Here is a 143,442-nt window from a genome sequence, read left to right as displayed (position 1 = left end):
TTCTGTCCCAATTTTGATTTCTGAGGACCCCCAAAAGACGGAGGGGACACACCTTAATTTGCAAACCGTTTGCACAAGGAAGATTGTGAAGCCGTGCGAAGCGTGAGAGGCGTCCCCTCAATTTGGAAAAAAAAATATTCTAGGCTGCTGATTCAGGCATTTCCAAGAGAAGTGAACAACTGTAATGCAACATCACGCTTGAAAGAGACTTCACTCGAATGCCCATTTTATTACACAACACCGATGGAATGTTGCTGTGTATCTGGACATCTGTTGTGGTTACACAATTACTCCACTTCTGCCCTCAAAACGGAGTCAGTGGGGAGAAAGGCACCAGAAAGGAGTCCTCCCTTCCACCCGGTTAGCGCTGCCCTACACATCCCAGGTTAGTTTCGCCAAACCTGGCTGGCTTAGCACTTTTCTACCTAAGCCCACCGTCTGCTGTGGCTCTGTTTATATTGTTATGACAATGTTTGGTTGTTGTTTTGAGTGGAGGGCCTGTTAGTATTGGAGAAAAAAACCAGAATTTTATTTATTGGGTATTTTTAATAAGAAACTCAAAAAAGAAGTACGATATTTGATTATTTACATTCTTACAGCAGCAAGAATAATGTACACTCAACAATAGAAATGCGATAGAATGCCAGAAGAAGGGATGGTAATTTAAAAGGTGGATTGCGTGGAGATGAACATGCTGTCAAAGAAGCTAGAAGACTCAGAATATTATAAGATATGGGAGAATTTTTACAATTGGCTAGAGGAAAGAAAGGATAAAAGAAAAGAAACTATATAGAAAGATATTTCAAGAAATTGATAAATAAAATTGAAAGAAAAATATGCCAATATGTAAAAATGCAAAGCATTACGTTAACAAAGAATAAGATAAAAAATGGATAAATCTCCAATTGAAATTCTGAACGAGCAGGGAATGTAAACACCCCAAATTTATGTTGTATTTATGTCATGTTTTTCATTTTGTCATTGTTATGTTTGTGTATGTATATAAAAAAATAAAATAATTAAAAAAGGAAAAGCACTAGAAAGGCAAATGTATCTTTGTGAAGAAGTTTGAAAGAAAACTTAAGACACAAGTTGCAACGCAAAACAGCATAAATCACGGCTGCAGCAAATGCTATTGTGTATTTCGTGCATTGAGATTTGCATGTAAAATTACCCAGGCTGATATTATTCCCACAAAGAGCATATTGTCAGAACTGTTTCCAGGTCAACCGTAGAAAGAACTTGAAGTCTTTATTAAACATACCAGCTGTACTTGCTGTGGTTTGTCTGATTTGCCGAGTGTAGAACATGCAAAATATAATTTTGTCCATATGAGAAGCAATCCGTGTGCAGATCTAAACTGCACAGATTGGCCTTGGGCTTTCTTGATGGTGATGGCAAACGCCAGTCGAATTGGGAATCGCACTCTCTTAAATTAAAATGGCATATCCGTTGGAATCGTAGGAATGCGAGAGGAATGAGGACACCTTCACCTTTGAAAGCTCCTATCAAGACCTTTGCGTGTTGCATGTGGAATGGCAATTTCAAAGCGGAAGGAACATGTATACAAATGAAAGAATTCACCATACAGCTTCACTGCTGCTGTTTTTACCTGTCACAGGTGTGACATCTATATAATAGTAGGTGTATAAAAATGTGCGTATTCAAATACAACATTGTGTCAACATTTCAAAACCGTGAAGGTCCTGTTTTAAGCACCTGCAGATTTTTACCTGTCACAGGTGGGACATCTATATAATATAGGTATATAAAAAAACCGTGCATATTCAAATGCAATATTGTGTCAAAATTTCAAAGCAATCGGCGAAGAACTTTAGATTTAAGGTTTTGAACAAACTGACTTTTACATTTTCTTTTATATAGATAGGGGATTTCAGCAAGGCCAGTATTTGATGCTGATGGGTAAAGTTGAGTTTAAACCTTGCTTAAGGCAAGGGCCAACAGAGGGACAGCCAATTTATGGACTCGCTCGGCCTTAGATCTCCAAGCTTTGGCCAGTCATTAACTCCTGCTGAATGTTGTGAGAGGTTGTCTTGGCTGTCCCCACAGAAATAAAACAAAAGCTTTGGTGCAAAGGGACGAATGAATGAACAATGAATAAGAAACAGGCATGGCCAGGATTGTACCCAAAGTCCAGCCACACCCGTTTCCTGATTCATTTAAGAGGAAACTTATGTGGGGGGGAAATTAACAAGGGGGGAGGGATATGAAGAAACAACCCCAACCTATAGTTCTATAACTATAGTTCATAAAATCATCTACCAAAATGTCCTTCCTGTTAGCGACTACTTCACCTTCAACCGCAACAACACACGAGCACGTAAGAAATTCACACTCAGTGTCAACTGCTCCAAACGAGACTGCAAAAAATACAACTTCAGCAAGAGAGTGATCAATGCCTGGAAGGCACTACCAGACTCTGTGGTTTCTACTCCTCACCCCAAAACCTTTAGCCTTAGATTATCTACAATTGACCTCTCCCCATTCCTAAGAGGTTTGTAAGGGGCGGGCATAAGCGCACCACTGTGCCTACCGTCCCTATCGTATTGTTCTAACCTCCATCAACCCATTAGGAATGTTGGAAAGAATTCAGGATCTTCTCACAGCCAAATTGTGTTGATAGGATAGGTATGTATGTTTGGGTGATTGGATTGTTGTGGGCTTATAATAGGAAGGTATTGTTTTTTATTATTTCAATGTGTTTAGTAGTAATATTGAGCAATGGAAACTGCAGTTTAATGTTTCCAAATGTCAAATAATGCACTTGGGGAAAAGGAATCCTCAATCTGAGTATTGCATTGGCAGTTCTGTGTTAGCAAAAACTTCAGAAGAGAAGGATTTAGGGGTAGTGATTTCTGACAGTCTCCAAATGGGTGAACAGTGCAGTCAGGCGGTAGGGAAAGCAAGTAGGATGCTTGACTGCATAGCTAGAGGTATAACAAGCAGGAAGAGGGAGATTATGATCCCGCTATATAGAATGCTGGTGAGACCACATTTGAATACTGTGTTCAGTTCTGGAGACCTCACCTACAAAAAGATATTGACAAAATTGAACGGGTCCAAAGACGGGCTGCAAGAATGGTGGAAGGTCTTAAGCATAAAACGTATCAGGAAAGACTGAATGAACTCAATCTGTAGAGTCTGGAGGACAGAAGGAAAAGGGGGGACATGATCGAAACATTTAAATATGTTAAAGGGTTAAATAAGGTCCAGGAGGGAAGTGTTTTTAATAGGAAAGTGAACACAAGAACAAGGGGACACAATCTGAAGTTAGTTGGGGGAAAGATCAAAAGCAACGTGAGAAAATATTATTTTACTGAAAGAGTAGATACTTGGAACAAACTTCCAGCAGACGTGGTTGGTAAATCCACAGTCACTGAATGTAAACATGCCTGGGATAAACATAGATCCATGCTAAGATAAAATGCAGGGCATAGTAGAAGGGCAGACTAGATGGACCATGAGGTCTTTTTCTGCCGTCTGACTTCTATGTTTCTATTATTGCATTAGATTGTGTATTTATATTGTTGTAAGCCGCCCAGAGCCCCACGGGATTGGACAGCATAAAAGTCAAATAAATAGATAAATAATAAATAGTGACTGGTGGATGGGGCTTCTGTTGCCACTCATCCCAGCCTAAGAGCCCGCTGGAAGGCCAGGAGGGTTGGGAAGAATCCCAGGCCAGGAAGGCTGTTTGGGGAGCAAAGGACAATTTTGGAGACAGGACACTTCCAGCTTCCCCACCCTGTTCGCCAGAGAAAACAGGAGCTGGAGGCGAGAGAGGAACATCAGCAGAGTCTTTGGCCAAGGGAGAGCCAGCACTCTTATCTGATTGGCAGCTGTCCGTCCATTCTTTGGAAAATCAGGTGTGACTCACTTAATGGAAATTCAGGTCCTGTTGTGGTCGCACGTTGAGGATTGCCTCCATTCTGGCTATTAAGAGGCACGATCCATGTCTCCAGCTCCACTTCATGACTCTGCCCTATACTGCAATACAACAGGAAGGGAGGGGTTTGGGGTGGGCTTTGCTTTTTTCCGGTAGGATTGGAACTCTCCTCCTCTGCTCCCAGACAGCCTGCTGGAGAAGGCAACCAGAGGTCAGCAATAGCATTTAGACTTATATACCGCTTCCTGGTGCTTTTCCAGCCCTCTTTAAGCAGTTTACAGAAAATCAACCTCTTGCTGCCAGCAATCTGGGTCCTCATTTGACCCACCTTGGAAGGACGGAAGGCTGAGTCAACCTTGAGCTGGTCAGGATTGAACTCCTGGCAGTGGGCAGAGTTAGCCTTCAATACTGCTTTCTAATCAGGGAGAGAGGAAGTAAGGGAGAAAAGAAAAGGAAGGAAAGAGAAGGAATGAGGGAGGCAGGGAAGAAGGAAGGAAGACAGGGAAGAAGGAGGGAAGGAAGGAAGGAAGGAGGCAGGGAAGAAGGAAGGAGGGCGGGAGACAGAGAAGGAAGGAAGGAAAGAGAAGGAGGGAGGGAGGCAGGGAAGAAGGAAGGAGGGAGAGAGGGAAGTAGGGAAAGAAGAAAGGGAGGGAAGGGAAGAAGGGAGGAGGGAGGGAGGAAAGGAAGGAAAGAGAAGGAAGGGATAGCAATAGCATTTAGACGTATACCACTTTACTGAGATCCAATGTGTTCAGCAGATGTGTTTATTTATTTATCCAATAAATAAACTCCAACCACTGCGCCACTTGTAGCTCTTGGGTGTCCAACTTGTCATCCTCTCCCAGCTAAGACCCAGCATGCTGCCTGGAAAGACGGAGTGACCCTAACCCAGCGGAAAGGCCAGGAGAACATTCAAGACTCCCAGGGAGCTGGGTCGCTTGTGGAGGCCCAGACCCACCAGCTGGTTTCGGAGGAGCATCGGAGAAGAACCCATTAGCAGCATTGCTCCACCAGCCCCTGCTGACCTCCTTGTGGTCATCATCTGACTACTGCAATGCTCTCTACATGGGGCTACCTCTGAAGAGTGTAAACTTCAAATTGTCCAGAATGCAGCCGCGTGAGTGGTCATGGGCCTTCCAAGGTATACACATATATCTCCATCACTCCCTGGACTGCACTGGCTGCTGATCGGTTTCCGGACACAATTCAAAGTGTTGGTTATGACCTACAACGCCCTACGTGGCCTTCTGCCGCATGAATCCCAGCAGCCGATTAGGTCCCACACTGTCGGCCTTTTCCAGGTCCCGTCAATTAGACAATGTCCCCCTCCACTTGTGGTTTTCCCCATTGACTTTGTTTCTGGAAGGCCCCCCCACCACCACCACCAATGGATGTGATTTTGATCACGTGATTGAGGGGACCTCGTGAGGTCATTAAGCGCAAAGACTGGTCAGAAATCACTTTTTTCATGCCATCGTAACTTCGAATGGTCACTAAACGAATCGTCGTAAGTCGAGAACTACCTATGTTTTCATTTTATTACACGCAGAGTCAGGAGAAATCACGAAGGAGAGAGGAGGCAGGGCTGATGGGTGTTTGGGGAACATCCCCGAGTCCTGCAAACTGCACGTTGTTTTTCTGTAGTAGAAAACCCAAATTGCAGCCGTTTGTGGATTTCCTGTGGAGGCTAAAAGGGAAGTCTGAAATTTCTGAACTTTGCTTTGGACTGGCAGAGGCGTCGTCAGCCAATCTCTAGATCCAGAGCCAAATTGAAGCAAATTGATTTCCAAACCAGATTTAATCCTACGGTGGGTCTACAGATCCCTAAAATGAGAGAGACTTAAACTTATCTTCCTATCTGGCCCCCAGAACAGCCTGACCAGACGGATTGAAAGAGTAACTGAAAAGGAAAATTGCAAATCAGAAGTTAAATTAATAAGATAGGGGTGTTGTTATAAATATTATTATTATTATTATTATTATTATTATTATTATTATTAATTAGATTTGTATGCCACCCCTCTCCGAAGACTTGGAGTGGCATACAAATATATATACAGAAATATAAAAGAGAGTAGTTAATAAATATGTAATTATATAACTAGGTTTGTCGTTGAGATGTATGTAGAGTATATGCGTTGACGTGTTTGAAAATGAAGTGGAAAATAAAATATAATACAAAACTTTGGGGGAGAAAAGAATAAAAGGAGGAAATGGCTTTAGCCTAAAAAGGTTAAACCAGGAGGGTCCAACACTGGGCACAATTCTAACAGCCGTGGTGGACTCTCAACTCCCAGAATTCTTAAAAAGTTGCTAAGGAGGAATCACCCTCATTTCAAACCCTCAAAAACCTCCAAATGCAGAATCCCCCTCTTTTTAACACGGTATAAAAAGGGGCCAAGTTAAAGCCCCCATTCAGCTGCCCACACAACTCAGCTAAAACAGCAAAGAAGAGGCTGCAAATTTCATCCCCAAGCAGTGAAGAAGTTATGGCTGCATTTACAAAGCCCATTTTGCCGCACGGCCGGCGCTCAACAGGAACCTTGGCCCTTGGGTGCAGAGGCCGAGTAAGAGATATATATCTCCTCTGTTGTGGAGCAGAGTTTCCTAAAACCCTCTCCGGAGCCAGCCAAATCTTCACCAACCCCACCCGATTAGTGCGCGTGACTCATCTCGGAAACATGCTCCTAGTGGGAGGGTCGGGTTGGGTTTTGAAAGAAAACCTGATGTTGAGCAACTCGCTGCCGCTCCAAAGCCTCTCTACCTTCTCATTGAAACCAGCCAGGCTCAGCAGGCTGCACAAAACAAAGGGTTGTTTGTTGTGGCAACCAGATTTAAAAAACCCTCTTCTCGGAGTGCAGTTACGTGTGGACGTGGCGAGGCCGAAACCACCAAACGGAAACCACGTTCTTAGAGAAAGCGCTGCACTTAGGCTGGGGCCGTAAGAAAGAAACCATGCCTTTAAAAAAAAGTATGAATAAATATCAGTGCGGAAACACCCACAACAACAAGCCTGGAATGTGAGACGGGAGGGTGGAACTTTGCAAAAAAACCATGGTGGGGCTTTGGCAGAAGATTTTTCTGGGCCGTGACATTGAGCCTGCCCTGCCCACTTCATCCTGGTGTCGCCAGGGGTGGGAGCACTACACAACCGTGGCCACGCAACCACAGGCTCCAATGTTCAATTAGTTTGGCATACAAAACAGCGCCAAGTGATAACGTGTGTACAAGCTGGGCAACAAGCCCAAGCAAAATTCAAATCCACGCGACACAGACAGACAGACACACACACACACACAACACACAAAAAGAAAATTAGAAATCAGCAACTAGGGAATTTTGACTGTACAGTGTTCCCTCGATTTTCACGGGTTCGAACTTCGCGGAAAGTCTATACCAGTTTTTCAAAAATATTAATTAAAAAATACTTTGCGTTTTTCCCCCCTATACCACGGTTTTCCCCGCCCGATGACGTCATATGTCATCGCAAAACTTTTGTCTGCATTTTAATAATTTTTTTAAAAAATAAACTTTAATAAAGAAACATGGTGAGTAATAATCTAAATGGTTGCTAAGGGAATGGGAAATGGTAATTTAGAGGTTTAAAGTGTTAAGGGAAGGCTGGTGATACTGTTCATAGCCAAAAATAGTGTATTTACTTCCGCATCTCTACTTCGCGGAAATTCGACTTTCGCGGACGGTCTCGGAACGCATCCCCCGCGAAAATCGAGGGAACTCTGTATTTTGTATTTTAACTGTATTTTGAAAAGATCAAGACCCTCACTCAAAGGAAGCCCAGGACTCACTCTGACCCTCTGGAAAGAGAAATAAATACATTTATTCATTTGTGTTTTTACAGATTTCTTCAATTGAGGTCCACAGGTCTTAAAGTTGCTAACGATGGGCCCCCGTGTTTTAAGCCCTTAGGACATCTAAGTGCATTTGTGCTTTGGATGGCGCCATGTGCCCGAGGACTAAGGGCTGGTGAGAGTTGGGAGACCCTTATCAAATGAGAGACCTCTGAAAAAAATTTAAACTTCAAAGCAGTTTTGTGTTTGTGCAGAAGAGAGCGGGGGAAATTCAAACTATGACTGGTTCTCTACCACCTCCGACCCAGCTGCCCAAAAGAGAGCAGGACTCTTTCAATGCAACTGCCCGTTTTAACGAAAAGCCACCGCAAAGGCTTGGCTTTCACCCAGTAGTGTTACTGGGAACGGAGATACAAGCGGTTGTGATTGTGCAGACTTGCAGGGAGAAACTCCTCCGATGCTCCCCGGAGACGTGGAAAGATTTTGTGGCAGCCCTGCCCGGTCAGGTGGGACTGTCCGCTGCCTTCTTCGTTCACCGGGGGAGAATCTCTTTTGCCGAGAGAGAGCGACTGTCCTTCCTGCTCTCGGTCAAGTCAATGGTTTGACTTGGTTGGCGTGCTTCTTCTTCCAGAATTTCCGGTTTGGGCCTCGGTTCTCCGGCCTGGAGCCCTTGCCCTGCACAGCCCCACGCTTCTTCCTCGGGGGCTCAGCCTGCAGGGAAGGGTCCCTGGGGGTCGGTCCTCGGTGGCCGGGTGTGCCAGGGAAAACTTTGCCTTTCCGGCTCATCTGAGAGGCAGAAAGGGAGGAAAAGAGGAAACGGCTTGAAAATGAGTCAACGCTCAGGCGCTTCAGTTTCTGCCAGGACTGGATAAAAATGTCAGCCCCCCCCCCCCCAAGACCCCCCCTCTCTCCCCTTTTTGCTGCTCTGCTCCCATCAACGCTGGAGTAAGTTAATTATGTATACAGTGACAACACACCCGTTATTATAACGGACCACCCTGCACTTCAGAAAAAGCAGCCGTCTCGGGTTAGATAATCATTTTCTTTGTATCTGGACTTTCTTTTGCAAAGGCAAAATAATATTTTTTATATATAAAGAGCCTCTTTCAGACGTGTCTCTTTTCCAGGCTTCTGCTTCTATTTTGTCCAAGAAAATACAGCCGCTCTAAGCGTATGTGGTGGTGAAGGAGCCACACAGGGCAGTGGGGGGCTTCGGTATCGCTAGGCTTCCCCCTCTTCTGAGCCTGTGGAACAGCTTGCCTCCAGGAGTTGTGAGTGCTCCAACACTGGAAGTTTTTAAGAAGAGATTGGATAACTGTTTGTCTGGAACCCTCCAGGGTCTGTAATTCTATTCTATTCTATGTAATTCTATTCTCTGTAATGGCATAGACCACATTACCTCCAGAACCGCCTGCTACTGCACAAATCCCAGCGGGCCCCAGGGGAAGAGCCTTCTCTGTGGCAGCCCCGGCCCTCTGGAACCAACTCCCCCCGGAGATTAGAACTGCCCCCACCCTCCCTGTCTTTCGTAAATTACTCAAGACTCATTTATACCGCCAGGCATGGGGGAGTTGAGATAGCTCTTCCCCCTAGGCCATTACAAGTTATGCATGGTATGTTTGTGTGTATGTTTGGTTTTATAATAGGGGTTTTTAGTTGTTTTTTATTATTGGATTGTACATGTTGTGTTTATTATTGTTGTTAGCCGCCCCAAGCCTACGGAGAGGGGCAGCATACAAATCCAATAAATTATTATTATTATTATTAATTCTGTTACTAATAGTATAAGTGTATAATAGTATACTAATAGTATAGGGGCAGACTAGGTGGACCATGAGGTCTTTTCTGCCGTCAATCTTCTATGTAATTCTATTCTATTCTATTCTAACCTGGGGGACAGGGGTCTCCAACCTTGGGGCTTCGGTGGTGCAGTGGTTAGAGTGCAGTACAGCAAGCCCTTTCTGCTGATCACCGGCTGCCAGCTGTTTGGCAGATCGAATCGCAATAGGCTCAAGGTCAACTCAGCCTTCCATCCTTCCCAGGTGGGTCAAATGAGGACTCAGATTGTTGGGGGCAAGAGGCTCTCTGTAAACCGCTTAGAGAGGGCTGCAAAAGTTCTATGAAGTGGTATATAAGTCTAAATGGTATTGGCAACTCTAAGACTTGTGGACCTCAGCTCCCAGAATGCCTATGCCAGCCAATGGGAATTCTGGGAGTTGAAGTCTACAAGTCTTAAAAGTTTCCAAGGCTGCTCTACGATTCCTCCCTCGTTTCTATTCGTGGGAAAAAACTATTCAAATGTCTTCTGGGATCTCATTCATTCATTCATTCCCTCATTTATTTCTCCATACTGGCTAAGGGCAATATAAACAATAAAAACAGCAGTATAAAACTATAAAAACAGTTATAAAACCCTTACTTCACAAACACACATCCATTCAACAATATAAAAAGAACAATTAAAAACAATAACGCAGCTAAAAACATTCATCCGTACGGCCGGGATGAGGGAGCCATTCACCAGCTCCAGGCTTGCTGGAAAAGCCCTGGAAAAACCAGGAAAGTGGGGATCGTGCAGATCTCGGGGGGAAGTTGGTTCCACAGAGCTGGAGCCACCACCGAGAAGGCCCTCCCACGTGGCCCTGCCAGCCAACCCTATCTGGAGCCCACTTTTGAAACCCGACATCGCCAGAAAGGTTTTGTAGTAATAAGGGGGGGGGGGGGTGTCCTGCTCTCCCCTGGGGTGGCCAAACCCTAAATACGTTCTTCCCAAGGCCCCCTCCTCACCTTGGTGGTCCTGGCGCCCTCGTCCGACAGCGGTGGGAAAGTGCAGGGGACGCGGCCCTGGGCGAAGTGATGCGGCAGGGGGATGTTGGGGTCGAGCGGCACCCAGGGCACAGAGGGGGCAGCTGGGGCCTGGGGCAGGTCGGCGTGCGTGGTGTGCAGGTTGTACGTGGCCCGAGTGGCAATTCCTTCCGTGCTCTTGTAGATGGAGACCGAGGGGTTTCCCGCCTGGTGAGTCAAGAGGAAGGAGCCCTCCTGCAAGCTGACAACGCAACAGCCGTTACAAACCAGCCCCCAAATCTGCAGAGCCTTTTCTGCAGCGGCCCCTGTTCTCCTCCCGTAAAGCTCCAAAGACCTGGCTGTGTTCCTAGGGTATTGCATGCACCAAGGCCCCCCACCTAGAGGTCCAGGGAGCTTGTTTGATACCCACTTTGAATTTGATGCTTTAATTTTTTTAGTTTTAACATTTTAATGCTTTTTACTATTTTTATTGTTTTAATTTAACAATTAACATTAATTGTAATGTATATTTTGAATTGCAAGCAGCCCAAACTCGGACGGCTATGCAAATCAAAACTGGAAATAAAAACCAATCAATCAATCAGGCTGCTCCCTCTGGCTCCCTTTGCGCCTTGTCATCGACATGCGGGTTTGAATGTGTGCCTTGAATAGATTCAGATCCCCACCCTTCCTCCTCCTCCTCCTCCCAAATTCCAACTGTTTGCTACGAGGTTCCCAGCAGATTCGGGAGCTCTGGGCCTCACACAACGCACACAACGTTCAGAAAGAGAAGGGACGGAGAAAGTGGGTCTTCTCCGGGTCCCGTCAACAAAACAATGTCGTTTGGGGGGGCCCAGGGGAAGAGCCTTCTCTGTGGTAGCCCGGGCCCCCTGGAACCAACTCCCCCCGGAGATTAGAATTGCCCCCACCCTCCTCGCCTTTCGTAAGCTCCTTAAAACCCACCTCCGCTGTCAGGAATGGGGGAACTGAGATATTCTTTCCCCCTGGGCCTTTACAATTTTATGCATGGTATGTTTGTTTGTATGGATGTTTGGTTTTTACAATAAGGGTTTTTAGCTGTTTTAGTATTGGATTTACATGCTGTTTTTTATTGCTGTTGTTAGCCGCCCCGAGTCTACAGGGAGATAGATAGATAGATAGATAGATAGATAGATAGATAGATAGATAGATAGATAGATAGACAGATGATAGATAGATAGATGATAGATAGATGATAGATAGATAGATAGATAGATAGACAGATGATAGATAGATGATAGATAGATAGATAGATAGATAGATAGATAGATAGATAGATAGATAGATAGATAGATAGATAGATAGGCAGGCAGGCAGGCAGGCAGGCAGGCAGGCAGGCAGGCAGGCAGGCAGGCAGGCAGGCAGGCAGGCAGGCAGGCAGGCAAATAAAAAAATAAACAAATAAAGGCAAGTACGCACCCAGCCACTTTCTTCAAGATGTTCTGGAGAATGTGCAATGAATTATTCGGACTGTGGAAAGAAGAAAAACATTCACAAAACAATCAGGGGGGAAATCAATGCAAACATCACTCAAGAGATAAAGAGGGGTGCATAAATCTGAGAGATGTACGGATTGTGAAGGCACAGCTCACTTTCTGGGAGAGATCATTGCTCGATCAGCTGTTTAAGTTAATTTTGAACCCATTCCGAGCAGCTGCACCGTGTGTGGCTAAGCCACGAAGCCTGGCCTTTGACAGGAAGTGCAACATCCTCTACTGTCAGTCACTTCTGGGGGCACGAAGTTCCTAAACCTCATGACTCAAAAGAGTCGGACAAATCCCTGGACTTCGTCAGCTGTCATTCCGCAAAGCCATCAGGAAACGAAAGCTTTGCGGAGGCTCCTGTGGCTGAGTAGGATCGGAGCATCTCTACTGTACAATAAAAGACAACACCCCCCCTCTAATTAATTAATTAATTAATTAAAGGATCCGGGGTGTCGCAGCAGGTAGAGTGCTGTACTGCAGGCCACTGAAGCTGACTATAGGTCTGTAGGTCAGCGGTTCAAATCTCATCACTGTCTCAAGGTTGACTCAGCCTTCCCTCCTTCTGGGGTGCGTAAAATGAGGACCCAGATTGTGGGGGCAATAGGCTGGTGGCTCTGTTAAAAAGTGCTATTGCTAACATGTTGTAAGCTGCCCTGAGTCTAAGGAGAAGGGCGGCATAAAAATTGAATGAATGAATGAATGAATAAATAAATAAAATCAACTCAGGATAGCAGGAAAACAGCTCGTCCTTGACTTATGCCCAGTGTAAGGAGTTGGGCGCCTTATAAATTTAATGAATTAAATTAAATTAAACTTACCACCAGTCACTTAGCGACTGTTCCAGTTTACAACAGAACCAAATAAAGATACTACTTACAACCCAGGTATGAAGTTCTGACAGTTGACCTCGCCCCTCCCCACTTGGTTCAGGATCAATGTGTTCCCTTAACAACTATTGCAAAAAAGTTGTAAAACTGGTCGTGGACATGTGATAAGTTCAGGACTACCACCTGAAATCCAAATTTAAGTAGCTCACTTAGGGATGACATTTATACCTGCCATATTTTTTTCGGAGTATAAGATGCACCTTTTTAACCCCCCAAGTGTCAGACTTACCTGAGGGGACAGAAAACAAAAATTAGCAGAGTTGAGTGTTCGTAGACCAAAAGAGAGGAGGGTCTCATACAACTCAAGGGAAACACTGGTTTTTCTACTGCATTTGCTGGAAGAAAATACAGCGTTCCCTCGATTTTCACGGGTTCGAACTTCGCAAATAGCCTATACCACGGTTTTTCAAAAAAATATTAATTAAAAAATACTTCGCGGGTTTTTTTTCTATACCACGGTTTTCCCCGCCCGATGATGTCATACAACATCGGCAAACTAATAATTTTTGCAACTAAATAACAAAATAATTAGAATTATTGTTAATAAATATTTATGTTTATAAATATCAGGATCACTAAGTGTCTTATTCAATGGTGAGTACCAGTAATAATGGTGAGTAAATGGTTGTTAAGGGAATGGGAAATGGTAATTTAGGGGGTTAAAGTGTTAAGGGAAGGCTTGTGATAGCCAACAATGGTGTATTTACTTCCGCATCTCTACTTTGCAGAAATTCGACTTTCGTGGGCGGTCTCGGAACGCATCCCCCACGGAAATCGAGGGAACCCTGTATTTAAATGTGGGAAGAGGGTCTCTGGTTAGGGGCTCCCTGTAAATCCATGTTTTTGTTATGGAGAGTTTCTTTGTTTACTTGTAGCTCTGAGTGGCCGCCCGTCTTACGTACTTAAATGTGCCAAACCGTCTTCTCAAGGTCTTCCCCGTCAGCCGCTCAAGCAGGAAGAGTTGTGAGGTCAGGGCATCGATGTGGCCTGCAGCGGGGAGAGATTTCCCAAGGGGGAATGGAGAAACGTCAACAGCAGGAGACACCGTAGCTTAGGACAAAAGGAAATGGCGACACCATCAGAATACGTGGAACAAAGGCTTCATAGAATAGAATAGAATAGAATAGAATAGAATTTTATTGGCCAAGTGTGATTGGACACACAAGGGATTTGTCTTGGTGCAGATGCTCTCAGCGTACATAAAAGAAAAAGAGACATTTGTCAAGAATCATGACTTAATGATTGTCATAGGGGTCAAATAAGCAATGAAGAAGCAAAATTAATAAAAATCTTAGGATATAAGCAACAAGTTACAGTCATACAGGCTTAATGCAGAGGCTGAGCTCCGAATTAGGGTGAGAGGACACTATCATACAACTCAAGGTAAACACTGGTGTGTTGTTTTTTTTAAAAGCCCATGATTTCTACTGCATTTGCTGGAAGAAAATATTTAAATGTGGAAAGAGGAACTCTGGTTAGGGGCTCTCTGTAAATCCATGTTTACCGTATCGCCCTAACCTCTACACTTCTTGTATATATTGTGGTTTATTTATTTATTTATTAAATTTGTATGCCGCCCCTCTCCGCAGACTCGGGGCGGCTCACAACAGTAACAAAAAACAATATATAATACAAATTCAATAATCAGAAAGCTAAAAACCCATAATTTAAAAACCATGCACACAACATACCATACATAAACAGTATAGGCCTAGGGAAGATATTTCAATTCCCCCGTGCCTGACGGCAGAGGTGGGTTTTAAGGAGTTTGCGGAAGGCAAGGAGGGTGGGGGCAGTTCTAATCTCAGGAGGGGAGCTGGTTCCAGAGGGCTGGGGCCGCCACAGAGAAGGTTCTTCCCCTGGGACCCGCCAAACGACATTGTTTAGTCGACGGGACCCGGAGAAGGCCAACTCTGTGGGACCTAATTTATCCAATCAAACCTGGTTAGTGTTAAAGTTGAGTGTTAGAAACACTGAAAAAAATGACTTTTTGATCAAGCAAAGAGAAGCCAGGTCCTCTTAACAGCCCTGTTACTCGTTTAACAACTTGCCACCGATTACATTGAATGACTGGGGCAACCAATGTCATGAAATGGAGCCAATTTCACTTGACTGTATGCCTCACTTGGCATCAGGGATGTGGGGGTCACTTGTGGCTGTAAGCCAAGGATTTACCTGTCGGTTGTATAAATCATCCCCTGGCAGGAAGGCCGTCGTATTTTGTTTGGCAAAGATGTCAACAACAACAACAAAAACCAACTTTGAAAAATCCACTCACCCACCGTGAACGACGTATTGGAGTGTAACAAGCCTTCCGTCCACAGCCGACAGACTTCGCCTTCGGTCAAGATTTCCACGCCGTAGAAGGCCTGGTACTCTAACTTCGGCATCACGTAAACAGGAAAGTGCTGGAAAACAAACAAAGGCTTTTCCACTTCGAAGTATTTCGAGTCTGCCGACCGAGGGGGGAAACGAAACTCAACCTCACCCAAGTGGCTTTAGCACTCGCCTTCTCCGAGAGCGACACGGATGAAAGCAACGGCCGTTTGGAGAATTATCCTTTATTGATTGATAGGAAACTCAAGGTTATGTACCGTGTACTAACACTCCCAGCCGAGAACCTACCCTCCGGAATTTGGCCTTCTTCTGATGGGGCCTCAGCTCGACTTTCTGGATGGAGCTGCGCACCAACAGCAGCATGTCCCCCAAGCTGTACAACTTGTAGACCAGGTTGCCGTGCTGGGGAGGCTGGTAGTCGTCTGCCTCTTCAACTGCATCCCACAGTATCCCTTTCAGGAGAGACAGGGGAAGGGGAGGGGGCACGGTGGTCACGCTGGCTTTGGTGCACAGAAGATGCTTCACCCACTGGAGAAATATTTTCCCCCTAGTGTGAAAGTCACATGGGTACCAGAAATGTTTGCAGCAGTGGGGCAACGTTAAGACGGGCGGACTACAACTTCCAGAATTTCTCACGCAGCTTAGTTGGGGAATTGTAAGTCCACCCACCTTAAAGTTTAATTTATTTATTTATTAGGAGTATTTATATGCCACCCAATTCCAAATGGACTCTGGGGGACTTACAGTAATAAAAATAATATAAATATAGTATAACTACGATCACAAACAAAAGTAAAAACACTATAAAAATACATTAATACCTCTACAGAACATACATACTCTCAACATACATACTCACCATTCATGGCTGTATCAGGGTTACAGGTCGTTTGGTGGGCCCCAAGGGAAGAGCCTTCTCTGTGGCGGCCTCAGCCCTCTGGAATCAACTCTCCCCGGAGATTAGAATGGCCCCCACTCTCCTTGTCTTTCGCAAATTACTCAAGACCCACCGATATCGCCAGGCATGGGGAAACTGAGACACCTCCCCCAGGCTTTTATATTTTATGTTTGGTATGTGTGTGTTGTATGGTTTTAAATGATGGGGTTTTATGTTTTTTTCTTTTTAATATTAGATTTGTTCCATTGTAATATTGTTTTTTATTATTGTTGTGAGCCGCCCTGAGTCTTCGGAGAGGGGCGGCATACAAATCTAATAAATTATTATTATTATTATTACAACTTAATGGCCCCAAGCCTACCGAAAAAGACGGCTTCCCGGAAGGCCGGCAGGGTGGGGCAGTATGAGTCTCCGGTGGCAGTTGGTTCCAAAGCCAACTGGCATTGTTTGGTAGACGGGAGCTGGAGAAGGCCAACGCTGTGGGTTCTTATTGTTCACAGGGACGTACGAGGTAGCAGGAGGTCCCATGTGTAGTCTGGCCCTAAGCCATGTGGGGCTTTAAAGGTAATAACCAACACCTTGAATTGCACCCAGAGACCCACCAGTAGCTCACAGAGGGTTGGAGTAATGTTGTGGTTAGCTCTGGCCCAGCTCCTGCCCCAAGGACTGTGGATGTGGGGGAGACATCCACATGCTGCAGGCCTGTTTTGCCCCCCCCCCCCCCCCGGTGGAATCTGCTGATGAAGGCTCCTCTGACCAAGAAGACATGAGTGACAGGGAGGAGGAGAGTGGGGCAGACAGCTCAGAAGGAGATCAATTCTCTAGCTCCTCCTTGGATTCAGAACAAGAGTTAATGATACAGCCACACATGCGGAGAGCGATGCATAGGCAGCAACAACTGAGAGATTATTATCAAAGAAAATGAGGCCACCTGTGGTTGGGTAGGGCTGTGGTCATTAGTGAGGCTGCTATAAATAGCAGCCTGTGGGTTTGGCCATTGTGGAGGATTATCTGATTGTTGTGTTTCGTGACTGCTTTGCTGACTTCGACCTTGGTGTGTTGCTTTTTCCCCGCTTTGAAACTAAACCAGAGCAAAGTGTGTTTCACTTTGTGAAAGAAGAAGGACTGTGAATTGCCTCACAGCTGCAAGCTAAGTATCACAGAACTGATAAGGGACTTGTACAAATTACCAGTTTGTTTGGAGACGAGTGCTCTTGGCTATACCAAAAGAGGGCTTGGTTTAAGTAAATTTTCATTATAAAGAACATTGTTTTGGATTTTCAAACATCTGTGTGTCTGAAATTTGTACCTGTGAATTTTTGGGAGGATTCTACCAGAGAGCTCGACAGAACATCTTAAAGCAGGTGAACCTTTGAGGGACACAGGTTTACAGCTACCACCTAGCCATCCCATCACCTACCTTTCTGAGGTCCCTGGTAACAGGTTGCCCAGATGAACCTGGAGGAAGGGCTTGTGTTGGTTACAGTATGTTGTCCTGGCTCCACAACTGAAGAGGCCAAAGGGAGAGAATGGGCACCTGGCTGGCCCTGGGTAGGATTCACACTCCTTTCACTGGTTACCGGCAGCTGCCCCGGACAATTTGGGGGAGGGGGCTTCAGGAGCCTCGTCTGCATTTTCAAAATCTGCCCCAGGGGGTCGATCTTCTGGGATAACCGTGGGCGAAGCCTCCCGGGAGAAGCCTTTGCGTGCGTCTCCGAAGCCTCGGCTGGTTTTTCCAAGAGGGCCGGTCCAGGGGCGGGGGAAGGAGGAGCCGGTGGGTCAGGGCTGGGGCTGGACGTGACCACGCCAGGGTCAGACCCCTGCTCAGTATCACATTCTATGTCGATGACCAGACAGTCTCCATCTGTGTCGCTGCTGCAGGACAGAGCAGGGGATCCGACCTCTTCGGCAGCCACTTCACCGATGTTACAATTTTTACCGGAAAAAGCCCCCAGGATGCTGCTAAGGCCCAGATTTTTCCCTTGGCAAGGCAATGCCAGGCTTCCGCCACCCGGGTCCATCGCCTCCATCGGCTCGGAAGCTTCACTCGACGGGTTTCCCTCACTATCCAAATCCGGGAGGGTCTTCTTCCCCGAGGGCGACGTCCTCCCGCTGCTGGAGACGGCTTCCTGGTTTTCCTTGGCTTTACTCCCCCTCCCTCCCTGCCCCTTCTCCGTTTTCAGGGGCTCCGAGAAGGCCTCAGACCATCCGGGCGGCTTCGGGGCAGAGATCTCCGCTGGAGGAGAAGAAGAGCGCGGAGGCTTTGTGGCCAAGGAGGCAAAACTCTCCAGCTCGGTGAAGTCCATATTGAAGTCCAGATCTCCAGAAAGAGATTCCTGCACGGGTCGGCCATGGGCAGTTTTAAGCTCTGCTCCCCACTGGAAGAGAAAGAGACAAAATGGGGGTTCAGTTTGATGCAGTTCTACAGAGGAATCATCTGCACCTCCATCACTGTCTGGTTCGGTTCTGCAACCCAACAGGACCGACACAGACTTCAGAGGAGAATCAGAACTGCAGAAGAAACAATGGCTGCCCACCTGCCTTCCATGGAGGACCTGTAGACTGCACAATGAGTCAAAAAGAGGGCTGTGAAAGTATTGACTGACCCCTCGCATCCTGGACATCAACTGTTTCAACTCCTACCCTCAAAACGTTGCTACAGAGCACTGCACACCAAGACCACTAGACACAAGAACAGTTTTTTCCCCTGAACGCCCTCACTCTGCTAAACAAATAATACCCTCAACATTGTCAAACTATTTACTAAGTCTGCACTACTATTACTGTGACTGTAACTTGTTGCTTGTATCCTTATTTTTATTAATATGGATTGTTTCCAGATTCCTTATTTGTACCCTATGACAATCATTAAATGTTGTACCTCCTGATTCTTGACAAATGTCTCTTTTCTTTTATGTCCACTGAGATCCTCTGCACCAAAGACAAATTCCTTGTGTGTCCAATCACACTTGGCCAATAAAGAATTCTATTCTATTCTATTCAATCTGGAGACACACGTTGTATCATTTGCACAACAACACAAGTCTTGAAGGCTTAACTGTCAATATTCTTCTTTTTCTTAAATGCAAGCCGGAGGGAGACCGTCTGGTCATTGACACAGAATGTGATACTGAGCAGGGGTCTGACTCTGGCATGGTCATGTCCAGCCCCAGCCCTGACATCCTATGACATTTAGGCAACCTTCCTTTTAGTACTTCAAACAAAACAAGACCGCAACTCACCAGCACATCTGATGGCTTGTCCAGGATCACAGCCCGGGCGACAATACTGGACTGCTTGGTTGTGTGAAAATCTGCCAGGAATTCATGAAAAATCTGGTTTTTTTCCCTCACTGTCATCTCCTTCTTCAGCAGAGGTGGATCGATGAAGGCCACTTTGACTGGTTTCAGGCCTTTGGGAAAAATAATAATAATAATAATAATAATAATAATAATAATAATAATAATAATAATAATTTATTGCATTTGTATGCCACCCCTCTCCGCAGACTCGAGGCGGCTAACAACAATAATAAACACAACATGTACAATCCAATAAAAAGTGGATTTTCATTTGTTTTCTTCATTAGCAAAGGATAATCATCTTTATATATATATATATATATATATATATATAAAAAAATAAATTTTTATTACAATACAAAGATTAAAAAGAGCAGGCATATAGTGTTGTACATAATCATCTTTAATCTAAATATGGGAGTACAAGAAGTAAAATTTCCCAGATAATAAAAACCGGATTCGCCTCCCCAAAACTATTTTTTTTAAATGATTATTAGTTGGAGAGGGATCAAGAGGCAATTATGGAGGTTGCTTTAATCGCCACGTGGAGTCTTTCGGTGTAAAATAAGTTATAGGTCATGGAACAGAATAAACAAACTGCACTCTCCAGACACAGTGAATGTTCAACATCAAAAAGAAACTGTGAAGCCACCGACTGTTTGTTCTTCCTAGTCCATTTCCTCTGCTTTGCTACCACAAGATCAACAGTCGTGTTGTATAAAAAGGGACCACGTTTGTTTGATTTTGTTTCCAGGCAAATGCAACACTTCAAGCAGGGCTTCTCAATCATTTTCTCTTCAGTTATAAACATTTACACCAACACTCCGCAGTCTGCATTGGTTGCCGATCGGTTTCTGGTCACAATTCAAAGTGTTGGTTATGACCTATAAAGCCCTTCATGGCACCGGACCAGATTATCTCCGGGACCGCTTCTGCTGCACGAATCCCAGCGACAGGTCAGGTCCCAGAGTGGGCCTTCTCCCGGTCCCGTCAACTAAACAATGTTGTTTGGCAGGACCCAGGGGGAGAGCCTTCTCTGTGGCGGCCCCGACCCTTTGGAACCAACTCCCCCCAGATGTCAGAGTTGCCCCCACCCTCCTTGCCTTTCGTAAGCTCCTTAAAACCCACCTCTGTCGTCAGGCATGGGGGAATTGATACTTTCCCTTCTCCCTAGGCTTATAAAATTTATGCATGGTATGTCTGTATGTATGACTGGTTTCTTAAATTGGGTTTTTTTTTAATTAACTTAAATATTAGATTTGTTTACATTGTATTATTATTGTTGTTAGCCATCCCGAGTCTACGGAGAGGGGCGGCATACAAATCTGATTAATAAATAATAAATAAACAAATAAATTTCACAGGCCCCCAGCTCTACCAAGAAAATTGTTTGCAATATTTTGTAAGCTTTTGCTGAAAAAACTCAAACAGCTTATCAGTGTGATTGGGGTGTAAATGTGTTTTAAGTGCGCCTTAATTTATTTGGCTTCATTTTGTCCGTTGCCGACATTTTAAGACCCAGTCAACATACTGGTCTTTCCTCGTCTCCCACCGTAGTTACGGTGACGCCCAGCGCTACATACGCTTCATCATATTTCCTCCTCTTAGCTTTCAGGAGTCTTATGTTTGTCTCTTTATCTCCGTCTCTCTCCTCCTTTCTTTTCATCCCTGTTCAATATGTTTCCATGGTGTCTCTTAAGGGTTTGTCACCTGCACTTCGTGTCTCCTGCTCTGTGCTGTGTGCTATTGTTCGGTGCAAAACACCCCCTACTCCCTGGGGCAGAAAAAGCACATTCCCCAGGGGTCATGCCCCCCCGTTAGCATCATTCCACACCCTCCCCCTGGGGGACTCGCCCCACTATTTGAGAAGCACTGACTTAAAGCAAAGCTACTTTGCATAATTCTGATAAGGCATAATTCTGAAGTTATCAGGGAAATGGACAGGAGAATGAAGATATGCACAAGCTATTTGGCCCATTGGAAAGTTCTAGTGATAGAGCTGACCCTCACTTTGAAATTAACTGGCCTAAGGCAACCTTAGAACCACATTAAGTCCAATTCTACCCTAAAAGTTCAGGGTTTGGGGGGAAAACGAAGCTCACCAGCAAGAGAAACTGTTTTCACCGACACAGGAAGTTCCCACTGCTGATTATAATCCAGACCGTGATTGTTCAACAGAGCATATAAGGATTCACCTGTCAAAACCACCTGAGGACAGTATTTGGCAGCCAGTTTTTCAGCATTTGGGTCAGTGCTAATGTCCTTTAAAAGAAAAAACAATAATGGAGAGGATGAGATAATAAACTGTAAATTAGATTGAACAAAATGACATTATTAAGTTTGAAGAATTAACTAATACCCCAGAAGTATTTTTAGCACACAATGAAATTAGGCAAACATGACTATTTACGTATCTTGCCCTTAAGAATCAACAACCCCTTTGTTCAGGCCTGATTCAGGCATCCTGCCCTTCTACAAAGGCCTCACTTTGACCTATACACGTGTGTTTCTGTGTGCTTAGCGATAAGACATCTTAAATTGTAGAGCTTGCTAATGATATCATTTCTCCATGGAACAATGTCTACCTTTGTTACTCGCTGCCCAAATATCTCTCGGAATTGTCTCTAAATTGTATTTGCAGCAGCTGTTTTAAAGTGCAGAATCTAATATTAATGACAAAAGACATTTTTCTTCTAAACTAAAACAATGGCAAACTCTGATTATTGCTAAAAATAGGACATTTCTGAGTTGGGGCAATTTAAAACAAAATGTAATCCATTCTAAAACGAACTGTTAGTACAAGGTACATGGTTGTTAGGGTTTGCCATTGTAAACTACCTATTGTAGTCTCCTGTACTGTCACTTTAAATATTTTGGACTGGTTCGCCATAAGAGGGCGCCAGTACTCCTTCCTTCAATGATGCTTTATCGCTCATTCGCTGTTGCTTTGCCTTGAGGGGGGAGTGTGTTTGCTTAGTGCTTATTATATTGTATGGCTTAGTGCTTGTTATGGATTGTTTCTGTTTTGTGTATAGGTAAATAGCACTTGTTAAGCATAACTAAGTCTGTGTCTTTTGTTTCTTTGGCTTTACCACACATCCACACTCTGTTAAAATTCTCTGCTCAGAGTATGTCAAAGATCTCATAGTCTAGCTAAACCGAGACATACCAACACGAACCAAGAGCAAATGTTGGCTTGGTCCAAAGTTGTCATTTCTGCCTTGCCTATAATAAAAAGTGAAGTCTGAAGCCTCATTTTAAGTCTTTCTCCTGATCAGGAAGAGAAAGAGACCTCGATTTCATGCTAGCTTACAGCTCTCTTCACTCATGTTGTGGTTAGCTCTGGCCCAGCTCCTGCCCCAAGGACTGTGGATGTGGGGGAGACATCCACATGCTGCAGGCCTGTTTTGCCCCCCTCCCCTGGTGGAATCTGCTGATGAAGGCTCCTCTGACCAAGAAGACATGAGTGACAGGGAGGAGGAGAGTGGGGCAGACAGCTCAGAAGGAGATCAATTATCTAGCTCCTCCTTGGATTCGGAACAAGAGTTAATGATACAGCCACCCATGCGGAGAGCGATGCATAGGCAGCAACAACTGAGAGATTATTATCAAAGAAATGAGGCCACCTGTGGTTGGGTGGGGCTGTGGTCATTAGGGAGGCTGCTATAAAGAGCAGCCTGTGGGTTTGGCCATTGTGGAGGATTATCTGATCCTTGTGTTTCGTGACTGCTTTACTGACTTTGACTTTTTGTGTGCTGATTTTCCCCCGCTTTGAAACTAAACCAGGGCAAAGTGTGTTTCACTTTGTGAAAGAAGAAGGACTGTGAATTGCCTCACAGCTGCAAGCTAAGTATCACAGAACTGATAAGGGACTTGTACCAATGACCAGTTTGTTTGGAGACCAGTGCTCTTGGCTATCCCAAAAGAGGGCTTGGTTTAAGTGAATTTTCATTATAAAGAACATTGTTTTGAATTTTCAAACATCTGTGTGTCTGAAATTTGTACCTGTGAATTTTTGGGAGGATTCCACCAGAGAGCCCAACAGAACAGCACAGAGCCAAAGTGTGTTCACACATGATGTATTTCTTTCTGCTCACTTTTTTTTAAAAAAAGAAAAAAGAACGGCTCCAAAACCCGCTGCAGTGAGAATTCTGAGTAACAAGGGGAGCTGCTACGGTGAAAGGGAAACACAACAACCACTGGGGTCGCCTGCAGGGAAGGGTTCATGCACAAATGTGGCTTGCATTGCTTACATTGTGCAGATGGGCAGCACGGCCCTCGGGAGTCCCACAGAGTTCTTCATGCTCAGCTTTATCCGCAGGTAAGTTAATTGATGTTGGCAGCTTGGGGAAGAATCGCTTAACAAGGTGCACCATTCCCTTGGGAGAAGGGGAAAAAATTATTATTATTTTATTTATTTATTTATTTTTAATGCAACACCTCTGGTTAAATGGCTGACCAAGACGCAACCTCGCAAGCCTTCTTCTTGGAGGGTCAAATAGAGGGACAGCCCCCACCCCAAATCTCCAAGCAGGGATGGAAACCATTCTTCCTTAGGAAAAGCTCTGGCTGGGTGGTGGGGAAAGGAAGGGTTTATGTTCCTTGCAGACATTTGCACCTCTGTCACTGTCTGGTTCGGTTCTGCAACCCAACAAGACTCCAGAGGAGAATCAGAACTGCAGAAAAAACAATGGCTGCCAACCTGCCTTCCATTGAGGACCCGTAGACTGCACGGGTCAGAAAGAGGGCGGGGAAAATATTGACGGACCCTTCACATCCTGGACACAAACTGTTTCAACTCCCACCCTCAAAACGTCGCTACAGAGCACTGCACACAAAGACAACTAGACACAAGAGGAGTTTTCCCCCATTTTCACCATCACTCTGCTAAAAAAAATAATTCCCTCAACACTGTCAAACTACTAAGTCTTCACTACTATTACTAGTAGTTTTTTCTCATCATTCCCACCACCCATTTCCTCCCACTTAGGACTGTATGACTGTAACTTGTTGCTTGTATCCTAAGATTTTTATTAATATTGATTGTTTCTTCATTGCTTATGACAATCATTAAGTGTTGTACCACATGATTCTTGACCAATGTCTCTTTTTCTTTTATGTACACTGAGAGCATCTGCACCAAAGACAAATTCCTTGTGTGTCTGATCACACTTGGCCTATAAAGAATTCTATTTGCATTCTTTTAGACTCCTGGAGGTCACCAGTCAGGGCTGAAGAACCTTCTTGGATGAGAAGCGAAATGTCTTCAAAGAGAAACCAGAGTCCCCTTGCCCTTTCAAGAGCACCTTTCGGATTTTCTGGGAAGCTTACCAAGGCAAGAAGGCTTTTTTCAAACTTCAGGGTCAGCTGTCTACTAAACTGTCCACCGAGGAGGCTGGTCACTTCATGTAGAGAATACGATTCAGGGTAATCCTTCACGCAGCCCATAGAAGCACTCAGAAAATCCTTAAGGAAAGCAAAAAAAAAACCCATGAAATTTGCGCAGGAAGTTTTTTCTTTTCTGTTTTTTTTAAATTAACCAATGTATTGGGGGGGGGAACCCCTACCCCTCTACCATTATTTTAGAAGCAGAGGGCTTCTCTATTCCTGCGAAAGGGAGCAGAGCCATCTTTTAGTATGACTGACAGGCCCAAAGTCATTATTTACTTATTATTTATTTATTAATCAGATTTGTATGCCGCCCCTCTCCGCAGACTCAGGGCGGCTCACAGCAATAATAATACAATGTAAACAAATCTAATATTTAAGTTAATTTAAAACCCCAATTTAGAAACCAATCATACATACTAACATAACATGCATAAATTTTATAAGCCTAGGGGGAGGAAGAGCCTCAATTCCCCCATGCCTAACGACAGAGGTGGGTTTTAAGGAGCTTACGAAAGGCTAGGAGGGTGGGGGCAACTCTGATATCTGGGGGGAGTTGGTTCCAGGGGGGGGCCACCACAGAGAAGGCTCTTCCCCTGGGTCCTGCTAAACGACATTGTTTAGTTGACGGGACCCGGAGAAGGCCCACTCTGTGGGACCTAACTGGTCGCTGAGATTCGTGCAGCATAAGGCGGTCCCGGAGATAATCTGGTCCGGTGCCATGAAGGGCTTTATAGTCATAACCAACACTTTGAATTGTGACCGGAAACTGATCGGCAACCAATGCAGACTGCGGAGTGATGGTGAAGCATGGGCATACCTAGGTAAGCCCATGACTGCTCTCGCAGCTGCATTCTTCACGATCTGAAGTTTCCGAACACTTTTCAAAGGTAGCCCCATGTAGAGAGCATTACAGTAGTCGAGCCTCGAGGTGATGAGGGCATGAGTGACTGTGAGCAGTGAAAATATATATATATATATATTTATGCCACCACCCATTCCTTTACGCAGAGTCCAAGGCAAACTGAGCAAAGGAAGGAAGCAGAAATCCCTGCACCAGACTGGTCCTCCGGGTTGCACTTGTGGGTGTGGGGATGTGATATGAACTTTAACCTGGATGTAAATCTTAAGGGACTTTATAGTGGGAATGACCGGGCTGAATCCAAAAATGGCTTTGTTGATAAATCGAACCCTGCGTGAAAGCACAGGCGTGGAAGTTGATCTATTTGGTTCGCTGACCATTACCTTGGTGTACAGCAAGGCTTCTTCAGAGATGTCGCTGTAATCGTTAGCACAGCTCCGAGCAGCATTCTGGGTGAATTTCAAAAATTCTGCCACTTCTTTGCTCACAAATTCTTTCATTTCCTGAAACATAGGTTAACGGCAGTTGCTTTTAAAATCTTACCGTATGTTTCGGAGTATATGTCGCTCCGAGGTATAAGACGTCTTATACCTCGGAGCGACATATACTCCGAAACATACTTTTGGGGAGGAAAACGGGGGGGGGGGGGGGAGAAATCTGCCTCTGCCTCCCAGCAGTTTGCCTCCTTGAAGCAAACAGCAAAGAGTCCAGAGAAAGAGAAAGAGAGAAAGAGAAAAAGAGAAAAGGAGAAAGAGAAAAAGAGAAAGAGAGAAAAAAGAGAAAGAGAGAAAGAGAAAGAGAGAGAGAGAAAGAGAAAAAGAGAGAAAGAAAAAGAGAGAAAGAGAAAGAGAAAAAGAGAAAGAGAAAAAGAGAGAAAGAGAGAAAGAGAAAAAGAGAAAGAGAAAAAGAAAGAAAGAGAGAGAAAGAGAAAGAGAAAAAGAGAAAGAGACCACCCTTACCAGATACTGCGCGTAATTCCTTCGCTGAGACCAGGGTAAGAGGTTTGGGTCGGCATGGACATATTCGGACAAAAGGAACAAGTATCTCCGCTGCTCTTTCTCAGACAGGCTGGAGACATAAGGGTAGGGGACCCGGGGCTCTTGGAGGGGGGTCGTGGAAGGCTCTGCTTTCACTGCAGCCTCTTGGCCAGGGGGCTGCTTCTTTTCGGGCCCCGCAGGTGACGGAGCAGCTTTGTCCTCCGAGGGTCTGAAAACAAGAGAGCCACCTTCAGCTGTGGGCGAGCTGCCTCGATTTCCCCCTTCAACCATGGGCAAGTTCCACTGTTGCTAAAGATCCCGTAGGACTCAGGGCGGCTTACAACAATTAAAAAATACAATAAGTAGTTTAACGACTATGGCCAGGAAAATAATAATAATAATAATAATAATAATAATAATATTCAATTTGTATGCCGCCCCTCTCTGAAGACTCGGGGCGGCTCACGGCAACACTAAACAATGTACCACAAACCCAATAATTAAAACTATAACTAAAAACCCCTATCATTAAAAAACAAATACTACTCAGTCCTAACCGTACACAAATCTTACTAGCCAAGGGACACATCAATTACAGAAAAGTTGTTTAACAAATGTCTTGTTCATCAACAAAATTTTGGGGCTCACTTGTACAGTAATACAATAAAAAGAAATCGAACAATGATAGTAATTAAAACCCCATGACCCTAACAACTCATTAAAAAACACCAAATCAATCTGACAACATACATAAAGTGCCACTGTAACTTCAACAGTCACTCAATGAGCTTTTCATAAATTGAGGACTACCTGTGCACAGTTCTTTTTCATTCAGGCCAAAACAGGTAAGGCGTCTTCGGAGTGTGATATGAGAGTCACACCACCTTGAAGACAGTGTTTAAAAGTTTACGTAGAACAGGTCTTCAAACTTGGCATCTCTTAAGACTTGCGGACTTCAACTCCATGCTGGCTGGAGAACTCTGGGAGTTGAAGTCCACAAGTCTTAAAGCTGCCAAGTTTGAAGACCTCTGACTTAGAAGGGAAAATACAATATAAAGGGATAATCCCTTTAACTCTGTTTTGTTTGCTTTTGAAATCTCCCCTGGGTGAAATCTATATCCCTGCCTTCAGACAGAAACACTGACTTCAGCATAAACGGCTGGCAGGAAATAGGGCTGACCCCCCCCCCCCACGCACATTTAGGAGCAGGCGCAAATAACATTAAAAAGTCATTTTGTTCCACCAGCCCAAACCATTTCCTATCGTTCCTCAAACTCTTTTCAGCACATCTTGACATGTGATGGGGGGCTCCATGTCTATATGTGTGGGAAATTGATTCTCCCGGGGCTGTTTACGTTTTACGCAAGGTTTGTCTGAGATGTATGATTGTTTTTATATTAAGGGTTTTAAATTGTTTTTATCGTTAGATTTGTACCGTATTTTGTGTTGTGAGCTGCTCCGAGTCTCTGGAGAGAGGCGGCATACAAATGTAATAAGTAAGTAAGTAAGTAAGTAAGTAAAATAAAACAAACAAACAAACAAACAAACAAACAAACGTGTATGTGTTGGTTATGACCTATAAAGCCCTTCATGGCATCGGACCAGAATATCTCAGGGACCGCCTTCTGCTGCACAAATCCCAGTGACCGATTAGGTCCCACAGAGTGGGTCTTCTCCGGGTCCCGTCAACTAAACAATGCCACTTGGCGGGCCCCAGGGGAAGAGCCTTCTCTGTGGCGGCCCCGGCCCTCTGGAACCAGCTCCCCCCAGAGATTAGAATTGCCCCCACCCTCCTTGCCTTTCATAAGCTACTTAAAACCCAGCTCTGCCGCCAGGCATGGGGGAATTGAGATTCCCTTTCCCCCTAGGCCTTTACAATTTTATGCATGGTATGTCTGTATGTATGTTTGGTTTTTTATATTAATGGGTTTTTAATCGTTTTTAGTATTATTGTACGCTGTTTTATGATTGCGGTTAGCCGCCCCGAGTCTTCGGAGAGGGGCAGCATATAAATCCAATAAATCCAAAAATAAAATAAATGTGTGTTTATGTGTATCTTCTAAAGCCACTGTGATTGCTAAGAATTCACTTTGTGGTTCTATGCATCCTGCACACAACCCGAGGAGCCTAGGAACGGTCCCACCAGCTTCAACCCTCCCTGCGCAATGGGTTTGCTCTGTGCTTAACTCTGTCGGACAAGCACGGTTAAGTCATGAGCATATTTAGGATTCATCAAGCGAAGTGTTAGCTGCTGACCTAGCTGAAAAGGAAGAAGTAGAGTTGTGCACCCAGGAAAGGTCTCGGCAGCACCGTCCCCACTGCTCTTAATAACACCGCACAGCCGTCTCTCGGAATGAGGGAACGCGTCCATCCTGGTGGCACAAACTGGCAAATTTAATTAAGCCCTTCTCCCAAGGAAACGCTGACTCAGCTGGCGCGAAGCGTCAAGCCACTCGAGCAGCTTAAATTAGCGCCTTTGATGGAGAAAGGGGGAACGGCCCACCAGGAGAGGTCAGCAGCTTTTGGGAAGGTGGGGAGGAATGTCCAAACCCCTGCAGAATGAAAGCCAAAGTTGCTTTTTGCTGCCTCTTTCCCTCTGCAGCAACAGCTGGGGTCTTATTTAAAGCATTCCTTAATTCAAAGGAGAAAAGATTGGGGGGGGGAGAGAGGAGGAGACGGACAAACATCTGGAGCAGGTGTTTTAGGAATGCAGTTACCTTTTTAATAACATTAGTTCGGAGAGAGTTGGAGCCAGAGAATATTTCTCATAAAGGTCTCGGGAGAAATACACATCCTGACCGTTTTGGGGTGGGACATCCCTAAAGTGCAAGGAAAAAGAAATTATTATTAATAATAATAATAATTATTATTATTGATCTAATTTAAACTCCCAAAGGAAAACAGTCACATCTATATGAATTTTTAAGAGTATTGGTAGGTCAAAAATGAAAAGGGTGGAATTTCCACTGGTAGAAGTCATCAGCTGACAATCACAGACTAATCAATTAATGTCCCAATTCTTTGACTGCCCCACTTCGAAACAGAGATGACAGAAATAAATAGAGTTATTTTTTTAGGTACAATGTAAGTCTTGGAGTAGGCCAGTGTTAAAAAACGAGCGGCGCATTAATCAACCAATATCATTTTTTACTGTTTCAGTGCTTTTTCCTGTTTTAAAGATTTTAATTGTAATAGAGGTTTTAAATTGTGAGCCTCCCAGAGTCATTTGCTGAGATGGGCGGCTATAGAAATCAAATGAATAAACTGGCTGGACAAACACAGACACATTACTGAATTATCTTTAATGCACCCTCCCACTTCCCCCAGCCCCCGAAAGGGGAAGAGCCAAGACAGGGCAGCACAATTAGATCACTTGACTTATAATTTGGCTTGATCTGATGGTATATCCGTTCTAATTGTTTTTAATTGTTGGTATTAAATTGTTTCTAAGGGGTTTTAATATTACATTGTATGTGTTATTTTTCTGGTTGTGAGCCGCCCAGAGTCTCGGGAGTTGGGCGGCATACAAATCCAAACAAACGAACAGGTAGGTAGGTAGGTACGTAGGCAGACAGACAGACAAGATAGACGATGATGGATGGATGAGATAGATTGGTGTAGATAGATAGATGATAGACAGACGATGATGGATGGATGGATATAGGTTATGACCCATTTATGTCGCCAGGCATGGGGGGACTAATCCCCCCCCCTTCTGACTTGTAGCATTTGAGTGGGTTTGATTGTGTAGCATTGATTGTTTTTAGTAATAATGGGTTTTAACTTGTTTTTCCTAATATTAGATTTGTATTTACGTATTGTATTGTTATTGCTGTTGTGAGCCGCCCCGAATCCTCGGAGAGAGGCGGCATACAAATCTAATAAATTATTATTATTATTATTATTATTACTACTACTACTACTATGATAGATTAGATAGCTAGCTAGCTAGATGGTAGATAGATAGATAGATAGATAGATAGATAGATAGATAGATAGATAGATAGATAGATAGATTACACATCCCCTTACAGTACATTACTTATAACTGATTGCGGGGCTTTGCTGCGTCCACACACTAGCGGGGACGGGGAGAATGGGAACTGTAGTCTGACCATAAGGAAAGTCAGGGAAGGGGGGTTTTTTTCGGGGGGGAGTTCATGTCCCCCTCTCCCGAAATTTATTCAACCCTTATTTACTTTGAAAAGCTGTCCCTCCCTCCTTCCCTCCCTCCTGCCACGATGCGTTTCCACCCCGTTGCAGCTCTGCAGAGCTGGGGAGCGAGGGGCCCTCTGTCCATGCCCAGAGGCTCGCTTTCCTGCCCGTGGCCTCGCGCGCTCCGGGGATCTACAAGGCACGTCAGGGGCGCAGTCCTGCTCCCTACCCACCACCCCAAGGGCCCCCAGAGACGACCTCCTCCCCCGGCCCCTTCCAGAGGCCCCCTTACCAGCTCAGCGCCGTCCAAGCGGGCGCCGGCGCCGTCGCCATCTTGAACGCAGCCTTGCGTGACGATCGGGCTTGGCGGCGGCATCAACAAGTACCGGAATGGACCAATCCGCGAGATAGAGCCATCGCCCGGAAAAGCAAACTGTCCAATCAGAAGGTGCAGAGAAAGCACGCGTAGAGGGCGACCTGACGCCGTCGTGTGTGAGGGCGGAATCTCCCACCCTTTTCTGCAAGAGCGGGACGTTTCGAACAGGAAATCAAAGATGTTGTTTTTTCTTGCATGCAGATCAATCAATGCGGTCTTACAGATTTGAGAATAATTGTGAATATTTGGCATTCGCACTTTCGAAACAGCAAGAATGCAGGGTTCCCTGCTTCAGCAGGGGGTTGGACTAGATGACCTCCAGGGTCCCTTCTAACTCTTATTATTCTGTCATTACGTTTGGTGGAGATTGGAATAGTAATAAATAGCATCCTGTGCAAGAAGTCATCTGGAGTTTGGCAACCTTGGCAACTTTGAAAATGGGTGGACTTCAAATCCCAGAATTCCCCAGCCAGAAAAGCAAAACAGGGCAGGGCAAACTTCAGACAAATGGTTATCCATCTTTTTTAAAACTTCCATGCTCCAACACTGGAAGTTTTTAAGATTAGTTAGTTAGTTAGTTAGTTAGTTAGTTAGTTAGTTAGTTAGTTAGTTAGTTAGTTAGTTAGTTAGTCCAATACATAATACACATTGAAGAGAATAGATATGTAGTAATATAACTAAAGAAAAGAATAGAAGAAAAGATATAAAAGTATAGGTGAACAAATTTGAAAGGAAGAAAAGATAAATGAGATAAGAAGAGACAATTGGACAGGGGACGGAAGGCACACTGGGGCACTTATGCACGCCCCTTACTGACCTCTAAGGAACCTGGAGAGGTCAATCGTGGATAGTGGAGGGATAGTGATGAAACAGTGGAGGGTCTCCTGCCTAAGCAGGGGGTTGGACTAGAAGACCTCCAAGGCCCCTTCCAACTCTGTTATTATTAAGGTACTAATTTTCAAAGTTGCCAAGATTGAGAAACACTGATGAGGAATCTGCCCCATGAAGCTCACCCGATTCCTCCTCTACTCCTACCCAAAAGGAATTCCCTAATGATTGTAAATTAATCTTATGTGTAAATAAATATGTAAATGTTATTGAAAGTTCTTCACCAATTACTTTGAAATTTTATCACAATGTTGCATTCCAATACGCATGTGTTTTTATATACCTTATATTATATAGATGCCACACTTGTGACAGGTAAAAAGATGCTTAACACAGGACCACCTTCTCTGATTGCTTTCAATTTTTGACACAACCTTGTATTTAAATAGGCATGTGTGGTTTAGATCTACACACGGATTGCTTCTCACATGGACAATTATATGTCAGCAAACCAGACAAACCAGACTGGGCCAAAGCAATGCGCAGCTGAGTGCAATCAGTTGTAAATAAAACTGTGTGAATTGGTAAAGGCTATGTATGTTTTCCCTCCAGGTTTCCTAAGGACAAGCCTGCAGTTCAGATGGAACTGAGGGTTACGTGGGTGAAAAGTGGACCAGAACAGGATTCTCAATCATGTTCATCTACCTGTGACCAAAGTTTTAGGCATTGAAGATTGATTGTGTTTGCGTAGACTTTTGTCTGAAATAATAGAACAACAGAGATGGAAGGGATCTTGGAGGTCTTCTAGTCAACCCCCTACTCAGGCAGGAAACCCTATATGGCTTCAGACAGATGGTTACGCAACCTCTTCTTGAAAACCTCCAGTGTTGGAGTAGCACAATTTCTGAAGACAACTCGTCCCATGGGTTAATTGTTCCCTCAGGAAATTTCTCCTTAGTTCCAGGTTGCTACTTTCTTTGATTATTTTCAATCCATCTCTTCTTGTCCTGCCTTCTGATGCTTTGGAGAATAAGTGGACCTCTTCTGTTTGGCAGTCCCTCAAATACTGGAATATACTGCTAACATGTCACCCTTATCCCTTGTTTTCATTAAACTAGATATCCCCAATTCCAGCAACCATCCTTTATACACTGCTCAAAAAAAAATAAAGGGAACACTTAAAAAAACAGAAATAGAACTTCAAATAAACCAAACATCTCTGAAATCAAACTGTCCACTTAGGAAGCAATACTGATGGACAATCAATTTGACATGCTTCTTGTGCAAATGGGGTAGTTGTGCAAGTGAAATATTCAATGAGAACCTTTCATCCACTCAGATCTAGGATGTGTTCTTTGAGTGTTCCCTTTATTTTTTTTTTGAGCAGTATATGTTGGTATATAGGGTTTCCTGCCTGAATAGGGGTTTGGACAAGAAGACCTCCAAGGTCCCTTCCAGCTTTGTTATTCTGTTTCTTCTGCCCTTCGTTTCTTGTGAACTCTCCATCACGTTCTGGTGGTGGAACCCAGCTGGAGAAAACTCTCGATCAGAACCTCATTGCCATTGTTTAAAATAACATTCAACCCCAGAACCACTACACCTTCGCTTGAACCCTTAGGAAAATCCAATAAGGCACACAGGGGGGGGGGGGGACCAAAAATGATGAAAGGTTCCATTAGAAGCTGAAGTTTTATTACAGGAGACCAGTACATAAAGCACATCTAAAATCGATGTGTTCAATGCACTTAATAAAGGTAATGTAATATTAAAGGTACAGGTTCTAAGTACAATATAACAACATTCATATTAGAATGAAAATCAGAGTATTTAAAAGACAACATTAAATCTCTTGTTTTTACAATTGTATTTACAAAATGAGTCAAAATACACTTTATTCAGGATCAGGATAAAACCGCTGCGATTAAGCTGTCAGGTATAGGAGTGAATTCTAAAGAAAATTGCAGTGAAAAAAATTAGGTCATAATAGGGCAAAGACCATTAGTATCGTTTTATTACAATATTACTTTTAATATTCATTTCAATGGCTTATACTTTTTTTTATAACTAGAAAATGGACTTATATACTGTATACTGTACACAAAAGACTACACGTTTTTGCATGTCCAGTACAGATTCATGTCAATTTGTAGGTATTTACAAAAGACTGAGCATTTCTCTCAATGAGGTTGGTGATGTATATGTGCTTAATTCTCAGACCGATATATATTTATAATCAGCATTTATTATTTCTCAGACACTATGAGAAACATTACTTGCACAGACTTGCATAATTTATAAAACAATGAAGAGCAAACACTTAGGGATTGGGATACAGGCTGTGAAACACAGGTTACACAAATAATAAGATGAACTCTGATTTAAAAAGTGACTTGGGTCAATAAGGGAGTGAACAGTAATAATGGACTTGTAACTTTAAAGAAGATTGTATGTTTAAAGAAACCGATTAACTGATTATTATGTACAAAGTAAATGTACATAAGCTTATTAAAATGTAGCCAGGGTGCAAGTAAATTTTGATCCCCCTTCCCCCAATAACAACTGTTGTATTAAATTGAAACTAAAAGCAGTGCGTTGAGTTGAGACTTTATTAGTCGCTATCCTCTACTATCAAAAAGAGTGGTAAACAAACAGCTTCTTAAATTCCTCAAAAATGTTCGCTAAAGATTTTATAACCAGTTAATAGTCCATAAAAGAGTCATAATAAATATTTCAAAGTGTATTCCTCGTTTTAGATATTTGATATCCATTATTGCTAAGATAATATTGCTAATTTTTTTTAAAGTGTCAGTTTCACGTGGCGGTCAATTTCAGTGCCAACTTTTGTTCAGAATTGGACTGTTTGTGATGCCATGGAGAATTAGATTGGTACTTTTGTTTGCACAACTTTACATTGACCTGGATTGACAGTAAATGCACACCGTTTAATGGGCAAGCGATGGCCCAGGATAGGAATAGAAGAATTGTTCAGCATCGTTATAATATTTGTTCTTTTTTTCCCTTGACATGTATTGATTTATCAGGCAGCCAGGCTTACAGTGCTCTCCTATGCAGATCTACTCACAACTTACTCGTGGCAAGCTCAGTGGAACTTCTTTTTGAATAAAATGAGGCATTCATTGATTCAGGGAAAAGCTGCCCCCGATCAAACTTAGCAATTTAGCAATAGCAATAAGCCTTATATAGTGCTTCCTAGTGCTTTTACAGCCCTCTCTAAGCAGTTTACACACACAGCCTCTTGCCCCCAACAATCTGGGTCCTCGTTTGACCCACCTCGGAAGGACGGAAGGCTGAGTCAACCTGGAGCCGGTGGTGGGATTTGAACTGCTGAACTAAACTAAGCCTGCAGTGCTGCACTCTAAACACTGTGCCACCCCGACTTAGAGGGGCTTGAAAGCTCTAGGGAGAAAGATCTGGGGGTCTTTGCCCTCCGTCATCCAGAGTCACTTTAGGTGAAGTGGACAGCTGTGTTAATAGGATGCATAGATTGATTTGGGCAAGCGTCCACCAGAGAGGGTCAAAGGGAGCCACGGGGAGAGATTTTTAAAGAAATTGGGAGTTGAAACTGGGAGTTGGAAACTCCAGAAGCCTTTGTGATGCCAAAGTTGGAGAGCCACGTTTTAGATCTGAATAGATATAATTGCAATTCCTACTTTTGTCCACCAGATTCTGGAATCACAAGTTCACCTTATATTTTCAAAATAAGATGCTTAAAGTTGCCTATAGACCACCTGTTGATTCCAGGACTAACTAATTATAGCATTAGATCTTTGCAGATCTCCAGTAAAAAAATAATAATAAATCTGATGTTTTAGTCTTGTTTTAGTGCTGCCCTGAGAACTAGCATGACAAGTTTGAATTAAAACCAGATCGTTTGGAGCAAAAACAAGAACCAAACAATCAGCCCAAATGATGGTGAATCCCTAGCCTTGCATGGACTTAATTAGGAGGCTAAGAAGAGAGGAAGGACTATATTGGATATCAAATATCACACCGAGGAGTTAATTTCCTCCTGATTAAATATACTAGAGACAACTTTATAGAATTATATACTTGAAGAGAAAACCGTGAGCCCAACTAATACTCTGATGCAGGTACTTGGCTGGGCACGTGGGCAGGCGTGTATAAGGTCTATACACACCTACACACACACACACACATACACGCATACATAAATATTCCATGAAATATCCGTACAAGATCAAGTGTGGTATTGCTTAGGAGTAAAACAGGGGGAAGGGGGTTGCTTTTTGTCAAATTAACTTTGCTAGCACCACACATCCGAAGAACACAAAAGAACAACAGACGCTACTTCTAAACATCTATTTCTAAAATAGAGTATATAGTAAAACAGATATTATACAGCATAATGTGGTATTTGATAAACACATAAATATTTGCACCGCGTAGGCCTTCCTTTTTTTAAATATTTGTATCTTTTATCTATAGAGAATGAACGCAAAGTAGTTATAACCATACAGGAGGTGAGCAGAACCACACGGAACAGTTAAATCTGACTCAGAAGCTGAGACACAAAGAAAGACGTAACAAACCGAGCTAGAGAAAATGTATACAGGCCATTACAAGTCCTTAAATTAGTAGTAAAATAAGGAGTTGGTTGATCAAGTTTAAGAAAGCAGTAAACAAGAGATTTTGCATTTACATGCAGATGCCTACAATTGGTATGTCTTTAAATCTATGCACAAAAATCATTGTTTTTATTGCTTGACATTCAGTTATGGCTAGAGTATTTTTTTTTTAAACCTTTATTGTGTACTTTGGAAATAAGAATATTGTTAAAGGTGCCATAAAATGGACAGCACAGAAAACAGTTTGCAAAGAAACCACCTACTACCACTGCAATTCTTCTTACATTTTATTTTCAAAAAGCCTTGTCTGGGGTTTGTTAAATACGTTAAATATATTCCAAGTGGGGAAAATACATTGTCGCTTGAAGCCTCCCGTGGGCTCAAACATCCATACAAAAAACGCATCTCCACGAAAAAAGGATCGGGCAAGACAGGACAATTTACACAGAGAGAAGCAGCCAGCTAACGTCCTATTCGTCAAAAGAGGGACCACTGGAGGTTTTTTGTCTTTTTTTTAATACAAATTTTTTTTTTGTCGCGTCAAAATAGAAAATTTTGGAATTAGGAAAATATATATATACAGTACCTCTGTGGTTTGTGAAATAAGATTCACGATATTGCTTATGAATTTTCTGCATTTCGAGAGGATAAAACACATGATTGTAGAGTCCTGTGCATTTATGCATCTTCAGTAAATGAGGGGTGAAAATTCTGGGAGTAACTAAACACGTACCATAGCGATAGGACTCTAAAAACTGGGTGTAAATAACGATTCTTCGCTTGGAGACTCAAAATGCACAGGAACCGAGGACTTATTTTTGGATTCAGTTGGTTTATTGCTCTGAAGTTAGGATTACGCCCTGCTACCCATAAAAATCCAATCAGTGGATTTATTTATTTATTGACATAAAGTAATAATAGGTTAAAGCTCGTTTTATTGCTAGAGCTTCTAATTTTATTAAAACAACTGTAGGACTAAGCTAATGCCCACATATAAACATGACATGCCCGTATTCCTCTATGCGTTTGCATTAGAGTGGGTGATGACAAGGTACAAACGAGAGGAAAAGGAAGGATAAAAATGAAGTCCCAATAACGTTTGATTATACCAGTGTTTCCCAACCTTGGCAACTTGGAGATATTTGGACTTCAACTCCCAGAATTCCCCAGGCAGCAAATGCTGGCTGGGGAATTCTGGGAGTTGAAGTCCAGATATGGAATTACTTAGAGGGTCATTACTACGGGCTGTTTAAAAGAGTGGTCTTTTCAATTAAATGAAAAACTCACACCTCACTATTTCCCTCTTAAATACAGGGCCTCTCAACTTCAGCAAATTTCAGAGGTGTGGAGTTCAATTCCAAGAATTCCCCAGGCAGCAGGCCCTGGGATGTCTGGGAATTGAAGTCTTTTAATGTTGCTGAGATTGAGAAAACCCACACACATATCATCGGGGGGATTTTAAACAGCTTTTTAAAAGGTTGTAATAATCTATTTAAGTAAATAAGTCAGAAGTGTCTGCCGGGAAGGAATTAAGAGTCGATCGTGGCAACTACACCATCCAATCATTTTCACCTCCTCCCAGCAGACAGTATAATTAATTATTTCAGTATAATAAATACTGCTTTTTCCTTTATGTTTAACGCTGCTGAACACTGGCAGACTCTGCAGGTTGCACCAGAGGGCAAACCTGGAACAATAAATAAATAAGTTAAAAAAATTTAAACCAAGTTGCATAAAATGTTGGTTTTGCATAAGGTTGCAGGATGAAATTATATTTGGCACCTAAGGAAATCTTTCCGGACTGGTGATCTCTCCAATCCTACCCTCATCCCTTGTAGAATTTTTTTTAAATATAAATAAAAGTGGCCTTGGAAAATCTACCTCCAAAGTTTCTTTACTTGGGAAAAGCACAAAATAGTAACTATAAATATTCAGGATTCAATTATTTTGTTGATTGACATGCATTATGGGTCAGAGTTAGCTTATTTCCCCAACACAAACTGTAAGCCAGGGGTCTCCAGCCTTGGCCACTTTTAAGACTTGAGGACTTCAACTCCCAAAATTCCCCAGCCAGCCATGAAGGGGGAATTCTGGGAGATGGTGTCCACAGGCCCTTAAAGTGACCGAGGTTGGACACTCTTGCTGTAAACCCTCTCCTGTTGGTTTAGTGTGAATCTTTAACAGGGTTAAGTAGCCGAAAGTTGAGAATCCAAACAACTGACATTCCATGGGGGGGTCTGTCCGGATTAGTTGCTCAATGTAAGAAGAGCCCCCCCCCATGTGTCTCAAAAGTGTTTTGACTCATAACTCTGGTTTCCCTGTTGAAGAGTTTAAAAGGTCCCTGAGCTTTAACCAAAACTTCTAAATTCTTGGGCATCTATTACCGATCACAAGATGGATTGTCATTCACAGTTAAGTCAATCATAAGGTGCTTATATACCCTTTCTTTTTCTCTTTTTCTCTTCCAATTCGCAGAAAAGAACGGTCAGGAATTGTGGGGGTGAGTGGCAGGGCTGGAGCGAGAGAGGATTCGGGGTTTTGGCAGTGGTGTTAGGATTATTATCTGGCTGCCCCTTGACGACAGGTGATTCAATCGACATTCCTTAGCAAAAGAAAAAAAAAACATCCCTCGGCCCCCACCCCACCCCAAACAACCACAAAAAACAACAACGCAAAACCCTGTATAACAAATGTGTAATTTTCCCTGAGTAAAACCCGCAAGTGCTCTACGCGTCCATATTGCACTAGAGAGACATGAAATACATGTGCAAAAAAAAGCAACGGAGACGGAAGCTCACGAATAAATCTCGGACAAGAATCATTTTGCAATGGCCTCACGCTTTACGGAATGTCGGAAACACAAAATCACTTCCTTTCACCCACACACACACACACACACAAAATAGACCCACCACCACCCGCGCATGCGCCTCTGCTATGGCACATTCAATGAGATCAAATGCTTTTTCCAAAGACAAGTAGGCAAATTCCATCCACAAAAATAATACAAAGTTGGTTTTGTTTTTTGTTTTTGTTTTTTAGAAAAATTACATTGCTTTCTTTTTTTTTCACATTACAAAATCTTTTTTTGTTTGTTTGTTTGTTTGTTTCTAACCTTTACACAAATCACATTTTATTGCAGGAATATTTCAAGTGCCACCAAATATTTATAGAAGGGTTAAAAAAATAGAAGTCTCTCTAAGTGGTCCAGACAAGGCTTTATATAGAATATTTTTTCCACCTTCTATTTTTGACTGACATATCTTCCACACACGTTCTTTATTCCATGGACACTTAATGGCCTAACAACAACCACTCACGCCTACACCCCACACGTTCAAGCGTACACACGCGTTCAGACTTTGACAACCTTATGACAACGAAAAGCTCCCTAAAAAGACAATCGGATTTGAAAGAATGTTACATATCATGTCAGTTCACAATTTCAAACAATATAAAGGCGACTGAGACAGAACTGTGCCTCTTTTAAATCAGTGCAGTAGGTCCACCAAAAATAGGATGGGAGAATGAAAACCCCAATTAATATTGACAGCCAGTTAACATCTGGAGTTCACCTCCGGTTATATCATCGGGAAGCTTTGATAGGTCCCACAACACAGCATGCTACACTTTATACAGCTGAAAACCACCTGGAGTTTGTTATAGCCAATAAGTATATTAAGCTACCAACTTTGGATGTTAAAATTTATTCCTGATTTTTTGTTTTGTTTTGGCTGATGCGTTGATCTGATATTCAGAGTAGATATTGCTGGTCTTTCTCAGTGTTTTAATAATAATTTAATAATAATAATCAGTTTCCGGTCACAATTCAAAGTGTTGGTCATGACCTTTAAAGCCCTACATGGCATTGGACCAGATTACCTCCGGAACCGCCTGCTACCGCACGAATCCCAGCGACCGATAAGGTCCCACAGAGTTGGCCTTCTCCGGGTCCCGTCGACTAAACAATGTCGTTTGGCGGGCCCCAGGGGAAGAGCCTTCTCTGTGGCGGCCCCAGCCCTCTGGAACCAACTCCCCCCGGAGATTAGAATTGCCCCCACCCTCCCTGTCTTTCGTAAACTACTCAAGACTCATTTATACCGCCAGGCATGGGGGAGTTGAGATATTCCTTCCCCCTAGGCCATTACAAGTTATGCATGGTATGTCTCTGTGTATGTTTGGTTTTATTATAAGGGTTTTTAGTTGTTTTATTATTGGATTGTCACATGCTGTTTTTATTGTTGTTGTTAGCCGCCCCGAGTCTACGGAGAGGGGCGGCATACAAATCCAATAAATTATTATTATTATTTATTATTAATTTATTAGATTTGTATGCCGCCCCTCTACGAAGACTTGGGGCAGCTAAGACTCGGGGCGTCGGTTTTCCACGAGATACTTTCAGCCCCATTTAATCCTTATCCAAATACAATTTGCTATGAGTTCAAAGGAGATGATCGGAACAGAGGAAAAGAATGAGGGAAGGAAGATGGATGGATGCTTTTGAACATAGGGGTTGGAGAAGACTTTTGAGAAGAGCATCAACAGCTTTTGTTTTGCTTTTAAATGAACCATCCAACAAGTCAATCCAGAATTCTCACCAACGGGAGAGAAGACCAAGCTCAGGTTATCCTGTTTGGATGCTTTATTTGAAGACTTCAATCCCTGGAAAAGGTTCTGGTGTTGGGAAGGTGGGAGAGAAAGAAAAGAAGGGGATGAGAGCAGTTGGGTGGTGGGATTTAGTTACAGTGTTTACTGTTGGAAGACCCATGAGTCTAAGTGCAGGACAGACGGTCATGGAGAAAATCTACGTCAACAACCCTGAAGCTGCCCTGAGCAAAGCCATCTGGTTCCCTTCAGTGTTGTCACACTGGAGCTGGGTAGGGGCACCTGAGACAAAGGGAGTTTTGTAACCAAAATAAAATACTTTCTCCTGGGAACCGAGGACATACTCTCACCTGGTTGGAAGAAGGCGGAGTGATGTTACTCTACATGACAATTGGACCATGTGACTGACTGTTTTGAGAAAGTAGAACAACTTTTAATGAGGTGAAAAACCGTGGGAGTTCCAGAGTCGGTTAATCACCAGATATGTGCCAATATGATATTTCCAATAAAAGTAACCTTTGAGGAACTCGAATGCCTCGGAGCCTTGCGTGCAATGGATTTATTACTTGGAACCCTTGCCAATCTATCTACGCAGTTGCTAACAGTCTACAACTTGGTGACACATAATCAATTAATTAATTTAAGGAGCCCAAGTCCTACACTGCTGGGAAAGAGAGAAGAGGATGGCCATCTATTGTAGTAACTCAGTTTGAAAGATCTGAAGGACCCGATGCGGAAAATCTATCTAGAAGGGTTGGCACAGTTGGCACAGGCGTGATATCATTTGATCAATCGCCCGAAAGGAAGACAATATTATTATTATTATTATTTATTAGATTTGTTTGCCGCCCCTCTCCGAAGACTCCACATCCGAATATTCCACACCAGAACCGTGGACATTTTCAAGCAACCAGAAGCTCCTACTATTAGCACCTAAAATAAAAAAGGAGCCCTAAATAATGGTGATTTCCAAACCAAAACTCAACTTTTTTTCTTTCATAGACACGACATGAGAAAACAATGATATGGTTTGTGTACCTGCATGATCCTACAGAAGCAGGTGGTGAACATATTCTTCTCAAAAGTTTTAGCTGCCTACAAAACCTCTAAGTCAAGGATAAAGGATAAAAAGACAAGAAGACACATCCCTACATGCGCTTTATATTCAGATCATTGAGATGCCGGACTTCATTATTCTTTTAACTTAGATTTTAAAGAAAAGTGGCTTGCAAAACTAGTATCCATGAATAAACCTCTCAATCATTTCCATTCTCGGTGGTATTTTTTTAACCATTAAAAGACAACTGCAATCAGAACTGAAAATTACCCTCAGAATTACTAAGAGTTTCTTAGCGTCCAACAAATTAAAAATATCTAAGCTACTCTGATAAACGTGAGTTGGGATTCGCTGCTATTACAGACTGTACGTCAAGATGCAGGGAAATAGGCGAGAATTAAAGACGATGCAATTGGTTTCTTTAAATATGGGTGATTCAACAATTCAATGGGGCTTCCCAACAGGTCAAAGGACATAGAATGGCAACCTTGGTCACTGGTTCTAAACACAACCTTGAAGACCAGGAATCCAACGGGAAATCTGGTCACTTTGAGGGATTTTGAAGTGTCCCAAGGAGCAAATGGAACGTCAGAAGGAAAACTGGAGTCCAACTTGACCCATCCCTATTTTGAATCAGTTTTTGCATTTGAGTAGGTGGGTTTCAGTGGCCAGGATATAAACCATTCTTAATGTAGAGCTGCCTGCTCATGATTCCAGGTGGAGGTGGCTAAAGTGTAGCACGTGGTTGGCAGAGCGAGAATTCAGATTGCTTTAGATTTCGAAAGGCGGAGTGACCGAGCAATCAAGATGCTGGTGGCAACTCCAGGATCCAAGCCGCCAATATGTTCAACCACCTCCTATGGCAGCTTCTGTTTGGAACAGACTGCAAAGCAAGTGGGCAAGTAGCACCTCTCGGTTTACAAAGGAAGTAGCCACACCTAAGAGCAAACCTTAACAAGCCTACAGCTGTGTCACAACTCAGGAAATAGTCGGGTTTCCCTGCACCGAATGAAAGACTTAAGTCCGTGGACTCTCTCCACGAGAAAAAATAAACGGTATGTACCCTTCCTGTCTTTAATTGGTTGAATCTGTTTCTGTCTCTCCACACACAGACACACACACACACAAACACACACAAAATGTAAACAAAAGTATTAGGACCAATATTTCCAAAACACAAGTGTCTAAATTTGGTTGTCGGAATCCATATTTACTCACTCTAGGAAGTGGGCTGATTTTTAAAAAGGTGTTGCTCAAAAGACAACACGTTTGTTAAGTGATTAAACATAGCTCTGTTTTTTTTTTTTCAATCCCCATTGTCAGTAATCTGGTTTAAAACCAGGGATTTTTTATTTCTTTGCTTCTCCAATAAAACCAGAGAACTGTTGAGAAACTTGACCCCCCCACCACGGAAGGGCCTGGCATGACCTGGGCCAGCCTCTCTGCCAAAGGAAACGTGAAAAATAGCAGCACAACCTCCTTCGCAGCGTCCCCTCCTCCTCTCTCCTCCGTCCAAGCCCCCCGTCCAAACGTCTGGATTTCTGGTGTACATGCAGCACAAACAACGAAAACGCCAGCATATAATTTAAAAAGGAAAAAGGTGCAAAACCAAAGTGCCTTATCAATTCAACAATAAAAGCTATACCAGTTAACTACAATTTCGGTTTTTCTTTATATTAATTAAAACAATATATAAACAATATTATCTCTTTTTGCTATATAGTGACTTCATGCCCATTTACCCTGTAATAGATTATAATGCTATTGCTATGGACTCTTTTCGTGCCGTCACGGCGAAAAGACATCGTCCTTCATGAAACAATGAGCAAAAGTTGTGCAAAACCGATGAAGCGAAGCCTCTGCAGTGCACACCAGTCGCTGGAGTCGAGCTGGAGATTCGGTTCGGACCTGGCTCGGCCATCGTCTCTGCGGGCAGTGAGTTCCAAGGGCAGAGGGGAGCCCTCCTTCTGTGTAAACAGAGGCCGGGGGGGAGAAAAGGGGTCCCTCTGGCTGGGCGGTCGCAGCGACGGGACCAAGGAGACAAGGAAGTCCGACCCTTGCTTCCTCTTCGCTTCATCCCCCTCCCTCCTTCGCCTGGTGCCGGTGCCCGGAAGGTGTGCAGTGTGCTGGCCCCCTACGTCTTGCGCAGGGCCCACGAAAGTGTCTCGGTTGAATCCCTTCCTTCTCTCTTTCTCTGCTTGACCATCTGTCGTCCCTCAAGAGCTTCTCAGAAGGCTCGAGAAGATCCCTCTTAGCCTTCCATCTGCACCGTCGGCTCAAACTCGGAAGTGAACAACTCCTTGTACAAGGGAGGAAAATGCAGTCGCACAATGTCCGGGTATATTGCTCTGAACGCCATGAGCTTTTCTGTATGTCGTCCACACAGGGCTCTTAAGGTAGACACTTTGCATATTAGCTGTTGGGGGGAAACAGATGACAGAGGTGGTCAGTGAAGGGTTTGGCTATTATTAATTTGGGGGGGGGACTTCAAGGGAGGAGCCATAAAAGCATTTTAAGCCTCTTTGGAGAAGATGGGGGTGAGGTCACACAGTGGAAGGAGAGCCTCATGGGTTGCATCAAGATTGCATCATTGATGTATTCCCCCCTCCCCTGGGTCTATACAATTTATGTATGGTATGTCTGTGTGAATGTCTTGTTTAATAATGGGTTTTTTTTAATGTTTAAAAAAATTATTAGATTTGTTGCAAATTGTTCTATTGTATGTTGTGAGCCGCCCCGAGTCTACGGAGAGGGGCGGCATACAAATCAAATCAAATCAAATCAACTCAACTCAACTCAACTCAAATCAAATCAAATCAAATCAAATCAAATCAAATCAAATCAATAAATCAGGGGCTGTGTTGGTGCCACAAAAGGTCTCTTTCTCTTTTGGGTTTTATAATCTGCTGCTGTTCTGGCTGTAAAGAGGCTCCCTCACTATAAGCTGCCCAGAATTTGGTGTTAAGATGGGCTATGTTAGTACTATGTACATAACTAGTTGGGTTTGGCAATATATAAAATAAATCAACAATGTATGCTTCCATGTATTAGAACACTATTGTTTTAAGAGCTAGTGCTACGGATGGCCACAAGAGGGCGCCAGAAGCATGATTCTCTCTCTCTCTCTCTCTCTCTCCTAGTTGTCTTTGGGACTAGGCTGTATTTAAATGATGGTTTAATGTATTTGTCAGCTGAACAAGAATATTCCATAAAAGATGCAGTCGAAATGAAGGGGTTGCTGGCCCAGCTACTTAAACAGACTTAAAAGCACAAACGATTGTTGTGGATCCATTATTACCTTTGTTAATATTCCATCTTCCCGATGGTTTTTCTGCAGTACATGTTGAAGCGCAAACTGAATTTTTTGCTGGAGCTTTTCGATTTTTACCTTTTCCTGAAGCCACGATCGATCTACAAGTAAGGAAAGAGTGGGGAGGGCCAGTCAGGTGATTCTCTTCCATTGCAATTTGCAGGTATTGTATTTACTGGGTTGGAGCGTCAGGGGAGCTGCACTGCCACACACAGAGCAATCCAGCTCTCCTGATGGGGCACCTGTCTCAGGGGACCGGCCGTCTTCAATTCCTTGGTAGAAAACTAGAGAGGTTGAAGAGCACCCAACGGGTCTCCATTCTCTTCTTCCTCCTTTCTAGAAATGGTTCACATTGGTTTTCGCAAAATAGCACTGGCAATAGCCCTTAGACTTATATACCACTTCACGGTGCTTTACAGCCGTCTCTAAGCAGTTTACAAAGTCATCATATTACCATCAGCAATCTGGGTCCTCATTTTACCCACCTTGGAAGAGTGGAGGTTTAAGTCAATCTTGAGCCTACTGAGATTCGATCTGCCAAACTTTATTTATTATTATTATTTATTAGATTTGTATGCCGCCCCTCTCCAAACTGCTGGCAGCCGGTGAGCAGCAAAAGTAACCTTCCTTCCTTCCTTCCTTCCCTCTCTCTCTTTCTCTCTCCTTCCTTCCTTCTCTTTCTCTCTCCTTCCTTCCTTTCTTTCTTTTTCCTTCCTTCCTTCCTTCTCTCTCTCTCTCTCCTTCCTTCCTCTTTTTCCTTCCTTCCTTCTTTCCTTCCTTCCTTCTCTCTCTCTTTCTCTCTCCTTCCTTCCTTTCTTTTTCCTTCCTTCCTTCCTTCCTTTCTCCTTCCTTCCGTCCTTCCTCCCTCCCTCCCTCCCTCCCTATTTAGCATTTAGATTTATATTCTGCTTCCCAGTGTTTTTCCAGCCCTCTCTAAGAGGTTTAAAGAATCAGCCTCTTGCCCCCATCAATCTGAGTCCTCATTTGACCCACCTTGGAAGGATGAGTCAACCTTGAGCCTGGTGAGATTCCAACTGCCAAATTGCAGGCAGCCGGCAGGCAGCAGAAGTCGCCTGCAGTGCTGCCCCCTACCCACTACACCACCACATCTCTTTAAATATTAGCTGTTGGACTTTTAAATGTTTTAACGTGTGTGAAGAGAGCTGCTTGGTCTACAAGCTTCAGGAGGCCACGAAAGAGCCCATCTGTGCCACGTCATTCCTCTCCTCAAACATCTAGTTGACTTTCAGGGTTTCCAAGCTAAGTGATGAACTCAGGTTTCCGACAACAAAACCTGCCGAGTGTTGGAACTGAACTAAATATATTGCTCTGAAGGAAAAGCACAATATTTTGGCTCGGGGGCAGAACACACTCAAATGGGATTTCACACTCCCAGAATATCACCCAAAGGTTAATTTGAAAGAGCGAAATTACTTCCTTGGACCGACGTCTTACCTGCAGATAGTAAAACGAAAGCTGAGAACAATGCAATCTCGTCTTCAGTAAGGTGCATAGAACATAAACTCTTTCCAAATTCAAAAACGAAACTAATGAAATCTTCACAGCCTGAAAAATAAAAAAAAATCAAACAGTTTCTTCCAAAGAATGCAACATACAACAATATATATTTTTATTTTATTTTATTTATTTATTTTATTTTTTTAATGCCGCCCTTCTCCTTAGACTCAGGGCGGCTTACAACATGTTAGCAATGGCACTTTTAAAAAAACAGAGCCAGCCTATTGCCCCCACAATCCGGGTCCTCATTTGACCCACCTCGGAAGGATGGAAGGCTGAGTCAACCTTGAGCCAGTGATGAGATTTGAACCGCTGACCTACAGATCTAGCAGTCAGCTTCAGTGGCCTGCAATACAGCACTCTACCTGCTGCACCACCTCAGCTCAGTTATACTTTATATATATACTGCTCAAAAAAATAAAGGGAACCCTCCAAGAACCCATCCTAGATCTGAATGAATGAAATATTCTCATGGAATTCTTTGTTTTGTACAAAGTTGAATGTGCACAACAGCAGGTGGAATTGATTGTCCATCAGTGTTGCTTCCTAACCGGACAGTTTGATTTCACAGAAGTTTGATTGACTCGGGAGTTATATTCTGTTGTTTAAGTGTTCCTTTTATTTTTTTGAGCAGTATATTTTCAGCCCCTGCTTTTGCACTTAGTATAGTAAAACTCTGCTTGGTATATTTTTCTAGCTTAAACCCTTAATTTTTCAATTTAAATGTCGGGTTACCATTGCATGATACTTAAGTCCCATAGAAGGCTGTAATTAAATTGTGCCCCTGGGTATTTATGATTAATCCTCTGAGTTATTTCTATGAAATATATTTGTTTAGGATAAAAAAAGTAGTTTTCAAAAAGCAGCACTTTTTGGAAACGACGTTTAGAATATTAACACATTCCGATGAAACATTTGTTGCCTTACCTAAGGATTTGAATACATCCGGTCCAGCGTATTTGCCATCGAAGTATACTGTGTTGTTCTGGGAGTCAAAGGCACGGCACATTCGGATAAATACGACCTCTAAAGACCCTAAAGGAAATAGGAAAAGACCCTTCAATGGCACTGTTAAGTCTGCCTTAGAGGAATCATAGGCTTTAGGTTGCTTTTAAGAGTGTCTCTTGTTTACCAAGGATGCCTTGTTATGGGCTGTAACTTCGTTTTTGATTGTACAATGTATTTTACGGGGGGGGAAAACCAATTTTCTTCATTTGTTATTAAGGGATCTTCTAACTAGTGTTTCTTAATCTTGGCAACTTGAAGAAGGGTGGATTTACCAGTCAGAATGGGGAAGTCCGCCTGTTTTGTAATTATTTAATTTATTTAATTATTCATATAATTACAGCAGTGAGAACTGCATTTGCACAAAACTGGAAAGCAACCAAAAAAAAAACACCTTCTGAAGGGGAGGTAATTAAGAAAATATTGGACTGTGCGGAGATGAATAGATTGACAATGACAATTAAGGAGAAGGAATATTTTAATATTTGGGGAAGATTTTATGATTGGATAAAAATGAATAACTGACTAAATTGAAGGAAAATGGAAAGTTAAAGGGGGCAGACCCAGGTGACAAAATTAGGCAGTTAAGGAGGCAGCATTTATGCATGGTATGTTTGCGTGTATGTTTGATTTTATAATAAGGGTTTTTTAGTTGTTTTAGTATTGGATTGTTACATGCTGTTTTTATCATTGTTGTTAGCCGCCCTGAGTCTACGGAGAGGGGCGGCATACAAATCCAATAAATAATAATAATAAAGATAGTAAGGAATACAGTATACCTAGAAAAAATATAACACATGTATAAATATGGAGATAGAAAAAATACAGGCCTAAGAGTTGCCCCATTAATTAGGTGAAGTTAGGGGAATTTATTTATTTATTTGTTTGTTTGTTTGTTTGTTTGTTTGTTTATTCGACTTCTATGCTACCCAATCCCAAAGGACTCAAATGAGCTACCTGTCTGTTAACCACAAGACGGATTATATATAGCTTCACTTAGGGAAGGAATAAAAAGGAGGGAGAGGAAGTAGCGAAGAGCAGGGGAGAAGGACGAGTGTAGATAGGAGAAGAGGGGGAGGTTAGAAGAATGGAAAGGGAGGGAGGAGAGGGGGGAAGCAGGAGAGAGGGAGAGGAGAAAGAAGGTAGAGGGAAGGGAAGGAGGGGAGGGACAGGAAATACTAGGGAAAAACAGACTGGCAACAAAAATATAAAAATATAAAAGGCGCAAGATTTAGGATGTTTGTTTCTTGTTTATTGAATAGTAAATATATAACTGTGAATTTTGATTCGCAAAATTCACAACATTTATGGTATAAATGTCTACTGCAAAAAAAAACCTTGCAAAAAAAAAGAGTTGAATTGTGGGAGTTGACGTCCACCTGTCGTCCAAGTTGCCAAAGATGAGGAAAACCCGCTTTAGAGTTCGGTGTGTATGAGGTTTTTGGGTTTCTCTAAGAACCTTTCAGCAACATGTCACAAATAATTATCCCACTTCTACGGGAGGGATTCTAGGATTGACTTTAAAAAACGTGGATTTCCGCCTGTGCCTCACTGTCACCTGATTTCCTCCTCTGGATTCTTCTTTACCGCCAGGAAGGAGGCATGGGTTCCTCAAAGGCTGAGGTTGCAACCTCCGTGCAATCAGTGACATGAGGAAGGAGGATTTCAAGAGGTTGCAGGTGGTGTTGGTTAAGTTTAGCAACCACACGCTCTTCACTAACAAACAGAGTTTCTACTTCTCATGTTTTATTCATCGTAAATTCACCCTGTCATTTTTTTAAAAAATTCAACGGTGGGTTGTTGTTTTGTTAGTAGCAATTACTCGTCCCCACAAACGGAGCAAGAGAGAAACCCATGATTGACAATAATTGAGTGGAAAGTTTGTAGTTTTAGCTGTTGGGAAGATTTGGAGCCCCGTTGCACAACTCACACCGCACAACCCTTCAACGCGTTCTGCAAAAGGCACACACCTGCTTTTAAAAGCACAATTTGATCGTTTTGGCATAGTTCCATAAAGCCGTCGATGCGTTTGGCAAACTCCACGACATATTGTATTGCTTCTGTAATCTTCACTGCGCATAACTGCCACATGACCTCCCTTTGCTGGGGAAGAGAAAGAAAACCCAAGTCCTTCACGATGCACACTCGCCTTTTGGAAACATGGACACATAGAAGACGGACGGCAGAGAAAGACCTCCTGGTCCATCTAGTCTGCCCTTATCCTATTTCCTGTATTTTATCTTAGCGTGGATCTATGTTTATCCCAGGCATGTTTCAATTCAGTTACTGTGGATTTACCAACCACGTCTGTTGGAAGTTTGTTCCAAGCATCTACTACTCCTTCAGTCAAATAATATTTTCTCACGTGGCTTCTGATCTTTCCCCCAACTAACCTCAGATTTTGCCCCCTTGTTCTTGGGTTCACTTTCCTATTAAAAATAATTCCCTTGAACCCTTTAACATATTTAAATGTTTTGATCCTGTCCCTCCTTTCCTTTTTGTCCTCCAGACTATACAGATGGAGTTCATTAAGTCTTTCCTGATAAGTTTTATGCTTAAGACCTTCCATCATTTTTTCAGCCCATCTTTGGACCCGTTCAGTTTTATCCATATCTTTTGTAACTGAGATCTCCAGAACTGGACACAGTATTATTCCCAATGTGGCCTCACCAGCGCTCTATATAAAATTTCCTTTACCCAGGAAAGACTCTGAACGATTAAAATATATTTGATTTTTAAGGAAATCAAAACAGCCCTACTGCTAATTTCAAATGTTCTGGTGACCAGGTTTTATTTATTTATTTATTTTCAAATTTGCAAGTTTAATTGCAATACACCGATATTTTTTCCCCCCTTTAAAAATCTATATTGCAAACCGCTTAGAACCCAGGGAAAGGGGTGTGGCCAATATCTACGCAATAGATCTTTCAAAAGGAACCACCCCATTGGCTGGGGAAAACCCCCCAATACCTTGCTCTGGTAGTTCTCAATCTCTTCCTGCAGAAATGTTTGCCAGGTGATCTGTTGAAGCTCTTCCCTCAAGTACTGGCAGGTTTCCATGTGTGACTTTGAGATGTTCTGTGCGAGGTGTTCTGAAAAAAAGCCAGAAAGGTTCGCACACATTAGCCAAGAGACGCTGCACAGGTTTCTGGGTGCAACTCCTGACTAAGCCTCAGGTGCAACTAAAGAACTGGCCATTGACTTTAGGAGGAAGAGAGATGTATATTCACCATTGCACATAAATGGCCAGGAGGTGGAGAGGGTTGGTAGTTTCAAATTTCTGGGCACTTATATCTCAGAAGACCTCTCATGGACTACGAATGTTAACATGCTTGTGAAGAAGGCACAAAAGAGGCTGTACGTCCTGAGATTGCTCAGGAAGATAGATTTATCTCAGCATCTACTGTTGTCCTACTATTGCAGCACCATTGAGAGTGTCCTGACATACGGCATTCTAGCTTGGCATGGGAGCAGCTCTGTAGTGAAGAAAAAAGCTCTACAGAGAATTATTAAAACTGCCCAGAACATCATTGGGCTCCATTGGATGACATCTTCACATCTCGCTGTTCTAGGAAGGTGCATACCATTCTCAAAGACTCTTCTCATCCTGCTTACAATCTTTTTGAACTTCTGGCAGAAGATACAGAACAACTAGAACTCGGACCACACGTTTCCTGAATAGTTTTTATCCCAGAGCTATACTCGCACTTAACAATGAACTAAAGGGTCACCACCATCAGTGAACTGCTGGACAATATTACTCGGTTTGTCATGTAGATGGTTGAGTGGTTCAGGATGGGGAATTTGTAGTGGGTGAGACATTTTATTCTATTTTTTATTCTATTTTTTATTTTATTTTTAAATTTACCTATTCTGATTTTATGTATGGTGGGACTGGTCTCTGGGTGTCACACGACTTTCGTTGCCAATGACAATTCGTTGTTTTGACAATGACAATAAAGACTACATTTCACACATTCACTCTTTTACACTGGGGTGATTTTCCCCAACTGTGAATTATTATCCCATTTGACCTGCAAGAGAGAGAGGCTGTTACTGCTACATTCATCCAAGAACAGAAGGGTTTGTCAAAGCTGGTAAGCCTTGGATTAAGAGGGACCCTGGGCCACTCTTCATCAAAGTTAGGATCTAGTTTTCTAAAGTTAGATTTCCATTGTAAAACAAGACAGTCGTTAAATGAACCCCACCCAAATTTACAACCTTTTGGCCATGATCGTAGCCATTCTAAATACGATGCCCAAAGTTTGACCACGTAATCACAACTGCCACAGCTGCAAGGACCAATTGTCAGTCACTTGTGTCTAACTTACATTGTCTTGTTTACACTGTCTTTTTATATTGTTGTTAGCCGCCCCGAGTCTTCGGAGAGGGGCGGCATACAAATCTAATAAATAAATAAATAAACTTAACTTAACTAACTTAAGATGATTGCTAAGCAGCCGGTTGCAATTCAAGGATTATCTTTCATTGTTGCACAGAATTGTTCTTCAAAGGGATTTCACGTAGGGCAAAATCGTAAGTAATTTTCACCCCCCCCACCTGAAAAAAATACTTCTGTTGGCCGTGATTTGGCAGATTGAGCCATGTCTGACTTCTTTAAGAACAGGGGCTGTTTAACCCACCAAGCAACGCTGGCAAACTTTGTGACTAGATAAGGCAGCCCCCAAATAAGATCAGACGAAGCAGCTCAGTCCCATAAGCCATTAAATGTGGGGGGTGGGAGGGGTCTCAGAAATACTGAACTGCAGTAATAACTAACTCAAGAGTTTCTCTGAGGAAATGAACAAGAGTTATGCAAGAATGTACAACGCTAAGCTTCCACCCAATCTTGATAAGGCCCATCTGTTCAACGGCCTCCATTGCAGCTCAGATCTTGAATCTACTAAGCATCTACTAAGGTTGCGGATTATTCAACTTCTCCTGGGGCTGTTGGCCATCTCCACCGAAATCTCACCCATGGCTCAAGGTCGACTCAGCCTTCCAGCCTTCCCAGGTGGGTCAAATGAGGACCCAGATTGTTGGGGGCAAGAGGCTGATTCTGTAAACTGCTTAGAGAGGGCTGGAATGAAGCGGTACAGTATATAAGTCTAAATGCTACTGCACTTCTTTCCTTCCTTCCTTCCTTCCTTCCTCCCTCCTTCCCTTCCTTCCTCCTTCCCTCCCTCCCTCCTTCCTTCCTTCCTTCCTTCCTTCCTTCTGAGATCGGTCAAATGGGGACCCAGATTATTGAGGGCAAGAGACTGATTCTGTAGAGAGGGCTGGAATGAAGCGCTATATAAGTCTAAATGCTACTGCACTTCTTTCCTTCTTTCCTTCCTCCCTCCCTCCTTCTTTCCCTTCCTCCCTCTCTCCCTCCCTCCTTCCTTCCCTCCTTCCGAGATGGGTCAAATGAGGACCCAGATTGTTGGGGGCAAGAGGCTGATTCTGTCAACCACTTAGAGGGGGCTGGAATGAAGCGCTATATAAGTCTAAATGCTATTGCTCTTTGAGGTGGGTGCCTTTCTTGCAGAAGTTCCACGACCCAAAGTGGGGGGCGTCATCGGTGTCAATCAAACAGCCAATCCATCAACCCACAAAGCCCAAGCTGGGACGGAGGACTACCAAGCCACTGTTCCTGAGCCCAGCTGTATCGGGAGGGAAGGGCTTGAATTCTCGGCCCGGTTGAGCCTCTTGGGAGGGGAGGGGTGTGTGTGTATTGCTTTCCATCCCAAGGCAAGCGAGGGAGCAACGAGGGGACCCTTCCCCGCTCTTGGTCATTACCTAATTCGGCCATGGACACGGTAGGAGAGGCCTCCCCATTGGTAAAGGAGCAATACGGAAAGAATCCCGCCGTGGGGGTGTAGTCACACACTGGTTCTGGTTTGATGCCATTAATATCAAGGCCCGATTGGTCTGGAGAAGGTTGTATGTCTAAGTAGAAGCTGCTAACCGCAGAGTCGCCTTTGCTACCTTCGGGAGGGTGACCGTCTATGTAATTACTGAGGTCGTCGTGCAGCTCCGTCAGGCCGTTCGCGGTGATGCTGTAGCTGGGGGTCAGCGGCTCCGCTTCTCCGGGCGGCTGCGGGTGCTGGCGTTGCTGCTGCTGCTGCTGCATCCGATGCTTCTGGACCTCGGCGTACAAGCTGTCCCGCTGCTTCTTGGACATGCGGCCAAACTTGACGGCTGGAAGAGAAGTCCAAAGCGACACAGCCGGTCAACTTCCCTGACCCTGGCGGTTGGGCTGCTACGGCGGAGTGGGTCTGGGTGCTAGCGGAGTCCAGCGCCATTCGGCTACGGCCCCTGGGCAGGGAGAGAAATCGTGCGCAGACACACGGGGGCAGCATGGGCGATTTCGCTCCCTGCCCAGGGGCCGAATGGCGCTGGACTTCGCTAGCACTCGAGCAACAGGGGTGAGCACACGTCACCGTTCCACCTTATCAGCCCCCCTCTGTCTGACAGCCCCACCCCACAAAGGAACATCCCCACGATTCCAAAGGCCAAAAAGGTCAAAGGGCTATTCGATATGGGGGAGGAGGGAATAAACAACCCCCCCTGACCAGGCCTAAATTTCAGCTGGATTGAAAAAGGACAAAGGTATTTAACTTGTCTAAGTGCCCAAATTTGGGATTCTGTGATGCAACATATATATTTTGAATGAGGGCAATCTGTACCTGTGATGTCATTTAAAGAGAGACCTTTTAAACCCTGTTGGGATTCCCACCTGCCTGAACCCTCAGTTTTCAGAAACCATGTGAAAAGGAAGGGAGGGAGGGAGGGAGGGAAGGACAGAGGGAGGGAGAAAGAAAGGAAGGAGAGAAAACAGGAAGGAAGAAGGAGAGAAAACAGGAAGGAAGGAGAGAGGGAGGAAAGAAAGAAGGGAGGGAGGGAGGGAGAGAAAAGAGGAAGGAAAGAAGGCGAGAAAGGAAGGAGGGTAGGAAAAAAAGAAAAGAAGAAGGAAGGAAAGAAAAGAAGAAGGAAGGAAAGAAAATTAAAGAAGGAAGGAAAGAAAAGGAAAGAAGGAAGGAAGGAAAGAAAAGAAGGAAGGAAAGAAAATTAAAGGAAAGAAGAAGGAAAGAAAGGAAAGAAAAGAAAAGAAGGAAGGAAGGAAGGAGAGGGAGGAATGGAGGGAGGAGAGAAAAGGGGGAGGAAACCTCTGTCTGAGAAGGACCCACTGGTGGGTTAACTGCAGATGTTGAAGGCCATGATAACATTTGGACAACTGTACATAGTGTGGACCCAGGGAGGCCTGAGGCTCCACCCAAGAGCCGGGCAGGGTCTTCCTCTCTCCCGCCCCCCAAAAGAGAACGGGGGGAATCTCACCGTCCCGTGACATGCCCACGGCCAGGCATTTCTGCAGGCGGCAGTGTTGGCAGCGGTTCCTGCTGGTTCGGTCGATTAAGCAGTTTTTCTGGCGAGGGCAGGAGTAGGTGGCGTTGCTCTGCTGACTCCGACGGAAGAAACCCTGCAAGGGGGGGGGGGCAAAAGGGGGAGGCCTCGTCTTACCACCGTCCGCTTAGTGGCCGCTCCAAGTTACAAAGAACTTTTTTCACATTTAACAACCGCTGCAGCCTCCCTGTAGTCAGGGGATCGACATTAAGGGTTGCTGTGTCCTGGTAGCCCAGGGGTTAGAGGGCAGCCCTGCAAGCTCCTTCAGCCCACTGCCAGCTGTAGTCCAGCAGTTCAAACCACCCCACTGGCTCCAGGTTGACTCAGACTCCCATAGAAACACAGAAGATGGACAGCAGAAAAAGATCTCCTGGTCTATCATAGTCTGCCCTTATACTCTTTCCTGTGTTTTATCTTAGGATGGATCTAGGTTTATCCCAGGCATGTTTACATTCAGTTACTGTGGATTGACCAACCACGTCTGCTGGAAGTTTGTTCCAAGCATCTAAAACTCTTGCAGTCAAATAATATTTTCTCACGTGGCTTCTGATCTTTCCCCCAACTGACCTCAGTTTGTGCCCCCTTGTTCTTGGGTTCACTTTCCTATTAAAAACACTTCCCTCCTGAACCTTATTTAACCCTTTAACATATTTAAATGTTTTGATCATGTCCCCCTTTTTCCTTCTGTCCTCCAGACTAGACAGATGGAGTCCATGAAGTCTTTCCTGGTTAGTTTTATGCTTAAGTCCTTCCATAAAACTTCCATCCTTCCTTGGTGGGTCAACTGAGGACCCAGATTGTTGGGGGCAAGAGGCCGATTCTGTAAACTGCTTAGAGAGGGCTGGAAAAGCACTAGGAAGCGGCATATAAGTCTAAATGTTATTGCTATCTCCTTCCTTCCTTCCTTCCCTCCCTCCCTCCCTCCCTCCCTCCTTTCCTTCTAGTTGACTCAGCCTTCCATCCTTCCTTGGTGGGTCAAATGAGGACCCAGATTGTTGGGGGCAAGAGGCTGACTCTGCAAACCGCTTAGAGAGGGCTGGAAAAGCACTAGGAAGCGGCATATAAGTCTAAAGGCTATTGCTATTCTTGGGGGGGGGGGGGGTGTTAGGCTCCTGTTTTCCTTTCGTCCTGGCTGTTGGGGAACCTGGCAGAGCTGTGAGTCTCTAAGCTTCTGTTTGGTCTTTTGACAATTTTCATTTAATGAATTGATTCCTACAGTTCATTAACATGCCCACTTCCACTTCTGTATACACATATGTCTTAATTAGCTGCTCATTGGCTGTTTAATTACAAGAAAACAGCTGACAGCTGCCTTCTAATGGCAGCCTTCTGAAAGGGATACACACCAGCCTGGAACAACAAAGACTTATTCATAATCTCATGATTTATAGCTAACACTTACAGATTTCCATGTATCATTACCTTTCACAATATTCCAATAATTGCCAATTAGGAACCCAGGACTTGTTTTTCCCTTACTCTACCAATTTTCTAACCCTAATTCTGGATTTTTAAAACAAACAACACTTTTTTAAAACAACACTTCTATTCTACTTTCAAAACTTTGGGATTAGTTTGCAAAAGATTTGTCTACCTTCTGGCCTAGAAATTCAACTTCTGCCCCCAAAAGTAGGATATTATTTAATAGCAAGAGCATTGAGACATATATACCACTTCGTGATGCTTTACAGCCTAAGCGGTTTACAGAGTCAGCCTCTCGCCCTCAACAATCTTATTGGCTGGCTATCTACTACCACCACATTCACTCTGTAAAGTTTTGTCTTAGAAATATTGTACATAAATTCTTTGACATGCTAATAGGGATCCGGCCACGAAAGACATGCATGATTTTTTAAAAACTTTTTAAAGTTGATTTTAAATTGTTCTGAATTATTTTTAGTGGTTTTATATTGCACATTACGTACTTGTATTTGGCAGTGAGCCACCCAGAGTCCTTCAGGAGTTAGATTAGATTAGATTTATTGGATTTATATGCCGCCCCTCTCCGCAAACTCGGGGTGGCTCACAACAATAGTAAAAACAGTACATAGTAACAAATCCAAACCCACCAATCTAATTACAATTTAAGTTAAAAAATTCATAAAACAGTCCCAATATATATAAAAAACAGGCACACAGTCAATCAATCAAGCGGCAAAACAACATGGGCAAGGGGGAGATGTTTTAGTTCCCCCATGCCTGATGGCAGAGGTGGGTTTTAAGGAGTTTACGAAAGGCAAGGAGGGTGGGTGGCATCTAAGTCCAAATAAATAAATTAAATAAATAAACCGTAACCCTAAAGCAGGTTGCCACCCCGTCTACGGAGAGGGGCGGCATTCAAATCAAATCAAATAAAATAAAATAAAATAAAATAAACAAACAAACAAAGAGGTAGCAAAAGTTTTGAGTAGTTTTTGGAGAACCGGTAAATACCACCTCTGACCCCATCTATTCTCTGCCTCCCGAGTCCCAGCTGATCGGGAGGAAACGGGGACTTTGCAGTATCCCTCCCCTGCCACACCCACCAAGCTGCGCCCACAAAACCAATAGTAAATTTTTTTTTTGAACGCCACCACTGCAAAGGCCCTTCTGCTACAAACAGCAACACCCCTGTGAAAGGCCAAAGAAGCAGGACAAAGCATAATGGCCAGTCCCTCAATGCTCCAAGGATTGAAATCGTGTGCCTGAAATTTAGACCAAAGCCGTTCCGATGTGTAAAGGATGTCCTTTTTCCATTTCAAGGGCAGGATGAAAAATAAATGCTTCCCCTCCAGGACGGCTGCAGAGCTTCAGGAGAGAAATTGCAACCCTAAATTTTAAAATCCATCCACGGCAGATTATTGATATTGCTAAACCGATTCGATATTTCGTCTTGCAGGAAGACAAATAAGTCAGTGGATAAACAGATGCAATAATTTCCTCTCTCTCTCGCATACACGCAATGCAAGTGTGTGTTTCTCTCCCTCTCTCTCTCTTTCTCTGTGTGTGTGTGTATGTCTCTTTCGCCCTGTGTGTGCATAGCACAAAGCTTACCTTGCAGCCCTCACAGGTAATCACACCATAATGGATTCCTGAAGATTTGTCTCCGCAGATCTTGCACGGAATAATTTCAATTTGAGCTGCAACAGAAGCACGCCACCAGTTAATTATATTTTCTTTTAAATACCTTATAAAAAGCATTCCCTGATCAGCGTTTGTAACATTGAAAACTAATAACCTGCTCAACATTCTACCACATTAACTATTCATTGCCGAACGGTGCGGGCTCCCCCAGGGCCTTGTACTAATTTATGGCTGCTTGTTACATAATAGCTTTCAGGTTATTAAAATGGGTCATTTGAGAGGGGGCTTTAAAATGCACAATGTTGTCAGACTTAGAGTCTCCCAAGCCAGAAGGACCGGACTCGAGAGAGTTGCCTTTGGCCAAAACGGTGCGCAGGAGAGAAACCACCAGAGATCTAAAAGCGGCAACGTACAATTGCACTGATCTTGTAGAAGCTAAACCGCTACCGAAGACGCTGCCGTTCCGATAAAATTCCAATAAAGCTGGATTACAGAAATCTTGGCCCACGGAGACTAAAAATACCATTTTGCAGCCCGATTCCCCTGTTGCTGGGATGGGTTCGTAATATGCCACGTCGGCTCATTTTGTACCATCCCCACAAAATCAAGAATCTATCTGCTGTCTTTCAAGCGTCTTGACATATAAATCCAATTAATTAATAAATAATAAATAAATAAATGACCGAGAGCATCCTCCACCTGACTGTCACATCTATCTGGTGGACTATAAACTGGGGAATATTTTCTTAGATCAACAGATAAGCAGTGCACAGTGAACAGTGCGGTCAGGCGGTAGGGAAGGCAAGTAGAATGCTTGGCTGCATCGCTAGAGGTATAACAAGCAGGAATAGGGAGATTGTGATCCTGCTGTATAGAGCGCTGGGGAGACCCCATTTGGAGAACTGTGCTCAGTTCTGGAGACCTCACCTACAAAAAGATATGGATGAAGTTGAAGGGGTCCAAAGATGGGCTACAAGAATGGTGGAAGGTCTTAAGCATAAAACTGATCAGGAAAGACTTCATGGACTCCATCTGTCTAGTCTGGAGGACAGAAGGGAAAGGGGGGACATGATGGAAACATTTAAATATATTGAAGGGTTAAATAAGGTCCAGGAGGGAAGTGTTTTTAATAGGAAAGTGAACCCAAGGACAAGGGGCCACAATCTGTGGTTAGTTGGGGGAAAGATCAGAAACATCGTGAGAAGCAACTGAAAGAGGAGTAGATGCTTGGAACAAACTTCCAGCAGACGTGGTTGGTCAATCCACAGTCACTGAATTGAAACATGCCTGGGATAAACATAGATCCATCCTAAGATAAAATACAGGAAATAGTATAAGGACAGACTAGATGGACTATGAGGTCTTTTTCTGCCGTCAGTCTTCTATGTTTCTAGGGTTCCCATCATAAATCATTGCAGCCATCAGTCAAGGCACCACATCACCAGAGCCAACTTTTTCAATCAATTTTTTAACGGCAGGCATTAAGTGAATCTCGTGGTCCAGTCTCTCAAATGGAGATTTTCTGACATTAAAGAATTGGTCGTTAGTCAAGGACGACCTTAGAAGGCAGGATCCAGGAGTATCCCATGTGGACTAGCATCAGGTCCAGATCCTGTGCAGTTTCACCCTTCATCCCTCTGCTCCCAGATTCTTCCGTAATCGTTCCACTTCGCTGTGGCTTCAAATGAAACTCAGAGCCGAGCGGAGCAAGAGGGCCAACAGGCAGATGTTCCAGATGTGTGATGCATCGTAGCCGTGCAGCCAACCTCAAAAATGCAGAGAATTATCTTGGAAAAAGAAGCCGCCTAACAATCTGTGTCTGTTTCCTGAAACGTAGTCACTTAGTCACCAAATAAAAGAGAAGTCCAGAAAGTAGGAAGAGGAGAAATATATATATTTTTAAGAAAAACAGAGAAGGATTATATTCACAACCCTTCCATTCAGAATAATGCATAAACTACAACGGGAACATTTTCTCTCGTAAGCTGCTTCCTATGTAAAGCAGAAAGCTGCACTGATCAAAAAACGACAGCAATTTTTCCTAGAAAAGCCCATTTTTGCTCCTTCTCAGTCAACTGATTAAATATGCCACTATATAGTCCTTGACATTCATACATAAGGATTCCCCCCACTAATGCAGAGGAGGGAAGCAGATGAATTAAACAAGGCTTGTTGGACTCCCTCACCTCCTAATATTTCAGCTCCATTACCTAAATAATGTTCGAGGTGCCCTAAAGTGATTCATGATTACTAGATAGGATTCACTAAATCATCCAAAGGTGGTAACAATGTTCGGGCTTTGACAAGTTCTTAGAGCAGTGTTTCTCAACCTGGGCAGTTTGAAGATGTGTGGACTTCCACTCCCAGAATTCCCCAGCCAGCATAGCACCCAAATTCTGGGAGTTGTAGTCCATGCATCTCCAAGCTGCCCAGGTTGAGATAGACTGCTCTGAAGGAGGGCCTCTCGAACTGCATTTTTACTTGCTATATTAGCTAGACCAGACTTGGCCCAACGTAGCAATTGGATGATGACAAGAGAAGGACGCAGCTGTTTTAAAGAGGCCGAAACAAGGGCTGCATTCACACCCTCCTCAAACACTGGGTAACAGGCCTTCTGGGTTGAATCAGAAACACAGGCAGCTTGGAAACCAGTAGGTGGCCAAAGAAAACAGGATAGCCATTAAAATATTTACTGACCCCTTGCTTCCTGGACACAAACTGTTTCAACTCCTACCCTCAAAACGTCGCTACAGAGCAGAACACCCCCAGACAACTAGACAGAAGGAGAGTTTTTCCCCAAACGCCATCACTCTGCTAAACAAATAATTCCCTCAACACTGTCAAACTATTTACTAAGTCTGCACTGCTATTACTACTAGTTTTTTCTCATCCTTCCTATCACCCATCTCCTCTCACTTATGACTGTATGACTGTAACTTGTTGCTTGTATCCTTAAGATTTTTATTAATATTGTTTCTTGATTGCTTATTTGACCCCCTATGACAACCACTAAGTGTTGTACCCCATGATTCTTGACAAATGTGTCTTTTCTCTTATGTCCACCTAGAGCATCTGCACCAAAGACAAATCCCTTGTGTGTCCAACCACACTTGGCCAATAAAGAATTCTGTTCTATTCTATTCTAAATCAACAGTCACTGAACCAAAGTTACTACATGTAAAAAGAAGGAAAGAAAAATGTTAAGAAAATCAGTTTAAACATGCACATTGGTACAAAAAGTGCTCATGGGACAACACCTAAAGGTTACAAACCCGTGCAGGACTACATGTTCCTCTCTCCTCAAAGGTGTGACCCAAAGACCAGCAACTGCCACCAATAGCCTAGGGCAGGGGTTGGCAAAGTTGGCTCTTCTATGACTTGGGGACTTCAACTCCCAGAATTCCAGAGTTGACATGATTGGCTCAGGAATTCTGGGAGTTGAAGTTCACAAGTTGTAGAAGAGCCAACTTTGCCTACCTGTTTACAGATCAGTACACCCAGAAGGATTCAGATCAAGGCACAGTAACATCAGGGCCATAAAAGAATGACAAAGCAACGTAAAAATGACCCTTGTTGTATACAAAATACTTCCAATAACTGCACTCTCTGTAGTGTCAAAACGCAAAGGCAACATAATTCCTGTTAAAGAATGAAAAGTGGTGGTGGAGAGAAATGTTCTTTGTGGCCACTAGGTGTCACTCGCGTCAATGAAATCAGTTAAGGGGGAAAAAACCACATTTAAATCCCTATCCTGTACTCGGTCCTTATGGATCATCCCTGCAATAAATAAAAATCAATTCTGGATTTCTCCCTCTTTGTGTGCTTCCCTTTTACAAGAACCTGGTGATGGACACCTTTCCAAAACACTTGAAGGCCTTTCCCGTGTTCAAAAGAAGCAATTCAGAGACCTTTTACAACTGTTGTGCTATCTCAATGTCCTGTGTGACCTTGCAAGGGATTCTGCAACATCCTTTCCAGCTCAAATGCTGCCCCCCCACTGCCATTTTTTTCTTTTGGTCCCCCCTCTTTTTGGGGGGGTTGTTGTTGGGATGGTAGCTGAAGATAGTTTGCTGTTTTTCAGATTCGTTTCTCAATAAATAATTATTTTTGAAAGGCAAACTTGCTTGCTGTCACAAGACGTAAAGGGATTTACTGGGCCATCCAGGATGACAAAGAAGGCTGGAAGCAGTAATGGGCTGCTGCCCCCACTTGGGGGGGGGCATAATGGGGGAGTAATTTTATGCACTATTTATGGAATAATAGTTTTTTAATTGTCCTTTCTCCAGTACCTTAGTATGATCCTTAAGTTACTTTTAAAATAGGAAATAATTAAACAGTATGTTTTTACCCATAAGTGCTTTCATCATTTGAATCATTATCTAGAACTGAACTTTTATAGCACTTCAAGAAAATTGAGCTACTCGCCTAATCTGTTATCATACTGAACCTTGTGGGTTCAATACAAAACCTTAAAATGTTCCTGTGCTCCTCATCAAATAACGCTGTCTATCATTTGTCCTTTCTGTGGCCATTCTTGTGTGTAAGTTTCATTGTGTTCAATAAATAATTGTCGAAGGGGAAAAAATGTGGTGCATTACTTTCTGGGCGACCCTCGTATTTTCTAATCTTTTAATTGTATTTATTGTTTACTGTATCTACTTTTCTCCTTCTAAGCCACCCTGAGTCTGTGGAGAGAAGGGCGGCCTATAAATCTAATAAAGTAAATAATAAATAAAAGAAATAAAAGCTGGCTTGGTCCTCTTGGTGCCAGGACTCCGTGTCCAGAAAGTCACTCCTGCACAGCTGTCCTAAAACTTAAACAGGCGAACCATCTCTTTCCCTGCCAAAAAGTCCTGACTCTGAAACTCTTCAAGCAAACATTTCATCCTCCAATTTAAGAAAGAAGGAAAAGATGTCTGAAGGCATTGAAGAATCCTTGAAAATACGAATGCGGTTGAAACAGAAATAGAAATAATTATTCCTGGTTGATCTGCCAGATGTTTCGAGGCCTGGGGCGAGCCGTGTCAGGCAGACTTGAGTAGGTGTGGGTGCCCATCAACGCTTTGCCACCTCAGCTGCCTTCAGATGGAAAAACCCAGCCCTCTCTTCTTCTTCCTCCCTTCGCCCGGGATGGGCTTGGCAGGACCCCGACTTTCTGAAGAGGCCCCCACACACCCCGCCCGACAGACCGTGGTTTGTACAGTTCAGCTTGTAGCCTTATCATCATTGAAAAGCCCAAAGAAGGTCGGGTACGAGGACATCTTGAGTTGGAGCCATTCAACAGAGAAATGCAAAAAAGATTTTAAGAAGTTGAGACAGATATGAAACAAAAGGCCCAGGATTTGCTCCAAAGTTTTATTTATTTAAATAATAAGAAGAAGGAGGAGGAGGAGGAGGAGGAGGAGGAGGAGGAGGAGGAGGAAGAAGAAGAAGAAGAAGAAGAAGAAGAAGAAGAAGAAGAAGAAGAAGAAGAACAACAACAACAACAACAACAACAACAACAACAACAACAGATTTGGAAGGGACCTCGGAGGTTTTCTAGTCCCACCCCCTGCTTAGACAGATGGGTTTCCAACATCTGCTTAAAAACTTCCAGTGTTGGGGCATTCACAACTTCTGGGGGCAGGTCAATCCACTGATCAACCATTCTGACTGTCAGGAAATTTCTCCGTAGTTTTAAGTTGCTTCCCTCCTTGTTTAGTTTCTACCTGTTGCTTCGTGTTCTACCCTCAGGTGCTTTGGAGAATAGGTTGACTCCCTCTTCTTTGTGGCAACCCCTGAGATACTGGAAGGCTGCTATGCTGTCTCCCCTGATCCTTCTTTTTGTTAAACTAGCCATGCCCAGTTCTTGCAACTATTCTTCATATGGTTTTAGCCTCTAGTCCCCTAATCCTCTTTGTTGCTCTTCTCTGCACTTTTTCTAGAGTCTCAACATCCTTTTTGCATCGTGGCGACCAAAACTGAATGCCGTATTCCAGGTGTGGCCTTATAAAGTGGTATTAACCCTCCGCGTGATCTTGATTCTCTCCCTCTGTGAATGCAGCGTAGAACTGTGTTGGCTTTTTTGGCAGCTGCTGCACACAGCTGGCTCACATTTAAATGATTGTCCACCAGGACTCCAAGATCCCTCTCACAGTTACTACGGTTGAGCAAACAAATATATTTGTTTGTTTGTTTGGATTTCAATGCTGCCCTTCTCGGTAGACTCAGGGCGGCTTACAAAAATAGAAATAAAATACAAGATACAGCAAAGAGAAACACAAACATAAAACCCCAAAGTTATTAAAACCAGACTTTCACATTCATTCTAACCACAGTCCTACCTTCATCTCATCGGCTGGAGCGAGAGGCTAGTGCTCAACGGCCCCAGACCTGCTGGGCAAAGGTGAGTTTTTAGGACTTTGACAAAGGCCAGGAGGGTGGTGTGTGTGTGCGAATCTTTAGAGGGAGTTGATGCCAGAGGGTTGGGGCTGCCACAGAGAAGGCTCTACTCCTTTCTTTACTTAGGACTTAACAGCTGTTTACTACTGTTTGTTAATTAACTATTTAATTAATTAAATTGATGCTAATTAGTTACTGGATATAGCTAAAGTCCTCAGAGAGGGGCAGTATATAGATCCAATAAATAAATAAATAAACACCAACAACTCTTCAGGGAAATCTGCTGGTCCCTTTCTTGCTAATTTATTCCAGCCAGAAGCATTTTAACTCTTAGGTCAACTTAGATGGTGTTACTTTTCCAGCAAGATAACGTTAACTTTAAATATATTTCACAGCCCCTCAACCTGTTTCATGCCAGTCTGCCCAAGGAGGGTGGGTGGCTCTGCAATGTGCTTTCAATAAAGGAAACGCCGAGAGCTTCCTGGTTGCATAAGTCCATCAAACAAGCCCAGGAACAATAATCAGATCAGGTTTATTTGTGCACAAAGATGTTTGGATCAACTGACTCTTTTAATAAACCCAGTTCAGCGTTGGCAAAGGAACCTTTTGCACAGGACCCCTCCGAGGCTGCACAATTACAAGGACAACTGCTTATTCCACCCACCCACCCTTTTATTGTTTCACCATAAATCCTAAAGTTACTAAAAATGTAGAAGAGGAGTAATAAGACATCAAGCGACGCATGTCTCCCTGCTGTTCAAGGAATAAGCAATCTAATCCTGTAAATTCAAGGCTGCCACAAAAGAAAATAATGTAACAAGCAAGTTTGCCTTTCAAAAATAATTATTTGTTGGGAAAAGAATCCGAGAGGCAGCAAACTAGCTTGAGGCTGGCTCCCAAGGAAGAAAGGCATCATTGTATCCCGCCTGGGAAGAGACCAGGCAGGTTGCCGTCTCCTTCAAAATTATTATTATTTTTTTGCTTCTGCAATGTTTAGAATGCCTGGATACAAAATTGTTGCATTGTGACTTGCAAAGTTACAGCACCGATACAACGAGGGAGTTCAGGGTTGTTGCACAAGACTAATGAGTGGAAAATCTCTCCCTGCAATTATCAGAAAGGGGGGAGTTGGAGACACCCCCATTATTCAGAGATTCGTTGCCTTCGGGCCCAAGGAAAAACGATTATCTCTGAAAAGAAAGCGACTTCCTAGCTGCCGATCTACATTACTCACTCAGCCTACCATTAAATGAAAGAGAGAGAAAAATTATTAATATTTTGGGCAATGGTGGCACATTGCAATCCACGGAAGGGAGTTGAGGGTGGCACTGCCATCCAATGCCCATCTATTGAGAAGCTGGCACGGCGCAGGTGTGGCTTGTAATCTGATTAATTGTTTTGCGTGGCATAACCTGGGCTTCGTTTCATCGTTGCAAGGATCTGGGTGGTGGCTGAAAAGGAAAAGCTACGTGCAGCCTTTTCAAATCTTTTCAGCCAAGTTATGTGGTCCGAGCCTCAGCGAAGGACAAAGGAGACTTCTTCCTTTTGGAGCTCCATTGCAAAATCCACTTTGGTGCCACTGCTCGGATTCTGCACATGACAACCCCAACACAGAATCATACAATCATAGAGTTGGAAGGGACCTCCAGGGTCATCAGGTCCAACCCCGATTCATTAAATCTGATGCTTAAACGTGATGCTTAATTATTATAATTATTATTAATTATTATATATTAAGGGGTTTTAATTTGCTTTTAGTATTGGGTTATTATTGTATATTGTTCATGATTGTTGTTAGCCGCCCTGAGTTTTCGGAGAGGGGCGGCATATAAATCCAATAAAACTTGAAACTTGAAATTATTATTATTATTATTATTATTATTATTATTATTATTATTATTATTTATTAGATTTGTATTCCGCCCCTCTCCGTAGACTCGGGGCGGCTTACAGCAATGATAAAAACAATATATAATGACAAATCTAATAGTTAGAGTATAAAATAACAATAATACATTTTAAAAAATCTAAAAAACAAGAAACCCCAATATATAAAAATCATACATACAGTCATATCATACACAGAAAACTACATAGGCAGGGGGAGACGTTTCAATTCCCCCACGCTTGACAACAGGGGTGGGTTTTAAGGAATTTACGAAAGGCAAGGAGGGCGGGGGCAGTTCTAATCTCTGGAGGGAGCTGATTCCAGAGGGTTGGAGCCGCCACAGAGAAGGCTCTTCCTCTGGGTCCCGCCAAACGACATTGTTTAGTTGACAGGACCCGGAGGAGACCAACTCTGTGGGACCTAACCGGTCGCTGGGATTCGTGCGGCAGAAACGTGATGCTTAAAAGGAGAAGGGGTCAGGAGAGAACAGAGTCCTGACTGCAGGGTACCAAGGAATAAGTCAACTCTCCTCATCCTTCAATATGCCATTCCTGGTCATCTCCCTTTCGGCCCAGTCCCCAAAAATATGCAATAGAAATAACTCCAAACACCGACCTCCTGGGCCTACTTAAAGCTAAATCAAGCTCATGGAAGGGGATGGGTTCAGAACCAATCTTATTTCATACGCTGTAGAGTTTTGCAACAACTGGAAACAGCACACACACACAAAGCAGTTCTTTAGATTAAACTCCCTTTAAGAGGCATCCAATGTTAGTGGGGAACCAGAACTGAATAGAGCTCATAAACTTTCTGGGGGAAAATCTACTCGTCTGTCCAGCTCCAGTATCAGCTCTGCCATTGGGGGACGGCAAGTCACTTTGTTCCTGTTGTTGTACCACAACAATCTTTTGCAAACTAACCAATTACGGTAGACAAACTTAGTTGCTAGAGTTTTAAAAGGGCTCCTTTCCTTTCCTTTCTGAAGCAGGTTTTTCTACCAGGTGGGGTTCAAGGACTTGCAATGCCACAACGTGCTGTTTCCGTCTCTTAAAAGCTCTTTTCCTGCACCAAACCACTCAATCCGTGTTTTCCCCATCACTGAACCCCCCAACTCAACACTAATGCAATTTTATCTCGCTTCTTCATTCAACTCAGAGTTTCTTTTGGGAGATGGCTAACCGTATATATTTGTTTAATAAATGACTAAATACATTCTTCACCGCAGAGTCAATTCCAAATGTTTCCGCAATTCACATTAGCCAAAAGAATGGTAATATTTTGGCCATCGTTGCAGAGAATAACTCCTCTCCACTTCTATAATGATCTGATGACCTTCCCATGCTGAGAGGTCTGTGGTTTCCTAGGTCCATCTCCTTCTGTTCTTGAAGATGGAGACCCTCTTTGATCTCCTCCACTCTTCTTGCCAAGTCTCTAGGAGTTCCCAAAGATTACTTAAGAGGGGCTCCTTCAGTATCAACGCCTTTGCTCCTGCAGAGTTGAATTTATTTAAATTAGCGATATGCTCTCACCTCTTTTAAATCAAGGAGAGGTGACATTTCCTTCCCCTTTGATGGAAACCATGACCAGCTAGGACCCTAATTTCTTTGGAGAGAATTCAAGATACAAAACAGAAGCTGCACACAAGCAGGAAGAGGGAGATTGTGATCTGTATAGAGCACTGGTGAGACCCCATTTAGAATAATACTGTGTCCAGTTCTGGAGACCTCACCTACAAAAAGATATGGATGAAATTGAAGGGGTCCAAAGACGGGCTACAAGAAGGGTGGAAGGTCTTAAGCATAAAACGTATCAGGAAAGACTTCATGAACTCCATCTGTCTAGTCTGTTCAAGGTTTAAATAAGGTTCAGGAGGGAAGTGATTTTCATAGGAAAGTGAACCCAAGAACAAGGGGGCAGGAGGTCTTTTTCTGCCATCAATCTTTTAGGTTTCTGTGTTTTCCATGAAGCTGTAAAGTTCTATCTTTTTATCATCCATCCACCGTATGTTCTTATCATGTCCTTGACTTAGAACAAAGCACAAGTGATTTAATCAGCCCTCTCAATCTTCCCACGAAGAAGCAAAAACTACGGCTTGGAGGAACCTGTGCTTAGCACACAACCGACTCTGAATTCAACTCGGCTTGGATTTATAATGACCTTAAAGTGGCAGGAGCCGGACGGTGATGTTTAGTCAACCGAAAGTAGTTCAGTGGGTCTTGTACACGAAAACTTCCTGTGAGATCAGAGCTTATATCTCCCCGTGCATACGGGAACCATTTCCAAGCCTCAACAAATCCTGTCAAAGGATTTGTGCTTTTACCAGCTTCAAAAGAGCAAGATAAAAAAAAAATATTGGGGTATATATTGCAGCTCACAATAACACTTTTAAACCTGTAATTATTTATCCTCTGCAGATTTAGGAAGCCTGTAATTACCGCTTAAGCTTTTGCCAATGTCTAGCATATTTCATATTTGCCAACACTGGTTCAGTTGAAAGGAATTAGCCACGCTGTTAAAAAATCTGTTCTGTATTAGCTCCTCTGCAAACAAAAAGGAGGCATCGGAGATGGGAGATACCCACCGCGTCCCATCCCCTCTGGAGTTTTCAATTCTGCCCAACAATTTGAAGGCTGGTTTGAGCTCCATTCAGATTGGACCAAGTTCTTAGATGGTGCCCTGATCAGTGTTCCCTCTAATTTTTTTTGGGGGGGGGGCGGAAAGGTATAGTGTCTGAGCGGCAGTCCCCTCCGGGACTGGGCGGCACAGAAATAATAAATAAATAAACAAACAAACAAACAAACAAACAAACAAACAAAAAACCCACCCTGTTTTGCCTCAGAGAATTTCAAAATAAAATACTGTACTGTGTGTCTATAACAGTGAGCTCATAATAGGGCAACTCTATCAATATCAAAATGCCACTTAAATAGTTGAGCTAGTTTCAAACTAGATTTTGATTTTCTTTCTCTCTTCCTTACTCCCATTCTTTTTCTTTCTCTTTTCCTTCCTCTCTTTTTTCTATCTGTTTCTCTCTCTTCCTTTCTCTCTCCTTCCCTCTCACTCTTTCCCTCTCGGCTTCTGGCAGGTTTGGAAAACTCTCAGTTGATGATGATTTTTAAGTGAGCGATTGCTCACTGCTCAGCTTAGAGGGAACTATGGCCCTGATTACACTGGATACTAAAGATTATACTGGATTGGATTTTTAGATGTATTGTTATGTTGTTTTGATAAGTTGTGAGCCGCCCTGAGTCCTCGGAGATGGGTGGCATACAAATCCAATCAATCAATCAATCAATCAATAAAACTATAAACCAGGATTTTTCAAGGTTGGACAATTGAAGAGTGTGTGTGGGGGGGATTCTGGTTGGGGGATTCTGGGAGCGGAAGTCCCTCCCTATTCTTCCAGGGGCCAAAGATAGAAACACCACCATAAATCAAAGCATTGTAGAGATTACAAAGCATACAAATCTAATAAATAAATAAATAAAATAAATAAATTAGATTATGCCGATTCCTGTTCTCCGATTCCAAATTCCAGCCAAGGTAAGAATAAAGAAATTGTAAAATCCCAGTTAGCCGTGGCTTTAGAATGACCAAATGACCACTGCTGTGTCACGGGTTCCCCTTCTGTGACCTTCTGACAAGCAAAGTAAATTGGGGACCAGTTTCCTAACTCATCAACTGCAGTGATTCACTTTAACAACCAAGGCAAAGAAAGGTATAACAAGCAGAGAGGGAGACTGTGATCCCGCTTCTATAGAGCACTGGTGAGACCCCATTTGGAATAATACTGTGTCCAGTTCTGGAGAGCTCACCTACAAAAAGAGATGGATCAAATTGAACAGATCCAACGACGGGCTACAAAAATAGTGGGAAGTCTTCAGCCTAAAACAATCAGGAAAGACTTCATGAACTCACCTGTCTAGTCTGGAGGACAGAAGGGAAGGTGGGGACACGATCGAAACATTTAAATATGTTCAAGGGTTCAAGGGAAGTGTTTTTAATAGGAAAGTGAACCCAAGAACAAGGGTACAATCTGAGGTCAGTTGGGGGAAAGATAAGAAGCAACGTGAGAAAATATTATTTTAACCGAAAGAGTAGTAGTAGAGGCTTTGGAACAAACTTCCAGCAGACGTGGTTGGTGAATCCACAGTGACTGAATTTAAACCTGCCTGGGATAAACATAGATCCATCCCAAGATAAAATACAGGAAATAGTGTAAGGACAGACTAGATGGACCACGAGGTCTTTTTCTGTCATCCATCTTCTATGTTTCTATGTCATAAAATGGGACAAAACTCACCCAACAGGGGTCTCAATTAGCAACAAAACATTGGGGTTAATTGTGGTCGTAACTCCAGGGCTACCTGTGTGTGTTTTAAACAAAGGGGTGGGAATGTTACGCAATGGGAATTGTAAGATGCGATGAGTGTGTACGCTGCCTTGCTTTGCCCTGTTGTGTAAGAGGTCGACAACATAAGTTACCTGCTCCGAGGCAATTACAGGCTGCCACTGTTTTAATTGGAGGGTGGACAAGGAAGGTTTATACATCTGTTGCCCAACTGCAATCCAACCACCGAGATCCGACATGCTTATCCCTTCCAATTATGCAAGGATAATTACAACACAGATACACCAACCACAATTATACATAGGAGGCCTGGCAGATGGGCCAAGAGAGGGCTGGGGAGAAGGCAGCTCCAAAGCATTTCATACCAGAGGGACAAAGATGGCATTCCAACCGGGCCATTAAACTGGGATCATTAGCACGGGCTCAATCATCCTTCGGCCCCGATGGGACGGTGACCAATATTGACATAGAGCAGTGTTTCCCAACCTTGGCAACTTGAAGATATTTGGACTTCAACTCCCAGAATTCCCCAGCCAGCGAATGCTTGCTGGGGAATTCTGGGAGTTGAAGTCCAGATATCTTCAAGTTACCAAGGTTGGGAAACACTGACATAGAGGGCGTACTCAGTTTACAACTGTCCGTTCAGCGACCGTCTGAAGTTTCAAAAACACTGGGAGACTATTTACGGGACCATGCCACAAATCTCCCTGCAACCAATTAGAGCTCACAGGATTGGCCTTCTCCGGGTCCGGTTGACTAAACAGTTTCAATTGGTGGCCCCATGGGAGAGGGCCTTCTCTGTGGTGGCCCCAGCACTTTGGAACCAACTCCCTCCTTCCGAGGTCCTTACGGCCTCCACTCTACTGGGTTTCTGAAAAGCCTTGTAAACTTGGCTTTGCTGGCTGTGAGAATCGATAGTTTCAATTCGGCTGAGACACGAACTGATTGGGATGTTTGATGTGTGAATGCAGTGATAGAAAGATAGAAACATAGAAGATTGACAGCAGAAAAATACCTCCTGGTCCATCTCGTCTGCCCTTATACTATTTCCTGTATTTTATCTTAGGAAGGATCTATGTTTATCCCAGGCATGTTTAAGTTCAGTTACTGTGGATTTACCAACCACGTCTGCTGGAAGTTTGTTCCAAGCATCTGCTACTCTTTCAGTCAAATCATATTTTCTCATGTTGAAGCTGGAAGTTTGTTCCAAGCATCTGCTACTCTTTCAGTCAAATCATATTTTCTCATGTTGAAGCTGGAAGTTTGTTCCAAGCATCTGCTACTCTTTCAGTCAAATCATATTTTCTCACGGTGGCTTCTGATCTTTCCCCCAACTAACCTCAGATTGTGCCCCCTTGTTCTTGTGTTCCTATTAAAAACACTTCCCTCCTGAACCTTATTTAACCCTTTCACATATTTCAATGTTTCGATCATGTCCCCCCCTTTCCCTTCTGTCCTCCAGTGATCATATGGTTGAGCTTTACTGTTATTATTATTAAATATCTTTTATCATCGTATAATTTTAACTTTTAAATTTTAGCTTTTATTATTGAAGTGTTTTAATCTAATGACTACATTGTTTCATACCTGTTGCTGTAAGCAGCCCTGAGACCTCAGGGAGTGGGTGGCATATAAATTCAATTAATTATATTAAATTCAATTAAAAACATGCCTTATGACCCGTCCTCAAACTAACAAGAATTACAGAAACCCCACGGACAGCTGGGGCTCAGCAACTCCCAAGCGGGAGGGCCTCCAGGATCTCCCAGGTTCATCCCGACATCTATTTCAATCACTGAAACATCATCTCTGCAGATACAAATTAACAGAGTGGGGAGGGCCTTTGTAGGTCATCTAGTCTGGCCCCCACCATTTGGGACAAAGAGCATGCCAAATTCCTTTTGAAGAGCAGCAGCAAAAAATGCATGGGGGGGTGGTGGTGGTGGTGGAGGGGGGGTAATTGTAGGGTTCCCCCCCCCTCTTCCCAGATATAAAACACTTGCTTTCAGCCTCCTTATCATTGAAAAAAGGGCGGAGAAATTCAAAAATCTAAACTCAAGTTCAGAAACTCAGAATTTTCATCTACACTGATAGTAAAGATCTTAAAAGCTGCACCGTAATCAGGTCAACAGATAAGTGGACACCATCTACGACACTTGATAAACCTATGCATATGAATTTACCTCCTCTTTTATTTCCTCTTCTTTCTTTCTCTTTTTCTTTCTCTTCTTCTTTCAATGTCTTTTTTTCTCTTCTTCCCCCCTTTCTCTTTATCCTTCTTTCCTCTTATATACCTGTGTATTTTGACTTATAATGGTGCACTCAACATTTAGATGCATTTGTATCAATATCTGCACAGTCCTTTTACTTTTATGTATCCCCCTCCCCCATTTATCTTCAATAAAGATTATATTTTCATATATATTTTTTTTAAAGAGCTTTCAGTCTCCTTTAGTAGCGTGTCCATCCTGCGGTCAAATGCCTCCCCTAAGCCGGCAAGCCAGACGGGTTGACCATGCCAGTTTACCTGCCAGCCACTCTAATTTTAGCCCTTTCTGGTGTGTGCAAACATTGGAGGGAATCGTCACCTGCAGACTCCGGGCCATTAAGGCTGCTATTAAAAGCTGGGAGTTGTTTTTCTTGGTGCGTTGTCAAAACCAGGTAGACTGGCTGCTCTCAGGCACCACCCTGGGGCAAAGCAAGGGAGGCTTCGGCAAACTGGGACGGATCCTGCTCTCCGAAGCCCTTGCAGAGGCCAATGGCCTTCTCCTCAATGGGCCCTTGAGTCGTGGCCCTGCGGCTTTCCAGGTGTTTGTGGGCATCCCTCACAGTTAGCCTCCCTCCCAACTACTGGACGTCTGGGGAGGGTGTTTACAGCAGTATTTCCCTATCTGGGCGGATGGCTGGACTTCAACTCCCAGAATTCCCCAGGCAGCCAGTCCACCCATCTTCAAGCTGGCCAGGTTGAGGCACACACTGGGTTATGGGGAAGCAGACCCATGAAGAGAGAAAGGAATTGGGGGGGAGAGGGAGGGGGGAAAGAAAGAAAGAAGGAGAGAGAGGGGGTGAGAGGAAAAGAAAGAAAGAGAGAAAGAGAGAAAAAGAAAGAAAGAAACTTAGCACTTAGCATTTTAGACTTATATACCACTTCATAGTGTGCCCTCTCTAAATGGTTTACAGAGTCAGCCTCTTGTCCCCAACAACCTGGGAAGGATGGAAGGCTGAGTCAACCTTGAGCCGGTGGGGAGATTTGAACCGGTGAACTACAGATAGCAGTCAGCTGAAGAAGCTGCACTCTAACCACTGCGCTACCTCGGGAAAAAAGAAAGAAAGAAAGAAAGAGGGAAGGGGGAGGGAGGAAGGAAGAAAAGAGAAATAGGAGAAAGAAAGAAAAGAGAAAAAGAAGAGGAGAGAGAGAAAGAGGAAAAAGAATAAAATATGGAATGACAAAGAGAAATAGAGGGAGAAATCAAGAGAAGAAAGAAGAGAAAGAGAAAAAGAATTTAAAAATGGAAAGAGAAAGAAAAAGAGAAAGAAATAAAGAGAAAAGAGAGGAGAGGAGAGAAAGAGAGAAAGAAAAGAGGGAAAGAGAAAAAGAATAAAATATGAAATGAGAAAGAAAGAGGGAGAAATAAAGGGAAAAGAAAAAGAAGAGAAATAGAAAAAGAATAAAAGATGGAATGAGAGAGAAAAAGAGGAAGAAATAGGGAGGAGAGAGAGAGAAGGAGAGAAAGAGAGAGTGTAAGAGAGAGAGAGATCCTCCAGCATAAACTTGGTATTCCAAACTCGGCGAGAAAAATGGACAGATCTTGACAAGTCATTTAGAAGCCGTTGCTCGGCTGCCGCTGTGCCCCCCCTCCCCATTTCATTCAGCTGACCGGGCGGAGAGTCTGAAGGGACGGTTTCTTTTTCTCGGGCAAATGGAGTGGCCGTAGAGAGCCGGACAATGCAGCTTTTGGGCAGAGTCCCACTGAGGGAGAATGAACCGGCCTGCCCTGGATCGAGTATCCGCGCGGGAACATAAGCCTTTCTCTGTTCTGAAAATATCTGCGCTGGGAGGGAGGGCAGCCGAGGACACGTCTTGCAAGAGGCCAGCAGCCATGGAGGGGGGGGGGCAGGCAGCTCTCCTGCAGCCTGGGAACCAGGGAAGTGTGTGTGCAAGGGGGGGAATCACATACCTAGAATAAAGAGGTTTTATTTTTTATTTTTTCGAGTGCATTTAATACAGAACAAAGAGTTATTGAAGCGTTATGGGTAGTCTTTAAATCTGAACACATAGCATCAGTCTGCAAAAAGTAAGATGAGTTGGGAAGGAAGACACTCTGGAAAGGTTGAAGAGGGTGGAAGGGGAAGTAGGGGGGGAGGGAGGGATGGAGAGAGAGGAAGAGGAAGAGGGGAGGAGTGTGTAGGCAGGAGGGGAAAATGGAGCAAGAAAGAATAGAAACCTAGAAGATTGATGGCAGAACCTCAGAACCTCAGAAGAGCCCTGCTGAATCAGGCCAAAGCCCATCAAGTCCAGCGTTCTGTGTCACACAGTGGCCCACCAATTGTCCAGGGGGATCTTGAGCAGAAAGAGAAGGCAAGACCCTCCCTTTCCCTTGACCCCCAACAAATGGGACCCAAGGGAACCCTGCTTGCCTCAACCAACGTAGAGGTGGCACTTGGACATCCGTTTCAATCACCACCTATAATACACTTGGCATCCATGAATCTGTCTCATCCTGCCTTGAAGCTATCCAGGCTGACAGCTGTCACGACCTCTTCTGGAAGTGAATCCATAAACCAACGACCCTCTGGGTGAAGAAAAACACCTCCTGGTCCATCTAGTCTGCCCTTCTACTATTTCCTGTATTTTATCTTCAGATGGATCTATGTTTATCCCAGGCACGTTTACATTCAGTCACTGTGGATTGACTAACCACATCTGCTGGACACTTGTTCCAAGCATCTACTACTCTTTCAATAAAAATAATATTTTATCACGTTGCTTCTGATCTTTCCCCCAAATAACCTCTGATTGTGCGTTGTGTGTTCTTTGGTTCACTTTCCTATGAAAAACACTTCCCTCCTGAACCTTATTTAACCCTTTAACATTTAAATGTTTCGATCGTGTCCCCCCTTTCCCTTCTGTCCTCCAGACTCTACAGATGGAGTTCATGAAGTCTTTCCTGATACGTTTGATGCTGAAGACCTTCCACCCTTTTTGTAGCCCGTCTTTGGACCCGTTCAATTTTTATCCATATCTTTTTGTAGGTGAGGTCTCCAGAACTGGACACAGTTCAGTTCTGGAGACCTCACTAAACTTGTAATTATTCTAAGCTACACAAAGCCGCCTCTAAACCAGTGTTTCCCAAACTTTGCCACTTGAAGATATTTGGACTTCAACTCCCAGAATTCCCCAGCCAGCGAATGCTGGGAGTTGAAGTCCAGATATCTTCAAGTTGCCAAAGTTGGGTTACACTGCTCTAAACAACTCAATGTTGACTTATTTGTCTGGTTTGCACCACACACACAGAGGCCACAGTACGATTTGTTTGCTTTCATCTTATCCTGTTGTATCAACACAGCCATTGTAGTTTATTCAATGAACCCTGAGTGGGTACCCAGAGTGGCCTTTCGGCCGGGCTCGCCTGCCTCCCATCCTTACCGGAATAACCGCCCTCCAGCCCTCCTTCCTTGGCTCCAAAGACCAGGACCGTCTCTGCAATTCGTGAGCCCGGCATCTCCCGAATATGACAAATCTCAGCAATTTTCCTCACAGGGAGATGCCACTCCTGAAATATTTACACTCTTTGGCACTTAATTCGCTGCATGGAAAATGAGAACAGCTCCCGGGCCACATCGCGAGCGGCTTTTGAGCAGGAACAGGGAAGTATGACGAACCTTTCTACATGGGGCTCCCTTTGAAAAGTGTCCGGAAACTTCAGATTGTGCAGAATGCGGCTGCGAAAGACATCGTGGGGCTTCCAAGATCTGCCCACGTTTCGCCAACACTCCGCGGTCTGCATTGGCTGCCGATCAGTTTCCGGTCACAATTCAAAGTGTTGGTAATGACCTATAAAGCCCCACATGGCATCGGACCAGAATACCTCCAGGACCGCCTTCTGCCGCACGAATCCCAGCGGCCAATCAGGTCCCAAAGAGTTGGCCTTCTCCGGGTCCCGTCGACTAAATAATGCCGTTTGGCGTTACCCAGGGGAAGAGCCTTCTCAGTGGCGGCCCCGGCCCTCTGGAATCAACCCCCGGAGATTCGAATTTCTCCCACCCTCCTCGCCTTCCGCAAGATGTTGAAGACCTATCTAATAACTATCTCTTCCCCACCACCACCTTTTCCCTGACTGTAATATATGAGAATGGTGTGATTGCTTTTAATATCTATGGGTTTTGAATCTCGTTTTTTAACTTTATTGGATTTGTAGTCTATGTATGGCATTGTTGTTATTGTGAGCCACCCAGAGTTTTCGGAGAGGGGCGGCATACAAACCTAATAAATCTTAATCTTTCACAACTGGAAATACAGTACTGTGATCCTGAGTGTTTTCTGTGCCTTTAGGATCAGACAAACAGAAGCTGTTCTGCACCCTGCGAGGAGGCTCCGAGTGAAGAGCAGAGAAGCCCCCCCCCCTTTAATCCCAGCAGGTTGAGGGCTGCGAAAGGCCACCAGACGTACAAACAAGCCTGTTTCGGAAAGCTCTGGGCTTATTGCCCATCAGCTGTAATAATTATCAAATTATGTAGTGATCTGGGAACAAAGCAGAATTCGATTGACCTTCTGCCAGAAATTATTCCCCTTCTTTTTCCTTTAAAAAAACCCACAACAAATTCAATGTTTGCACCAGAAAATTGTGTAGACATTTTAAGGAGCTTATTGGTTATGGAAGGAATTCCCCCCACCCTTTCCTTAAGAAGAGGCTTCTTTGCTCACCCTCAAATAATTTGTAAACCACATGAAAGGTGCCAAGCTACAGAAAAGGTGCTTCAATGTGAAAGAAAGGTTGTGATATGTCCCAGAATGTTGGTTAAGCCACAGTCAGAAGTGCAGCTTAGAGCAGCCGGGCCCAACGTGTCTCAAATTGGCTCCAAATCAAGGCACCAAGTTCTCAGTGAGAAAAATCCTCTGAATGGGTCCAAACTCTTGTGCAGACTCCACTTGGTTCCCACTAAAGCAGCAAAAAAAGATGTAGATCGTAGATCTGGTCTATAAGAAGAGATCCTCTCTGAATTGGAGCCAAAAAATAAAAGCACTTTAGAATAGAGTAGAATAGAACAGGACAGAGAAGAAGGAGGAGGAGGAGGAGGAAGAAGAAGAGGAAGAAGAAGAAGGAAGAAGAAGGAGGAAGAAGAAGAAGAAGAAGAAGAAGAAGGAAGAAGAAGAAGAACAAGAAGAAGAAGGAAGAAGAAGAAGGAGGAGGAGGAGGAGGAGGAAGAAGAAGAAGAAGGAAGAAGAAGGAAGAAGAAGAAGGAAGAAGGAAGAAGAAGAAGGAAGAAGAAGGAGGAGGAGGAGGAGGAGGAAGAAGAAGAAGGAAGAAGAAGAAGGAAGAAGAAGGAGGAGGAAGAGGAGGAGGAAGAAGAAGGAGGAGGAGGAGGAAGAAGAAGGAAGAAGAAGGAGGAGGAGGAGGAAGAAGAAAAAGAAGGAGGAGGAGGAAGAAGAAGAAGAAGGAAGAAGAAGGAAGAAGAAGAAGAAGGAAGAAGAAGAAGAAGAAGGAAGAAGAAGAAGGAAGAAGAAGAAGAAGAAGAAGAAGAAGAAGAAGAAAGAAGAAGAAGAAGAAGAAGAAGAAGAAGAAGAAGAAGGAAGAAGAAGGAGGAGGAGGAGGAAGAAGAAGAAGAAGGAAGAAGGAAGAAGGAAGAAGGAAGGAGGAGGAGGAGGAAGAAGAAGAAGGAGGAAGAAGAAGAGGAAGAAGAAAGAAAGAAGGAGGAGGAGGAGGAAGAAGAAGAAGGAGGAGGAGGAGGAGGAAGAGGAAGAAAAAGACAAAGAAGAAGATGAAAAAGAAGAAGAGGAGGAGGCTTGGTTATGTCAGTCTTTGAATCAAAAGACCATTTTCTGTTGGGCAATGACGTCTCCAGGAAGAACAACCAGGTCTTGGACTGAATGAAAGTGGGTGCAGAGAGGATGCTCTCCAAATGCACAAGGCCGAGCCAGCCCCGTCCATTGCTGCCTGCAACACGGAAGAGGCTCCAAAGAATGTTGTGGTATTTCCTCCCAGAGTTTGTCTTTCCAAGATTTAAACAGAGCTGCCCGGAGCCTTTGCCAGAGACAAGAGAGTAAACAAATTGGCTGAAGCTTTGATTTCCCTTGAGGATCTTTTGAAAGGGGAAGATTTGAGCCACAGTTCTAGGAGTCTCAGCTACCTATACCAAATATCTTCAAAGAGGCAATGCTGTTTGTTTGTTTGTTTGTTTGTTTGTTTACTTACTTCGATTTCTAGGCACCCTTTTTCCAGGGGACTCAGGGTGGCTTATGTAGTAAAAGCAATACTAAATGTTATATTGGGTTAAATAAGGTCCAGGAGGGAAGTGTTTTTAATAGGAAAGTGAACCCAAGAACAAGGGGGCACAATCTGAAGTTAGTTGGGGGAAAGATCAAAAGCAACATGAGAAAATATGATTTGACTGAAAGAGGAGTAGATGCTTGGAACAAACTTCCTGCAGACGTGGTTTGTAAATCCACAGTCACTGAATTGAAACCTGCCTGGGATAAACATAGATCCATCCTAAAATACAGGAAATAGTATAAGGGCAGACTAGATGGACCGGAAGGTCTTTTTCTGCCGTCAATCTTCTATGTTTCTATGATCAAAATTCTTTATTGGCCAAGTGTGATTAGACACACAAGGAATTATGATTAAATGGAACATGCCAGGCCCCCTTTTCTTTATCAGCCAAATTCCTTGTCATTGCCAGGGGCCTCAAAACAGCACACTGGGGCCCACGTGCTTTAGTGGCCCACCCAAAAATGGTCTTATGCAACCAACCCCTACAGGCAGACACGTCACCAGCACCCACGCAACTCTGGAACGCAACTCTCAACCACCTTGAGGGTTGTTGCTGAAGACTTACCGGCCCCACCCCAACGCAGCACCTTGTGGGTCTTCCTCTCGGTTCACCCTACCCGGCCCCTCTGCTTGGTCTAGAATGGGGGTCCCCAACCTTTCGGATCTCAGGACCACCAAGGTCCTCATTTCAAATCCCACAGACAGTGATTCATAATCTTAAGTCTTGCAGACCACTGATATATTGTTTTTTTAAAAAGGTTTGGCCCATGAAATGTCTGCAAAGTTCAGAGACCCTCAAGGACCCCTCAATGCATTGTCCTTTTTGTGCTTCCCAGGAAAGAAAGAAAAGCCCTTTGCAAGCGGGGGGGGGCTGAGGGGGGCATTATATTAAGATCCCAGGGCCACAAACGGAGAGCTTGTCCGAATGAAAACAAGGCCTTTGACACCCCTGGATTGGGAGAAAAGGCCAGCAGGCAAGAATGGGTGTGACCAGGTAAACCGAGGCAGGTTGGGGTGAACCAAGCAGGACAAACCAGCTCTCCCCAACTGCTTCCTGAGCTCATCACCTGGCGCAGGTAGGTTTTATACGGCACCAGCCACTGACTTAATGATTTAATTCATCAGCCCAAGAAAATCTGTACTTCTTGTTTTTTTTAAAAAAAAAGTGTACCAAGACTGAATCAGCAAAGAGGAGATGCCTCAGTTTCCATATCGGAAAATAAAACCTTTGCAGCATAAAATCCAGATATATTTGCAGCAGAATCTGGGTACCCGCTCAGGGTTGTTGTTGTTTTGTTGTTGTTGTTTTATTATTATTATTATTATTATTATTATTATTATTATTATTATTATTATGTCATTAGATTATGACATAATAATAATAATAATAACAACAACAACAACAACAATTTAAAAAACAACCCTGAGCGGGTACCCAGACTCTGCTGCAAATATATCTGGACATTATTATTATTATCTTCTGTTTCTATTATTATTATTATTATTATTATTATTATTATTATTATTATTATTATATTAATAATAATAATAATACTGCTACTGCTACCAATAATAATAATAATAATAATAATAATAATAATAATAATAATAATCTGGGTCCTCATTTGACCGACCTAGGAAGGACGGAAGGCTGACTCAACCTTGAAACTGGTGAGATTCGATCTGCCCAACTACTGGCAGCCGGTGGTCAGCAGAAGTAGCCTGTAGTGCAGCTCTCTAACCCCTGCGCCACTGAGGCTGCACATGGCCAAAAGGTGCCTCTTGCCCAGAAGGACAGGGCAGGGGTGCTGTGCCAGGACAGGCATAGTAGCTCTTTGGAGGAGCTGCAGTGCCACACCACAAGCGATGCTCTTCCCTTCCACTTGAAAACACACACACACAGCTCTGATCTCCCCATCAACGTATCTTCAAGGCACACAAAGTAACCTGAGAGTAGTGCACTCGTCAGGATCCAAGTGAAGGCCTAACAGCCAACAGCAGCAGCCAGATAATGAAGTCCTCACGCCCTCAGCACAGTCGCTCATGCCCTCATCACCTCGAGGTTCGATTACTGCAACGCTCTCTACATGGGGCTCCCTCTGAAAAGTGTTCGGAAACTTCAGATCGTGCAGAACGCGGCCGTGAGAGCCATTGTGGGACTTCCCAGATTCGCCCACATGTCTACAACGCTCTGTGGCCTGCACTGGCTGCTGATCAGTTTCCGGTCACAATTCAAAGTGTTGGTAATGACCTATAAAGCCCTACATGGCATCGGACCAGAATATCTCCAGGACTGCCTTCGGCCGCACGAATCCCAGCGACCGATAAGGTCCCACAGAGTTGGCCTTCTCCGGGTCCTGTCGACTAAACAATGTCGTTTGGCGGGCCTCAGGGGAAGAGCCTTCTCTGTGGCGGCCCCGGCCCTCTGGTATCAACTCCCCCTGGAGATTAGAACTGCCCCCACCCTGTCTTTCGCAAGTTACTCAAAACCCACCTTTATTGCCAGGCATGGGGGAGTTGAGACACCTTTCCCCCAGGCTTTTATATTTTATGTTTGGTATGTATGTGTTGTTTGGTTTTTAAATATGATAGGGTTTTATATGCTTTCTTTTTTAATATTAGATTTGTTTCGCTATAACATTGTCTTTATTATTGCTGTGAGCTGCCTCGAGTCTTCGGAGAGGGGTAGCATACAAATCTAATAAATTATTATTATTATTATTATTATTATTATTATTATTATTATTATTACTACTATTACTATTATTATTATTATTATTATTATTATTATTATTATTATTATTATTATTATTAAGTCCATGCCAGGAGATAGAACCAGAGGAAGGACTCTGATGGAAGGTCAGCCAGAAAGTTTAGAAAACTTTCTAAAATTCCTGGCTGTTTTGACATTTTTTCTAGTGGAAATGTCAAAGCTGCTAAATAGAAAGAGCTCCCTCCTTTTGATCTGTGCTGAAAGTCTAAACGAGCCAGGAAGAACATTTGCAACCTTCAAACAAACAGCAGAAAAAGGTATAAGGGAGAAAACTTCAGTGGGTCCCCATCCAGTTTGTGTTTCTGACGTTTAATAGAAAAAGCTCATCTGGCTTTGGGGAGGAGCTGCAGAGAAGTAAAATAAAACTCAGCTGCAGGAAGAAGGACAATGGAGGGGCCGTGGCTGAGGTTCTTCTCGGCCCTAATTCTCTTGCTTGGCTGCAGTGGAATCTTGAGCTGGCTTGCTCGGTTCTTAAAATATTTCAGACCAAAAAAAAGAAAGAAGAAGCCCGTTTGTCGTTCAGAATAGAATCTGATTCTTTCCATTCCGAAATATGTTGCATTCTTTGAGAGAAACTACTGGGGAAAATGCAAGAAAGCAGGCGTGTGTGTTTTGTTATTGCTTCTGAGAAGCAAATAAATAAATAAACACAAGCTTTGGGGGAAAACAATGAATTAAACAAACAGAAACGAGAACTTATAGACAAAGAAAACATGGGCGTATACAAATATATGTTTGGGAGAGAGACAGAAGGACAAGAGGGGGGGAAAAACCTGTGCTTTAAAGAAGGGATACAAACTTTTTAAACATGTATCCAACTACTTCTCTCCAGTGATACCAGGAAAGTAATGTTTTAGATAAATATTGTACTGTACTAACTGTCCTGAAGCTAATAACTGTGATTAGATTTACCATCACTGTTTAGCTTCCCAAAGCTCTTCCTTGTTATGTCAATATTTCACACAAAGCAAATCGCCCCACTCTCTTTTAAAGCACTTCTGATCCGGGGAAAGTTTATTTGGTTATCCAATTCCTAAACTGGTTTAGGGTCAGTAAGTGGAGGAACTCCCCAAACTAATCCAGAACACTGAATTACAGCAGGAAATGAGTGGACTGATTTGCAAAGGAACCAAATTTCATTGCAACCTAAAAATATTCTTATTTTGGACAGTAAATACCCATGGGAAGCTAATGGAGAAAACGAAATAAGGTTGTTGTTTCTTAGTTTTCACGTAGGATAAAATTTCATGGCCGATCAATGAGAAATGTTGATCTATGAAGACAGGACTGTGTTCATTTCATCACTTTACTTAAAAATACTAAAAGGCATTGCAATTCAAATAATCTCTCCACCAATAATAGGGGAGAATATAACATGGAAACGGGCCGTATTTTACCAGAGGTCACCAAACCTTCCACAATGCTTCTGGCCTTAGCCACTGCCCAGTTACAGATCTTCAGGGAGAAAAGTCTAGTCTTGCCCATCATTTTTGATGGCTGGTGGCAGGTAGGTGGACAAATCCCCTGAAGATGTTTTGAAAAGTTACATTCTTGGGATGAAATGAAGGAGAGACAAAAGATAGATAGACAGACAGACAGACAGACAGACAGACCGCTGAAGTCAGCATATCTCAACCTTGGCAATTTTAAGATAGGTGGACTTCAGCTCCCACAATTCCCCAGCCAGATGGGAGTTGTAGTCCACCCATCTTAAAGTTGCCAGCGTTGAAACATGCTGACCTAGGCACTGCGATGACTTCCGAACAGGTATTTCCAGGCCAGTGTGCGCATTAACACACAACTGAAAGCCAACAACTCAACACACCTCTCAGCCAAAGGCTTGAACCTGCTTCCCTGCATCCTCGGCAGACTCCCACTGACGTCAGCCAAGCCTCTGTGGGTGGAGTGCCTACACCGGCGGATTGGGGAAATATTTTTCCTGGCTTCTCTCGGCGTTGCCCCAGCACAAGTCAAAACAGGTCAAGAATCCACTCGTCAACTGCTGAGCGCAACGTCAGTTCGCACCAAACACTCTAAGAAATGTTCTTTGTGGAAAAAACAAGCTTCACCAAATGGATCCCCAAAGGGAGCAGCAAGGTCACCGGATCTCAAGCTTTAATGCACACTTTCCCTGTGAAGAGGAAGACCCCCGTATTTCCATGGGAGGAGAGGGCTACGTTTGGAGGAGATCATTCATCTCCTTGAGTCTCCCTTCCCAGATGGAGCACCAAAGCCTGAATTGAGGGCCTCTCATGACTTAGGTCAGGAACAGGCACAGTTGGCTCTTCTATAACTTCTGGACTTCAACTCCCAGAATTCCTGAGCCAATCATGCAAGCTCAGGAACTCTGGGAATTGAAGTCCACACATCACAGAAGAGCCAACTTTGCCTACCCCTGGCTTAGGTTGTCTCGCTGGTTATTTTTGATGGGGATCACACAATGACACTGGTACAGGGATGGAAATTGGCCGATCAATTGTGACCCTGATATGGCTGACTGCTGGTTGTTATGTTGCAGTTCAAAGTTACCACTGTAGGCTTGTGCTTGTGTGTGTGAGAGAGAGACCTTACCACGGGCAATTTATGTTCTTACCTATTTATATTGTATGGTGATTGTTTTGATGGTTGGTTGTAACGTGCTATCAGGAAGGAAGGAAGGAGAAGGAAGGAAGAAAGGAAGGAAGGAAGGAAGGAGAAGGAAGGGGAAGAAAGGAAGGAGGGACGAAAGAGCAAAGAGGAAAGGAAGGGAGAGAGGGAAAGAAAGGAAGGAAGGAAGGGAGAGAGGAAGGAAGGAAGGACAGAAGGCTGAGTCAACCTTGAGCTGGTCAGAGTCGAACTCCTGGGAGTGGGCAGAATTAGTCTGTAATACTGCATTCTAACCACTGGGAGGAAAGGAAGGAAGGAAGGAGATAGGTGGATGGAGAGAGAAAGGAAGGAAGGAAGGAAGGAAGGAAGGAAGGACCACAAGATGCTTAATGGGCCATCCATAACCCGAGTGCCAACCACTAGGCAGAGAATGCTCTCAAGATACTCTGCTTTGGGGCTGCCCCACAGCTTGGACCTGATGTCAAAGGGTCCGTTCCGAAGCCAAGGGGGCTGCTTTCTTTGTAGTGCCTGAAGCCTCTGCAAGGCCCGGGACCCTTCCTCACTCTTAACCTCCCCCAGGCCCCCCAGTTCAGGGACTGGGAAGGCAGTGGGGGTGGAGTGAAAGCCGCCGCAGTGGGGGCCTGGCTCTCTTCCTGGGTGAAGGGGGCCAGCCAGCTGAGCTTTGCAGGGCAGCGGTCGCTTGCCCCCTCCCCAAAGTTCACCAGAACAGAAAGAAGAAGAAGGAAAAGGGAGTTTGGGCAAAAGAGCCCTAATCTTAAAAAATGCTCCATCGACAGAGCCAACTCCGATAAGGCCGAGTGAGAGAAGCGGAGTTCTCCCTCTGATTATGGACTGGCGGCATGAACCCCCTTCCAAAAAGGAGTCGCCCGAACGAGATGGCGGGATAGAAGGAGCAGGCAAACGGGAACAACGGCCTTGAACGCAAACAGGCGAAGCCAAAATATGCAGCCTGTCAGATCTGCATGAAACAACAGATTGCAATTAAACATGAAAGGGAAACCTCCCCCAGACCTTCGGGAAGTGGATCCATCATCTCTGGTGACCAGGTTCAGAGTTCAGGCTAAACCAGGGTTTTAAGCAGGGCTTCATCCAGCCACCGTGGTCGCATTCACAGAGAATAGAAACCTGTATCAGTGCTCTCTCCCTCCCTTTCTCTTTCTCTCTTTCTCTCTTTCTCTTCCTCTCTCCCTCTTTTCTCTCTCTTTCTCACTCTCTCTTCCTCTTCTTCTCCCTCCCTCTTTTTCCCTGTCCCCTTCTCTCCCTTTCTTTCTCCCTTTCTCTCCCTTCCCTTCCCTTTCTTTTTTTTCTCTCTCTCCCTCTCCTCCTCTCTTTCTCTCTCTCTCCCTCCCTCTCTCTCCCTTTTTCTTCTTTTCTCTTTTCTCTCTCTTTCTCACTCTCTCTTCCTCTTCCTCTCCTTCCTTCTCCCTGTCCCTCTCTCTCCCCCCTTTCTTTCTCCCTTTCTCTCTCTCCCTTTTTCTTTTCTCTCTCTCTTCCTCTCTCTCTCTATCCCTCTCCTCCTCTTTCTCCCTGCCTCTCCCTCCCTTTCTTTTTTTCTCTCTCCCTCCCTCTCCCCTTTTCTTCTTTTCTCTCTCTCTCTTCCTCTCTCCCTCCCTTTCTTTTTCTTGCTCTCTCTCCCTCTCTCTCCCTCTCTTTTTCCCTCCCTCCCTTTCTCTTTTTCCTCTCTCTTCCTCTCTCCCTCCCTCTTTCACTCTCTCCATCCCTCTGTGTGCATTGCACTGAAACAAAATTATTGTGATGCATTGTGGCCTCCTGCCCCTCTTTTTATTTCCACCTTAATAGCTCTCATCTCTGACAAGGCGATCACAAATGCCAGTCACAACTTTGGAGGCTCAAGCAGCGATCCAGAGAAATGTTTTAAAATATCAGCAAGAAGTGCAAGACGCGGTTTAATGAATGACCAATTCCTGCCCATGTGCTGAACCCCACAGCAGCCCTGCCGAATGCGCGGAGCCTCTAACCTCCCTCCTCAATCACGGCACAATCATTTATTACTAACAGAAATTCTCCCTGCGACAGAGTTGTTGTCTAAGTACTTTCCTCTTCCCTTGCTAACAATACAGGGAATTGTTTTGCCACAATATTTTTGTTTCCTTGAGCTAATTACAGCAGCCGGCCTCCATTTGGGAGCCACAGTGCGTGGAGAGAAATGAAGACTTAGGCAAAGTGTAGATTTAGTGTAGCAAAACTACACAACCATTGTGAAGGGACAGCAGGCCCTGCTGGGTACCCACATTGAAATCTCTCTATCTCCGGGCTCTGCGTAAAGAACTAGGAGTGACTCTCTTCTGGAAGGAAGGAAGAGACAGATTCTGTCTGTTTGGGTAACTCTCCGGTATCAGATGATTGTTTATTTTTTTACTGACTGAGATCTTGGCTTCACCGAGCGAGCGTGACTCCGAAGGGCTTCACACCAGCCAACATGCTGTTTTGCTATGCTACGGCACTACTGCAGGGTTTGCTCACGACAATCAACGCACAGATTACTCCTGTGGCTTTTTAACCATTAAAAAATGAAGACAGCTTCATCCATGTCAAGATTTGGAGTTGTTAAAGGGAACCACAACCCTCCATGGATCCACAGCGATATAAGACAGGTTGAAGGAAGAAGAACTAAGACAAAGATTCACAGCCAATACTCTGACAATGATAATAATAATAATAATAATAATAATAATAATAATAATAATAATATATTAGATTTGTATGCCGCCCCTCTCCGAGGACTCAGAGCGGCTCACAACAGGTCACAAAATAACCTAATGGAACTGTTTTCTTTTTCAATTCAATCCAATTCAATTTATTAGATTTGTATGCCGCCCCTCTCCGAAGACTCGGGGCGGCTCACAACAACAATAAAAACAATATTCCAGCAAAAACAAATCTAATATTAAAAAGCACATAAAACCCTATTATCATATTTTTAAAAAGCAAACATCATATACATTCCCAAACATAAATATAAAAAAGCCTGGGGGAAAGGTGTCTCAACTCCCCCATGCCTGGCGGTATAGATGGGTCTTGAGTAATTTACGAAAGACAAGGAGGGTCTTTCACTCCCTTCTCTAACTGGACTTTTTATCCTTGGGGATATTATGGGGGTCATTTTCAGAGGGATACAGCAGAGTCCCTACTGCGCTTAAATTTCGGGAGGGGAGGAAGAGATGGAGAATACGAAAGGGCAGGGGTTCCCTTTAAGTTCTACATTATTTTCAGAGTCCTGATCTAAATCATCGATTCTCCTATGAAGCCTTACAAAACGGGCCAGGCGATAAAATAACCTTAGCATCAGGACCCATTTCTCTGCTTTCCCTGCACATTTGAGCTTTTAAAAGTGATTTTTCCCATCTTGTTTTCCTTGCAAAGGCCAACAAACCCATCGCTTCCCAACAGCCAGAGGTCAGCGCAAGACGAGAGAGGGGTACGGGCATTATTTAAAGAGAGTGGAGGGTGGGAGAATAGGATTTTCACAGATCTGTTTGTTAGCAATAGACCGAGGCTGCAGTCCGTAACATTCAAGAGAAATTAATCAGGGCTATCAACGTTGATTTTTCCCCACAGCTTTTGAACGGCAAATCAGAATGGAAAGGAAAAGGGGCTGTGAGTCAAGAAGACCGAAGACAACAACATAAACACCAACATTCACAGTTATTACAGGAGATTCCATTTCCTCCACCCGCGAGACTCAGAGATGGGAAGATTAAGACCTAAATGTGATACGACAAACCCAGCCTAAAGCAACGTGTCAGAGACCATATCGCACAAAATCATTTTGTGGGATTTGACAATCACCCAACGCTCACCAGCCAGCTCCCTTTTAAACCCAGGATCCTCCAGGATGTTAAACCCTCTAACCAACTTAACCGGCACTCTGCACCCATGCGTTTCATGCGGGGACAATGCTTGGGAAGCTGCTGCCCCAATAGAAACATAAAAGATTGACCGCAGAAAAAGCCCTCCTGGTCCATCTAGTCTGCCCTTATGCTATTTCCTGTATTTTATCTTTGCATGGATCTATGTTTATCCCAGGCATGTTTAAATTCAGTGACTGTGGATTGACCAACCACGTCTGCTGGAAGTTTGTTCCAAGCATCTACTCCTCTTTCAGTCAAATAATATTTTATCACTTTGCTTCTGATCTTTCCCCCAACTGACCTCAGATTGTGCCCCCTTGTTCTTGGGTTCACTTTCCTATTAAAAACACTTCCCTCCTGGAACCTTATTTAACCCTTTCACATATTTCAATGTTTCCATCATGCCCCCCCCCCCCACTTTTCCCTTCTGTCCTCCAGACTGGACAGATGTGAAGTGGAGGAATTTGACTAGCAAAGTCCAAGGCAGACAAAGTTGGGTGCCAATCAAGCTTCTCCAGGATCTCTAAGGCAATGGGGTCCAAATGGCATCCACCCCAGAGTTCTGAAAGAACTCAGGAAAGTGAACCCAAGGACCAGGGGCCACAATCTGAGGTCAGTTGGGGGAAAGATCAGAAGCCATGTGAGAAAGATTGAAAGAGTAGTAGATCATTGTAACAAACGTCCAGCAGACGTGGTGGGTCAATCCACAGTCACTGAATGTAAACATGCCTGGGATAAACATAGATCCATCATAAGATAAAATACAGGACATAGGATAAGGATAGGATAAGACGAGATGGACCAGGAGGTCTTTTTTCTGCCGTCAATCTTCTATGTCTCTATGTTTCTCCCTCAACAAACATGCAAGTTCATTCTTGGGCTGCAATCTTGGCATCATGTTTGGCAGCTCCGTCAACAACAACAAGAACAACAACAACACCCAACAAGGCTACCGGTTCAGGGGGGGCTTGCAAAAGCCCACAGACTCAACCCGGGAGAGGAAGAAGAGGCAGGCTTGGGAAGGCTATTGAGGGGGGGGAGAAGGGGGGGCTGGAAGAATTAAGCAGCCAGGCGTCAGTGGAAGACTTTGCCAGGGATCCTTTCCTGCACCACCCACCCACCCAATGGGGCGAATGGGGGGTGGAGTGGGGACAGAGGTGGGCTGCTAAGGTGGGATGGTGAAGTGGGCTCGCCCCCCCTGGCCCTGAGTGCTGACAGAGTCCAGCGCAATTCTGCTCCTGCACCTGGGCAGGTAGGGAAATCCTGTGTGTGGACAGGGGCTAAGGGCTTAAGAAACCCTTTATTTGGAGAGAGTAACCATGAAAGAGCTTGCAAGCCCTAAGAGCTGGGAAGATCATTAGCATCTGGAAAGCAGCAGTTGGAGCAAGTAGAGCAATGGGAGGGGGGGGAACACCCTGCAAAGACTTAGGGCTTGGAGAAGACCCTTCTTTGCAGGGAGTAACAATGAAAGAGCCTGCAAGTGGGTGAGAGCCGGGAACATCCTTAGCACCTGCTTAGGGCTGGACAGAAACTTACTGAGAGCAAGTACAGCAATGGAAACCACCCTGCAAAGACTTAGGGCTTGGAAAACATTCTTCTTTGCAGAGAGAAACAACGAAAGTGCTCCAAGCGGGGAAGAAAGAAACATGTCTCATTTTACCTATGGTTTAATTGGATGGCATGACTGTTTTACAATGGGGTTTTTATCATTGTTTTTAAGATTAGATTTTTGCTTTTTTTTCCTGAGCCGCTCCGAGTCTTCAGAGACGGGTGGCATACAAGTCTAATAGATGATGATGATGATGATGATGATGATGATGATGAAGAATTATTATTATTCGGAGCAAGGCAAGCAACGCCAAATGCGACCTCGCGCCCTGCTGCCCAGGTGCGGCGGCCGAATTGCGCCGGACTCCGTGGTCACTCCGAGGCACGGGGAGGGGGGGCAGCGCACCTCCCCGTCCCACCTTAGCAGCCGCCCCCCCCCCCGAAGCCCCCCCCCCCCATTCTTCCCAACGCCTCCGCTTCCCCCTCCGGCCGGCCGGGCTCCGTGGAAGGAGGGGGGAAACATGCGTGTCCCCCCCCCCCCATACATACACACCCGCATCCCCGCTCGGGCTCTGCACACACACGCACCCGCTCACCTTTCATGGCGGCGCTGCCCAGGCACATCATTCGGCGGGGCGGCGGCGGCGGCGGCGGCTGGGGCTCCTCCGCGACCGGCCCTGGCAGCGGCAGCAGCGGCGGCTGCAGCGGAGGCAACGGCCGCCCCCTCCGCCTCCTGCGCGCCGCGGCCCAGCGGAGGCTCCATGTGACCGGCCGGAGCCCCGCAGGCCCGCCTCGCCCCGCCCCTCCGGCACAGGCCCCGCCCCCGGGAGGGAGGGGAGGGAGGGAGGCTGAGCGGGGGAGTTCACCCCCCCTTGCGCCCTCCCCCGCTGAGCCCTTTTTCTTTTTCTTTTTCTTTCTTTTATGTGTTTGTTTTGTCCAATACACAATAATACACAATGAAGGTTAGAGAGGAGACTGTATCGAAGAGAGAAGAGAAAATAGACGAAGGAGTCAAATGTAACTAGGGAGAAGGGCAGAAAATATAAGAGATAAAAGAGATAGAATGGATAGAAGAGATAGAAGAGAAAAGGAACCCCCCCCCCCAAGTAGGCAGTGGAATGGGGGGACACAGAATGCACAGAGAGAGAGAGAGAGAGAGAGAGAGAGGCGGCAGGGGCCAGATGGACCCACACACACACTCAGGTCTTGCCGGAGTCCCCTGAATGACTGAAGAGCAGCCCTCTTGGTCCCCTCTGAATTTGCCCCAAGTGGGGACCTTTTTGTGCCTGAAGGTAAAGACACCCCCCCCCCCCCCGCTGCTCTGGTCCCGGAGAGCCTCTTGCCCCGGGACACACACACACACACACGCGCTCTCCCCCTCCCCTTTGCCCCCCTCCTCTTCCCCAAGAAACCCGCCAAATTGAATTCCCGGGCAATTTGTCTGTCTCAGCAAAACAGGACTTTCTTCGCTCCCTTCTCTCTCGGTGGGGGCAAAAAAAGGCAGATCAAAGCTTTCGAGGGTTTCGCTAGAAGCCAGAAATGTATAAACAAGAGTGTTAAGATATGCCTGGAAGAAGAGAGCGGGCTGATTGAAGGCGGGAGGGGGGGAGCACAAAGGGAGGGGCTCCAGGTCCACAAGGAGGCTCCATCCAGACTACAAACTCCATGCGCGCCCTGGTATGTCCATGCACAATTTTGCTACCTGCCCAGGTGCCGTAGCAGAATTGCACTGGACTCCACTAGCACTCAGAGCCACAGGGATGAGCACACGTCAATGTTCTACATTATTATTATTATTATTATTATTATTATTATTATTATTATTATTATTATTATTATTAATTAGATTTGTATGCCACCCTTCTCCAAAGACTTAGCAGCCCACCTCTGCAGATGCACCAAGTTAACAGTTGGCCTGACCATCTCTCACACCCAATCTGGCCCCCTTGGGAAAGAGAGAGGAGAGGGGGCCAAGAGCATGTCAAAAGTGCCTTCTCTGTGTGGCATATTCACCGAAAAGGCCCCGAATGTTCCTGAAGGTAGAAATTCATTCTCTGGACCTTCTGTGCCCAGAACCATTTCTATTACACATTTCTAGGCTACTTTGGTGTTAAGGCACTTTGCGAGTGTGTAGGTAGGTCAAAAGGGCCTGGAGTATTCAAAAACCATTAAGCAGAGACCCTGCTCTAAAACCAGTCTCTTTTTCTTTGCATGTATCGTATCTTCCTTTGTCCATCCATCCATCCATTCATCCATCCAAGGAAGGAAGGAAGGAAGGAAGGAAGGAAGGAAGGAAGGAAGGAAGAAAGAAAGAAAAAGAGTAGCTGGGAACAACGAGCATTGGAAGGGAAGAGAGCAGATCAGGGCCCATGTGCAAGAACATCAGACAGACCGATGGCGAATGAGAATGCATGCGCCATGCAGGGATGATTTAAAGAAAAGCGATAACCACCACTAACTCTGCTATTAACTAAAAATTAATAAAAGGAGGAGAACAAACATGGGCGGCTCTCACTTAACACACAACTGCGGACGGAAGCAAAGACGGGATTCGCGCATCCTGCTGAGCATAATTGGCTTTGATTCATTTATGCAAGTGAACACACGGCGCAAGCCAGACAAAGAGCCGGTCTGAATGCGTCTTGGGCTGTTCCTGTGAACCATCCTGGCAGAGCCATTCAGAGGTATTGATTTATTTCCATTTATGTGAAGTTCTGCAGCTCGCCAAAAAAAGAAAGAGAGAGAGAGTGGTTTGGTTAGCAAGGTGATACGGAGCCCTTCCATCCATCCATCCAGGCAAAATAATCTATGTCTTATGTATCCCTGTGTTATGGAATGCTCTCTTGATTGCTATCGACATTTCTGTCAACCACACTACATGTCAATAATGGGTTTACTGCTTACATTCGCAGCCTGCGTTTACTGAATGGCATTCGTCAATGCTGTCATGCTCTGACCAGTGGCAGCTGCTTAGCTTTGGGTCCGGTGAAGGGTCCCTCTTCTCTTACAGAAGTGATGGCGATCCTTTTTTCCCTTGGGTGCCGAAGGAGCATGGGCATGTGCTATCAATCAATCAATCAAACAAACAAACAAATAAAATCATGCATGCACAAATGCCCACACCAATAATTCAATGCCTTGGGAGGGCAAAAACAGCTTTTCCTGCCCCGTGGAGGCCGGAAATGGCCTGTTTCCCAACTTCTGGTGGGCCCAGTAGGCTCATGTTTCACCCTCTCTAGGCTCCAAAGGCTTCCCTGGAGCCAGGGAGGTTGAAAACACCCTCCTCCGTCCCCCTGGAGGCTCTCTGGAAGCCCAAAACGCCCTCCCAGAGCCTCTGTGCAAGCCAAAATCAGCTGGTCGGCACACACGCGCATGTTGGAGCTGAGCTAGGGCAACGGCTTGCGTGCCAGCAGATATGGCTCCATGTGCCACCTGTGGCACCCGTGCCATAGGTTCGCCATCACTGTCTTGCAGGGTTCTCTGGAAGGATATTCAAGGGGTCAAGATGGGTGGTTGGGCGGAATGGGTGAAAGGAAGATGGAAGGGTTGCTCGGCCTTGGCTGCTTGAAGGTGAGTAGACTTCAACTTCCAACTTCATCTTCTCAGCTTCAGAGACCCTTACGTTCTCTACAGTTTTATTTCCTAATTAGAAGAATTAGAGCCTTGGTGGTGCAGTGGTTAGAGTGCAGGACTGAAAGCTCCTTCTGCTGATCACCGGCTGCCAGAAGTTTGGCAGATCGAATCTCAGTAGGCTCAAGGTTGACTCAGCCTTCCATCCTTCTGAGGTTGTTGAGGGCAATATATGCTAACTCTCTGTAAACCGCTTAGAGAGGGCTGTGAAGCACTGTGAAGCGGTATATAAGTCTAAACGCTATTGCTATTGCTAGGACCACAAGGGCCAGAGCATTGTGGTTTATTGGGATTAGGACTGGGGTTATCTGGAAGGATCTCAGTTAGGTTCCACAGAGTGGGTCTTCTCTGGGTCCCGTCAACTAAACAATGCCGCTTGGCGGGACCCAGGGGAAGAGCCTTCTCTGTGGCGGCCCCGGCCCTCTGGAACCAACTCCCCCCAGAGATTAGAATTGCCCCCACCCTCCTTGCCTTTCGTAAGCTACTTAAAACCCACCTCTGCCACCAGGCATGGGGGAACTGAGATTCCCTTTCCCCCTAGGCCGTTACAATTTTATGCATGGTATGTCTGTATGTATGTTTGGTTTTTTATATTAATGGGTTTTTTAATCATTTTTAGTATTGGATTATTACTGTACATTGTCTTATTATTGCTGTTAGCCGCCCCGAGTCTCCGGAGAGGGGCGGCATACAAATCCAATAAATAATAATAATAATAATAATAATAATAATAATAATAATCATCTCAGTTTAGGGAAATGGGCTTCCAAGCCTGTGGACGTCCAGATATTCTTAATTGCACAATCTTTGTATTGTGTTGTGGCTGGAGACCTGTTAGCTTCCATCTTCCACTAGTAGCCAAAGGTTTTCAACCCTGTGTGTCACACCGAGACTTGGTTCTCAACGGTTTCAGCTCAGTTTCACATCCCTGTCGAGGAGGCTACTCAAAGGCTTGACAGTTGTCAAACCTGAGTGAAAAATTATGACATGTTTCCTGCCGTGAAATATGAGGGTCGGGTTGAAAAGCAGGATCCAGCAAAGAGGTTTTCCACAGGGATCCAGCCAAAGAACTGGAACATTCTGTACCCGGAGCGGGATGACACCATTTAGCAAGGAACACGTAACAACACTTGGGCAATCTGTGGTCTCGGTGGCTTCTGGCTTTCGGAGGAATTGTGAGAAGGAAAATCTCGGCTCACAAAAGTGAAGAGCCCCATTAGCTGCTTGGTTGTGGAATCGGTCAATGGACCAAGAGCCATCAGTCATGAAGGTTAGACGCGGAAGGTAGATCAGATGAATGGAGAGAGATAGAATGGAGGGGAGAGAGAGAGAAACAGAGAGAGAGAAAGAGGAAGAGAAAGAGAGGAAGAGAAAGAGAGGAAGAGAGAGAGAAAGAGAGAGAGAAGGAAAGAGAGAAAGAGAGGAAGAGAATAAGAGAGAGTGAAAGAGAGAGAGAAAGAGAGAGAGAGAAATAGAAAGAGAAAGAAAAAGGGAAAGAAAGAGAAAGAGAAAGAAAGGAAGAGAACGAGAGAGAGAAAGAGAGAGAGAGAAAGAGAGAAACACAGAAAGAGAGAGAGGAAGAGAGAGAAAGAGAAACACAGAAAGAGAGAGAGGAAGAGAGAGAGAGAGAGAGAGCGCACACTCAGAACAGCCTTTCTAAATCAGATTCCCTCCAATCAGAGGTGGGTTCCTCCCAAACCGGTAGGTACCTGCAGGTGACATCACGATCATATCTCGGAACCAGTTTGGTTGGTGCCAGTCTCTGTGGATCTATGTTTATCCCAGGCATGTTTACATTCAGTGACTATGGATTCTTCCTTCCTTCCTTCCTTCCTTCTTCCCTTCCCTTCTTTCCTTCCTTCTCTTTCTTTCCTTCTTTCCTTCCTTCCTCATTCATAGGAACATAGAACCATAGAACCATAGAAGATTGATGGCAGAAAAGGACCTCCTGGTCCATCTGGTCTGCCCTTCTACTATTTCCTATATTTTATCTTAGGATGGATCTATGTTTATCCCAGGCATGTTTACATTCAGTTACTGTGGATTTACCTACCACGTCCGCTGGAAGTTTGTTCCAAGGATCTACTACTCTTTCAGTGAAATAATATTTTCTCATGTTGCTTTTGATCTTCCCCCCAACTAACTTCAGATTGTGTCCCCTTGTTCTTGTGTTCACTTTCCTATGAAAAACACTTCCCTCCTGAACCTTATTTAACCCTTTAACATATTTAAATGTTTCCATCATGTCCCCCCTTTTCCTTCTGTCCTCCAGACTCTACAGATTGAGTTCATGGAGTCTTTCCTGATACGTTTTATGCTTGAGACCTTCCACCATTTTTGTCGCCTGTCTTTGGACCCATTCAATGTTATCAATATCTTTTTGTCGATGAATAAAACTGAGAATAAAAGACACGCCTTGCGCTGCTGAGCCGAGCCTGGGAACCTGTTATGTAAGTGAAGAAAGAGAGTGGGTGAAGCTGCCTGGAAGGGTGTGTTTTGTGTGTGTGCGTGTGTGTGTGTGTTGCCAACCTCCAGAATGACTTCAAATTAAGTGGGTGGGGCTGTGCAATTAAGACTGGCATGCATCAGAGCCATAAATATGCCTGTTGCACATGAGGACAGATGCTCAGGGTAGGCAAAGGCTAAACAGGACATCAAAACAGAGGGACCTATTTGCACATCGTAGACAAAACAAAGGCCTAGGAAGCTCATGGGGTGGCCGTTCCTGGGAGCCCCACTTCAGGTCCCCTCGGCCGACCGAATAGCCCTCCAAAAGGAAAATAGCCCTTAGGAGTCTTCTGCAAATGTCTCCTGATGGGAGCAGAGATTGAATTCTTCCCTCAAAGCGGCTGGGCCCTGTTGTGGTTCAGCCTGAGGCTGCTCAGGGACCGGCTGTGTCTCTGCTGGCTCCATGCCCAGAGGAGGATGACAGCGAAGAGGAGGGGGCTGAACAGTCGGACGGGGGAGAGGAAAATCAGGAATGGGACGAAGGAGAACAGCATGAGAGCCCCGGGGGGGGGGGCTCTCCCCAGCCAGTAGTTTGGAGTCCTTAGGTGATGACGCTCAAGCCGTCATTGACATGCGACAGAGACGTTCAGATCAAAGAAAGGAGCAATTAAAGAAGTATTATCAGCACTGAATTAGGAACAGCTGGGTTTGGGTGTGGTCCTCCTTAGCAGGGTTTAAAAGGCAGGCAAGCCCTTGAAGCCATGAGGAGTGTTATCAGTTTGGAGTTGCGTTATCCTGTCTTGTTTCTCGGTGTCTCTGTTCCTGGCTTGTGGCCCAGCAGCTTTGGAAGACCCGTGGGAGGTGTAGGTCTGCTATCTACAGCCTCCTATTGGCAGCAAGAATCCTGTATTGCTGCATGGACTTTTGTCTTCGTGGATATATCTGAAGATACAGCATTTTCCTGTTTGTAAGGACATTTTCTGTTACCTGTGTTTTTCTTGAATTTTATAAAACTGCCTTTGCCTTTTACCAGTGTGTCTGGCTTCTCTTTTTGGGTTGGTATTGGCTTCTGGAGTGACCCAGACAGAACAGGCCCAAGGACGAGCTCCTACTGAACACAACCATCTTGAGCCCTGGGCCATTTTGAAGAGCAACCAAGGGCCGGGATTAGAGTCCTTCGATATATATCTTTAAAATGATGCCACGTTAGCTCAAACGAAGCAAAACCTCCGTCTCATTAAAGCAGCTGCCTTGCCAAAGAAGGGAGAGGAAGCCATTGCTAGGATCACCTCTGCCCAATTTTGGAAAGATTCCAGAACACCCCCCCCCCCAGAAAGCACAATAATTAGCAAAATTTATGAATGTGCTGAGATGGGTAGGCTAACAATGGACTTGCAAAGCCAGAAAGACTCAGAGTATGTTGAAATATGGAAGAGATGGGACCATTGGGTCGAGCATAGACAAACAAAAGTAAAAATAAAGAGTTAAAATAGAAGCATGACATGTAAACATATCTATAGAAATGTATAAGTATTTTAGCTATTGTAATAATATAATATCTGTACAATATGTCCAAATATATAAAAAGTGAGGAGGTAGCTCAAAAAGAAGATGCAACGATGGAACAATGCAGAATCAATTATTGTATTTATTGTATTATTGTATTATTGCTTTTGCAAAGGAGACTGAAAAATAATACACTCTATTGATAATGATGATAATGATGATGATGATGATGATGATAATAATAATAATAATAATAATAATAATAATAATAATAGAAGAAGAAGCCATTGAAGAGGACTGCTTTTCCATTGGGCTCCAAGGCTTCTCTTGCTAAAGTCACGACACTCTTAGAGCAGGGATCTCCAACCTTGGCAACCTTTAAGACTGGTGGACTTCAATTCCCAGAATCCCCCAGCCAGCCATCTCCCAAAGGACGAAAGAATTCTGGGAGTTGAAGTCCAGAAGTCTGAAAAGTTGCCAAGGTTGGAGGCTCCTTCCGAAGGGGGACCTGCCTTGACCTGCCAAGGGTCTCCTTCTAGGTCAGTGTTTCCCAACCGTGGCAATTTGAAGATACTTGGACTTCAACTTGAATTCTGGGAGTTGAAGTCCAAATATCTTCAAGTTGCCAAGGTTGGGAAACGCTGTTCTAGGTGATCAAGAGCATCTCTTATGAATGGCCAACCTGGGCCGAGAAAAGAGGCAGGAACACGGCAACAGGGGGACAAGTAGAAGCCCCAGGAAATCCTCCGTACCATCTGCGTCATGTTGAACTCTCTTGTTCAGAGATGAGAAATTGTGCAAAAAAATAACTTGTTGACGCTGAACTTGTCTGGTGTCCTTGTGCACCCGCTGTTTTCGCGAGCAACGCCTTCCCAGCCTCCTCGGCAGATCGGAAAGCCACTTCCTTTGGGCTCCTGACTTTGCGGAGGCTGAGATGCCAGGCGATGCCTGCCTGTGGGTGGCCCCCAAATGCAGGGGTGAAATGCAGCAGGAGAAGGGCTGGTCCTTGCCCACACAGGGTGGGAAGCCAAGGGGACGTTTCTGGCCCACCCTCCCCAGCAGGACCCCCACAGTGGCAGTCTTCGGGGCAGAGGAACCCAAGGCAGAAACAACACTTTGTGTTTTATACACACAGAGAGAGGGAGGGAGGGAGGGAGGAAGAGACCGAGCCTTCTTGATGTGTGTGGTTTCCTTTGACAATCAAAGAGACGGCCTGACTGCCAAACAATAGATGTAAAGATATATGCATTTTTTAAACAGAAAGAATCACTACTTCTTCACCAATTCCAGGCAGATTTAACTATGTTTAATTGAAAAGCCAGCTCCAACAGCTTTCCTGCCAGGCAGAAAATGATAGACCAGAGAAGAAGGGGAAGGGGAAAGGGTAGAAGAAGGGGAAGAAGAAGGGGCAGGGGAAAAAGAGGAAGAGGAGAAGTTGGAGGGGAGAAGAAAGAGAAGAAGGCGAAAGAAGAAGAAGAAGAAGAAGAAGAAGAAGAAGAAGAAGAAGAAGAAGAAGAAGAAGAAGAATTGCAATCATTTCTTGCACCCAAATTCCAGCTGACGTCCATCAAAAGGCAGATGTTTCCTTCTCCTTATCTTTCAGGTGGGCTCTAAATGCAGGTGTTTCCCCCCAAGAACAAGATGCTTTTGGCCAAGAGATAAAATCAGAAATGATTCTGGTGTCCTATTCATATTATAATCCATGATGAAATAACCAAGGTGAAGTGTTTCTTTTTTTAAAAAAATTACTTGTTGATAAGTTTTTAATTGTTGGGTTGAGATGCTTGTAGAGGTGTTTTTGGGCATCTTAGAAAGCCCTTTGTGAGAAAATGTTTCCACTGGCGTTGTGGTCTTCTAGACCAAATCCATGAAGAAGGGGGACATCCATCTCCACGTTTAGCCGTAGCCCTGGGAACTGATGCCAGAACTTTTCCACAGACGAAGAAAAACACACTCCAGCCCTTGTTCCAGGTGCCCGGCTGCGTCCCGATAGCCTCCAACCTGCACCAGGTTTTCCTTCTGCGGTCTCAGATGGTGAGACAGAGAAAAATGCTGTGGCTATTTAAGTTTCCCCTTTAAACCAAGAGAGGAGGGGAAAAACCCTGAAAATTCCAGCCTTATGTGCAGCTATGCTTCATGCAGCCAGCATGAGTAAGTCGGTGCATGTTTACCAAGCGCCTCTTGCCAAGTTTACATAAGCGAGTGCATCTATTTTGGGGAGGGCATCGCCAGAGGAGGGTGTGCCCAGCGCCGGAATCCAATCCTGACATGGTGGCTTCTCTTCTGGAGCTGAGTTTCCATAGTCTTGTATTTCGCTCGCGGGACTCTCTGTCTGGGGCTTCTTGGTGCGGTGACTGGCGGGAGGTTTATGTCTCCCTCTGAATGCCAGCTCCCCAAAGGGTTCTCCCCCTGCTCCACCCCACCCCAGTAGCCGGGTTCTGAAGCCAGCAAATGTCCCGGAATCCAGACGAAAGGGACTAGAAGCTCTTCCAGGCAATTTCCAAATGTGCAGAAACGAACATTTGGAGAGAGAGCGAAAGTCTGAGCAACTTTAAAGAGGGTCTGTAAGAAAAAGCCAGAGGAAAAAGGGGGGCAGATGGGGCAAAATGCAGCGGCAAAGGCAATAATAATTTGTATGCTGCCCCGAGTCTGCAGAGAGGGGCAGCATACAAATCCAATAAATTAATAATAATAATAATAATAATAATAATAATAATAATAATAATAATAATAATAATAATAATGGGTGTACCAAGGCAGGCCCGAATCACTCCAAAACTATGTGAGCTGAACTGGTTACCAGTTGGTCTCTGGACACAATTCAAAGTGTTGATCAGTGGAACTGCCTGCCTCCAGAAGTTGTGAATGCCCCAACACTGGAGGATTTTAAGCAGATGTCGGTTAACCATTTGTCTGAAGTAGTGTAGGGTTTCCTGCCTAAGCACCGGGTTGGACTAGAAGACCTCTGAGGCCCCTTCCAACTCTGTTGTTGTTGTTGTTGTTGTTGTTATTATTATTGTTATTATTATGTTGGTTATCACCTTTAAAGCCCTAAATGGCTCAGTCCCTGATTATTTATGGGACCGCCTCCTGCCTTATACCTTGCTGTGACTAGTAAGGGCCCACAGGGTTGGCCTTCTCCAGGTACCATCCACCAAATAGAGTCAGCTGGCGGGACTTCGGGGAAGGGCCTTCTCTGTGGTGGCTCCAACCCTTTGGAACCAGCTGCCTCCAGTGATCCGTACTATCTCTACCCTACCAGTCTTTTGGAAAGCCATTAAGACCTGGTTTTTCTGGCAGGCCACCCCAAGTCTACGGAGAGGTGTGGCATACAAATCTAATAAATAATAATAATAAATAATACTAGGAATGACTGTGTGTATGTCTGTTCTTAGTTTTTTTATGTATTTTATGTCATTTATTATTGTTATATTTCTTATTGTTTGCCACCCTGAGTCCTGTTGAAGTGGGCGGCATATAAACAGCAAGTAAGTAAGTGGATGGATGGATGGATAGATGATGAATAAATACAAATTTAATAAATAAAAATAAACAAATAAAATGGGTGTAGGTTTCATAGAAAAGGAGCCCGATGTAGTTTCATCTGATGCTCCCACCACTCTCTGCTTATGAATAATGATGATGATGATAACAACAACAACAACAACAGAGTTGGAAGGGACCTTGGAGGTCTTCTAGTCCAACCCACTGCTTAGGCAGGAAACCCTGCACAACTTCAGACAGATGGTTATCCAACATCTGCTTAAAAACCTCCAGTGTTGGGCCATTGACAACTTCTGGAGGCAACTTCTGCTCCAAGCTGTGATGGGAGAGGCTGTTTTCCAGGGAGGGGTGGATCGGGCCCTTCGGTTAGCCTAGGGTTCAGCAGATGGTGCCAACTAAGGCAGATTGACCTGAAATATGTGGTGGGGAAATAAGCTTCATAGAATTATTATTTTGCTCCATCTGGATTGCCCAGCAGTGCCCCGTCCTGAATCAGAATCTAATATCTAACATGAGAAAATATTATTTGACTGAAAGAGGAGTAGATGCTTGGAACAAACTCCCAGCAGACGTGGTTGGTCAATCCACAGTCACTGAATGTAAACATGCCTGGGATAAACACAGATCCATCCTAAGATAAAATACAAGAAATAGTATAAGGGCAGACGAGATGGACCAGGAGGTCTTTTTCTGCCTTCAATCTTCTAGGTTTCTATGTTTTTAATATGAGTCTCAGTCTGGATCACTGAATAAATGTCCCACGGGGTCCAGCTTGGGGATTTGAATACTACTGATCGATCTGACCACCTGTCACTGTCTTTGCCAAGAGAGAAGCAGTGGACAATTCAGCACCTGGGTCCAAATCCTTTTCCCCGGGGTGACCATCGGCTGGACTCAAATCTTGCAGGTAGAAAGAAGAGCCATGGGAAGCCGCCTTGTGTGTAGGCTCAAGGCCCGGGAATAAATCATCGTTGCTGGTGCTTTGCATTCTCTGTTCTGGTTTTGCTAGTTTATATAATGTGTGAGGCACAAAGGGAGGCCCATCCTAAACCACTGGAAAGCGTGTTCAGCAACTCTCCAGATGCCCACACACCCCCATGCATTCCTATGGACTAGCGCCTGGTGGAAGGTCTATTAAAATGACCTTGGGTCTTACAACAGGTCTCTTCATCTGATTAATGGCTCTCCCTGTTTCTCCCTAATTTTGGGTTGGCTTTAGCTCTGTAGAAGATCAAATAGGAATCTCTCCACTTAGCCCCTTTGAATAAATCATTTGGCCAAAGCAATATCCTACACTGCCCAAAGCATTCTGGCCATATTGCATCATTGTATTATTTTATTGTTGTAAGCCGCCCTGTGTCCTATATAAGTCAGTTAAACTCAACTAAACTCAACTAAACTCAACTATTTCTTCTTTGCTTATTTGACCCCTGTGACAATCATTAAGTGTTGTACCACATGATTCTTGACAAATGTGTCTTTTCTTTTATGTCCACTGAGAGCATCTGCACCAAAGACAAATTCCTTGTGTGTCCAATCACACTTGGCCAATAAAATTCTATTCTATTCTATTCTAATCTCAGCTAAACTAAGCTAAACTAAGCTAAGCTAAGCTAAGATAAGATAAGATAAGATAACCTAAGATAACCTAAGATAACCTAAGCTAAACTAAACTAAGCTAAGCTAAGATAAGCTAAGATAAGATAAGATAAGATAAGCTAAGCTAAGATAAGCTAAGATAAGATAAGATAACCTAAGATAAGATAAGTTAACCTAAGCTAAGCTAAACTAAGCTAACCAAACCAAACCAATTTAAATTCTGCAAAGTAATAAAAAAATCACCAGTTGCCCCCCAAAATTGATGGATCACCCCCTCCCAAAAAAGGCTAGAGAAAAATGAGGTCACCCGAGTTAAGAGATGAAAAGGCTCCGAGACTTTCTTACGTGGGTGGTTTGCCAGCGTCACCCTAAATTGCGAGCGGTGAGGATCTGCCCTGGAGGCCATTCCTGGTGAGGAAAGGAATGGAGGCAATGCCGAGGATGGAAAGCAGCCACTCTGACGGGCTAAACAGGCGAGTCCGGGCTCTGGGGAGGTCTGCTCCCAACCATCTCCTCGGTTGGCATCTGGGATAATTGAATACAAGTCTGGCCGGTATCTGGAGAAGGGACCAAACCTGGGGCAAAGGACAGCTGAGGTTGGCAGGCCAGCCCTTCAAAGGAAGATGCAGCAACTGGTGGCTTTGGCATTTAGAAGATGGGAGGAAAGTCCAAGAAAGTTGTGAACTCCAACACTCTGGACATTTTTAAGAGAAGATTGAACTGCCACTTGACTGGCGTACTATAGGGTTCCTGCTTGGGCAGGGGGTTGAACTCGATGGCCTTCGTGGTCCCTTTCAACTCTAACAATAAATAAATAAAGGATGACCAAAACCCAGCTTTAATTATACATATGGTGACTGCTGCCAGAATTGTATATGCACAAAATTGGAAGCTGAACAGAATACCGACAGGAAGAGAAGTAGCAAGGAAGATGACGGATTGTGCAGAGATGAATAGACTTACAATGAAAATTAAAGATAAAGAAGACGTGGCATTTTATAAAATTTGGGGGAAATTTTGTGAATGGGTTGAAAATAAAAATAGATGAAATAATTAATATAAACCCAATGTAAAAGTAATAAAATTGAGAAGTATGATTGATGGGACCTGGTTGACAAAAAGAGAAAGGGAGATCGCATTAAATAATCACGTGTCTTAAATAGAATTTAAGACAAGAACAGGGTTGTTGGAATGGTAACATTACATTTTTAGATTAAAAGTAGTTATTGAAGTTACATCTCAGCCTTTTTATATATTTTTTATTATTATAAGCTTTCTTTTTTTTCTTTTCTCTTTTAGACGGAGGGAGAAGTTATTGATGAATCGAAATAGGATTTTGGATATTTTATTATTATTTTTATATATAAGAGATTTCATGTTTATAATATTGTTGGACATTGATGGTATAGGTGTTGTCATGTAGGTATGTTTTCAATTTGGAGAAAAAAAACTTATATAAAGAAGAAAGAAAGAAAAAAAGAACCAGCTTCCGAGAGCCCCCTGCCTTGTCTCTGGGGCACTGAAGACATCTGGGGTGGGAGGGGGGCTCCCCCAGGGGATCCTGAAGCCCAGATCTTCCAAGGTGGATCCAGACCTTCTGGAGAGCCACTCTGATCCTTTCTGAAGCTGCTGGTGTTGCTCTTCTCCTCCGCTGAGCAGACCCCATTCGGGGCACCTCAATCTGAAAGTGACAAATCTTCTCCTGGGCTTTGTGTAACAATAAACATCCAGTGACACCCCAAGGGCTGGGATTTTTATGGACCATTAAACTTGTCACTTGGTAGACGGCTGTCATTAACTACAGTTTCTGCAGCCAGGAGAGGAAGAACCACTTCCCAAAGAGCTCTCAAAGGGGGGTGGCGGTGGTTAAAGCTTCAAGGCCCATCCAGGGACCCCACTGTGGGGTTTAAAAAAAATATGTGCTGACAATATGATGTGTGAAATTGATACATGTGCGTTTGTATGCACCATACACATTGTCATAGAATAGAATAGAATAGAATAGAATAGAATAGAATAGGTCACCCTGAATACTGTGCCCAGTTCTGGAGACCTCACCTACAAAAAGATATTGATAAAACTGAACGGGTCCAAAGAAGGGCTACAAAAATGGTGGAAGGTCTTAAGTATGAAACGTATCAGGAAAGACTTCATGAACTCCATCTGTAGAGTCTGGAGGACAGAAGGGAAAGGTGGGGGGGACATGATCGAAACATTTAAATATGTTAAGGAGTTAGATAAGGTCCAGGAGGGAAGTGTTTTTAATAGGAAAGGGAACCCAAGAACAAGGGGGCACAATCTGAGGTTAGTTAGGGAAAGATCAGAAGCAACGTGAGAAAATATTATTTGACTGAAAGAGTAGTAGATGCTTGGAACAAACTTCCAGCAGACTTGGTTGGTCAATCCATAGTCACTGAATTGAAACATGCCTGGGATAACCATAGATCCACCCTGAGATAAAATACAGGAAATAGTATAAGGCAGACAAGATGGACCAGGAGGTCTTTTTCTGCCGTCAATCTTCTACGTTTCTATGATAAGGATGCCGGGATTCCTGAGTGACAAATAGCCCTTTGTTCTTGCATAAACGAAAGGAGATGACCAAGGCAGCTCTTAACAGGGTCAGAAAGGCCCCCAATAGAAGAAAAACCATTTGCACCAAAGACAAATTCTTTGGGTATCCAACCACACTTGGCCAATAAAAGAATTCTATTCTATTCTATTCTATTTGGGGGGCTCGTTTCAGGCCACTCTTCCTTCCTGGAGCTCTCCCTATAAAACCCAATGATGGTTTGAGGTCAGTGGCTCAAATGGAAATTCCCTGCATTGGCTTTACATAATTCCCACTCCTGGAGAAGCTGCTTGGAGTGGTTAATCCATTCATCCATTAACCTTGTTTGCACAATGAGTTTTTAAAAAAACCAACAGGCGATGAGGCCCCACGAACAAGGAAGAAGACGGCTGCTGCCAATACATCCATCACCTCCCCCAAATTACCATTTCCAATTTCAAGAGTCTCTTGCAAGAGAGTCCAAACTAGGTTTCGAATGCAGCAAGACGGAAAGTAGTTAAGATCTGGGACAGGAAATCTATCTCCTTGTTCCGGGGAAAGTTTCTGGCGTCTCTTCCACTGACAGATCTAGTTTGATAAGGGAAGCATTAAGAGATAAAGAAATGACTTTTCCCAAGAGCTGCCAAAAGGAAAGAGACGGTGGTCACCAGAATCAAGCCACTCCATCTTGAAGGCATCTCAGCGCTTCCTCGTCCACTGACAGGCGGCCTCCTTTGTCAGACAGAGAGAGGGGGGATTGAGACCTTACAGATTAAGGACAAAAACCCTACTTCTCACCAACCCTCTCTCTCAGCTCAGAGGCAGAACCAGTTTCATTCCTTCAAGCTCCCCAAGAGAGAACCGTGGTCCTGAACAAGCCATGCAGAATCCAAGAAATGCTAAGAGAGAGTTCGCTCCACTGGTCGAAGAGAGGTTGACCTGTCCAAAATCCTAGCTCTGTCCAACTGCCTAACACAGTGCTTCTCAAATAGTGGGGCAGGCCCCCGGGGGCGTGCAGAGTGATGCCAGGGGGGGCATGCCGTTGGGGAATGTGGTTTGGGGTTTTTTTGCAGCAGGGAGTAGAGGAGTTTTGCACCGAACAAAAGCACACAGCCCAGAGCAGGAGACACGAAGTGCAGGTGACAAACCCTTAAGAGACACCGTGGAAAAATATTGAACAGGGATGAAAAGAAAGGAGGAGAGAGACGGAGATAATGAGACAAACGGAAGTCTCCCGAAAGCTAAGAGAAGGAAATATGATGAAGTGTATGTAGCGCTTGGCTTCACTGTGACTATGGTGGGAGACGAAGAAGGACCGAGATGTTGACTGTTTTAAAAAATGTTGGCAGCAGACAAAAGCAAGAAGCCAAAGAAATTAAGACATCGCTTAATATTGCAAACAATCGTCCTGGCGGAGAGTATGGGGGGGCATGGAACATTTACTTCTTCCTAGGGAGGGGCATAACAGAAAATAATTGAGAAGCACTTGGCACGTGGTTTTTCAACCACGCTAACTTGAAGATGGGTAGACTTCCATTCTCAGAGTTCTGGGAGTTGAAGTCCACACATCTTAAGACACACACTGGTCTAGAGGAGTGATCCGCTCATTTCCATTCTAGGTCTTCAGTACAGGATATAAAATCTTACGGTCGGAAGGAAGCCTGCCCCGGACCGACGGCCCCAGGCCAAGGGTTGTTTATGTTTAGTCATGGAGCATCCATGACTCCAGGAAGTAAGCCGTTGAACCCAATATTTCTCTTTTTAAAAATTATTTTTTTAAAAATATAAACACACACACAACATAAAATAGGTGCTCTGTGAGTAGTGCCCACCACCAGACAAACATTTACACCCCACCACCAGATCGGGGCTGTTTCTTGTATATACTATTTTAACTCAAGAGCAAAATATCTGTTTACATATTATAAAGTGACGATATATGATGAGTGTTCTGGTCTCTGTCTAAGGCCACTGATAATTGGAATAAAGGGTTGCTAAATGCATATATTTGTAAAACACCACATCATCTTTATTCTTCTTTCCTTTGTTCCACACTGAATCATCTCAGCATGCAGCGCTAATCTCTTAAACGGTATGCAAGGCAACATCAAAATCATTAAAACATTCCACAAGTCATTCTAAGATATAAATCCAATAAATAAAATAAAAATAAAATAAATTTATGGCTAGTCAGAGTTAGCCCAGAGTCATAAAAACTGCAATTAAAAGCACACAAGGCATAGCTTACATTCGGAGCTGCTTGAAAAAACCTCCATATTTCTTAACGGCAGATTGATGACTCAACCCTTCTCTTCCGCTGACAAACGGACGTGATGAATTAATTACTTAATTAATTAACTCGTTCCTCTCCTTAATATTTCTTCCCTGACACTTGCTCTCTTCGCCTCTGCGAGGGCCTGAAATAAGGATTTACCCATCTAGCATCTGCTTCTCCTTCACTTGAGTCTGAACCCATAGAAACGTCCTGTGGTTGGTCTCCTACTTCTTCTTCTGCCTCTAAATCAGGCCCTGCCACTCATTCATAGCCACTTTCTGAATCAGAATCTGAAAAATCCCCAAACTGAACAGGAGGAGACACAACACCACGCTACAAGGAATAAATTGAACCCAATATTTCTCAACCTCAGCAAACTTGAAGTTGGGTGGAGTTCATTTCCCAGAATTCCCCGAGCCGATGATGGAGATGAACGATGGGTTTGAAGTCCACCCGTCTTCAAGTTGGCAAGGTTGAGAAACACGGGTCCAACCTCTCCTCCACCCATCGATCATCAAGGCCCGTCTCCCATCGGAGCTGGAAAGGAGAACCTTCCTTGTCAGTCAGAGAGAATATCAACCTGATGGATGGGCAACTACCGTACGGAAAACAAATGGCCCCGTCTCTCCGTTAATGGCTGCTTGAGGAATTTGGAGGGTTCCAAGCAGCTGGTGGGGAACAGGTGTTCCTGCCCTCCCATTGGGGAGGGGGGGGGTAGAGAGAAGAATCAATCGTCATCTAGCAGTGGGTTAAAAGAAAGAAAGGAAGTTTAAACCAAAGAAAAGAAAAAGCGAGCCGAGGAGGACGCGTTGCCTGAGCAGGGCCAAGAGTGCTTCAAGGACAAAGCAGGGGCTTGCTGCTATTTGAGGCAACTTCATTATAAAATCATTTTTAATAAGCCACCGGAGCCACGAGAGGGAGAGCTCTTGCAGGGAAGGCCCCCGAGGGACCCCCGGGCTGCCCGGCTAGGCTATTAGGCAGAAACACACCAGGGACCACCAGCGCTGTCTCTGGCCTCGGGGGACAGGATTCAGCCTCCCCCTTTTCCCTGGGGGCCTCGGGTGCCAACAGCAGCCCCCACCCCGAAAGAGTTATTTGGGGAAGTTCACAGTTCGGGAGGGAAGTCTCTCCCCCCTCTCCCTCTCCCCCATGTGTGTGTGTGTGTGTGTGTGTGTGTGAATCCAAATGCACCTTGACTTCACACTCCGATGGCAAAATGGGAGCTGGGCGTTGTTATCTGCCTAGGAAGGGGTTGTAGGTCTTCCTTGGGAAATTTCTTATTTTTTTTATTGAAGAAAGAACACCACCACAATATACACAGCTCCAAAAAATAAAGGGAATCCTTAAACAACACAATATAACTCCAAGTCAATCCAACTTCTGTGAAATCAAACTGTCCACTTAGGAAGAAACACTGATCGACAATCAATTTCAGATGTTGTCAGCAGCACATTCCACTTTGTACAGAACAAAGCATTCCATGAGGATATTTCATTCATTCAGATCTAGGACGTGTCCCTTTATTTTTTTGAGCAGTATATATGGGTGTCTACAAGTACAAATCACAAAAGAGAAATTTGAGCACGGGGGATATAAAAACAAGTACAAATATATAGTTTTTGCATTGAACCTCCATCATAATAAGTAGTTGATGTCTTAATTGAATAGAAAGGAGAGAACAGTACAACACATTAATAAAAGAAAAAAGAAAAAGTAAAGAAGGAGAACTAAAGGAGAGAAGAGGAAAGAGAAGAAGAAGAAGAAAAGAGAAAGAAAAGAAAAAGAGAAGGAAACTGCACATATATACACCCAGTTGAAAGTTCACATCCCTTGTCCCACCCCCCACAAACTTGTCACATTGCCCACTCAGATTGTACCAGCGTGGCCAGTCCTCCCTCCACTTCCACCCAGGTGGGTAGGCATAGGCTGGCCTTGAACCCCTTGAAAGGATGCTTTGTGCCTGCATCATGAAAATCCCCCCTCCCAAGTTCCCATTAACATCAGGCCTTCTAGAGATAGTGTGGCGAGCCGTTCAGTTATCAGCAATTTCTGCACCGGCTCGACACTTGGGTTGGAGGGGGCTGTGTCCATGGGAAGCAAGGAAAGACCCCCCCCCATTTTGATAACCCTGCAAAGATAGAACGCCAGGGTGGAGGGGGGGGGAAGCCCAAAAGAAAATCTCCCTTTAACTTTATTCGCACCCTCAGAAGCCTGAACTTGCCCTCGTGTTTCCAAGCTTCTCTGTGGAATAATCATGAGGACTAGAAGATTATTTAAGGATGTTCGTGCTTCCTGCAGTGAAGAGCAAGCGTCACCTGGTTTCTAAAAGCAAACTCACTTTAGAAGAATAAAGCAATCGACTGAAAAAGCCTTCGGGCAGGGGAAAGATGAAGTTGCAGCAGATACGAACAATGGAATACAATTCCAGAAGCCAAGGATTTTTTTAAAAAAAAAATATTTAAAAAAAAATCACTTTCCCTCCCTTGGGAAAGCATTTATCCAGCCTGACTCAGTTGCTAACTAGCTGTTTCGAGTCCTTAAATCTCCTGGCCTTTGCGTTCCACTCCCACCAGTCAAGACAAAATTCTGTTTAAAATCAGAACTGCAGAAAAAGCAATTGCTGCCAACCTGCCTTCCATTGAGGACCTGTATACTGCACGAGTCAAAAAGAGGGCGGTGAAAATATTTACTGACCCCTCACATCCTGGACACAAACTGTTTCAACTCCCACTCTCAAAACGTCGCTACAGAGCACTGCACACCAAGACAACTAGACACAAGAACAGTTTTTTTCTGAACGCCATCACTCTGCTAAACAAAGAATTCCCTCAACACTGTCAGACTTTCTACTAAATCTGCACTTCTATTCTACTAGTTTTTCTCATCATTCCTATCACCCATTTCCTCCCATGTTGACTGTATGACTGTAACTTGATCCTTATATCCTAAGATTTTTATTAATATTGCTTCTTCATTGCTTATTTGACCCCTATGACAATCATTAAGTGTCGTACCACATGATTCTTGACAAATGTATATTTTATTTTATGTACGCTGAGAGCATCTGCACCAAGACAAATTCCTTGTGTGTCCAATCACACTTGGCCAGTAAAATTCTATTCTATTCTATTCTAAAATAAGATTGCCCAGATTGGAACTTCATCTTGCTCAAAAGTGGGGCTGTCCCACGAAAAGCGGGACGTCTGGTGGCCTGAGTTTAAGAGAGACTACTTCAAGAAGAAGACTCCATCACCAAGGCCTGAATCTGCCCTCACCTCGCCCTTTCCTATTTTTTTCCAAGCTTGGGATCCCCTGTGTGGCACCATCGGTTTTACAACCACCCTTCCTTCCCCTGTTCGGCCTCCCCTCCATTGGTTGATTTGGGGAGGGGGTGTCTCAACTCAAGGCAGCCAACTTCATTAGATGTCCCCCTCCCCGGCAAAGTCAATAGGATGAGGAGAAGGAGAGGCTTACTCACATGTGTGTGTCTTCTTCGCTACGGAGATGCCTAGGAGGAAGAGAAAAGGAACCGGTTTATTTATGGTTTTATTTCGACTTCTATGCCGCCCAGTCCCACTGTGATAACTTTTTTAGCAAAGCAACGCGAGACCCTCTCGTTAGCCTTAAAGAAGGTAGTCACAGCCGAGGATAAATTCAGTGGCACCTGGAAAAGGAACGCAACCACAAATCTAGGAGGTCAGAAAGTGTGTTGGATGCAGTGCGAGCCCTCCTGACTTTTTAGCCTGTCATCAAGCAACTGAAAAGCTTTGATAGAGAGAATCCTGGTTGGGCTACAAGCTACAAATCTTTCTTTCTTTTTTCCCTTGGGGAGTCAGCCTCCCCCCACACACCCATCTGGTTGCACTAACGCAAAGAGGCTTCATTCAGAAGGGACGAATGGATCCACAGCAATAGGGGAAAGTGTTGGTTATGACCTATAAAGCCCTTCATGGCATCGGACCAGAATATCTCCGGGACCGTCTTCTGCCGCACGAATCCCAGTGACCGGTTAGGTCCCACAAAGTTCGCCTTCTCCGGGTCCCGTCAATTAAACAATGTCGTTTGGCGGGACCCAGGAGAAGAGCCTTCTCTGTGGCGGCCCCTACCTTCTGGAACTAAATCCCCCAGATATCAGAGTTGCCCCCACCCTCCTTGCCTTTCGTAAGCTCCTTAAAAGCCACCTTTGTCATCAGGCATAGGGGAATTGAGATATTCCCTTCCCCCTAGGCTTATAAAATTTATGCATGGTATGTCTGTATGTATGATACGTTTCATAAATTGGGGTGTTTTTTTTACATTACTTTTAATATTAGATTTGTTCATATTGTCTTTTTGCTGCTGTTAGCCACCCTGAGTCTACGGAAAGGAGCGGCATACAAATCTAATAAATAAATAAAATAAATAAATAAATTACAATCCATTCGCTACAAGTTGCAGCCCAGGCTCATTCAAAGCAAATAACCAGAGTGAAAACAAAGCCAGGCTTGATGACCTGGGTGGCTACGGAGTCCACTCCACGTATGGAAGACAACATAAGTTTAAGGGTTTTCATATTCGTCTTAATGTCAGGTGGATGCATTTAAGCCAAAGGCAATGATGGCGTAGCAGTAAATATTACAAACGAAGAAGTACAGGGTAGCACAAATGATAACACAATTTTTGTTGTGAGGGGGTTGAGTGGCACAGAAATATAAATAAATAAGTAAATAAATAAGCAAGTAGGTATGTAAGTAAATAAATAACATTTATGTCGTAACAATACAGCTGTATTAACATTAAAAAACAATACATCTGTAATATATGTGAGCATATAAGAGAGAGGTTTCTTTCAAAGTTAGAAACCGATTCTTTGAATTTTGAAAAACCAATTACATAACGTCCATTTTTTAAAAGCAAGTAAGGGAACTCGGCACATCAGCTTCCAAAAGGGAGTCCCAGCCAATTCCCAATACAAATTCATTTTCCATCCAGGAGAAGGGACAATGGGCCAATTTTTTTTACATCAAGTCCTTCAAATCCACCCATAAATCCTCTTTAGATTTCTCCTTGTGGTTTCCTTCTTGGGCAGAAAGCTAGAAAAAAAACCCACCAGTGTGGATGCAGGAATCGCTGCTGGGTGGGTTAGTCCTACAGAAGCCCCTTCCAAGGACCCTCATCGGAGAGGCATGGTTCCAGCCAGTCTCCCAAAGGAGTTTTGTTTTGAATTAAGGGGAGACTCCCAGGAGTTGAAAACGGGAAAGGCAGGCAGCCGATGGAGAAAAGCTACAAGGCCCCACCCAACCGCCAGCCTTACCTTTCATAAGCTACCCTGCTGTTCTGTTCGGGTCGTATGCGACCCGAAGCCAAGTTTGAGTCCCTGTAAAAAATTTTCCCTGCATATCTGAAACTTGAAATTTCATGCTGGTTCATCATTTCAGGGGTTCTCTCTATGAGAATTTTTTTGGGGGGGTGGGGGGCTTAGTTTTTGCTGGGCAAAAAAAGTTACAAATCTTATGTTCCTGGGTCACCCTGACCCGGACCGAAAACTCTTCATTTGCAGTGCTTATGTTTGGTCTTTTTGAAAGCTTTTTTCACTTGGAAAGTAGTCTGAACATTTCTGCACACAATGATATGAAAATTGAAATGAAAAAAGTAAATCTTATTGGTTTATTTTGCGGATATAATGCACGCCCCCCCCGTTTTTGTGAAAAAATTTTCAATTTATGGATAGTTTTGCTTGCAAAATGCATTCTATTTTACTGAAGTTGGTGTGGGATTGGTAGCTTGAACATTTCTGAATATAAGAAAAATATAAAGGAACTGAACAAAATGATTCTTACTGGTTTTTTAACATCAGAAATAAGGCCTCCCCTCCCCCCTCAGCTGCTTGCAACCATTTTCACTTTTTATTTTTTTATGCTCCAAATCCAAAATATTCTTTAAAATCTTAGGCATTCATTTACTCAATTTAACAATGCTGACCATCAAAAAAATATTTGTGGGGGTGGGGGGAAATTTTTTTTTCTGGGCAAAAAAAAAGTCACACTTAGTCTGTTCGGGTCATATAGACCCGGACCAAAATGATTTTTTTTAGGCACTTGAATTTGGTCTTTTTGAAAACCTTTTCAACTGGAAAACTAGTTTGAACATTTATGAACATAATGATATGAAAATTGAACTGGAAAAATTGAGACTTATATTTTTATTTTGATCAAAAAGCCCCTCCCCCCATCCTTTTTAAATTTTGTGTCAATTTCTATTTTTTAAGGCTACAAATCCCTAAGGAATTTTCCCCAAAAAGGTTTGATATACTAAATTGAACATTTCTGAATATAAGAAAAATATAAATGAACTGAACAAAATGGTTCTTATTGGTTTATTTTTGCCACAAAAGGGCCACCCCCCCTCGGCCTTGCTGTGTGCCATTATTGTCACTGTTTATACATATTTGTCTAGAAATATTTGGAATATCCTTTTGAAAATCAACCACATTGTAGCCAGAGAACTAATTTTATGAAACAAATCCATTTTACTAAAAAAAAGTATGTAAGTTTGAAATTAACAGCATAATTTTTATATAAATTGAAATAATTGAGGCATACTTTATGTGCAAAATAAACCAATATGCATCAATTTTTCCAGTTCAATTTTCATATCATTATGTTCAGAAATGTTCAAGCTACCAATCCCACACCAACTTTAGTAAAATAGAATGTATTTTGCTAGCAAAACTATCCATAAAGTGAAGACTATTTAAAAAAAACGGGGGGGCGTGCATTTCATCAACAAAATAAACCAATATGCATCAATTTTTCCAGTTCAATTTTCATATCATTATGTTCAGAAATGTTCAAGCTACCAATCCCATACCAACTTTAGTAAAATAGAATGCATTTTGCAAGCAAAACTATCCATAAATTGAAAAAATTTTCACAAAAACAGGGGGGGCGTGCATTATATCCGCAAAATAAACCAATAAGATTTACTTTTTTCATTTCAATTTTCATATCATTGTGTGCAGAAATGTTCAGACTACTTTCCAAGTGAAAAAAGCTTTCAAAAAGACCAAACATAAGCACTGCAAATGAAGAGTTTTCGGTCCGGGTCAGGGTGACCCGGGAACATAAGATTTGTTACTTTTCTTAACCAGAACAGCAGGGTTAAACCATGTTCTGTTTTCTCTGTGTGCGTGTTTATTCTGAAGTTAGCCCTAGTTTGCTCAAGTGGGCCTTCTCCAAATGGTCAAGGACCTTAATCCTTGCTTAATATTCTTAGCAGCAAGTGGAGAAACCCAAGCAAAACTCTAAAGCCCTGTTTCTCTACCATGGGCACTTTAAAATGGGTGGGCTTCAACTCCCAGAATTACCCACCCACCCTTCCTTCTCCCTTTATTTCTCTCTCTCTCTCCCCCTTCCCTCCTTCCTTTTGTCCTCTTTTTTCTCCTTCCTTCCTTCCTTCCTTCCTTTTTTCTCTCCTTCCTTCCTTTTTTCTCTCCTTCCTTCCTTTTTTCTCTCCTTCCTTCCTTTTTTCTCTCCTTCCTTCCTTTTTCTCTACCCCCTTCCTTCCTTCCCTATTCTGTCCCGTCTTCCTTCCTCTCACTTCCGCTTCTCCTTCTCTCTCCCTCCCTCTCTCCCCCTCCTCCTCCTCCTCCTCTCCTTCTCCACCTCCTCCTCTCTCCTCTCTTCTGCCCAAATCAGAGCCCCCAACATGAGGAGACCGAAGGCAGGGGAAGGTTGGCTGGATTGGGCCAGGGGGCCTCCAGAGCTCCTACAAATGGATAATTAGTCACTCTGCAGCAAAGTCGAAATAAAGGAAAAATGGATAAATTTAAATTATACTCCATCTTTACAACTTGGCAGTTTAAGCTCACAATGATGTGTAATTACAAATTAAAGCTGTATGATCACGCTATAATTATATGCCATTATTCAAACACTCTCCCCGTGTTTGGGAAAGTCCTGTAATAAAAGGCAAAGGGGGAGATGGTGTGGAAGAGGCTCACACCCACACGGCAGAACCCAGGGTCTCCAGGCCCCCTTTCCCCTCTTTCACAGAAAACCACACACGCCTTGTCATCACCAGGGTTAGACTGAACAAGTGCCACCCGCTTCCTTCCCAGGCTGTAAATTTGCAACCCTCTCCAGCTTTTCGCCTTGAAAGAAAAAACCAGGAGCTATTTTTTTTCCTTGGCACAATCCCTATTTTGTCTGCCATGTGGCAGCAAGATTCCCTCTGATTCTGCCGAAAAGCCCTTTCAACTGCAGCACTTAAAGCATTAGAGACTAGTGCGGCCTCCCTTTTAAATTTTTCAGAAGCGCATGAAGTTTTAACTTCTCGCTCATTCTCCCAGGGAAGAGCTTCACGGCTCGGGTCAGATGTGAACCAACCGAAGAGAAGGTGAAGAAGCCGAGATGGGCAATGGGGAAGGGAGAAAGGATGCACGCACCCAAACACACACACACCCTCCACTTATGCAAAAAAAAAAAAAGGATTTGAATTTCTGCAAACTGCAAAAATCTTTCAGGAGGCGAATTCCCCGAAGAGCGTTGCCTTTAAAAAAAAACACAGCACTTATTTGAGAGAGAGAGAAAATGTTTAAAAAAGGAGAGAGAAAAAACCCAGGGGGAAAACTAATTCAAACTCAACAAAAAAGGAATGAATATGTGTTACGGAACCTAAACGAGATTGAGCTGACAAGTGTTTGACAGGCTTGGAATATGTTTCCATACTATTTAAAACAACAACAACATCGGGGAGATCACAACGTCGCTGCTTCCCGTATTTATAGCTCAGTTTTTAAAAAGTTAATGAAAGATCATTCGCGGGTTTTAATGCTGAGAAGAACCATCGCTGGATTCCTCCTCCTCCTCCACTTAATAGTCCCCCTGAGCCCAGAACTTCTCAACAAGAGCAGCTCCTGGATGGCAACACCCATCACTGGGTTTCTTTAAGGGTTAGAAACATAGAAACATAGAAGACTGACAGCAGAAAAAGACCTCATGTTCCATCTAGTTGTTAATGTATTTTTAATACTGTTTTATTGTTCTTGTTACTGCGCGATTCATTTTGTATATTGTTTTAATTATTGTCATTATTGTGAGCCACCCAGAGTCCATTCGGAGTGGGTGGCATATAAATTTTACAAACAAACAAACAAATATTCCCAGCTGTTCTATCCTTTTGGGGGAGTTTTGGAGACTGAAGTCCCCAAAAAGTAACAGAAAGTACAAGGGTCGCCCAGAAAGTAACGCACCGCATTTTTGTTCTCAGCCTACAGGAATGGTACGAGTGCAAAACTTTAGATATACATGATTTGAATTGTCAGGAGTGCATGGGTAAATTTTGCATTTCTTCAGACAGACAGCATAGCTGCAGCCGTGTTTCGAAACGGCGTCTGTCAGTGATATACGTTCCAAGTAGCGTGTCATCATTGAATTTCTCATTGAGGAGGAAGAAAACTGTCACAAACATTTGTGTACAGTTTACAAAGAATCTGCAGTCGACAGAAGTACGGTTAGTCGCTGGGCACAGAGGGTGGGGCCATTAGAGGTCATTTGCACAGTGCAGAAATGGCTTTGTGACCAGAAACAAGGAGGGGTACCGACAGGGAAAACAAGCCCTTGTGTCTCGCTGGAGGAAGGCTATAGAACGGGACAGAGATTACGTGGAAAAAATAGGGAGTGTAGAAGAAGCCTCCTTCTTTCTTGGGTGCAAGTTTTATTGGGTTCAATAAATAACTGTTGAGGGGAAAAAATGTGGTGCATTACTTTCTGGGCGACCTTCGTAGGTTGGCCAAGCTCTTTCACTCCAGCGCTGGGATAAAGGCCCAACTTTGGCCTTTAAAGACTTGTGGACTTTTAACTGGCAGCATTCCTCAGCCCCCAGGACCGGCTGGAGGGTCTCACCCAGCGGAGAAGGAGAAAGTCTCTGCACATTATGGTCAAAATAGTCAAGACGTTGGCCTCAACGATGCAACTGGAGCTCCATGACTGCCGCCATATTCTTGCTGACCATATTCTGGGAGACCCCTGTAAAGAGCTTCCTGCAGTCACCCAGGGCCTGCTATGGGAGACCCCAGAAACTGGGGAGTGGGGGAAGCAGAGGGCCATCCCTGTTTCCGAGTGGGAGAGGGCAGCTGAGTTCCCAGGCTCTTCTCTCTTCAATACGCCGTCCATTCTGCCAAAGCCCAGAGGATCTAAATCAATATTTCTTGGGCCAATGGACCATGAGACGCAGCGGAGGCTGGACGGCTTCCTCTTCAGAAGGAGGCGGCTGCTCTAATTAACTCAGCCGGAGCTGCAGGGGGGTTCTCGCACCCTTCAGACCCCCCCTCTCTGCCCCCGTCTGCCAAGCCAAAGTTTAAAGCCCGGGGTCTCTTTTGCTCCCTTTCTCTCTTTGGCTGACCGCTCGCGACCCGATCTGCAGGACGGATGAAGAGGACTGGGAGCTTCCCGGGGGGTCCCGGCTGCATCAAAGGATTTTGGGGACCCCTGCAAAGGGGGTCAGCAGCAACAGCTCTTTGCAAGCCATGTCCCTCATCCAAGAAGTACGTTTGGGTAGCATATAAAGAAATAACACTGTTTATATACATGATATTGGTACTAATAAGAGAGAAACGGTAGGCACGCTGGTGCCCTTGTGCCCGCCCCTTCCTGACCTCTGAGCAACCGGGTGAGGTCAGCACCCAACTTTAATGAAATCTTAATTCTTTTAATGAAAAGAAGAACTGCAGGAGACACATATTAGCATCCCTCCAATATCTGCTGAAAAACAACCAAGCTCAGAGAAACATAGAAACCTAGAAGACTGACGGCAGAAAAAGACCTCCTGGTCCATCTCGTCTGCCCTTCTACTATTTCCTGTATTTTATCTTAGGATGGATGGATGTTTTTCCCAGGCACGTTTAAATTCAGTTACTGTGGATTTACCAACCACGTCTGCTGGAAGTTTGTTCCAAGCATCTACGACTCTTTCCATCAAATAATATTTTCTCACGTTGCTTCTGATCTTTCCCCCAAATAGAAAGATAGAAACATAGAAGATTGACGGCAGAAAAAGACCTCCTGGTCCATCTCGTCTGCCCTTCTACTATTTCCTGTATTTTATCTCAGGATGTATGAATGTTTATTCCAGGCCTGTTTAAAGTCAGTGACTGGGGATTGACCAACCACGTCTGCTGGAAGTTTCTTCCAAGCATCTACTACTCTTTCAGTAAAATAATATTTTCTCATGTTGCTTTTGATCTTTCCCCCAACTAACCTCAGATTGTGTCCCCTTGTTCTTGGGTTCACTTTCCTATTAAAAACACTTCCCTCCTGGACCTTATTTAACCCTTTCACATATTCAAATGTTTTGATCATGTCCCCCCTTTTCCTTCTGTCCTCCAGACTAGACAGACGGAGTCCATGAAGTCTTTCCTGATCAGTTTTATGCTTAAGACCTTCCACCATTTTTGTAGCCCGTCTTTGGACCCCTTCAGTTTTATCTATATCTTTTTGTAGGTGAGGTCTCCAGAACTGGACACAGTATTATTCCAAATGGGGTCTCACCAGCGCTCTATACAGCGGGATCACAATCTCCAACACTGGAAGTTTTCAAGAGAGACCAGACAACCGTTTGTCTTGAATTTGTACAGGGTTCCTCCATGAGAAGGGGGTTGGACTAGAAGACCTCCGAGGTCCCATCCAACTCTGTTATTCTGCTCTACTCCTAGATGCATGGTCTAGGCAAGAGGGAGAGGGCTTTGCAGTACACACACAAACACACACAAACACAGGCACCCAACTGACAAGGTCCCCGATTTGCTCAGAGGCCTCGGGAGTCACGAGCCAAGAAACCAAGTGACCTTTTGGTGAAAACCCAGCAATGCTAATTAAGCCAAAGGGAAACTCGGCGTTGCTCCGCTCTCTGCAAGAGAAGGCGAAAGGGGCAAGGCTTGGCTGGCCGAGGGGGACCACACACACACACACACACACACACACACACACACAGAGAGAGAGTGGTAGGATGCTACCCAAAAATAAACCGTCCCAACCCTAACACAGGTGGACCTCAACGTATCCCCATAATGGACCCAGGGGACCATGCTTGATTCTATCACCTTTTTGCAGCAGTTGTTAAGCAATTACATCGGTGCAATGGGTGTTGTTGGGGGTTTCCCCCCTTTTAAACAGAAACCAGAAGTAAACGCCAGTTTCTAGCCAAATGGACATAAACCATGGACATACAAATCTAATAAATAAATACATGAGAGTACAGGATCCTGAGTCTACAGAGAGAAATCCAGATGATGATGATAATATTAAAAATAATAACTAGAAGATGAAGTAGACGAAGAAGGAGGAGGAGGAGGAAGAGAAGGAGAAGAAGAGGAAGAGGAAGAAGGGAGGAAGGTGGAAGAGGAGGAGGAGGCAGGCTAGATGCTGAGCACCAAAAATGTGATTGTGGGACCTCAGAGAAGGAGCAGCTGTCCGAACGTTGAACCTGGTTCATGAGTATCCCCGGGGAGGTCCGTCACAACTTCGAATGTTTGCTAAGTGACCGGTTATAAGTCGAGGCCCGCCTGTATTCAACTGCAGGTTCCATTTCTCTGTATTTCCTTCCTCCCTACCTGCTACAAAATCCAGCTGTGCCGTGTCTTTGGGCTGGTTATTTTATCTACCTCTCTATCATCTGTCTGTCTGGCTGATTGTCTATTATCTCTCTATCTTTCTATTAATCTTTTCTCTCTCTCTCTCTCTCCCTCCATCTCTTCGTCCCCCTCCGGTCGGTCTGTCCATCCCCCTTATCCCCGTGGTGGGGCTTCCTGGCCATCCGTTCATCTCAATCAATTGTGTTTGGAGAGAAGAGGATGTGGTTTCTCTTTAGTCGATTGTCTTCTTGCCTTTTAGAGGTTCAAAACCCCCCCTGAGATCTCTCATGGCTAATCAGCCCCACGGGGTGACGTTGGGCTTGGGGTTATGCCAAGGCCTCACCTGCGGTCCGTGGCTTGGACGGAGGCCGTGCGAGGGCTGGCCACGCGCCTGCTGCATGGGCTCACGCGGAGGAGGCCTTCTGCCGCCCTCCGCCATCAAAGCCACCGAGCCTTTCAAGCAGCTCCTCCACGCCTTGTTTCCAGGCACCGCGGTGATTACCTGATTTGCTTCTAATCCGCCGGTAATTGTTTCATTACCGGCGGGATTGAGGTGAGTGGGCCTGGCTCTCAGCCCCATTGCGTCCTGGTTACATCAAACCAGCCTGGATGGGGAGAAAGGCACGGGAAGGATGGAGGAGGAGGAGGAGGAGGCAAGAAAGGAGGAGAGGGGGAGGAAAGAGAAGGAAGGAAGGAAGGAGAAAGAGGAAGAGGAGGGGGGAAAGGCAGCAAAGGAGGAGGGGGGAAGAAGGAGGAGGGTAGAAAAAGGAGGAGGGAAAGGAAGGAAGGAAGGAGAAAGGAGGAGTAGGGGAGAAGGCAGGAAAGGAGGAGAGGGAGAGGAAAAAGGGAGGAGTGGGGAAAAGTGAGGAGGGAAAGACAGGAAGGAAGGAAGGAGGAGGAAGAAGAGGAGGAGGAGGAGAGAAGGCAGGAAAGGAGGAGAGGGGGAGAAAGAGGGAAAAGTGGGGAAAAGTGAGGAGGGAAAGGAAGGAAGGAAGGAGGAGGAGGAAGAGGAGTAGGGGAGAAGACAGGAAAGGAGGAGAGGGGGAGGAAAGAAGGAGGAGGGTGGAAAAGGGAGGAGAAAAAGAAAGAAAGAAATGAAAGAAGGAAGGGAGGAAGGAGAAAGAGGAGGAGGAGGGAAAAAGGAGGATGGAAAGGAAGGAAGAAAGGCTGGAGGGTCTGGCTGGACAGAGCTTCATTCCTCTCCCCCCTTCTCCTCCTCCTCCTCCACCCCCACTTCCTGGTCTGCAGGCCGTCTGGGCCTTTCGACATCTGGGCAGTGGTGGAGCCTGGGGAGGACCTCTTGGCCGGCTCATCTTGGGAGGATGAAAGCAACGCTTCCACTTGCCAAACTGCTGCTCCAGGCCCGGCTGCTGGGACAGGACTGGTCAAGAACAAGGCTGGGAACAGAAGGTGACCGCAGGGCTGACCAAAGAGGCTTCCCTCGCCTACCAGCCCCGGCCTGACCGAGGCTCCTGCAGGGCAGTGCAGAATCCAGGGCAGCCTCTCTGTTGACAGGAGCAGCCGGACCTCAACATCTGGTGGGGTTTCTCGGGCCCAGAAGCCTCCCGTTCTGGTTACCCCTCTCCCATACCAAGAGAGAGAAAGAGAGAGAGAGGGAGGGAGAAAGAAAAACAGAAAGAGAAGGAGGGAGGGAGGAAAGGAAAGAAGGAAGGAGAAGAGAGGGAGGGAGGGAGGGAAGAAAGGAAGGAGGGAGGGAAGGCAGGGGAAGGAAGGAAGGAAGGAAGAAGAAAAAAAGAAAGAAAGAAAGAAGAAAGAAAAAGAAGAAAGAAATAAAACAGAAAGAAAGAAGAAAGAAAGAAAAAGAAGAAAGGAAGAAAGAAAAAAAGAAAAAAGAAAGAAAGAAAGAAAGAAAAAGAAGACAGAAAGAAAAAAGAAAGAAAGAAAGAAAGAAAGAAAAAGAAGAAAGGAAGGAAGAAAGAAATAAAAAAGAAAGAAAGAAGAAAGAAAGAAAGAAAGAAAAAGAAGAAAGGAAGAAAGAAAAAAAGAAAGAAAGAAAGAAAAATAAGAAAGAAATAAAAAAGAAAGAAAGAAAGAAGAAAGAAAGAAAGAAAAAGAAGAAAGAAAGAAAAAAGGAAGAAAGAAGAAAGAAAGAAAAAGAAGAAAGGAAGGAAGAAAGAAAGAAAAAATAAAGAAAGAAAGAAAGAAAGAAAAAGAAGACAGAAAGAAAAAAGAAAGAAAGAAGAAAGAAATAAAAAGAAGAAAGGAAGGAAGAAAGAAAGAAATAAAAAAGAAAGAAAGAAGAAAGAAAGAAAAAGAAGAAAGGAAGAAAGAAAAAAAGAAAAAAAGAAAGAAAGAAAGAAAGAAAAAGAAGAAAGAAAGAAAGAAAAAAGAAAGAAAGAAAGAAAGAAAGAAGAAAGAAAAAGAAAAAAGAAATAAAAAAGGAAGAAAGAAGAAAGAAAGAAAAAGAAGAAAGGAAGAAAGAAAAAAAGAAAGAAAGAAAGAAAGAAAAAGAAGAAAGAAATAAAAAAGAAAGAAAGAAAGAAGAAAGAAAGAAAGAAAAAGAAGAAAGAAAGGAAGAAAGAAATAAGAAAGAAAAAGAAGAAAAAAAAGAAAGAAAGAAGAAAAAAAGAAAGAAAGAAGAAAGAAAGAAAGAAAGAAAGAAAGAAAGAAAAAGAAGAAAGAAATAAAAAAGAAAGAAAGAAAGAAGAAAGAAAGAAAAAGAAGAAAGAAATAAAAAAGGAAGAAAGAAGAAAGAAAGAAAAAGAAGAAAGAAAGAAAGAAAGAAAAAGAAGAAGAAAGAAATAAAAAAGAAAGAAAGAAAGAAGAAAGAAAGAAAGAAAAAGAAGAAAGAAAGGAAGAAAGAAATAAGAAAGAAAAAGAAGAAAAAAAGAAAGAAAGAAGAAAAAAGGAAGAAAGAAAGAAAGAAAGAAAGAAAGAAAGAAAGAAAGAAAGAAAGAAAGAAGAGACTGGTGAAGGGAATGATTAAAAGAACAGAAGAATTGTTGGCTTGGGGGAGATGTTGATTTTTGGAAGACAAGAACCGAACGAGGAGGTGTAGCTGGTTCCCCTCATCACCTGTTTCCCCCCTTCATCCCTTCCCACCCTCCTCCACCCGAGCTGCCCTTCTTCCCTTCCGCCTTCCCCCCCAAACCTTCTGGGGTCTCCCCTCCCTTCAACGGAACAGTGGAGCCAAGGCCCCAATTGGGTCGACCTGGAAGAGCCTGGAGGTCGCTGTGCTGCCCATGAAAACCTTCCCCCTCCCCCTCCGGGCCCTGTCCAGGATCGTCCACTGCGCGACACGACGCATTACGGTTGCGTTGCTGCCCTCTCACTGCAGCTCAAAAGAGCAAGTGCAGCGTTTTGAGAGTGTCTGGACGTGGTGCCACCCAGGTTCAGCCAACGCGGAGCCGAGAGCAAAGGGGAGCGTATATAAGAGGCCCTGCCTGTTTTCTCTGGAGTCATTGGGTGTAACCCCTGGATCGGCCGAGGGAGGCTTCGGGGCAGGCCCGACCAGACCGTCAATTAACTCTTCCCGGGGAAGGGCTCTCGGCTGACTGCGACTGATGTGCTTGCCCAGAGCTGCCAACCAGCACCGAGAGCTTTGAGGTTCAGAACAGGAGTAGCTTTGCTCCGTGTCCACTCCTGGGAAGGAGGGCCAGGCCTGCTGAGGCCACGGCTGAGCTCCCAAAGGCCATTGTGCAACCTTCAGGGCTTCGGGGGCCGGGCACTGCTCCCTCAGTGGTGGAGGGCGAGCACCTGGGGGTCCCAAGCTGATCTCAAGAAAACCAGATTATTTACGGGACCACCTTCTGCCGCACGAGTCCCATAGAGTCGGCCTTCTCCAGGTCCCGTCCACTAGACCAGTGTTTCCCAACCTTGGCAACTTCAAGATATTTGGACGTCAACTCCCAGAATTCCCCAGCAAGCAGGACCCAGGGGAAGAGCCTTCTCTGTGGGGGCCCCGGCCCTCTGGAAGCAAACTTCTTTCTTTCTGCTGCCACCTGGGCTGGAAAGGCAGAACAGCTGGAGCCCATGTGAACAAACTTTTCTTTCTAAAAAGCGGGGTGGGTTCCACCTCGATGGACCCCCAGATCCGAGTCAGGAACAACGGAGGAATTGTGCCTCCAGACTCCATCTCAAGCAGCTTTGCAAGTGACATCCAGAGATGAGGGCAAAGTGAGTCAGTAGGTCACGGTTAGGGAAAGAGGCCCACTTTCCATCCTGACTTTATAAATGGAGAATGGGAGGAGGCAGAAGAAGAAGAAGAAGAAGAAGAAGAAGAAGAAGAGGAGGAGGAGGAGGAGGAGGAGGAGGAGGAGGAGGAGGAGGAGGAGGGGGAGGAGGGAGGGGGAGAGGAAGAAGAAGAGCATCATGCTAGCTGGGGAATTCTGGGAGTTGAAGTCCACACCTCTTGCAAAACAGAGCTCAAGACTATGGAGCATGTGCAGAATGTATTAGAGCTGCTTTCATTGGTTGGTTAGAACCTTTTCCAGGTATGTAACTATAGTGTCCAATCAGAGTTGGAAGGCGCTTCTGAGAGGCCCCTCCTCATTTTTGTGGGTGGTTCTGTGCCCCCCCCCCACTCCTTGGACCCCTGACAGCCTCGGCTGCTTTAGGAAATAGAATGGAGTTTCCTTGAGTCGCTTTTTGATTCTCAGTTTTTCTTGCACTTCCACATTCTGCCTTATGTTGTGATACACTGAAAACTGTTAATATTTATTCTTTCTTTTTTTAAAAAAGAAAAGAAAAATCCAGTTCATAAATTTCACATTATACGTTTAAGTGCTGCCTGACCTACATCACTCCAATATTTCCATCCTTCCTGGGAGATTTGGCTGTGTTTTACATTTTGGAAATAGTGGCATTTTGCTCACCGTAGTTCAAGGCCTTTTCCACCCGCTGGACTGGAAAGGGTTCTGAGATCAGCAATTAACAGAGGGAGGGGAAGGAAGGAAGGAAGGGAAGGAAGGAAGGAAGAAGAAGGGAAGGAAGGAGGGAGGGAGGGAAGGAAGGAGGGAGGGAAGAAGGAGACAGGGAGGGAGGGAAGGAAGGAAGGGAAGGAAGGAAGGAGACAGGGAGGGAGGGAGGGAAGGAAGGAAGGGAAGGAAGGAAGGATACAGGGAGGGAAGGAAGGAAGGAAGAGCCTCCACCACCAGGCATCTGAGCTGGGCATCCATATAAGTCTACCAACCAACCAACCAACCAACCAACCAACCAACCAGTAGAAGCTACTTTCATCCAAAGGACGTCATCAGCCACCTCGGAATTTTAATAGCCTTAAATTGAAAATCCCAAGTTCAGAGTGTGTAGGGAAAAGACGTGAGAGACACTAGACTTCCACAAAGTCTGGGGAAAACGGCACCATTGGTTAACACAAAAAAAACCCCTTACATATCATTAAAACAGAAGAAAACTCCACAACAACTTCACCCACTGCCAACACAAGACATGAAACAAAAAATAATTTTCTTCCTGCACATGTGCAGAAGCAAAACCAAGCTGGGGCACACACATGTACATGTCGACAATGTGGAGCTGTGTGCGAATCGTACCAGTAGTGGCAGTAAAAAGCCCCCCCCCCAACCTGGCCACCATGTGCTGCATTCCCAGGATGGAGGGGAGGGAGTGGGGCTGAGCAGCTCCAGCCAGGACTTTCTACCCCGCAGGGGGACTTTGGGGCAGAGGGTGAGCCGAGACCTCCCTCCTCTCTGGGGCTCCTTTTAAACCCCCCTCTCCCCCCCCCCCCCCCCACGTTCCCTCCTCGGTTTTGCTGATCCCCCTGTTCCTCTTCTCCCAAATTATCCCCTATTATTTCCACTGCCTGAAGATCCCACAGCTGAAGCCTGGTTCCTAACCATATTTCGTATTCCTGGCACAGGCTGTAATCTGGTTGGAGGTTTCAATTCCGGCAGAGGTGCTGACGCAGCAGCAGCAGTTGCTCCGCTCGGGTTTTCACTGGGTGGGAGACTTTCCTCTCCTTCTCTCCCCCCCCCCCCCCTGTTCTTTTTCTTTTCTCTTTTAACACTAGGAATTATCTTCATTCTGGAGCCGAAGACTTGGGGGAAGGGCTTTGTTTTTGAAGCCTTAAAATTGTCAAGGCTGAGACGGACGCTCTGAAGTCCAAGGACCCGAAGGCCTGCCGCCCCTCCCCCCACCAGCAGCTCTTGACCTGCACTGGGCATCTCAACTTTGGACACCTGGACAAGCCTATTTCCTACCTTTATCCTGCCTCTTCTTCTCCTCCACCCACCCACCCCCAGGTCAGGGGAGCTGGACTTCAAATGGGGCCACCTTGGAAGAGTCTCCGGAAACTGAAAATTGTACAGAATGTAGTGTTGGACCTCCTGATTCTTGACAAATGTCTATTCTCTTTTATGTCCACTGAGAGTATCTGCACCAAAGACAAAGTCCTTGTGTGTCCAATCACATTTGTCAATCAAGATTTCTATTCTGTTCTGTTCCATTCAATTCTAATTCTATTCTATTCTATTCTATTATTCAGGTAGACTGATTGCCCAAATCCTCAAACTGGCAAAGGTTGCTGGGAAAACAACCGAGGGCATTTCTTGGGTGGCTTTGCTCACCTTGGTCTCCCCCCCCCCCCCCCGTTCTGTAGTGGTGCCAGTCCTCCTGTCTCGTCTGTCATATCGGACTGCCCAGCCAGAAGTCTAAGCTGGAGGCTGCCTTCGCTGACGGCACCTGGACCTCCAAGGGGGTGGACGGGGGCTCCACGGGTGGACGTTGTTCTCCAAGGACCCCTCCCGCCCCCCCTCCCACAGTCTGGGGGTCCGACCCTCCTTCCGCCAGCCAGGCCAGTCTACGTTTTAATAACATTTTGCTCTGCCACTCTAATTAACTCCGTCACTGTATCCGCAGTCAGATAAAATGCTCATTTCACACCACATTAATTTTTATCAGCTGAACATTAAGCAGCACAAAGCTATCTATGCTTGGTTTAATTTACATACTGACAGAGCTACAAAGCATTACAGCAGGAGGCTGCAGAGCAAATCAGGGGAAATGGCACCCGAGATGGAAAAGGGAGGGAGAGATAAAAAGAAGGAGAAAAAGGAGAGCGGGAAGTGTCAGATCACACATTACAGCCCCCCCCCCACGGGTTGGCAGAGGCCTCGTTCGCCCAAGGTGGCAGAGGGGGCAGAGAAATCAATGGGAAGCACGCCCCCCCCCCCTGTGGCTCACGTCAGGCTCCTTCCGGCGTCTGGGTCTCCAACCCCGAGGACTGATCTCCCTAAGTACGGTCAGCAGAACCTCCAACGTGGGCCTGGCCTTGAAGTCTATAGCAAATTGACCAAGTCTTGTTCGCTCAAGGAGAGGCATCTGGACAACCTCTCCATGCCCTGCCCCACCTTCCCTTTTCTGGCTGAGCATGATGGGAGCTGCAGTCCGGTGTATTGGTAGGCCATGCCATGAAGGGAGCTGACCAAGTTGCTTCTCTTTCCCCCTCCTTTGAGGGGCGGGGGCCTTCTCCGCCTCCTTAAGTCTGGAGGATCTGCTTTGGCTTTGCTGAGGTCAAGGTTTCCTTCCTAGAAAGTAATGAAGACCTCCACCGGGTGGGGAGGAGGGGCTTTGGAGTACCGTGTGGCCTTCAGCCCGAGTTCATTTACCGAGACCGAGTGGCCGCCAAGCGGAACTTACTTTGGAAACAAATCCATTTAAAATGTCATTTTAATTATTTATGAGCACTGACATCAGCGGCGGCTCGACTTCGAAGGCAGCCACTCGCTTGCCCGTCGGAGGCTCCCGGAGAAATGCACCCAGCAACAGCAATCAGCTGCGTTCCTCCTCTCGGCCATGCTGCTAATGCACTCCCATGCACACTGCAGTCTCTCCGGGAAGTCACCCGTATGCATCGTGCAACTGCTGGGGAGCTGGAGGCGCAAGACTCACGGGGGGGGGGGAGAAGTCCGGCGCTGGGGACCAGAAACGGTTTCTGGGGAAGGAGCCAGACTTGGAGAAGGGGACGCGCAAGGGCTCAGCCTTCACATCCCCATCACGGCTACAAGGACTGGTCGGCTCTCTCTCTCTGGCCCCTCAAAAACCCTGGGCCATGCACTAAAGGAGGCCCTGAAGCCCATGTCCAGGTCTGTTAAGAGGGAGCCCACATTCAGCCAAAGCACACCGGGGTCACTGACATCCAAGTGGAAGGAAAGGGCCGAGGATGACCGCATCTGATGCAAAAAGACTTACGTTGAGTGGAAGGAAAATGGTGGCTAGCTTGCTTAGTGATAGGAAAGGTGATAGGATGCTGTACAATCAGGCCAGAAATATATTATCAGATTCTTGACAAATCTATATTTTCTTTTATGTACACTGAGAGCCTCTGCACCAAGACAAATTCCTTGTGTGTCCAATCAAACTGGGCCAAGAAAGAATTCTATCCATCCATCCATCCATCCATCCATCCATCCATCCATCCATCCATCCATCCATCCATCCATCTATCTATCTATCTATCTATATATCTATCTATCTATCTAAGATCACGGAACCGGTTCAGTCGGTGCTGGTCCATGGGTGCCGCCGTCTTTTTTATTTTTATTTTTCTTCTGAGCATCTGCAGAAGCCAATTTTCTAGCACTGTGCATACGGTTGCCATCTTGTTTTGGGCTTTTTAATTTTATTTTTGGGGATTTTTTTTGCCGCTGCGCCTGAGGTCTGGCCACACTACGTGGGAGGAAGCGAACCGGCAGCGAGGGAAGAACCCACCCCTGAGAGGACAGGTCTACACCTCTACCTTGTCCACACCTGAGCTTCCAGAAGATGCGCAAGGATCCCTTGACCTGTAAAGGCCGGCATAAGCTGATCTCAGTCCATTTATAACCCCCTGTATGTATGTATGTATGTATGTATGTATGTATGTATGTATGTATGTATATATGTATGTATGTATGTATGTATTTCCTTCTTTCCTTCCTTCCTTCCTTCCTTTCCAGTCTCTTTTTCTTTCCTTCCTTCCTTCTTCGTTCCTTTCCTGTCTTTCTTTTTCTTTCCTTTCTTTCTTTCCTTCCTTCCTTCCTTTCTTTTTCTTTCTTTCTTTCCTTCCTTCCTTTCCTGTCTTTATTTTTCTTTCCTTTCTTCCTCCTTTCTTTCTTTCATTTCTTTCTTTCTTTCCTTCCTTTCTTTCTTTTCTTTCTTTCCTTCCTTCCTTTCCTGTCTTTCTTTTTCTGTCCTTCTTTCCTTCCTTCCTTCCTTCCTTTCCAGTCTCTTTTTCTTTCCTTCCTTCCTTCTTCGTTCCTTTCCTGTCTTTCTTTTTCTTTCCTTTCTTTCTTTCCTTCCTTCCTTCCTTTCTTTTTCTTTCTTTCTTTCTTTCCTTCCTTCCTTTCCTATCTTTCTTTTTCTGTCCTTCCTTCCTCCTTTCTTTCTTTCATTTCTTTCCTTTTCTTTCCTTCCTTCCTTTTTCTTTCTTTCTTTCTTTCCTTCCTTTCCTGTCTTTCTTTTTCTTTCTTTCTTTCCTTCCTTTCTTTCTTTTCTTTCTTTACTTCCTTCCTTTCCTATCTTTCTTTTTCTGTCCTTCCTTTCCTCCTTTCCTTTCTTTCTTTCTTCCTTTCCTTCCTTTTCTTTCTTCTCTCTCTCTCTCTCCAGCTCCTTCCCCCTCAAAGTGACTCTTCAGCAGGCCCAGAAACAACCCGCGCAATACGACTGGCTCCCTTGTTGGCAGGCGGGGAAGGTCTGGGCCGTGCCAGCCTGCGTGTTTCCTCTTTCCCTGCTTTGTTTTGATCTACACCCACTTGGAATTCTAATTGGGCCGAGTGACAGGCACTTTGAGAAGACAATGGGGAGGGGGGGAGGTGTTTCCTGTAGCCAAACCCCAACAGCACAGTAGCCAAAAAGAGGGGGAAATGCAAACCTAAAGCTTAAAGTTTGCATCCCGATGCTTATAGGACCATCCTTCTACCCCTGCAAAGAAGGCTTTTCTGGAAGAAGAATCATGGGTTACACCAGGGGTAGGTCAAGTCGGCTCTTCTATGACCTGTGGACTTCAACTCCCAGAATTCCTGAGCTAGCATGGTTGGCTCAGGAATTCTGGGAGTTGAAGTCCAGAAGTCATAGAAGAGCCAACCTGGCCTACCCCTGGGTTACAATGATGGTTCAAGGATCTCTCAAGGCCCTCTGCGTCAATGATCATGAACGGCAGGAGATCTTCCTATTCTGAGGACTCCATAACATCTGGACGTTCACCTTGGCCCATGGATCGTGGATTGGAAGACTCAGTGCCATTTATGGTTCAGAAGATCCTAGCAGGAAGTTCCTGAAACAGGGTCCAAGCATGAACCCCTCCCAAGCTTCCCTTTTGCACCTGACTTTAGTGGTGGGTTTTTGGACTTGGTCAAGGGGGAAAAGAGAAAGAGAGAAGACAGGATCCAGTTCTCCACACCAAAACTGGCACTTTGGGGGGACTCAGAGGGGGCAGGCAGAACGTTGAGAAGTAGCATCTGTTCAAAAACCAGACAAGGAGCGTGTTAGATGGGGCTCTGAGCTGACGGTCCTTGAGAAGGACTTTGGAGAATCCAGGCCTGGAGAGGTCCTAGCGGATGGAAAAGGAGGCCACCCTTTCTCCCCATTGGCTCAATACAGATTCTTTTTGTGTCACGAGCTGTTTTAAAACTGTGAAATTAGTTCTGGCAGTATCCAGAGAATCACCCCAGAGAGGAGACTCAATGAGTTATGTAAGGCTTAAACACATGCCCTGCTGAAGTGTTAACTCTTCGTGAACTTCAGGGGAGAGGGCCAGGTTTTACCTGGGCTGCGTTGTGATGGTGGTAGTGATAGCGTAACAGCTCCAGGTATGACCAGGACCAGAGCTCAGCCAATCACAGAAAGCTGCTTGATATCATCCAACTATCTCTCCATCTGGACCAAGGATAAGCAAAGTTGGCTTTTTCTATGACTTATGGACTTCAACTCCCAGAATTCCTGAGCCAATCATGCTAGCTCAGGAATTCTGGGAGTTGAAGTCCACATGTCATAGAAGAGCCAACGTTGCCTACCCCTGATCTAGACCAGCATTTCTCAGCCATGGTAACTCTTAAGATATGTGGACTTCAACTCCCAGAATTACCCAGCCGACATAATTTAAGGAGTTGAAGTCCAGACATCTTATTGAGGTTGAGAATCAGTGATTTAGGCAGAAGAGAGAGGTCTTCCAAGGTTGACCTCATCAGCACCTCTGCAAACCCACTCATCTCCTCCTGACCCATCCACCAATGGACTCCTCTACTCATCGGTCCTTCAAAACAGAGCAACATTGGGTGGGTCGGATGCTTTATTGGATGCCACCTCAAATCTATGAAGGAGCACCAGGTAGGTCAATCTGGATGTCAATCACCGTCATGCTTGCTACAGCCGGTGCACTAAATGGGGCATTTATGAGAAAAGACTCTTTTGTCAGCACATTTGGGTCCTGTGCTCAGCTTTCTATTGTCTGCTACTAAACATCTGGCTCCATTCCAACACTTAACCATGTCTCCATGAAGCCAAGCCACCAACCTCTCTAGAAAGGAAGCTGTTATCAGCCAACTAGTGCCAGTGCCTTGTTGGGGGCCCACCCTATGGTTGAAGGCAAGGGTGGACCAACATAAAGAGAAGTCCTACGTGTTGAAAAGAAGACCTTTCATAATGGGGTGGCAGAGGGATAAATCCCAGCTGCTTTTAGAAGTCTGAGATAGCTTCCTCGTTCCACTTCAGAAAAAAGAGAAGATAATATCAGTCACGTGGGATCCTTCGGCAACAACCCATTCTCATCCTACTTCTCCAGAAACTATTTGTGGACAATTGTCCCCTTGCAGGAAAACCTCCTTTATATTGGTTAACTGGGTGCATTTTTACACCAAACTGTTCCCAAGGTAACTGCCGTATAAATATCCTCACTTGAAATACACCCAACAGTAAAAGGTAACATCAAACCATGCTTATTTTGGGCTCAAGGATGGAAGACTGTTGCAGCAATAAGCTGCGATCCACAGGCAGGCAGGCGACCGAAACCCACGGCTTTGGCTCCACACACCTTCGATTCCTGCAGGAGGAAGACACCCAGGTATCTGTAGGTGAGAGAAAGGCAGGAGGCTAAGCGGAGGCTTCCTCCTGGGTGTTTCTGCCCTTCTAACACAGTGCTAATCTCCACATCTCGTTTGGAAATACCCGCATAAGGACACGCCTTGCCATGGATTTAGCCAAAGGCCCTTTGAGTCAATCAAGGTCTGGGTGGAATTTCATATCCAGAAAATCTCGGCCCAGGGTGAAATCTCAGATTATTATTATTTTTACATAGGCTAAACTTGCCTGAAAGAATTTCTAAATTTCCAGCAACCCCAGGATGGAAGGGGCTTCATGGGGAAGGCCTCCACTGCCATTATTGTTTGGCTCAATGTTAGAAAAAGCACCTTTGCGAGAGGAGCCTCTTGATGCCTCCTGGAGTTAGTTGCACTGCAATCTTCTTGTTTTCTAAGCGAAGGAACGAAACTTCCCGCCCGCCTTCCAACTCTGGCTCCAGAGACTTCAGAGGTGAAGCAAAAAGTTCAGCCCAGAGGAAGTTATGAGAACCTCTCGCTCGGCTGTCCGGCTGTCCGATGCAAAGTCTTTCACAGCTTAAAAGGTTTCCGAGGCCAGCTGGAACCGCCGGCCTCTGAGATAACTCCTGGGTGCTCTCCAAAAACCTCGGCCCCTCCTTTGCGATGCAACCTGGGAAAGCACTTAGGGGTTCCAGGCCAAGATGTAAAAATAAAATACACAGAGAGAGCGAGAGAGAGACAAATATTTGGTCTTACGTCTGCTTTGCAGATGCTTGGAGAGCTTAATAACAAAAAGATGTTCACCCAGGCTGACCTCCGATGCTTTTGCTAAGAGGGCTGAGAAGAAGAAGGCCCTCCTCTCATCGGAGGGGGAAGCTGAGCACCCCACAAGGGCTAACAAGTCCTGGCATTGTTGCCTTCTTCCTCGTCTAACAAGGAGCGCCTGTCAGCGGCTCAGAACTGCCAAAGTGGTCCCCACTCAAGTCTGGGTTCTTGGCCGGCCAACCTCGTGCTGCCAGCGATGGCCAAAGCGTTGCTCCTCCACCAGATGCCCCAAAGGGAGGCAGAAAGGGTCCGACTCAGCCGGCAGAACCCAGAGGTCTCTTGTGGTTAACAAAGAGAAGAATCCAGCGTTGGGCCAGAATTCATGGGCCTGGTCCTTTGGCCACGTCCCTGGGAAACAGACGGGAGTGAGGTCAATGGCTCTTCAGCGACTCCCACACTTTTGGGGGGGGGAACAGGGCCAAGGGCGAGCTGTGTCCCGATGCTGATTGGTGGGAAGAAAGGTTGGCAGTCGATGTTTCCAGAATCAGCCTCCAGAGGGTGACTCCAGTCACTCACTCAGGAAGCTGGATGGCCAACGGAACTGACTTAATGCAAAAGGCTTCTCCAACTTTAATACATGGAACTGTACGACAGAGACCCCTCCCCGAATAATGACACTCATGGCAGCAGGCGCTCTGGATTAGGTGGGTCTCAATTGAACTGCAGCGAGGCAAAAAGCTTGGCTGAGCTTGGTGTCATAATTAATAATAATAATAATAATAATAATAATAATAATAATAATAATTTATTAGATTTGTATGCCGCCCCTCTCCGAGGACTCGGAGCAGTTCACAACAAGTAAAAACATCCTATACAAATCCAATGTTAAAACAGTTTTAAAAACCCCTATTAAAAACAATCATACAACCCAAACACACCATCCATAAAGTCAAAGGCAGCTAAGGATATATCAATTCCTCCATGCTTGGCAACATAGATGAGTTTTCAAAAGTTTACGAAAGGCAAGGAGGGTGGGGGCAGTCCTAATCTCCGGGGGGAGCTGATTCCAGAAACCTGGGGCCGCCACAGAGAAGGCTCTTCCCCTGGGTCCCGCCAGACGGCATTGTTTTGTCGACGGGACCGGGAGAAGGACAACTTTGTGGGACCTAATCGGTCGCTGGGATTCACACAGCAGCTTTCTTCCTGGTTCTACCCAAGCCCATCGCACCTTCCACCACCTGTGATGAGGGCCTCCTCACTCCTTCCTTCCCAGGCGTTGTAGCCCTGCAATGCTGACCTCCTGGCCTTTCCACCCAGAAATTTGCAAACTCCCTCAAGTTTTCTCATTGGCCCCCAGAATGCCTAGACCGCCTTCTGGCCTGGGGTGTTGCTGGAATCCGAGCGAATCTCATACTCAGCAAGCCATAGTTAGCATCGTAGACTGATCCATAATTGATGGAGAAGAAGTAGTTTCTCCCCCTTGATCAATTATGCCTCTCTGCAGAAGAGGGGGAGGAGGGCAAGAGGGCACGGCCACTTCCTTCTAATTGCACGGCTTGGAATGGGGGGGGGCATTTTACTTCAGCCCTCTTTCCCTCGTAGTCACTGGATTTCCATCTTGATTAATTGTAGGGAGGGATCCCAAGGGTCGTGCTATCGTCCAAGCATTAACCACCGCCACCAAAGAGGAGAAGAATCTGTGCAATTAATGCTCCCAAATTTGACACCTTGCCATCATCGGTCCCACGGGAGGTCAATAAAAACTTCCTTCTAATATCAGGATCGCAATCGGAAGCAGTGGCCATTCATCGTTTTTATTAACGTGCAATAATAGGTTTCTGATTAAGAGCCCACCAGGGCTGCTAAATTCACTCAGAAGCTTCTAAATATAGGACCACCGCTTCATCCCCTTGGAAGGGAAGGGCTTTTGTGTGCATCAGGAAGAGTTCCTCGGCCACGGAAACTTTCCGCGTCCTTGGTCAAACCGTCCAGTCTTTGGGGGTCCCATCAAAGCAGGTCCAACTGAAGAGACATTTGCACCAGCCTCTCCACCAGGAAAGGTCCAGGAACCAGGCTGACTTGCTTCTATTACGCCAATGTTTTGACCCTTCCAACACCCAGGCCTCACAGTGGTTGAAGTCTTCCAGACCCCTATAATATCAGGGGACACCCAAGTATTTAGGGGGGGGGAGTAAGTCGGTCCTTGCTCAATTCCAAACCAAGTTGAAAAAATTGAGCCTTTTCTACAGCAGGGCCTGCAACGTCCAAATTCATCGGCATCGGACCAGAATATCTCCGGGACTGCCTTCTGCCGCACGAATCCCAGCGACCGATAAGGTCCCACAGAGTTGGCCTTCTCTGGGTCCCATCGACTAAACAATGTTGTCTGGCGGGTTCCAGGGGAAGAGCCTTCTCTGTGGCGGCCCCGACTCTCTGGAACCAGCTCCCCCTGGAGATTAGAACTGCCTCCACCCTCCTTGCCTTCTGTAAACTCCTTAAAACTCACCTCTGCCGTCAGGTATGGGGGAATTGAGGCATTACCCCCCTCTCCCCCGGGCCTATACAATTTATGTATGGTATGTCTGTGTGTATGTCTGCTTTAATAATGGGGTTTTTAAATGTTTTTTTAAAAAATTTATTAGATTTGTTATTAATTGTTTTATTGTATGCTGTGAGCTGACCTGAGTCTACGGAGAGGGGCAGCATACAAGTCTAATAAATGAATGAATGAATGAATGAATGAATGAATGAATCCAATCAATCAATCAATCAATCAATCAATAAAGATTCCGTGGGCCTGACTATTAGACCCTTCCCAGCCCAAATGACCCTCCTCTTCTTATATGGGACATCATGGAGCTGAGAAGTCCCCGGTGCAAATTAGGGCCTTTCTGGGCCAAGGTCTGTTTCCTGGACTGGACAAGAGGGGAATTGTCACCATGCAGCTGCATTTGGCCAAACTGTGTCGGATAAGGAAGGACGAGACAACAAGCGGATGCAGAATCAGTCCTGACCCCCCCATCCCCCCCCCAAATTCAGCTCAACACCTGAATCCCACCCAGCCCTGACCTTCTCCCCAGGGCGGCCACACGAGCCGACTGCCTGTCTCCCGCACAAGACGCAGCCCCACAGATTTCTCCCGGCACAAAGTCATTAAAGTTTCCCCCCAGCAGGCAAAGAAGGAGACTCTCGGGTCCAGCAATTACTTCGCTGCACACCGCAACTTTGACAACGGCCAAAATACAGATGCTCTGTTGGAATCAGCAGCAGCTCCACGCAAACCACGTCTCCATTTTCTCTCGGCTCCACCTAGAAACCCACTCAGGACGATACCATGTCAGAGCCCCCAAACCGTTTGCATTTCTAGCCACGGGACAAAAAATTGGCCAGACCTCCTGGTGAACATCTGAATGGAAGAAAGAAGGAGAAGGAGAAGAAAGGAGGAGGATGGGGAGGAGGAGGAGGAGAAGGAGAAGAAAGGAGGAGGAGGAGGAGGAGAAGGAGAAGAAAGGAGGAGGAGGAGAAGGAGAAGGAGAAGGAGAAGAAGGAGGAAGAGGAGGAGGAGAAGAAGGAGAAGGAAAAGGAGGAGAAGAAGAAGAAGAAGAAGAAGAAGAGGAGGAGGAGGAGGAGGAGACTGACAATGAGCCTTTCCTGACCATCTCTACAAGGGAGGGAGGTCCTCTCTTCCTGTTTAAAAATGCCGGGAGCTTCGTGCTGTGTTCTTCTCCTTCAGTCCAGTCAGAGTAGCCATCAAGGACAGGATGTCCTCCTGTCCCACCGACTGATTTATGAGGCTGCTCATACAAGTCCTGGAAGAAGCATCAAACCTCCTCGTAACCAAACAACCCTGCAATGAAGAAATCCTGAAGGATTTCGTTCTGGATGGTTGCATGGAGTAGGAGGGCAACAGTGGAGAAAGACCATTAAAAGGCCCTGAATGCTACTAGCCATCATCATTCGTGTGTCCCTAGATGTTTGCCATGATGCAAAAAGGATGTTGAGACTTTAGAAAAAGTGCAGAGAAGAGGTACAAAGAGGATTAGGGGACTGGAGGCTAAAACATAGGAAGAACGGTTGCAGGAACTGGGCACGGCTAGTTTAACGAAAAGAAGGACCGGGGGGGACATGATAGCAGCCTTCCGGTATCTCAGGGGTTGCCACAAAGAAGAAGGAATCAACCTATTCTCCAAAGCACCTGAGGGTAGAACAAGAAGCAATGGGTGGAAACTAAACAAGGAGAGAAGCAACTTAGAACTATGGATAAATTTCCTGACAGTCAGAATGATTGACCAGTGGAACAGAAGTTGCCTCCAGAAGTTGTGAATGCTCCAACACTGGAAGCTTTTAAGCAGATGTTGGATAACCATCTGGCTGACGTAGTGCAGGGTTTCCTGCCTAAGCAGGGGGTTGGACTAGAAGACCTCCAAGGTCCCTTCCAACTCTGTTGTTGTTGTTGTTGTTGTTGTTATTGTTATTGTTATTGCTATTATTATTATTATTATTGGAACCTGGCTTAGAGGAGATTTCTCCAAACTTGTTGGCTGGGGAATTCTGGGAGTTGAAGTCCTCGAAGTCTTACACTTGCCAAATTTGGAGACCTCTGGTTCAGAGAGCAGCGTCTTGGAGGACATGGAAGGATGTCTGGGTACATGTGGCTGGAGAACCTTCTCTGCCCACATCTGACCTGCTTGGCTTCTGTTCTCCATCTCTTAGGGACCACCCATCACCAGAAGCCATGAAGCTCCGAGGGAGGACACACACCAAAGGCCTCCAGCTCTCTTCTACACTACGCCACACAAAAGGCCAACAACCCTTGACCTCTTGCCCATCCCCAGGAGAGCTTAAAGACTGCGAGAAGGAAGTTCTCCACAGCAAGCACCACTCAAAGTCACCCCACCTTCCCGGTTTGACCCGACGTTCCAAATTTAACTCGGGGGCCGTACTTTGCCCCCGAAAGTCAGCATGCGAAATGGAACGGCGCAACAATCCGGGCCACTGAACTGTGAGCTCCGTGCATTCATGGAGGGTTTTTTCCCCCTACTCAGCACTGCATTTAAATGAGGAGAGAAATTGGAGGGTATTTTTAGCAGCCCTCTGCCACTAAAACTCATTTGACGGAAATACCAAAGGGACTGTTAACGTGGAGTATGATTTTTTTTAAATCCCCTCTGCAGGAAGAATGGGGTATAATTTGTCTAAAAATGACTGGTGCTTTCCTGGCTGGTGGGCATAATTTTAGTTGGTGCCCCTTGAAAGGAACACAGGTGTGGGTGTGTGAGAGAGAGAGCTTCCAAATGCACATTTGACTGTTGTATCCTCACAACTTCAGGTTCGCAAATCATTTACAACTGCAGTTCATCACCTTTTTGTTCCCTTGTACATGTACAAACAAACAAACAAACACAAAACCTTATGCACAAACACAGCACACCAATCTGTCTTCTGCAATAACATCCCGGCCGATGTAATTTATGGGTCACCATCTGCAATGAATGAAGTCAGAAAAGTCATGTCCTCCTTGTTTGGCAGGTGTCACTCCTGCAATATTCACTGGAAAAGGGAAGAGGCTTGGACTGCACAGTTGCAGCCACCCCCTGCCCACACCCTCAATTTTTGTGACCCAGGTGAGACTCCAAACAGGGCAGCATTTTCTATTCGGCCCCAAGGTCGTCAGTTCCTTTGAAGAGGCCTTCGGATGCTCTTAGGGAGGGGCTGTCTTCACCCTCTTTCGCTCCCACCCAAATCTCTGGGCTGGGTCGTCTCTTGTTCCTCTGGGGTGGGGTGCCCCCCCTCCTGCCCACCTCCCACATTCCATCATTGGAGGTCTTGTCCCACTTGGCACTAACTTGGCTTTGGTGCATTGTGCCAACCTGGCATTCTTCATCACTGAAGGTGAGGCGAGATTAAACTGCAGCTGTCTGGGATGACAAGAGCCAAACACACCTGCCTTGCAAGGAGTGTGTGTGTGTTTGTGTGTGTGTGTAAGGCACACCTTGTGCTTTGTGATGTACTCTCCTTTAGGAAATGCACCTTTAAAGGCCAAGAGAGAGAGAGAGAAAGAGAGAGGGAGGGAGAGAGAGAGAGAGAGAGAGAGAGAGAGAGAGAGAGAGAGAGAGAGAGAGAGAATGATATCAGAGTACATGAGCCCAAAATAGAAAGAAGCCACCAGAGGGAGTAAAATTAATTCGGGGAGTGGGGGGGTGAAGACAATGGAGCTGCCCAAACACTTTTTTTAATTAGTTGCCAGTAAATCTATATTCCTTTTTGCTGCAAGAAATTCAACGGTGATCAAAATATGTCATTATCACGCCTGCCTGGACAATGTTTCTGGTCATCAAACCACATCCAGACCAAAGGGAAAAGGACCAGGAAGCTTCAAGTAGAAAAACTGTCATTAACACACTTTCATTGGCCAAGGAATCCAGTTTTATTTTAAGTGGGAAATACTTTGGCCCTGCTGCCACCCTGGCTTGGTAGAAACCGACTCCGAGAGGGGCTTTTCCCTTGAGTGACGCATCATTAAGGCACATTAACAGCCTCCTAATTTAACTCTCCAGGCAGAGATCCAAGCTACAAAACAGAGCGTTTTCAAAGCACCACAGTTGGGGGAAAGGTATCGAAACCTTAATAATAAGCCTTCCCCAGAAGCCTTTGCCACCTACCAGATCAACAACCTTTTCCATAAAATACTCAAAGGAAGCCTCCTGGTTGAAGCAGCTCTTAAACAAGAGTTCTTCCTTGTTGGCAAGTCCCCAGAAGGGCTCAATTGATGGTGAGAACTCAAGAGAATCAGATTTGGGAGCTCTGCAATCCATCCATCCATCCACCCACCCACCCACCATCCATCCATCCATCCATCCATCCATCCATCCATCCATCCATCCATCCATCCTCTTTCAAGTCTGCTGTTTTAAGGCACACATCTCTTGACGCATTTAAAAATAATTCAGGGCAAAGCCAAAGTTAGTAACAGTTACCTAAATATTTAGGAAAAATGATAAATAATCTGACTTGAAAATGGCACCTTCTCCAATTTGATTGCCTTCTCCAGAAAGGAAGGTCTGAGAGTGAGAGCAGAGAAGGCACCAGCCTCGTTTCTTAGGTAGGGAAGGAAGGAAAGGAGGAAGACCCTCAAAAGCAGGTATCTCTGTCATGTGCCAACCTCCCCACCCACCTCCAGGGATCAAGCATTAATTTCAATTCTTTGCAGAAGGCAGGGAAACCAATTAAAGCAGCCTCAAGAGGTAACTGTCTAGAGGCAAGCCAGCCTTCCGATAAGGCGATAACTGTTTTCAAACACACGTCTTTTTCGGAAGAGTTCAAGGGAGCTCCACAGAGATTTATCCTCATCTTACCTGAGATGCTTAAGTGATCCACCGGGTTGAAGAAAACTGTGTCCTAAGATCCGTAGTTGAGGGGAATGATTTCAATGTTTGCCTCCCTGGATCTAATCCAACACCCATCCCAACACCTAAGGATACTTTAGAGAAGCTTCCCTTAGATTATAACTTGTCCACATTGGCCCTTCTCACTCAACATTCATTCCTTCTCCTCCCTTCCTTCTTTCCTTCCCACTCCTTCCTTCTTTCTTTCTTTCCTTCCTTCCTTCCCATTCCTTCTTTCCTTCCTTTCCTCCCTTCCTTCCTTCCTTTCCTTCTTTCCTTCCCACTCCTTCCTTCCTTCCCTTCTTTCCTTCCCACTCCTTCCTTCCTTCTTTCCTTCCTTCATTCATTTATTCAGTCAGTCAGTCAGTCAATTTTTTTATACTGCCCTTCTCCTTAGACTCAGGGCGGCTTACAACATGTTAGCCATAGCACTTTTATAACAGAGCCAGCCTATGGCCTCCACAATCCGGGTCCTCATTTGACCCACCTCGCAAGGATGGAAGGCTGAGTCAACCTTGAGCCGGTGATGAGATTTGAACCGCTGACCTGCAGATCTAGCAGTCAGCTTTAGTGGCTTGCAGTACAGCAATCTACCTGCTGCGCCACCTTGGCTCAACATGGCCAACTCACTCAACCTTCAACTCATCTTCGCAGGCTGATAGGACCAACTCAAGTGAACGGTCTGGGCCTTGACCCTCCCATCTACTCCCTTAGGGTTGCAGAGGGTGTGCATGAAAGTGCCACCACTGCGGCACAGCCCTACCAGGGGCCTCCACCTTGTGAGGTCTTCCGTCTTGATCAGACAAACCTTGGCAGCAAGAGTTAATCCTCTCTTAAGAAGGGAATGAACTGAACAGCAGGGAGAGGAAGAATCAATTTAGCTTTGAAGCAGAGCTGGTCCCTTTGGGACTAAGACTAACCCCTCTGGTTTAATTGCCTGGGTCAATTAGTGGGGTTTAACTAACTGTACAATAAACTTCCTTCTCTCTCCCATGACTGTTAAATATGTTGCACAAACAGAGACACGGAGGAGAAGGAAACAACCTTACATGAACTAATTTTTTTCTGAATGCACAGGTCAAGGAACCCCATCAAAAATACTGGACCAATTTGTGTCCGAAACTGTAATCTGGTATAAAACTACCTCGGGGACAGGCAAGTAAATTAAGGTTTTCAATTCCTATCAACTTTTGATATAGAATTCCTGGACTTTTGTCAGCTTGAGCCCACATACAACTTTCCTTCCTCTCTCTCTCTCTCCTCCCCCTCCTGTCTTTGCTTCTGTCCTGTGGGGAAAATATCTTTAAGATGATAAAGAAGCCAAGAAAATTACTGCCCAAATTCTTGAAAGTGACTGTTGAAGCAAAACAATTATTCTATTATAAATTAATAATGCAATTCATTTGTAATCTATTATTGAGTGGTTGAAGAATAGTTTATGCTCAAATAGACTGAAATTTTCTCCCAAAACCCATTTATTGCAGAAGATAAATTTAAGGGTAGTGTCACATTTTGAAAAATGTTATTTTATTGGCAGTAATTTTTCATGGTACCTGTGGGGACAAAATGACAGCTCAACACTGCAATTGTCCTTCATGTTGATATCCTTTTTTAAAGTTGAAATTGCCCTGGGAATATAAAAGATTTCTTTCTTTTTTTTACCCCTTGCTGCCAGATTTCAGGAGGGGCGAAAACTATTTAGTGGGATGTTCGGAGAAGAGAAAAGATACAGCGACGAGTCCCCCACGCTGAGTTATGCAATGGGAAAACAGGGGGAAGGAAACACGATGAGAATTAGTCAACCACTCAGGATTAAGTCTGGGTTATTTGCAATATCTTCAAGGTTGTTTCTAAGCCACCGTGAGAGTTGGGATTCTCTTCGGCACCAAGAACAATCTATGACAGATAATGGACATCTACGGTCCTTGGACTTCAATTCCCAGAATTCTGGAATTTGAAATCCACAGGCCGTAAAGGGGTCCCATTTGCTCACCCCTGATCAATGACCTTGTGGTTGACCGAACGAGAAGAGCCTTGGGAGAGGCAGAAAGATTGAAGATTTGGAACGGAAAACCGTCTTCATATCGGCCCTACAAAATGGCTGTCTCCAATAAATACATGTTCACCAGTCGTGGGGTGGGCCAACAGCTGAAAGACTCTGCAGGGAATTTAAAGCATTCATAGAGAAGACCAGATTCTTTGTCCACCATTGGGAAAAGGAAGGCACACAAAGATCTATCCATCCTAAGATAAAATACAGGAAATAGTATAAGGGCAGACTAGATGGACCATGAGGTCTTTTTCTGCCATCAGTCTTCTATGTTTCTATATTTCTAAAGTGGACCTTGATCTGATTTAAGGTTGTTGGGTCTAGTCAACATAACATACTTTCTCATTGTTCCAGCCAAGACCTTCCTTAGGTCCATAGGAATCTGACATCCTCCCAAAACTGGTAGCATGGTTTCTCTTGGTGAGTTGTGTAGCTACAAGTTGTTAGACACAGCACGAAATAGTCATGAGGTGGATCCAAAATCTTCAGACACAGCATTGGTGCTTCAAGGTTCTTCTGTCGAAGGAGTGAAGTTGTCCAAGGTTTGTTTGTTCCATTTTTCACATGCTGTTCCTGGAAGTTGGGAATTTTCTCTCTAAAAGCGGATGGGTTCTTCTCCTAAAATTATGCAAT

The 143,442-nt window shown here is 44.7% G+C and overlaps 2 protein-coding genes across 14 annotated transcripts; both read right to left on the bottom strand.

Moving 5' to 3' along the window:
* Positions 1 to 7,420: 7,420 nt before the first annotated feature.
* ICE2 (interactor of little elongation complex ELL subunit 2) lies at positions 7,421 to 31,191 on the bottom strand. Of its 9 annotated transcripts, none has more exons than XR_011560009.1 (16): positions 31,122 to 31,189; positions 29,392 to 29,493; positions 26,657 to 26,903; positions 26,081 to 26,200; positions 24,779 to 24,913; positions 23,701 to 23,826; positions 21,550 to 21,709; positions 19,388 to 19,557; positions 17,566 to 18,523; positions 15,536 to 15,699; positions 15,189 to 15,318; positions 13,813 to 13,897; positions 11,959 to 12,009; positions 10,504 to 10,762; positions 8,123 to 8,502; positions 7,421 to 7,644 (listed from the first exon to the last, which is right to left on the bottom strand). XR_011560009.1 is itself a non-coding variant. In XM_070763042.1 (15 exons), the coding sequence occupies exons 1-15, from the start codon at positions 31,160 to 31,162 to the stop codon at positions 8,305 to 8,307; spliced, it is 2,946 nt and encodes a 981-aa protein (XP_070619143.1). In that variant the 5' UTR covers positions 31,163 to 31,191; the 3' UTR covers positions 7,716 to 8,304. The 9 variants fall into 9 exon arrangements, 6 of the variants coding, with proteins under 6 accessions (XP_070619143.1, XP_070619141.1, XP_070619144.1 ...); XR_011560011.1 differs by having other exon boundaries at positions 15,193 to 15,318; XR_011560010.1 differs by lacking the exon at positions 7,421 to 7,644 and having other exon boundaries at positions 7,716 to 8,502; positions 15,193 to 15,318.
* A 12,681-nt stretch (positions 31,192 to 43,872) lies between these two features.
* On the bottom strand, positions 43,873 to 113,166 carry RORA (RAR related orphan receptor A). Of its 5 annotated transcripts, none has more exons than XM_070762176.1 (11): positions 113,099 to 113,166; positions 111,488 to 111,517; positions 58,555 to 58,640; positions 55,456 to 55,597; positions 53,917 to 54,318; positions 51,106 to 51,227; positions 50,106 to 50,238; positions 48,058 to 48,165; positions 47,068 to 47,178; positions 45,601 to 45,713; positions 43,873 to 44,718 (listed from the first exon to the last, which is right to left on the bottom strand). In XM_070762176.1, exons 1-11 carry the CDS (start codon positions 113,163 to 113,165, stop codon positions 44,554 to 44,556), a joined length of 1,479 nt encoding a protein of 492 aa, XP_070618277.1. In that variant the 5' UTR covers position 113,166; the 3' UTR covers positions 43,873 to 44,553. The 5 variants fall into 5 exon arrangements, with proteins under 5 accessions (XP_070618277.1, XP_070618279.1, XP_070618280.1 ...); XM_070762178.1 differs by having other exon boundaries at positions 54,106 to 54,318; XM_070762179.1 differs by having other exon boundaries at positions 54,136 to 54,318.
* Positions 113,167 to 143,442: the final 30,276 nt, after the last annotated feature.

Source organism: Erythrolamprus reginae, chromosome 10 (genome assembly GCF_031021105.1).
Source record: "Erythrolamprus reginae isolate rEryReg1 chromosome 10, rEryReg1.hap1, whole genome shotgun sequence".
NCBI classification, from domain to species: Eukaryota; Metazoa; Chordata; class Lepidosauria; order Squamata; family Dipsadidae; genus Erythrolamprus; species Erythrolamprus reginae.
Note: the sequence above shows the minus strand (reverse complement) of the source record. Positions and strands in the feature narration are given on the sequence as shown.

What these genes read in the sequence shown, in the direction of transcription:
- RORA (XM_070762176.1), bottom strand. Translation starts at nt 113,165, where the DNA reads ATGAGGGTCCTTGGAAGGGGCTTCTGTAGGACTAACCCACCCAGCAGC. An exon ending in TTGAGAACTACCAGAGCAAG is followed by an intron (nt 50,239 to 51,105) that starts GTATTGGGGGGT and finishes TCTCTTCCCCAG; the next exon opens with CAAAGGGAGGTCATGTGGCA. An exon ending in AATTGTGCTTTTAAAAGCAG is followed by an intron (nt 48,166 to 50,105) that starts GTGTGTGCCTTT and finishes TATTTCCTTTAG; the next exon opens with GGTCTTTAGAGGTCGTATTT.
- ICE2 (XM_070763040.1), bottom strand. Translation starts at nt 31,162, where the DNA reads ATGGCGACGGCGCCGGCGCCCGCTTGGACGGCGCTGAGCTG. An exon ending in GAAAACAGTTTCTCTTGCTG is followed by an intron (nt 19,558 to 21,549) that starts GTGAGCTTCGTT and finishes TTTTTCCCAAAG; the next exon opens with GCCTGAAACCAGTCAAAGTG. An exon ending in ATCTTGAAGAAAGTGGCTGG is followed by an intron (nt 10,763 to 11,958) that starts GTGCGTACTTGC and finishes TTGCGTTGTCAG; the next exon opens with CTTGCAGGAGGGCTCCTTCC.